At 36.2% G+C, this 144,179-nt stretch overlaps 3 protein-coding genes across 3 annotated transcripts; 2 read left to right on the top strand and 1 right to left on the bottom strand.

Annotated features, from left to right (window-relative positions):
* Window positions 1-62,468: 62,468 nt before the first annotated feature.
* Window positions 62,469-69,487, top strand: LOC117406979 (protein aurora borealis-like). Its single transcript, XM_034011478.3, has 11 exons — window positions 62,469-62,627; window positions 63,092-63,198; window positions 63,457-63,502; window positions 64,930-65,011; window positions 65,370-65,423; window positions 65,557-65,613; window positions 66,140-66,369; window positions 66,702-66,855; window positions 67,233-67,822; window positions 67,941-68,090; window positions 68,351-69,487. Exons 1-11 carry the CDS (start codon window positions 62,469-62,471, stop codon window positions 68,369-68,371), a joined length of 1,650 nt encoding a protein of 549 aa, XP_033867369.3. The 3' UTR covers window positions 68,372-69,487.
* A 1,180-nt stretch (window positions 69,488-70,667) lies between these two features.
* LOC117407330 (exosome complex exonuclease RRP44-like) lies at window positions 70,668-85,623 on the bottom strand. The gene is made up of 21 exons (XM_059029351.1): window positions 85,319-85,623; window positions 84,310-84,467; window positions 83,761-83,954; window positions 83,504-83,577; window positions 82,495-82,662; window positions 81,925-82,083; window positions 80,115-80,228; window positions 79,617-79,754; window positions 79,237-79,383; window positions 78,870-78,986; window positions 77,739-77,840; window positions 77,545-77,609; window positions 77,369-77,453; window positions 76,805-76,932; window positions 75,583-75,669; window positions 75,010-75,166; window positions 74,450-74,664; window positions 73,161-73,329; window positions 72,377-72,535; window positions 71,879-72,001; window positions 70,668-71,594 (listed from the first exon to the last, which is right to left on the bottom strand). The coding sequence occupies exons 1-21, from the start codon at window positions 85,535-85,537 to the stop codon at window positions 71,517-71,519; spliced, it is 2,856 nt and encodes a 951-aa protein (XP_058885334.1). The 5' UTR covers window positions 85,538-85,623; the 3' UTR covers window positions 70,668-71,516.
* A 5,245-nt stretch (window positions 85,624-90,868) lies between these two features.
* Window positions 90,869-140,862, top strand: LOC117406550 (progesterone-induced-blocking factor 1-like). The gene is made up of 18 exons (XM_059029670.1): window positions 90,869-91,005; window positions 91,988-92,299; window positions 92,996-93,090; window positions 93,262-93,460; window positions 99,626-99,745; window positions 99,958-100,091; window positions 100,260-100,368; window positions 100,639-100,820; window positions 101,227-101,352; window positions 102,816-102,914; window positions 120,414-120,592; window positions 126,663-126,824; window positions 127,805-127,895; window positions 129,375-129,456; window positions 131,878-132,008; window positions 134,572-134,656; window positions 138,818-138,985; window positions 139,516-140,862. Exons 2-18 carry the CDS (start codon window positions 92,051-92,053, stop codon window positions 139,567-139,569), a joined length of 2,265 nt encoding a protein of 754 aa, XP_058885653.1. The 5' UTR covers window positions 90,869-91,005; window positions 91,988-92,050; the 3' UTR covers window positions 139,570-140,862.
* The last annotated feature ends 3,317 nt before the right edge of the window (window positions 140,863-144,179 follow it).

Below are 144,179 nucleotides of genomic sequence, written 5' to 3'. Positions count from 1 at the left end.
TGTTTATTTATTTGTTTGTTTGCTTATATCTCACAGCATAAGACCCTTGATAGATCCTAATTGTGGCTAAATGTGTGGCTACAAATTTCCTCCGGTTTTGCCCATCAATTTGACTTTTCCATGTGATTAGTTGTTTGGAAGCATCTGACAAACAAGAGTCTACTTCCAGCCATCAGAATGACTTGGAAGATGCAGCTTTTAGATATAATAGAATATATTTAAATATGTAAGTGAGGAGCAGCCCTGTTAGTGACATGTGTTTCTAAAGTGTCATATACTTAGGGCTCTTCAGTTTCGCTTTTTATTTTTGATCACATGATGTCCCTTTTTGAGCTGACTCCGCTCAATGAAACTCTTGAAAAGTGTTGATTGTGAAACAAGTTCACTTTAGTTTTTTCTGCCGTAACTTGATTGAGACTGTGATTCTGTTTCATTGATAATGTAAAAAAAAAAAGGCAGCTCCTTATTTATCATTCAAACCAAACACAAACAGTGAGTGAAGGTAAATTGATTTAATTAAATCGTAATTAAGAGGAAACTATTATTTGCAGAAAGGTTATTATAACATGGTAAACAGGTTTAAGATTTTAAATCCGGGAAAAGCAATTTAACTGAACTCGCTTTTTGTACTCTGTTTGAATAAAACATAAGGAGCTTTTTTTTTTTTTTTTTAACATTATCAAAGAATCATAGTCTCATTCAAGTTACAGGATCTTGTTCCACAATCAATGCTTTTCCAAGAGTTTAATTAAGAAACAGAGTCTGCTCAATATAATGTTATAGGGACATCACATGACCAAAAATAAAAACCGAAAACGAAGAGCCATACATATACTGTATAGTGTGGATTACCACATATCCACAGGGTAACAGTTTACATATATTCAAAGGCACAACATCTACTCAAAGATTTAATTTGAATTTGCACTCTGTGGTGCATAAAAGGAAGCATTACGCAAGCCTTACTGCAACAAACCTTTTCTAATGTAATAAAAAAAAGGCCTTAGGCAGTACAGATTACACATTTTGACAGAACAAGTGTACAAAAGCACACAAAATGGACTGCCACAGGGCTACTGAACATGGGTCTTCATGCTTTTAGTGTTACGTTCACCTGGAGACCTGCATGTGTTTAATGTATAAAGAATAAACGTTTCTGAATTATGACTGCCCTCAGGTATTAACTCCTGCTCCACCAGTGGTGTGCAAAATTTATCTCGCCACAGACAGCTATTTACGAGATCAAATGTCGTGTTTCTTAATCCATATTAGAATACAAACCACTGTTCAATTTGTTGCAAAAATGTTATATTTTAAATATAGCTATTTTTAATAGCCAGATACGTTGGAAGATTCCAATAGCAAACTGTATGGCAAAAGAAAAGATAAGGGAGGCAGTAAAAAAGTATTGAATGTAATTATTGATAGTAAAATTGATTGAAATATTTAAAACCTTTATTCCCCCTGCTGCCAAGGATTGATCTTCTGAGACAACATCAAAGAAACACACATAACAGGTACAGATGTTGTGATAATTGTAATCTAAACAGCCAGTATAACTCCTTCAGGATTGGCAGGTGTGGGAATGTTTGTATCCAATTTTGCTGCAGCCCAAGCAATGAATCTTCTTTCAAGAAATGCCAATATATTTGATTGCCAAATGCCTGATTCCAACATCCATAAAGATGCATTTGTAAAGAATCGCATCTCAGAGTGACACTGACAGAAGAACTGCTGACTTGCATCACTGTTTGTCTTTTGATGTGAAAGATCAAATCGATGTTTAAGCTTTTGCAAGAAGATGTTTGGTAAGATTAGTATGCAGAAGCAAACCTTTGCAGACATTGCTTGCCCTGAATCGTTCAAGTTTATTTGCACATTCACTTAAAGACAAATAACTGCAATTTGTACATATGTTAAGATTCAGATGTGATAGCTTCTATAGAAGAATACATTATTTGATTGTGTCTGCATGTTTCCGTTTGTGCCAAAAAAATGCTTTTTAAAGACATCAAATAAGACTTGTCACAAACACACCATAATACTGTGCTCAGTTACTGTACTATAGGCCAATACAGATGTTCATTTTTTACATCCTAACCCACCTACATTACCGCTGCATAGAAACACTGTATGTTGATGTATTGGGCACTCTGTTGCTTAATGGTCTTGAAAATTCATTGATAAAGTACATCATTTATTGGCATATCACCTGATTGAGTGATTCAATTAATTGCTTTCAATTGTATCCATGTAAATGCTGGTAATAATTAATTATTTAGTTGGTTTGATTCTATACTATTGAATGGAACATAATAAGTAACATAGTATTCAGAGCCTAAAACTTAAAACTTACCCCTTTTGAATTCAATAAAACAGAATTATACTATTGGTTCTCACTGCCAACAAAAAATCCATTCTTGAGGTCCCAAGAGTCTCACCTTGTAAAGGCACTGCTGCATGGTGTGCTGGTTCAAATCCTGGTCATGCTGAGTAGCCAATTGGCTCAATGCACCCCAGCAACCCCTACTGGTCGGGGGAGACCAGTCAGGCTGGATTCTCCCCTCCAGAGCTCAGGCTTGACTCTAAAAGTACTGTTATTTTTTGTTTGTTTGTTTGTTTTTTTGGTTTTTTTTAAATACCTAATTCATATTTGGACAAACATATATAAAGTTATCCATTTAAAGTATTCTGTATTCCTAATTGCTATAATTAACACTGCAGCTCCAATTAAGAAATATGTAGAAGTGGTTACCAGAGGAGTCATCATAAATCAGAAGCTCTTCCAACTATCACCAGAAACATGATAGCTTCTGTCTGGACAAAGCATTACTCATACATTGCATATCTTTTGTAAGCAAGATGAATTATGAAACAGATAAGATGAAGTTCTATTAGTAGCATCAATAGATCAAACGGAATGAAACCCAGTGCAAATGGAACAGGCTCATATGAAGTGGTGCTGCGCTCATAAATCCATTTCAAATAGCAGGAGACATGCTCCCTTTCAGAACGTGTAGATTTCTGATACTGCTTGAGAAAGACATCTAGTTTACAATACATACTTACCCCTGATTCCCTATGATACTGTTAAAGTATTTTTTGATCATTTCCTTATAATAATTGTGTTTCAAAGCCCTGCTACAACTTTCTTTCACAATAAACCTTTCTTTATCTGCATCTTCGTTGAAAAGAGGGAAAATGGTTGTTTATTATTATCTGCAACCGCATGAAGTGAAAAGCATTTGGTAAGCAATAGTAGACGAGAAGGCACAGACATGTATCAATACAGCCAACACCTTCAAGTGTGTTCCTGTTTGGAATGAAATGAGATCCAAACCCTGTTAATCATCTGGGATTGGAATGCCAACAGCTAATCTGGATAAAAGACATTTCCGAGCCAGTTTATACAGTTATTAATTCCTTCCATCTGTCTATTTGTCAATTACATTGTGGGAAACAGTGTCACAGAATACTAGGTCAATACACAACATTCTCAGGTTAGGAGTAGAACCAGTGATCCAATAGTGATAAACTTCTGTACCGTTATAGTCAAGCACAGACTTCATATTGGGTTTTTTAAGTTAAACTGGATGTAGGACAGGACATCCATACAAATATAGGTCAATCCTCTGTTGTTGCCTTTCTCCAATTAGGACTAGAATCGCTTTGGATGAAATTGTGTACAAATACTCAGTTAGTTACAAACTTGGTTCCTTTTAATTTAAAAATAAATGTGTTGAATGAAATTAGTCATGTCTGCCATTTTTCGCAAGGCACATTGATGAGGTGTTCTGTGTAAGGTGATGATTTTAAGCACTACAGTACTGTACATTATTGCAGTTATCATACAGTAGACTCCAAGCCATCGCATATAATATTTGAACAGCCTTTTTAGATATACCAATCCCCAAATAACTTGAAGTCTTTCACTTTTTTTTCTTTCTTGAGCATTTTAGTTAAACTAGGCTTACATGAAAAATTTTAACAGTATGATAACATTTTGAATTTTTCCTCATGGAACAACAAAACAAAAGGAAACTTCAATAAAAAAAAAGCTTTGGTTCTATTCTTTCTTTCTCCAGCAGCCATTCTGTCAGAAAAGATGCCCCTACATTTCTTATAGACAGCTGTAGTTTTTGTGTGATAGCGTGCTATTGCTGATGTATAACATGTATTAGAAGAAGCAACTAGCATACATTCTGGAGAGGAAAGCAAGGCCTCTGGGGATCTTTGTGTCAACAATGATTGATCAATAGAAGTCACACAGTAGAAAATTGACAGTCAGCAATTTTCTGTTATCCATTCACATTTTTCAGCATCTAGAAAGATATTTTTAAAAGAGGTGGTTTGCTATACCAGAAATCATTAGTTCATGAAATAACATAATGCAGAGTGACATCTAGTGACATTCAGAGACTTTCACTTTCAATGGGTTTTTACATTTCGTAGTACCGATATGTACTATACAGGATAACTCAAAAACTAAAAAAAATATGGGAGCGAATGAAAACTTGTGAACTTCAGCACAGGCAGAAATAATTTTACAACATGTATAACTATCCTGCTAGTGTTCAGCTTTGTATTCTATCTATTGCAGTTGACCGTTAGAAAAATGTAATGCACGGTACTATTCAACTCCAGTTCACAACAGAAAGCCAAATATTTCACACTCTTGAGGTGTCGTGGGCTAGTCGACGAAACACTGAGGATGGAAGGTGCCCACTTGAAAACCCCAGAGATGTACCCTACTTAGCTCAATCCAGACGGTTGTCATGCTGATGCGCTGGGGAGGCCGCACTGTGGTTGATCCCCGGAGCCAGCATCGCAGCCGTTGTGTGTGCTGATGCGCCAGGGAGGCAAAATAAGCTGATCCCTGGAGCCAGCATTACACTTCAGCCATTCACACCAGACAGAAGGATATCTATATCATCATATGGAAGGAAACGTAAATGGATGGAGACACATATGGATCACATTAGTTTACTGTAAAGCTACGTCTTAGTTGGTGCTTATCTTGGCGAGAGCCGAGTTCAAATCAGCATGAAGTTTTAACATCTACTCTCGTGTAATGGAAACCATTTTCTGTGTCTACAATGAATTAATTGTATTTCTTTTTTGTGAACAAACTCTCTTCGTTTTTATTTTACAGAATATGTTAATCAGTAAGCACGTCCTGCCTTGTGAACGTCTTCTGAAAACAAAATGCTGCAAACTAATTACATAAAACACTCCAATGTGTTCCAGAAAACAAGTCACTACTAAGGTTACAGTTTAGAAAAAAATTATTCAGTTCAGATGTTTGTTTTGCAGAATACATTTATCAGAGATCTGATTAAGAAAGCAATGCAGGATATTAATAGTATACTCTTGAACTGTCTGGATTTGTCTGGTGCAATCCATTTCTATAACAAGTGTGTCTTTCCTTGCTAGGCTCTCGCTCATGTTGATTTCATGCTTATTTTAAGAGAACCTGGCCTTTTCCACTCTCCAAAATAAAAGTGCTTTGACCAGAAACACCATTCTCTGTCTTTGTTTATACTTTTTGTTTTTAGATGTATATATTTAGGTGATTTTAATTTCATTTTCTTAGTATTATGTTTTATTAAAAACACAGTTAATGTATATTTATGTAGAAAAAAACTGTAATAAACATGCTATTGTTGTCTTGACAAGTCAACCTTGAAAATAAGACTTTTCAAGGTTCCTTACTATTTAAATGAATAAAACCAAACACTTCATATGACATTTGGTTCTAACCATAACTTTGATCAATACAAACTAAGCTATGCAAAAAATGGCTTACTGAGTCAAGTGGAGCCAATCTTTTTATGCCACATTTGGATTCAGAGTGCTCGTTTAGAACACTACACAAATGATCAAAGTTGATGAAAAAAAAATCTCTGGAGTGTAAGTTATGAAGATGCTATGAAGAAAAAATGCTTTGCTCTTCTACTTTGAACAGTTATATGCTTTCGAATAAGCTTTGTTTTTTAATTGGCTGAAATTAATCTTAGGCATATACATGCCAAATTTGCATTAATTAAAATTCAACCAAAGAAGTCATGCTTAATTTCAATCAAATTTGCTTAATTATGCATGGTGAGAGATTCCCAAAAGAGTAGAGGATTTTTTTTTCTTTTCTTAGTTTCTTTTAGAAAATAAAATGTTATGAAGCTGTCTTTTTGTGTTTTTGGGGATATTTAAAATAATAAGGAAAGCACCTCGAGTCTTTTCTGAACAACAATGTTATTGCTAAAGTAATTCTAACAATTTGCATTTTTCATTGTTAATTGCAGTTGTCAGCATCATTAATTTTAATTTACAGCCAGCAATAAAATTAAGAATACTTTGTGCTGATCTTTTAAATCATGCCATGAAGAGGAGATGCAGAGTGCAACACAAATTTCAAGAAAATATTGATTCAATGGAATACAAAGCAGCTTTCATTCTTATACTCTTATAATTTGAATAGGCCTCTCTAAAATGACAAATGAATTATATTTAGTGGAAAAATAGATTGGGTCTTTTGTTAGCTAAAGAAATATTTGTATCCATGATCAACACTGGGACAGTTTTGTTTGCAAACAGGTTATGTGTATGTTTTTGAGCACATTGGTAAATATGTATAGGACTCCATAGGACAATTGCAAAGAAAAAGTCACATTTTCATGACACAAAGGGCAAGATACTTAGAAAATGTCCTCCTATTTGTATTTATAGAGAAATGATTAAAACATGTTGTGTTAATAATGGATTCCATTGCTCAGGTTGATTTGCTGCAATATTATTAATTATTATTAATTTATTTCTTAGCAGATGCCCTTATCCAGGGTGACTTACAATTGTTACAAGATATCACATTATTTTGCATACAATTACATTATTTTTTACATACAATTACCCATGTATACAGTTGGGTTTTTACTGGAGCAATCTAGGTAAAGTACCTTGCTCAAGGCTACAGCAGCAGTGTCCCCCACCTGGGATTGAAACCACGACCCTCCGGTCAAGAGTCCAGAGCCCTAACCACTACTCCACACTGCTGTGTGTGTGTCCTTGTTACTTGAATGCCAAATATTTTACGTAACACATTTCTAAGAATCTTGCCCACAAGTATTCTTTCAAAATATGTTTCTTTAAATGTTTCCCCATATTGTAACCTTTATGGGTGGTTCAGGGGGAAGGGGGCAGGGGGCAAGAGCTAGGAACTAGGAGCTAGAAGCTAGGAACTAGGGCTACCCCCCCGTCCCGTCCCGATAAAATATCTGTCTTTATATTGTTATATGATGTGTATATAATTTGTGGGTGCTTTACCACAGCATTGTGAATTTATTCCTACATACCAGAATCACAATAACATTTAAATCTGCTCAATAACATTCCATGTAGATTTAGTATTTTTTTTACACTCAAATGGGTACATTATGCAGCTACATTTTGTTCATATTTAATTTCGTATCTGTTTAATATTGTTAATATAGCTTTCAGGGTTTTGCTTTTTTTGCACACTTTTCTTCCCAGTTAGTTGTTTTATGAGGGTGTGTTTAAGCCAAGAGCATTTAGATGTAACAGTCAATTGTTTCAGCATGGAGTAAAGCTGTTTTGTTTTCCCTTATGTTCTGTGTGCAACTCTACTACAAAATAAAACTTGGTTGGAACAGAGAAATGCCTCCATATACAGTGTGTGTGTGTGTGTGTGTGAGTGAGAGGAAGAGAGAGATAGATGTTGTCAAAAGGTTGCATACCCCAATGTGCGGAAATAGACATACGTTGGGGATTTAAACTGTTGACAACAACGTTGTTGTTGCTCATGTATTAAGATTGTATTAAAATTGCTCATGTACCTCCAACTTAAAGGGCAATAGATTTCATATCAGTACCAATGGTGTGGCACACCAAGTCTGTCTGTACAGGCTTTTCTTTGAAAATATGTTTAACAAACTCAATGTGGCTTGTTTATGAACTGCAGTACAGTATGTACATGGTAAACGCAGTGACCCTTATTCAGTTTGACTCAGAAAGAGTTGAGTTTGTTCATAGGATCCTCCACTGTTAAAACAGTGAAGGTGAATTCAGAAAAATGAATGTAATAGTTGTCATTGTAGAAAATATAACACCAATTTTAATCAATCAGCGGGCACTCCTCACCCAGTATTGCTTTTTACAACTAAATTCAATATAGAGGCTTGTAAGTGGTCTTTTGGTTGTTTTTAGAGTTGTGTTGTTATTGAAAATCATGCTGATAAAAATGTGAAGAATAAATCATAGTATCTGGATGTGTTCATGCACTCAAGCATGACTGATTTAAAAAACATAGCATTTGGCTGATTTATAGCTGCAGCTTTCATCCTGATATTTTCTTTCATTCGACTCGTAATTAGTGTTTGGTCTTGGAATGTAAGCTTTTAGCACCTGCAGTCTCTTTGCTAAAACTTGAATCTGCACTGATATGACAGTCTGAGGGAATTTGACAAACCCTGTGTTACAGTATTTACAAGGTGAGAGCTTATGGAACTGTGAACTAAGTATGATGCATTTACTTCTTATAACACAGATGTGCTAGGTCTATAAACACAAAACACATCTCTGTAATGCTATGGCCTACATCTATGTTAAATTTAAGATTAAATTAACGTTTCTTTACTGTTACCTAACAGAAATAACCCCAAAAACTAATAAAATCTGCTCCCTTTGAAATATTTCTAAATTACCCTTTTTATGTATGCATTACAGTTTGCCCTCCAAAGACATATTGCAGATTTCAATGACTGTTCCAAACTGGGTTTCTTAACTGGTGAATAGTGGCCAGGATGTGTCACAAATGCTCTCCTTTTTAATTCACTTATCTATGTTTACTTATTTCTATGTTTATAAGTCCCTGGCCTTAACTTTCTTCCATAGCATACTGCTGCATATGTTTGTTATTTTTGTTTATTCTGTAAAAGCAATTATTATACAAGCCCTCTTAAAAGTGGTATTATTACCTGGTAGGCTGAAAACAGTGGAAGAGCAAAATTGATCTTGCTTACAAATCGATAATTGGTCATTTCCTCTTCATGCATGTTTGCCTGTTACTTGTTTAATTCTTGAACTCGTAGCTTGTTTTTTTTTAGTGCTGAAAGGTCTTTTGGGGTGATAGTAAGTGTGGTATAAAGGTCACCTTCAAATTATTTTGCAATAAACCAAAAAAATGATTTGTGTGTTGCTCCCTTTTTCTAATGAAAAGAGGTGAAGTACAATTGTCTTTCCATATGTGGACAATAGTATAATGCATGCATTCAATAGAAAACACAAAGGGCCCGATTCCAGTGTTAAAACTGGAGCTGAGACTCCTCCAAACTTTACTCCTTGCTTTTGCTGTAATTCACGATTGTCCCAGTGGCGTTTTTTTCCTGTATGTTTGATAAGTTCTCATGAATAATTAATTTGCATTAATACCTTTTTACCACGATAGTGGGATTCTTACCTATTAACTCCTTTAAATAAACTGTCACACATAATACCTCCAGTAGACATGGCTATAAGCACATCACGATAATACGGCCTTGTCACAAAGACGGCCGGAGTGGGTGGCGTCAGACCAGAAGCAGGAAATAAACAGAGACTTGGGGTTTTGATGAAGCTGAGCGCGTGATCGCGCTCAGCATTTAATAAGCAGAACAGAAAATAAAAGGTTGGAACACAAAACAGGACACGGCACTTCACACCAAAATAAAGAGACAAACAAAACTGACTATACAGTGCACGGACAGACACACAAACAAACACGGTGAGTTTTAAATAAACAAGTATCGTGCTGGTCCTACCAGCACATAATAGCAATTGATATTTAAACTTATTTCTCCTTCTCTCTCACCCGTTCTCCACTCTCGAATACCCAACCCTGAGTGAATGAAAATGTGTCTATATATACTGTTGTGCTGGGATTCAATTACTAATTCATTATTCACTTGAATCCCAGCACGTGAATTAATTCTGTGCAACCCCGTGCTCACATATTACATTTAACCAGCACGTGAAGTGATTTGTGCCCTCCTCGTGCCTAAATACAAATCTACATTTTTAAATACACGTGAAACACAGACCCGTTTATATCCTGTGTACCAATGACTATACACCAACATTTACACACGCACGCAACATACAACACATAATATACACACAGGGCGGGGCACATTGCCACAGGCCTGTATTTAAAAAAAAACAACAACTTTGCTTTAACTAAAAGTGGCTCAACATGTTCTAATGTAAGTTTGTTACGTATGAGTTACTTATAACGTTTTTATTTTTTTTTCTCTCAAGTTGTATTTCCGTTACTTTGAAGCAACAGTAATGTGAAATGTATTATTACATGATGTGTATGATTTTCTGGGACTAATCATTTCTTTAGTGACATTACAAATTTATATATATTTTTTTTCCTTACGCATTAGACACAGAGAAAATGTTCAATTTTTTAAAGTTAAAGTTCCATTTTTTTTTTTTTGTCATACTTCCTGTATATAAAAACAGGGAGTGGGTGAAAGCCGGACCTAAAGTATGCAGTGGCATAATAAGTTTGTCGATGTGGAAACCTTTGTAAGTCACTCTGTCATGCCACATCTTTCACAGCCTCTATGTAGAGCACAGCCTGTGGAACAAATGAATGAGTGCAACCATTAACAGCTTCATTATACCAATTCACACTTCTTCTGGCTCAAATCCATTCTTACTGTTCTGGGTGATTCTATAACACTTGTTGTGCTTTTGCTAATTGGGTGTTTCTTAAATAAAGAGACAGAGTTTGTTTTTCAATGTGTTAAGTTAAGGCTCAATCTCTTGCATGCTATGATGCCAGTAGTGTAAATTAACCTTGCCCATATTCATGCTTGTGTAGAAGCCTGCATGGTATCCACGCTTGTTGCACTATTACTGCATTGACCTGCTCACGTGTGTGTAAAACAGAAACAATATCCTGTACAAGCAACTATTCACAGCACAGACATCACAAAATAACATTCAAAAAGCAAACATTGGAAGATCGTACACAAGGTCCTATTTTTCATATAACACATTTAGATTAGATATGTGGAAACTATTAGATATTTTTGAAAATATTTGAAAATAAGTAATTGACAAAACTTTGAACACATCTACACATTTTCTATTGTTACAAATTTAGCATGCGGATTGACTAGCTTGTACTTATTATTATTTGTTTATTATTTTCAACTTGTGTTCTGTGCCAATAACACTAGATTCTTTTTCTCTCAAGGAGTACCTTAGTTCAAAGTAAAACAATTAATGGAGCCTTTCCATTGGAACTTGTGCATTAAAAGTTCTCACATTCCCGTTATATAATCATTTTGAGGAGCTGCATTTTTGTTACAATGAGTTTCTTCACAGTTGTTCTTACATGGGTGGAACATTGGCCTCAAAGCCCTTTAATTCCACACTGTGCTTATTATCAGCTGTGCTTCCCTCTTCCTGCTTTTCTTCCATCATACAGTGTAACAAGTGATCCTAATGTAAAAATAACAATGATTTGATTTTGCTTATCAGAGAGAATGAGCACTTAAACAGCTGCCATGGCCTTTGTTCAATTTTCTTTTTTACAAACCATTTCCTAAAACAAAGTAAACATGTACAAGTGCTTTGCAATTACTAAATGCACCTAATATGACCAAACAAGTATTTGATATCATGCCAAAGACAAAAATAAATAAACACAATAAACTAAAATAAAAACATCATTGGATGCCATTACAATACTAGTGAATTTAGCTGAATAAACCCTAGCAGAAAAGAGCTATACTTCATATTTAGGCAGCTCTCAACTACACTGGACTATATGGCACCCAGTTGTATCAGTACTTGCATTATCTTGTACATACACCTAACTGCTCCACACTTTGCTGTATTCTACTACTGCTTTCAATCATAATTATATTTTCTGTATCTTGTACTTGATTTTACCCTTAAAGGTAACTGTATTCACATTTTTTGTAATTGCTCTTATTTGAAATCGTTCTTAGCCATTTATTGTACTTACTACTTGCTCTTAATGGAATGTATTCTTATAAGCAGATATTTTTACTATAAGTTTAACTGCTCTTAGTCAAAATTGCTCTTAAATATTTTCTTATTTGAATTTGCTCTTATTTAATACAGGATTTATTGTATTTTATAACTGCTCTTATCTGTAATGTGATACTTTATAATGTGATATTTTGTAACAACTGTAAGTCACCCTGGATAAGGGTGTCTGCTAATAAATAAATAATAATATAATAATAATAATAATTAACCACAGGCTTATGGCCTTGTGCCTCACAACTCACCCAGGTGTGTCAGAAACAGTGGCGTGCCTTGACAAAATGGACTGGGGTAGCAGAGTCAGCTGTCAGAGCTTTGACTTTCCCATTGGTTGCTAAAGCAGGGCCTTCAAGTGAGGCAGAGAATACCCTGGGAGATTTATGGCCCGCCTCTGCTCACTCCTGATTGGTCGCCTGTCTAAACTCACTCAAGACCTTCAACTGAAACGGAGAACACCCTCAACTGTTTTTTTTCTAGCGTCTGGTCGTTGTTTTAGACTTATGTGGGGGAAATGCAGATCTCTTATTGGCTGATCACATCCCCTTCAGGAAACCCCTAGACTCTTAAAAAACCTCTAGTAAACCCTGTAAGTCATCTTGGATAAAGGTATCAGACAAATGAACAAATAATAATTAGAGTAGTATGTTTCATTGTATTATCAAGCACACTGTACGCAAGTGAGTGAGGCAACGTAATGTCATTTGACTGACGGTTTACTTGGCACTGTCTGGTCAGCAGAGAATACCTTGAAGGTCCTGACGGCACACCACTGGTCAGAAAACAGGAGCCACTAGGAAACAACTCTATACTTTGATTATCAGTCTTTTATTCCCCAGCAGCATTTAGGACTTGCAATTGTTATTTCTCCTATGAACAAAGTTATCATATGATTCTCCAAATATTCCAATGACAGCAACCACAAATCAGACCAACAAACTGAAGATCTTATCTTAAAGCACATCTTTAAAACAGTTAAAAAACATGGAGACAAAAGTTTAGCGCAATAGATAACCCTGAAATTCATGTCAGGCTCCCTCAATTAACTGATGTGCATCTATTGTACAGACATCATCATTAGACACTTACTTAACCTCTTGACTGCTGAGCTTAGTTGGCGAGTATGGTTCACAAAATGACTCCAGAAGCTGCTTTCTGTTAAACTGAATGTGGGTTCAAATATTAGCTTTAAGAGAAGCGTGGTGCAAGTCTGAAATATTACAGTAATGTTAACTAATTAATTCCTCCTCTTGTTTAGAAACCCTTTGTTTCAGTCATCTCATCCTGGTGACTTTTTAATACTTGGAGAGTTAAAACTACCCTGTGGTCTCAAAGGGGCTCTAACATGTATTATTACTAAAACATCAAGATGGTGTGCCAGCTGCCTCCAGTGGACTTAATACATAAGTATGAGGGGCATTACATCCACTGGGGGCAGAGTGTTGCAGGGGGACAGGTTACAATCTGGTGAATATACCAACACACTGACAGGGCACATGTTCACAGCTTTAGTCAGTTTTAACACATCCATCCAAGAGTCTTTTTTTTTTTTTTTGCCTGAGGGTCCATCTTTTCAAATGTATTCATCTTATGCATTTATGTTAGCAAAATGTCCTTGCACATTACATTGGAATTATCAGTTGAATAAAATTAGTTTTTATGTGAAGCAACTCATTCCCCATTGGGTTTATTTTGTGTGATCCAGTCAGAGCATATCTGAATGAATTTGGCTCACACTAAACAAAAGTTCAGTAACTTTAGACAATTCTGTGATCTTAAAAGTGTAATAATTTGGCTGGTTTATGTCTCTGTTTATATAGCAATGAGTAAGTGCTTGCTACAAAAACAGCTAGGACCTATATTTCCACATGTATTTAGTGGGATTGATAAAAAAAAAAAAAAATTAATAACACACAGCTGTTTAATAACAACCCACTGAGTGGTTTTTATTACCTCATTTTTCTATTTATTCACACCTTTTTGTCTTGGTGAAAATCACAGGTGCCAGATGATTCATCTCTGTGAATCTGCTTGTTGAATTTGATGGATCATTCTTAAAAGCGTTGCTACTAATCTTCAGGTTTTTCTTTTTTAGGTTATTCACAGATCAGTGGGTTTTCTGGCTAATACAGGTCCTGATGCTCTTCTGTCTCTGCACATGGTATTCATCATATCTTGACAAGAAAGGACCTTCCGTCTACAAATAACCTTCACTGGAGTAAGACATGCGGTTGTATTTCTATTATGTTGGATAGATTTCATGGCTGAACATAAAAAACAACTGGAGATGCGATGTGTCCTTGTTGGCTATGGGACCCTCTTCAGTTGCTCAGAAATGATCTATCTTAACCCTTAGCTATGCCCTGGACAATTGAATCCGCCATGCCCCTGCCTGTGAACTGCCTGGGCTGATTTAATAGCCCTTTTTTATTGGATCTAAGACATATAAATCAAACCAATGGGGATGTCCCTGCATCTTAGCTGGCTGTCATTGTTCGGTAGCCATGGAAACCTTGTTCCAGGTGCAAGCTGACACTAATAAGGTAAACCAAGGTATTCTGGGGCATCTCTCCTCCAGGGGGTTTGCAGAGACCTCAGATAATCAGTTATTTGCCCTGCCATTTGCAGTCTCCAAACCATCCCCTCTAACGTATCCCTCAGCAGATGCTCACATCTCCTGTCGTTGGCTATGCTTATAACAAATGCTGGGACGCAGAATGGAACATTCCGTTTCTAGAACTGTATTTTATTTTGCTAGATTTTGAAAATGCATGTTGCTTGTGTGGTACGCCTGTAACCTAGTGCCACATTACAAAATCGTGCATAATGTGGCCATCTCCCAAATTAATTAAGTAATTACCAATTGGGGAGGTGGCCACATTGCAGTCGCTCCAAAGAGGTGGATGAGAGTGGAGAGTAAGTGCGAGACATGAGTGAGTTTAAAAGGAAATATACTACAATTGCTACTCGTGCTGGATTTTGACCAGCACGGTACTTGTGTGATTTAGTGTTCAAATGCACTGTTTTGTTTTGGCCAACGTGCCTTTTGTTTTGTGAAAGTGTTTTGTTTTAGTTTAATTATTTTATTCAATAAATGTGAGCACTAGCGCTTACCGCGCAGCCCTGTGTGTGTCCATTTCCTGGTCTGACATCACCCACAAGCCATCCGGGTGACAAGGTGGCATATACACACCGCCACTGATCAAAACACTGAATCTCATTAGCATTAATTGAGTTCTCTGTGTATCTCGATCAATAAAGCTTTTACTTGTGGTCTCTAAGCTAATAGCTTTGACTCATGCTGTAAAAGTATTTTAATACAGTATTATAATATCATAGTCATAATTCCCATGGCTTGGAGTTAAGAATCATACATATTTTATCAGACAAATGTAGTTTTAACTTCATATCACTGTGAAGCAATGACCCTGATTGTCGCCTTGGCTGAGGGGAGGGGAGGGGGGGCTTGAACTATTCATCATGAAACACTACATATGATGGAACCTTAAGAGAAACATTTAACACATAAATAAGCTGTATTTAACCATTCACAGAGACAGAAAAGGGCAAGGATAACTAGTGGAATGTTTCAACTACATCTGCTGTAAACACAGATTGCCATGATTCGGTAAGTAAAATTGGAATGTTTCTGTAATATCATTCTAAAATCTTACAAAGTCATTGTAAAAACCCTCTTTAAAGCAATGCGCATTTAATTCATAGTATGGCACAAGTTTGTTGTGTACCCATATCATGGTAAAAAGAGGACAAGGTCAAGTGGTTTTATTTTCAGAAATAACAGTTACTGTCAAGTATTCATTGTAAATATAGCCATTGTCATTCTATTTCCTACTTCCTCAAAAATAGCACCACTGTCGTATTCTTGACCTGCCACCCAAGGCCTTAGGGATGTAGAACAGCTATTGTACTGTATCTGGCCCTTCATCTTCCAGTTATAGCCTACAATGGGGAAGTGTAGTGAAATTACAACTGTTGCAGAGGTTATACTGGTCTATCTGAATGGATCACTCATTGATTCAAAGATTTTGAGGCCAAGTAGTCTTTCATATTGTTAATGATAATATGTAATATATTAATTCTTTGTAATTCATTTGAACCTGTTATTTCAACCAAAAACACACAGAATTGGCCTGGTAAATCTCATTCTTAAAAAATGCATAAGAGGGGATACAAATTCGGTCTTCTTTCATAACTGCTTGATGAAATTAAGTGGACTGAAAAGAAAATAATTGTTTACAACTGTAAATATACAACAAATATTTCAATTAATTTCCATGAAACTACAGTAAACTAAAATACTCATGAAGCATGATTGTCAGGTAAAATGTTTCTTAGTTTGTATATGTATGTGTGTATGTACATGTATATTTATTGTTTATTTGTGTTGATGTACAGTTCCTGATTCATAGAGAAAGGAACACATATAATTTTATTTACCATGTGACTTTTGTCACTGTGACACAAATTATTCCACAGCATCATTTTTGAATGTCATTATTTCCCTCGAGTTGCTACACTGCCATGTGGCTGTAAACATTAATCTTTACTCAGCCCTATTTCCGCCTGTTTTTCACTGTTTTCATTTATGTATGTTTAACTACTGGATAGTTTGTGCTGCATGCATGTAACTTATATGAAATTATTAAATATTAAATGAAAGGCAACACAAATTCCTTTCATATTAAGTAAGTTGCATCAGGCATACTATATGTGGTAGAGATGAGAATATCTGTGTAAACAAAAAAAAAAACTTTTTTCCAAAATAATCATGTTTGGTCACTACTATATGTATTGTAATCATAGATGGCTAAAAAAAAAAAAAAAAAAAAAAAAAACACTGCACCATTGAATTTAAATATGAAATGAACATGGGGGAAAAAATGAAGCAAATTGGGTGAAAAAAAACTGTTTTATTAGCACTTTTACCAACCGAGCATTTTTTTGAACAAAACAGAATATGGAACACTGAAGAGAACTATTTACAATGTTACATGCTCAGGCCATGTCCCAATACCTTCTGTGCCACTTTGTAAAGCAGTTCCTGTCTGGCACAATACACAATGGATAAAACTCTCTCTCTCATGCTGTCTCTCTCTCTGATCTGAAGCTTCTCTAGTGCTCTCTTTCTCACTGAACTACATTATTGCTGATATTGCTGGAAAGCTGAGAATCTTAAGCTTTCCAACGATACCGCCCGTTCTGTCTAGCTGCTAAAATGACGGAGCAATCAACTCAAAACATAACCTAAGCTGTGAACTCTGTCACATGATGAGAGGCTTACTTTCAGGCAGTCATAGCTCCGGCTAGGAATACTGCTTACAAGCACTGAGTACGTCATTGGAAAGCGCCAGGTCTGTACTTTCAAACAAGGTGGCTTTTACTGTGCCCACATAGGTGGCTTTTACTGTGCTTAAGTAAATTGCACGAGTAATATGCATGGCAAGAGGGGGTGTAGGGAGAAATGATAGCCTGGAGACAGGAGGGAGCAGAATGGTCAAGACAGCGATGGGCGAGTACAAGAGTGGATGGGTAGCAGAGGCAGGAAGGCCGGCCAGGATGGAGTTGCAGTAGTCAAGGCAGGACAGTACCAGGGCCTGAACTAGGGGCTGTGTGGAGTAATCAGTGAGGAAGGGCGAATTCGGCATATGTTGCTGAGGAAGAAGTGACAGGAGGGAGAGGGTGGTAGATTCAAGTGGAATAGAGATAGAGAGATCAGCGATGGTAGAGGAAGAGGGCGGAAGAAAAGGAGATCTGATTCTGAGTGATTGAGTTTGAGATGATGCGAATGCATCCAGGAGGAGATGGCCGAGAGACAGGTAGAGATACAGGAGGAAATGTCGGAGTCAGAGGGGGGAAAGGAGAGGAAGATCTGGGCATCATCAGCATAGAAGTAGGAGCATTTGGCAGAGATGAGTGTAGAAGAGAAGGAGGTGAGGAGCGAGTGATAGAGATCCAAGGCAGTAGGGAGATTGGTTTTCTTCCATTTCTTTTCAGCAGTGCGCTGTTTGGTATGAGCCAAGCGGAGCATGGAGTAGAGCCAGGGCTGGGGTGGGGAGAGGCGGGCAGGTCAAGGGGTGAGAGGGCAAAGGGAGTCAAGGCTGGAGGTGAGGGAGCAGAAAAGGCTGGAGGTAGCTGAGTCTACAGAGAGTTGGGAGAAGGAGTCAATAGAGGGGTGGTGCAAGAGGGCAGCAGAGGAGAAGACAGAGGGGGAGAGGGAACAGAGGTCTCGACAAAAGGTGACGGGTTGGCGGAGCAGGAAGGGAAGGGAGCGACTGAGAGAAGGAGATAAAGTAATGGTCAGAGATATTGAGAGGAATGACGGAGCGGGTGGGGAGCAAGTAGTCCCTGGTCCAGATCCAGTTGACGGCCTGCTGAGTGAGTGAAGGGTGATGAGCAGAGACAGAAGGCGAAGGAGTGGAAAAGGGGGAGAAATCCAGCAGTGGATATGGTTGGAGAGGTGGATGTTGAAGTCACCTAGTAGAACAACAGGGATGGAGGGAGAGGGGAGGGAGGAGAGGAGGAAGTCAAGCTCATCAAGAAAGTGAGTAAGGGGTCCAGCAGGGTGATAGAGAACAATGAGGAAGAGGCAACATGGGAAGGTGATTTCAACAGCGTGAAACTCAAAGGTGCTAACAGAGAGAGAGGAGAGAGCAGGAGGGGGCAGAAAAGAGCAGGGGGGCAGAAAAGAGCAGAGAGGGAGAGCAGTCCTGTTCCCCCACCCTGTCCAGAGGGGCCAGGAGAGTGGGAGAGGACATAGAGAGAGGAAAGGGTGGCCGGAGTGTTAGTTATCAGGGGAGATCCATGTTTCTGTGAGATCTGGGAAAGCAGGAGAGACGGGAGAGGCAAAGGCAGAGATAAAGTGTATAGCCTTCCTTCTTTTTCATACATATAGGGCAGCAGTGTGGAGTAGTGGTTAGGGCTCTGGACTCTTGACCGGAGGGTCGTGGGTTCAATCCCAGGTGGAGGACACTGCTGCTGTACCCCTGAGCAAGGTACTTTACCTAGATTGCTCCAGTAAAAACCCAACTATATATATATATATATATATATATATATATATATATATATATATATATATATATATATACCTTATAAGGATATGTTAGCCACAATCTGATAAGCTATACTTAATGATTTACATTTTTAGACACTGCTAAAATGACCTAGGCAAGTTAAATTACCTACAAGATGAAACAATAACAGACTAAAAGTAAAGCATGGTAACAGAGTTTTCTTTAATATATATATATATATATATATATATATATATATATATATATATATATATATATATATATATATATATATATGTGAAAATACACGATTGTGCTTCTTGCAAAACTTGATCTACATCAAAAGAGCTTGATAAGTAAGATTTATGAAAGTATTTTATTAGCTATAACCACTTTAACACAGAGAGGTGTTCTCATCAATATCTTCGAATACATACATGAGATTGTTTGAGACATACTAAAACTGCTGAACTGCACATGGCTCTGTTCCATAGTGCTGTGTTCAGCTGGTTCTGCTGCCACTGGCGTTAGAAATGCACTTCATGGGTGGTGAAACTGACAGTTTTAATCAATATTGTAGGTTGCTGGCCAAGATGTTGTGAATTTGCATAGGGATGTTTTATGCAAGGTGCTGAATGTTAATAGCTGTTTCAGCCACAACAACAAAAGACGAGAATATATAATCATTTTTGACCACCTCCATTATAAAAAGAGTGTGCTGAATATAAGTTATATACACATTCAAAAATGAGCACAAAGTATATAATATGCTAAAAAGACAGAAACATAGAAATATTTTTAGCTACCATCTATTAAGAAAATTAATTTTGGAATAGCACCCACTGATAGCTCAGAGGTGTTTTATCGAGCACTTTATGAACATCATTAAATACAAAGAACGTGGATGTGTTATGATTTTGAACTCATCAAAATTAAGACGTGTGTAGATCATTATCATTCTCTTTTATGTTGATTTGCAAGCAATGTAAAGTACAGAACAATTTAACCTTAAACTTAACATTTGCGTAGGAGCTCCCGAGTGGGCATCCGGTAAAGGCACGCCGCGTGGAGTGCAGGATGCGCCCTATAGCCTGGAGGTCGTCGGTTCGAGTCCAGGCTATTCCACTGCCGACCATGGATGGGAGTTCCCAGGGGGAGGCACACAATTGCCATAACAACGATTATAAAAGTTACGTACTGTAGATCAATCAAAACTCCATATTCACTTTTTGTAGACCGCCCATAGCTGAATTTTTCTTTTTAATTCCTGCATTTATTGTGTTTTAATTGATTGGAATGCAAATTACAACAGTCAAATAACCTGTACTCAGCACTTTTTGGAGTGTTGTTTTGCTTTGCATCTGCTTAAGAAGGTTCATCCTTGTTTTGATATGTGTTTAACCTTTCCAATGCCTTTCCTTTTTAACGTGCCAAGGACACGGTATCATCATAAAAAATATTGGTAACGCTTTATATTGCATGGCATAAATTATTATTTAAAAAGATATGCAATTTCATATTGAATTAATGTTGAATTAATATTTAATAGATATGCAATTGATATTAAATTTATGTTCAATTATTCCTTGTTACTTTCCATTAACATTTAAGTCAGATTAACTCTATTTTCAATTAAAAACATGTAAACAATGGAACATTTTTACATATTTTCAAGGGTAACAAAACATAATATAAATGGACGTGGTATGCAATTACATTTTCAATCGACATTTGGTTAACATTTAGCAAGAAACCTGCTATTGAATATTTATTAAATATTAATTTAACATTAATTTAATATGCAATTGCATATCTACTTAATATTAATTTATGCCACGCAATATGAAATATTGTAAAGGGTGTAATAGTGCGTAACCTATAAAAAAGTGTGGTTATTTAAAACCACACTGCCTCTCACTGGCCATGTGGGGTCCTCTTTGATCTCATTGGGTAGCTGGAATGTCAAGAGATGTCATAGCCAACCATGTTTAAAATACTGATGTGCTGGGTAACTGCAGTGGCTGAAGATTATTTTACAGCAATCTACTGAAGAAAATTCCTAAAACAGTAAATATAACCCTTTGCCTTTCTCATGATCAAACTTCAATCTCCAATGTGAAATCAGCATCAACGCATTTCTTCTACTCTACTCTTCTGATGCTGAGAAAGTCAATTATATGAGAATTATAAGCCTTATGAGAACTTAAACAGTCCTACAGAGAGTTTCTAAACACCTAATCACACATTTCTAAAAGCCTATTTTTTTTGTAATCAACCATGAACAGGAGGCAGTAGCACAGAATGCAGACATACGATTTTCATTAGATAACATTTTTCCCTGCAATTCTATACTAAATGGTTATTGAAAAGTTGGATTTAAGTATTTTACACATACTTGCTCTAATATTAAAAATAATTTAAATTAAGATATTGAAACCATTTTCCCTATTTCAATGTTTAATGACCACAAGGCATCTAAAGTGGTCTCATCACATGACTTTCTGTTAAGAACTGGAAAATCTGGACCCTCAGGCATGATTTTTATTATTTTCTTCCAATCATCCAGACAGATACAACCGGTTACCAGCAGCCACTTCTGTGCCAGCTGTTATATAAGAACATAAGAAAGTTTACAAACGAGAGGAGGCCATTCAGCCCATCTTGCTCGTTTGGTTGTTAGTAGCTTATTGATCCCAGAATCTCATCAAGCAGCTTCTTGAAGGATCCCAGGGTGTCAGCTTCAACAACATCTCCACCAGCATCTGTTTCTGCTCTATCACAGCTAGTTTCTGTCCTGTTTTAAAAACGAAATACATGTAAGCATGCACTATCAATGGAGTGTGAACTGGGGGGACTCTTATCGTATGAATTTGAGAATGTTGCTCCAGTTGCACTGATTGAAGAGGTTACTTTACATGCGTCTCGTGTGAAGGAGTGGTACAGATGGGTTTTTACTTTGCTGAAAAAATAACATGCTGGCAGAAGGGATGATTGTGAATTAATACTAGCATGGAAATACTGAAAGGAAGTAAATTCCTTTCAATTATAAAAAACGTGATACATATAGACAACCTTTGACTTTCAGATTGGATTGTGAACTTCAGATAGAACTGGCAGAAACCCCAGTTTGATACTGAAAGAGTTTTATTGACTGGTTTAATGATACAAATTGAAATTTAGCTTTAGAGGTTGGTCTGTCCTACGTCAGTCAATGCACGTTGGTACAGTGGCCTAGGGAAACTAATACTGCTGCTTCATTCCTGCTCTTTGGATAAATAGGACTTCAGTTTCCAATCCTGTCAACCCATTGTTGTTCTGTCCAGACCAGAGTGATGTGCAGAGCTCTGCAAGAATGCATCCAGTTTGACAAGAAATACAAGCACTGATATATCACTGTTATAGAATCATTGATTTAATTTTAAATAGCACTTTGATACAGTCATTTGTTCCATATATATTGTGTAATTTTAAGGTCATTATTATGGAGATTATTCGCTAGACATGCAAGTAGATTTTATTTTCTTTTATTAGATTGTTGTGTTTTGTTTTTTTTTTTTGTTCCTCGCATACAAGCAAAAAAAGGGTTTCAATTTATTTGTAAACTACATTGTGGTCTATGATTTTATGAAGCCTAAACATTATGCTAGAAAAATATGTATCCTATTTCTTCAAGTGTTTTATTGTGACATTGCCAGTGCAGGTATGTCTCAGTCAAAAAGCAATGCTCCAATTACCACTAGCAGGTTAAATTGACCTTTCTGTTGGGCATATCTTTTTTTAGAGATAACTGTTCTCACTGTAACATAGGCGAAAATATAAAAATTGTAATATTGTATAATGGCAACTTACTGTGTACAATAGTAAAACCTTGACATTTTCTTAATACCAGTATTTCCTCCCGGGGTTATACATCTGAAAAAGCTTTATGAAAACGTTTGTAATTCTGAATGGTAATTACAGTCATGTCATCCAACTTCAAGATTGGTATTCATTTTGAACAGCATTACATTAAATTAAAACTATGTACGTTTTTGTTTTTTTAATCACAGGATTTAACGAGAGTAAAACCCACGCTTCTTTTATTTCTGTGCTGATTTCTGGTTGTTTTGAATCCCTTAGCAACAACTGCTAAAGGCAACGTTGAAATTACCTTACAACCAAGGTTCTGAGACTGAATGTGTTTCCTTTTGCAAGAGCAAGCGGCTGTGCAGGTATTATCGTTTTAATGTTCAAGTTGAATCCACAAAGCAGTGCAATGCATTGGAGTGATGGACATGCAAACTATCAAACCTATAACTATTCCCTTTAAATACCCTACCCAGCAGCGGAAATGATCTCTAGCATAAAAAAATGATATCATCAGCAAGTTATTTAATCTGTTGTCACTGCCATTGGTAAAAGGCTTTTTTGTTCAAATGAGTGCTATGCGGTATAATTGATTTGTCAATTACTTCTAAATAGACACATTTTTCACAATTGAAAGTAGTTTACACTGGGGTGAGATCATTCAAATGTATTCCATCAGTGACCCTTAAAAGCCTTTGGCTTAGATTTCAACTAAACTGGGTTAAAAAATGAAAAGTGAATGCATGGAAGGATTCATATAATAACAGTCTGTGTAGACCTGCACTCATTGTTTGGTAACAAATACGTATTTTACGATTTTTACAAGGGCATATTACCAGAGTTCATGGAAATACATTCTGTAATATTATATGTTAGTTCCTTGAATAATCGTTGTATCACATGTTGAATGTGTTATTTTACAAAACAAAAGGTTAGTGAAATGTTAAGTCTTGATCTTTATATAATTGTAGAATAGACATATTAAAACTTTCACTCATGTGATGGTTCACTAGTAATGCTTTTATTTGAACATATAAAACAGTAATGATTAATCACCCAAACATACTTTTCTCTCTGAAACATAATATACCATGTTCTTCATTATCAGCCTTTAGGGACAACATCATTGTTTTTTAAAATACACAAAACTAGTCAATCTGTAAAACCAATTATAATACTAAAACTACTAAATGCATAGACGTTATTGAGATGTTCCTAAAAGCTACATGTCGTGCTACAGCCATTAATGATACTCAAAGGACTGGAAATTACCAGCTCGGATGAGTCTAAACCAGTAAACTGGTAAACAAGCCCACTGTTAGGACTGCGGATGATTTGAATCAACAAGGGTGAAAAGATGTGGATACTCTGTGCATTAGTGTTAATAGGAATAGATTATGGGGGGATATTTGTGATGTGACCTTCAGTGCACTAATTGAAATAGTATTCAGAGTCAGCAGTGGAGTAATCAAGTTAAACACAGAATCATAAATCATCAGGAATAGTGCTGTCACAGCTCAGCCATTAGCACCCTGTTTTTTTTTTTCTGGGCAGCCTCATGAAAATATCTGCCACACCGATCTGTAGGTTAATAGGAACAGAAATGGCATTTAAAGTCTATTTGGATCAAATGTGCTCTGAGGTTGAAAGTGTTGCTTTGTTAATCTGCAGGTAATTTGAATTGATGTAGTTAGGGTTAGAGACAGCACAGCTGAGCCCCAGCAGTAGAAGTGCAGAGAAGGAGTATTAGGGCTCTCTTAAACACCCATTCAGGGTCTTTGACATGGGGACGGAAGTGCTGTTAAAAATAGAATCCTATTGTCTTTATTTTAAATTAAAAATGAACCAGGGTAACATTTTGAATACAATTTGCATGCAATGTAATTATGCTGCAATGAAGATTATGCTCTGGCTTCATTTGAGTAATGCACAATATTAGGTCTGCATTGCTATTGCTTATGAAAATGTTGGCATACATCAAATTGTAAACAATAGCAGTTCCCAAGTTCAAACCTACCTGAGACCAATACTGAACAGGCTTTAGCTGTAATTTAAAAAAAACAAACCTGTATATACCCAACTGTTGTTGATGTATATATAGTATTTAAAGTGGAAGAAGAAATCTAAATTTGTGTTGATATATAGTAGGTTATTTTGGTATGTTAGTATTTTTGAATAAGGGCAAGATTTACATGCAGAATGAACTTCAAGTTTCCTATTATATTATCATGCATTGATGACATTGTCGTGAACATTACGCACCACAAAGCATTTTCAAGATGAAGTATTTTCATGCAAAGAAGCGGTTGGGTAAAATAGTGTGCTAGCCTCACTGGTATGTGCACAGTATTATCATTAAATAAATAATCTTGGTTGTAACCAAGGTTTCAGGTACTGCTGTACCTTGCCACAGACACAAACTTCAAGTGCTAAAGACCACCAAGAGTTGGATTAAAAAATGAACATCTCAGTGGCCTGAATATACAAAGTGCACAGTTTACACAGCTTGTTACAGGATACTTTTTTGCGTATCACGACATCATCGCGAGTCCAAGACGGCGCAGGCCATTACCGCGTCGGCCATTACAGCGAATGCCCATAACAGCGCTATGACATCACCGCGCCGAACTACAATTCAATTCCCAGAAGACTCTGCGAAGTTCACAAATGCATCACTTACCAGGAACTCCCCCCGCCCCCTTCAAAAATATTAGCGGATGTAAATACCGCTGTGATGTATTTGTAAGGGTCTTTTAATAGACCCTTTTATTAGACATAGTGTACAGACCCGTATTAGCAGTAGTACTAGAAATAATAATAATAAAAACTATGTGCCAAGCAAGTACATAAAGGGGAATTATCTGACTATAACATTTTCATTTCAAACAACAAAAACTAACTCACTCTGGATAAAAGTGTCATGCTAGAAATAAAACAGTGGGTTCAGTAGGGATACGACACGGCAGAGAAGCAAGGACAACAATATAAAGTTAAACTCTTTATTTAAAAAACAAATCTGTACAAAATATGCATTTAAAAAAAAAATCCAAACACGCCATGTCCTTGTATCGCTCCCCAATCCCGGAAGACCTATGGAGGAGTAATCATATACAAATATATTGTGGCGATATAGGTTAACTATCGCTACAATATATATCAAACATGTGCTGCATATCATTCTGCAACAAGTGAAAAACAAATCAATATGCAGCCCAACTACATAAACAATGCTCACAGAAACATGCTTTTATTGCATGGAGGTTTTACTTATCGTATTTACCAGTCTAGTTATGATGGAGCTGTATGGTAAAAGTGAAAAAAAAAAACTATAGTCTTCTGCAATCAGAAAATCTGTGGTGAACCCCAATCTGACTGCGTCGTGTGTCCAAGTTCCTGGTAAGTGACACTTTTGTGAACTACTTCTGGGAATTGTAGTTCAGCGCGGTGATGTTGTAGCACTGTTATGGGCAGTCGCTGTAATGTCCTTCGCCGGGATGTCGTCGCGTTTTTTTGTACACGCTGTTATGTCATGTAACCACTTTTTTGTGCACTTGTAATGAACAGAAGCTTTTGTCATTTTATAATATAACTTATCTTTCCCCTTGTATACTTTTTGTGATGAATTCAGGTGCTCATGAAAGGTCACCACTGAAGAAAGACCCTTAAGTATTAATTCACAAAGCAGGGATAGTACCAACAGTGGCTTCACCAAATCCCACAATGCAAGCCGTGTGCCCTGGGGCAAACGTTCAGTCTTCATTCATCCAATCACATTCAATCATTGGCCTCTCTTTTTGAGAGTGTGCAGTGTCAATTGTGCAGTATTGTGTGGCTGTTATTTTAATTTGGACTAATGTCTACTGAAAACCAGGGTAAATGTTGATCAAAAATTCAAATCCAGAAAAGATTAGTCTACAGCTACCCAAACCATACTCTCCTAATAGAGTAAAGATACTGCTGAAACCTGACGTACCAAATCCAACAGGTACAGAGTCAATCCCATCACAACAGGCCTCAGAAATTCTGTGTCTCAAAGCGGTACAGTTTCAACATAGGGCTTTAACTGATGTAACTGTGTATACAAAAAGTATTTAAAAAATCATTAATTAAATAACTTGTTTTGAGGCTAAGTTTTGTGTCCATATTTTTTTAAAATATTTACTCAAGTGAATGCAGGTTAACAAAACTTTACTTTTAAATCTTTTCTGAAAACAAGGGTTTGACATATTGGTACTTTCTTTGTTACATGCACATATGTTATCATTTTTTTTTTAAGTCTAAAAACAGAAAATTGCTTGCCAACAAAGAAATGCTTTAATTAATTGTTCATGTTCACTCGAGGGTTTGGAGGTTTTTTTTTGTTTTTTTTTCATAACTGCATAACATTTCTATTAACATACATCAGTGCATTCATGGTAAATGGATGTAATATTCACTTAATTGCAGCAAACTACAAGAAATGGATGAAAATGGTAGGCTTACATCAAATGAAATGCCTTTCACAGTACAGTACCCCCAAAAAACTTCTCAGCTAAGCAATGATAAAAGGCTGTTCCTGTATGCTTACATGGCATTAATCAAATAGCAGCTCTAATTAAAGGAGCTTTGCACAAAGCTTTTTCTAAATGTTGCTCAGGTATTGCAATAATTTCTGATCACCCAAGCCTGGAAGACAAATAATTAGAACTGCCAGAGCATTCCGATGAGTGATGTCAGCATCTCCGAGTGACCTTCCCTCTACTAATTAATTTTCATCTTAAGAAAAGAGACCCTGTTGTTGCACATTATTAATTGAGTTCACTAAAAGATGCGCCTGATTAATTTTTGTTGATAATACTTGTCATTCTAGGCAGCGGTTGTAATCATTTTATGGGTTTTTATTATCTTATTTTTCAAAGCTGATCTAAGTCTTCGACAATGTGACTAACTTATTCACTAGCAGAATGCAGTTATGCAGAAAGCGTGTTTTGTATTATAAACAAGCTATTTTATGTAGCTTTTTTTCTTCCGCATAGATTTTTTTTTTTCAGAGTCAGGTTGTCATATCAGGATATGAATAAGATAGTCTGCATTCTCTTTATTAACAATTATGAACTATAACGTTTAATTTCTGTTAAAGAGCATTATCTTTTGATTGCTTGAACGAGACACAGCTATTCCATTTGTTGTTTAGTTGAATATAGTCCTTTTTGCAACAAATAATTATAATTTGCTAATAATTACATTATTACAAACCTCATAGCTTTCCACCGCTAACCAAGGGATTTATTTTCCCAAAAGCTACTTTAAGCTAACCAACATCATGAGACCATCGTAAGAACAACTTTTTCCAGAAATTTCTGTTCTTCTACTTGAGTTCACAAGAGGTCCATGGAGGCTTTGAATACACTGCAACACAATTATGAGAACACTTAGCTGCTCAACAAAGAATAGTTTATTAGAATTTTAGCTTCACCCCGCTTGAATATATGAGAGTTATTCAACCTGTAGCATCACCCCACTTTAATATACAATAGTTATTCAATCTTTAGACATTGAAGAAGATTGCATGTGTTTTTACTAATCCATTTCCAAGTGATATATGAAAGACAAGGCATGGTTTTGAGAATATTGCGGAGTTTTGAGAAGCACACGACAAGATAGATTGGAAGCAGCTGGACCTTACTGGAAAGTCTTGAAGTCACAAGTACTGTACTACTGTTATCAAGAAACAACCCACAGGAAGTCCCATTGACGACCAAACATTTTTGATAAAATTTTAAAATGCTGTAATATATCTCTGTTTCATACATTTTTTTTTATTTTTTATCATGATTCCATATCAGACCACAGTTTATCTCTTATCAAACCACAGTCAAAGTATGCATACTTCTTTTGGTGTAATGACACAACAAACAGGAGAATACACTTAGATAACTTTCCTTTTGTGAAAATAGTTATTCAAAGATTTCTTTGAATGTGGCACTTATAATCGTGTCAGTTTTATGGGTATAACAGATTATTTGAAAGTGGTTTAACTTTCTATGTGCTGATGCTGATAGTGTTACAGGCAGTATTAACTGACATCAGTACTAAATACTTTTAATCTAGGGCAATGAAGTTTCAATGACAAACTAGTCTTCTATTTCATTCTGTCGTGAATCAACTCGCAGAGACGTTTGGAAATCAATAATCCACTGCGGGTTTGATGACAGGTGATTCATTTCTACTTTTTAAAGGCATGATGTGATTTAGCACAGAAAAGGCCTTGAAAAACGACCAAACAATCATACCACACAATACTCACCCATGCAACGATAAGATCCTAATACATTCTTTGTATGTTACTTCTCAATTTATGAGGTATGGGATCGGTTTTATATTTGAAATATAAATGCTAATTTAAAAAAAACATAAGGTGAAACAGTATCTGCTGACCATATATTTTTTTCTTAATTATAGAAAACTAGTTTAATAAGCTTAAAACGGTAAAATAAATGCTTAAAAACAGTCAAATAACAGCATAATTCAGTTAAAGTGGAACTGGCATCATGGATTTTTCAGGCATTTTCATAAGCTGAAAGACTAATAAGATTGCAAGTGGACACAAATATTAATTATGTTCATGAACATCAGTGTACAGTATTTTGACGTTATCCAAAATAGACATTGTAATATACAGACGTGCTCAAATTTGTTGGTACCCTTACAGCTCATTGAAATAATGCTTCATTCCTCCTGAAAAGTGATGAAATTAAAAGCTATTTTATACTTGCATGCCTTTGGTATGTCATAGAATAAAGCAAAGAAGCTGTGAAAAGAGATGAATTATTGCTTATTCTACAAAGATATTCTAAAATGGCCTGGACACATTTGTTGGTACCCCTTAGAAAAGATAATAAATAATTGGATTATAGCGATATTTAAAACTAATTAGTTTCTTTAATTAGTATCACACATGTCTCCAATCTTGTAATCAGTCATTCAGCCTATTTAAATGGAGAAAAGTAGTCACTGTGCTGTTTGGTACCATTGTGTGCACCACACTGAACATGGACCAGAGAAAGCAAAGGAGAGAGTTGTCTGAGGAGATCAGAAAGAAAATAAGAGACAAGCATGGTAAAGGTAAAGGCTACAAGACCATCTCCAAGCAGCTTGATGTTCCTGTGACAACAGTTGCAAATATTATTAAGAGGTTTAAGGTCCATGGAACTGTAGCCAACCTCCCTGGGCGCGGCCGCAAGAGGAAAATCGACCCCAGAGTGAACAGAAGGATAGTGCGAATGGTAGAAAAAGAACCAAGGATAACTGCCAAAGAGATACAAGCTGAACTCCAAGGTGAAGGTACGTCAGTTTCTGATCGCACCATCCGTCGCTTTTTGAGCGAAAGTGGGCTCCATGGAAGAAGACCCAGGAGGACTCCACTTTTGACAGAAAAACATAAAAAAGCCAGACTGGAATTTGCTAAAATGCATATTGACAAGCCACAATCCTTCTGAGAGAATGTCCTTTGAACAGATGAGTCAAAACTGGAGCTTTTTGGCAAGTCACATCAGCTCTATGTTCACAGACGAAAAAATGAAGCTTTCAAAGAAAAGAACACCATACCTACAGTGAAACATGGAGGAGGCTCGGTTATGTTTTGGGGCTGCTTTGCTGCGCCTGGCACATCCTGCACTCCATAAAGGGATGAGCTTGGGCTTTCCCAAGTGCCTTTTGGCAATGTTTAGAATGGCATGAAATAGTGCCATTGGCTAAAATAAGTTAAAAAGTTAAGCAAAAGATCATTCTTTTTATGAAAAATTCATCAGAAAAAAAACTTTTGCAACATATCAACTTCATATGACTAAAACTAACTCCTAGTGGTTCCAAAAATTATGAACTCTAAATAGCATGAATGATCAAGAAATGTCACCCAAGTACTATCCAGGGGTCCCCTGGATCCAAATACCCACCTGTGAAGAAACTTAGCGTAGCCAGCCCAGCAACTGCCACTGACTTGACGTGAAACTACTAGAGGGTACGGTGAGCGTCTAGTGCAGAAGAGCAGTGGGCATTTTAAAAGTGCTCTGATAGTAGGGAGGGGTTAAACCAAGGAATTGTAATACTTAAATGCTGAAAGTGTCTGTGTTTGTCCAAGATAAAAGCTGGAAGTGAAAACTGTTAGGACTTGATGAAAGCCGATTCTGTTTATCAACAGCACAAACACACAGGCCTATGTTTGCTAGCAGCACTAATTACACTAATATTGTTCATTGTAGTGTGAAAATGTATTAAAGTAATATAGCTTAAGAGCCTTATATTGTGCTGTTTTTTTAACAGAATATATAAAATGCTCATTGTTTTTAGATTTGCTCATTATTTAATTTTTTTTTTAAAGAACTGTATATAAAAAGGAATATCTGACAATGACAATATTAGTCCCTTCTTTATAAGGATCAGCCCCTATGCATTAGTCGTGTTAGTTAGTTGCAACAGATTTTGCCACTATATTAGGACTTTCAGATGTATTTACCCCATGTATTTTCATTTTCAATCACCTAATGCCTACTCAATTGCTCATCTTAAAGAGGCCTGTTTCATATTATATGCTACATTTCTTTGGTTTTCAGATAGACATGTTTACAGTGAAGAGACTTGCATCTTAATAATCTCTTAAAAATAATAAACAACTGGTATAAAAAGACAATGCAGTCATACAAAAGTCTAAAACAGATGTCTTTCTAGCCAGACTATTTGTGATTTAAGTACATACGGCTGATCTATTAAAAATTGCCTTTTCCTCGTGCAGTTTAACTAAAGCTTTTGAATACCTTTAAGAATCTACTGAGAATACCAAATCCAGAATAAATTAACCAATTTTAACCGATTTTCAAATACTTTTGGCATAACAACCTTCAAAGAATTTTGCTCCAGGTGTTAAGAATACCAGAATCTTTACACTTAATGAAAAGTGTGTTTATGATGTTTTGTGAAATACCAGTTGTCATTTGTTTATACTGACATTTAGCAAGCCAGAATAGTGCACTTTTTTGTCACACATTTAGGGGGTGATGTAAGGATACACGCAAAGTGATTTGCGGGTGCAAAACTCCCATAATGCTGCAGTAAATCGTGTTTAACAGCTGTAAAGTCAGATTTTACTGGCCGCTAAAAATGGAGTATGTAAAAAATGGTTCTGCACCACCTATTAAATTTGCATTTTGTCATTAAAATTATATTGAAGTGCATTAAAGTGAAGAAAAGAGCATGGAATTGGGCGGGATATGGATACTAAGTGGGCGCAAACATTATAATGTAATATAAGGATTTTGCCTTGCTGCTGTGTAAAAACACACACCTGCAGAGACCTGTCATTGGTTTCAGGATGGCTGCTGTGGTACACTTCCTGATGTGGCGACACTTGGCTCTAATTGTAAGTCGCCCTGGATAAGGGCGTCTGCTAAGAAATAAATAATAATAATAATAATAATAGTTGAGGAGAGACAGGAACACGTTCAAGTGAGAAGGGCAAGACGAAGAAGACACTGCATAGTTAATCCCAGGGTCACTTTGTTTGGGATGCCGGAGGATGTGGTGCTAAAGCATTATTGTCTCACTCCACAGGTCATCCTTGACATAGCTGAATTGGGGGATGAGCTAGAACACAGGGTCAATCTAGGGACCGCTATCCCTGCACATGTGAAAGTGCTGTGTTCTCTGTCTGGAGGGATAGCCCATCTTTTCCAGAGTACTAGGCAAATTTCTGGATGTCATGCTAAAAAGGGAGGCCAATACATATCATTTCCTAAGGATACTAGATAACTGATGTTGGCTGAGACTTTTCCAAACAGCTTCTTCTCAGAAGACTTTTCTTTTCTTTTCCATGCATTAAGAGGACTTTGCTGCCCTTCCTATGACATTTTTGTTTTTTTGGTTTGTATTTTCGTGCTCCACAACAATCATACAGTGAGTCTACTGCTTTCTGTACCCTTAACTCTGCAAGTGCAGCCACTAAATAGACCGATGCACTCATTGAGACCCTCCTTATCATAATTGCGGATCATTATTTTTGTGTGTTGAGTCATTTTCATTGCTTTTAAGCTTACAGAGGGCGCAGTGCAAAATAATTAATTTTGCATCTGTGTACCATGTACCATTTACTTAATAATATGGTAGGGACAAAAAGAATAATTCTTCATATAACTGCAACAGAAACACGTACAGGTCTCATTCCAAAAGCCCTGACTTGTCTTAAAGGCGCAGGCACGCATTTTTCAAAATGTTTTGTGACAGTTGTCAGGGTTAGTTTTTCAAACCACGTATGGGGTTGGCTATAGCCTACAAACACAGAATAGGCAGAATGTTACCTGTTAAAAACGAAATACTTCAAAGAAGGCTATAGTGGGAGATCTGCCTCAGAGACAAAAGCAGTATGTACTAAATATACTGCACATGCACATTCACACTTCACTCTATTGAACTGAATCATTATAATAGGCTATGTTTTTTTAAGAGACTGTGCTGTGCTATTTTGTTTTGCAATATGGATTACAGTAAATTTATTTTATATTTATTTTATTATACCACTTGTCTCAAATGTATTTTAATTTTAACTTTAATTAAACGCTACCATTTTAGCATAGCCCCATCTCAATTGAAATACAATGACTCTCACCTTAGGCCATAGACTCTTATAAACATAGCCATGAAGCTGGTATAAATACATCTCTTAATGAATACATTGCCAGTTGCACAGCATTGTCCTTGACAGAGTGATATAATGGGAATGGCCGGCTCATCATTGTTATGTATCAATATGAATTGGTCTATAGCTATTCTAGATACAGCTGTTGATTTCTTGATGATATCACATGCTGATTTGCCATGCAGAGCATAATAAAGTGAAGCTTTAAGATGAATAAATAAGACTCATGACTCTGTTACTAATTAGTGAATCATTTGATCTTTTATAAAAAATGCCCATAGCTAAAAGTCTATAAAGAAAGAACTGTAGTGAATGAATGTCCTAAAATGATGACACTTTTTTACATTGTTTAATGAACACTCATGTGATTTCTCATGATCTTTGAAGTTGCAGTGTGTACTATATCTTTCATTTGTTTCAGTTCTGACTAGATTTGGAGACAAATGATAAAGCTTTACAGGACGATTATTTTAGTATTTGAAAATGCATTTCAAATACAGGACAGATTTTAGTTGAATTTTAATTATTAATCTCAATTTTGTGGATGAAGTCGTCAAAAAAGCTGCCACTAGAGAGGTGCACAAGTGTTTGTCTCAATTTGGGGGGAGGGGGTGTTGGCTTGGTTGTGAAACTGTGAAACCCTTTCTGTTGTATTGGAAAGTATACCATACAGCAATACATTACAATACGCTGCCCAATTGGATATGTAGGTAGTGCATTTGACATCATCAGTGACACTTTGTAATCAATAAGCAGCTTACTGTACCATAAAGGATTGGACGTGTACTGTTAAAAAAGCCAACTAAATTGACAGGCATATATATTACATTGTCCAATTTCCCTGACCACATTCCGGCGCCTCCTTAAGACTCACCTCTTCAAACAGCTTCAAACAGCACCTGTAGAACTCCTCTGTTTGTATCCTGGGACACTATCACCCATCTGCTAAGAAATAAATAATTATAATAAAAATAATAATTTAGCAGGTTTCCTATGTTCATGTTTGCCAATACAGTGTCCTTATTATTTTGTCATGTGTGTTTACTGCGATTGTTGTATAAATAGGTAACTATTTATAAATTGTTTTACAAGAACATTGTAGACAGGTGTCTTACAAACTCATAGTCTATTTATTCAAAAATAAAAATAATTGAGAATAGTTGCTGAATGCTAACCTTGCAAAGTATAATTAAAAAACAGTACATATGTTGCACAACAATTGATAACCTGACCCATTGCAGAATTCACAATGGTTTGGGGATACACAAAAAAATAACTCCATGTGTATAACGTGTGCAGTAATGTACTGTTCCATGAATTGAATGACAAAAGTGTAGCGTAACAATATATTTTAGGATGCGTCGTCTGAGACTTGTTGCTCATCAGATTAGTCGGCCCATCACTGGTTATTGGTGAAACCTGAAGATTATGTTAAAACACGGCTAGGCAAAGGTCAGCATGCAGCTACCAACACCAACAATAAGACACGAAACCCACAAGCTGATAAGGAAGCCAATGGAAATCAAGGTCAGTACATTACATCTAGGAACAAAAATGCTATCCCTCTTCCTTAATTATAAGATCCAGTACCTTTTTGTTTACAAATTAACCCCTAGCCTGAACCATCACAGAGTGGGTCAATATGTTTCAGAAATATAATTTATTCAGTGTCAGATTCCTTTTAATAACAGATGGAAAGGATCCAAAGGATTTTGATTCCCAAAGATGCGCGTCACTATTGCACGACAGTACAAAATGTACCACTTTAGAGTTTGTGGTACCTTTAATAGTGCAACATTAATATGCATTAGTGTGCATACAAGATTATGCATATACAGAGGTTTAAATAAACATTCATTCTGATTAATCCTGGGCTTATTTTGTTTCCTATATTATTCACCTTTTGACTGAAGAAAATCTGTTGATCTGATCTGATATAATTATAACTTGCAATCATGGGGATAAATACTGGTTTGGTTGACTTGTTATGAAGGTAATATAACATCAAAGAGAATACATTTGTTTTCATCCCCCTTCTATTATGTATAAAATGGGCTTGCTGTTCACAGTCTCAGTATATGAAGATCAGTACAAATGTCTTGATAAGATAAAGAGAAAAATGAAGACTTTAATGCCCAGTGGAAATGTGAACACACAGTACTGGTAATGTAAAGGTTAATTGATAAAATATGTTTAAATAACTGTAATAAGACACTATAACAATGTAATAAAATAATGTGTTGGGTTATTAGGGTTAAATAAAAGCATCCACAAAACACAGAAATAGTTTTGGTTCATTATATTGAGTTTCTACATTTTGTGAACTGTATACAAGCCACTTTTTGTCATGTACCTTACAAAAGAAGTGAATGTTCATGCTCCAAAAAAACATTTTATACTGCTTTAGTAGACTTTATGTAACTGCAAAGAAATTATAAAACAATGCCTTAAGCCTTAAAAAAGAATACACCAATAATAATGTATGGAGTAGTGGTTAGGGCTCTGGACTCTTGACCAGAGGGTTGTGGGTTTAATCCCAGGTGGGGGACACTGGTGCTGTACCCTTGAGCAAGGTACTTTACCTAGATTGCTCCAGTAAAAACCCAACTGTATAAATGGGTAATTGTATGTAAAAATAATGTGATATCTTCTAACAATTGTAAGTTGCCCTGGATAAGGGTGTCTGCTAAGAAATAAATAATAATAATAATAATATATTGAGACTATTGAGAGGGCAATGCACATGACATAGGTGTCAAACACCGTTGCAGCAGCAAACACCATTCAAAATGATCTAGACAGCATTCAGAACTGGGCAGACACATGGCAAATGACATTTAATATAGAAAAGTATAAGGTACTGCACGCCGGCAATAAAGAGCCCCTATCCAGCAGGTTTTATAGGTGCCTTTACATCATCAGTGGCTAAAGATCCGGAACTCCTGTTAATATTGACTAATTAAGCCAATAATTGGTTCAATTAAGTAACTGAAAGATTGGTTGAAATGAAAACCAGCGCTCTCCAGGACCAGAGTTGGAAACCCCCGATCTAGACAATGTGGGGAAGCTATAAAAAAAGGCCACAAAATGCTCAGATATATGGTGAAAAGTGTTGAATTTAAATCAAGGGAAATAATGTTAAAACTTTACAATGCATTAGTAAGACCTCATCTAGATTATTGTGTTCAGTTCTGGTCACCTCGCTACAAAAAGGACATTGCTGCTCTAGAAAGATTGCAAAGAAGAGTGACCAGAATTGTTCCGGGTTTAAAAGGCATGTCATATGCAGACAGGCTAAAATAATTGAATCTATTCAGTCTTGAACAAAGAAGACTACGCGGTGATCTGATTCAAGCATTCAAAATTCTAAAAGGTATTGACAATGTCGACCCAAGGGACTTTTTCGACCTGAAAAAAGAAAGGACCAGGGGTCACAAATGGAGATTAGATAAAGGGACATTCAGAACAGAAAATAGGAGGCACTTTTTCACACAGGGAATTGTGGGAGTCTGGAACCAACTCCCCAGTAATGATGTTGAAGCTGGCACCCTGGGATCCTTCAAGAAGCTGCTTGATGAGATTCTGGGATCAATAAGCTAGTAACAACCAAACAAACAAGATGGGCTGAATGACCTCCTCTCGTTTGTAAACGTTCTTATGTTCTTATCTTCTTATGACATGAACAGCAATATTCACCCCAGACAATGAGCAGCATCAACATTAGCATTTAAGTGTGAACTAATATCAAAATCTAATCTTTAAGGTTTATATCTTAGAGCTGTTACCCAACAATACGTATTTTAAGCTGTTGAAAAGGCATTTATAAACTTCAGAGGGTTTTTCTTCAAATGATATCTTTGAAGAAAAGCATGACTATATAATTTACACAGTAACTGATGACTGTGATAGTTGGGATTCCAAGGAATTGCTAAGGCTTTTAAAAGGGGGGTTGGGGGGGGGGCAGCTTGTAATGAATTGGTATCCTAGACCATTAAATTCAATGGAAAGACAAGGGCGGGATGTGAACCGCAAACCATATGGTTCAAAGAGAAGCATCTTACTATTCAACTATCAGCCACTAGGAGGCGATCCATTACATTCTGCCCCACTTAATTAAAGTGTGTCCTCGAGTACAATGGCAATGACCATGAATTAAATGGACAGCAAACCGCAAGCCATACAGACATCTTACCATTCGGATGTCTTGTCTGTATTTTTCATTGTTTGTCAGGCATGGCAGTCATTAGCTGCTAGATGTGGCAAAAGACAAGGGCACTTAATGGAAACATGTTTTTTTTGTGTGTATGAAGACGTTTTCTTAGGTTATATTTTTGACTGGATTGCTTTAGTTTGACCACTCTACTGAAAATCTGATTGTCAGTAGTTTATTTTATTTACCTGTTATATATTTAAATTTTTATCCCAGCAGAGAGGTAGCAATTCAGTTGAGGTCGTGGGCCATAATAATGTACTATTTAATTAATTTGTTTGTTTTTCAATAGGAAGGGTGTATTTACTTGGTTTGCAGTTAATCATATCTTTCCTCCAAATGCTTGAAACCCTTTTTTAGATGTTACAAATAAAAAGAATAGTCTTTAAATATAGCACTTGAATGAATTGTTAAGTGACATGAGCTTAAGGGATAAACATGAAAAATCTGAAACAGCAATCAAATTCCACTGAGAAACAATTTGTTTCAAATAAGGACAGCAGCATCATTCAAGTTAAGATTTACTCTACATGTTCTGTAATTCAAAGTCAGTCTCATAGTTGAATAAAAAAATAACTTGCTTACACAGAAAATCCTTGTAAATCTCTTGAAAGCTTTTAAACCAGTCAGTCAAGCTTAGAATGCACTCATTTGGAGAATCATAGCTCTGAGGCTTTGAGGCCTTGTTGTGCAAGAGTAATACATGTAAAAAGCTGTACCAAGCAATTTTCTTCTTAACAACTTAAAACTGCTAAGTAGTCGCCCTGGCAAATTAAAAGAAGTAAGCAAACAAGGTGGTTTGAGGTTTAGAAACATCTTCATAACATTCAGTGTGGCTTTTTATCAATGCTATATCATTTATACAATGTTTAAAATGCTGCCAGACAGGCTGCAATTACAAGCCATGTCCTTATTAAAATCTTATTGTAAAGCCAGTTTAAGATTTTGAACAACATTAGTATTATTATTATTTATTTCTTAGCAGACGCCCTTATCGAGGGCGACTTACAATTGTTACAAGAGTACAAAAGTACCTTGCTCAAGGGTACAGCAGCAGTGTCCTCCACTGGGGATTGAACCCACAACCCTCCGGTCAATACTCCAAAGCTCTAACCACTACTCCACACTGCTGCCTAAGTAGTTGCACTAATTTGCAAATTGAAGAAGAGATGCTCTTTCTAAAAGAGGTGCATGTAAACCAAAACTGCCAAAAAGGTACTACCAAAATAATTTGGCAATAAGGTGAGATTTATATTTCTGCACGTAAACCAGTGTGTCTCCAGTAACTATTCCTTATGTTAAACGAGTTAGCTGTTTATTAAGATCGCATGCAAGCCATGTCAGCTTGCTTAATACAGACAACACTACTTTGAAAATATTGTTGTATATTAGAAAATAGAGGCATCGTGAACTATCTGCATCAAAAATCATAATTGCAGGTTTTTAGCTTTGTCATTATTGGTGGCCATATGGCACATAAAAAGCTCTGTCTGAGGGAAAAACAGAGATCATAGTGTATAATCACATTTTTGCCTATTTATTGTCAGGCTTATACATGTTCAATTTAATTAAGTCTTGTTGATGTAATCTAATAAATGCATAATCTAATATAGCTCTAAATAGCAAGTAAATAACATAAAAAATAAGTATTTGATTTTGATTTGGCCAGTCAGCTGATATTGTCATTACCTTGTACCCTAGTTTTTCAAAGTTGATGCTTCAGCTTTTACTATGGCTAAAAAAAAAAAATAATAATAAAAAAAAAACACATTAAAGCATGGTCCATGAATTGTATTGGAAAAAGTGTTTTTCACATAGTCGGTAGTTTTCTTTTCTGCTGACTGATGTTCTACTAGGACAACTGGATTTCTTATTGGTTCAGGTACTTATCTAAGTAAACGAATATGTGTTCTGATACTGAAAACAATAGAGATTGTGGTGAAGTAACCGAATAAACATTTTACATACATTTTTAATGCTGCCTAATTAGAAAATATTCTGGTTTAGATGAAAACATAATTCCATTTGATCTAAAAGGAAGCAGCGATAAAGCTTACAAGCTGAAGGTCAAAGATAAGAACATGCACATGTACTTGCTAGAACCAAAGTCATTGTATTTATCTTGCTCTTAATTGTATTATTACTTGTACTGTGATTCTTGAAATATATTTTTGTTTACGACTGTAAGTCGCCCTGGATAAGGGCGTCTGCTAAGAAATAAATAAATAATAATAATAATAATAATAATAATAATAATAATAATAAATGTAAATGAGTCAAGTGCATGAGTCTGTGACTATACAGTCAGTTCCCTATAGAAACTGTAAAGAACGCACTGCAGTTTTAAAGGTCAACTGACACGGTCAGTTAAAACAACTGTAAAATTTACAACAGGCTCTGTTAACAGCATCAATCTAAACTGGGCACTTGATCTCTTCCATTAACCCTTTGCATGCAATGTTCTACTACAGTACAGTAATATTATAGCATTTGAAAATAACTTTCATCTCCCCAGCAACACCTGGACTGTTTGGTTTTCTATACAAAAGAAAAACACAACCAAAAACAAGGCCCAGAATATTATGCAGTATTGGAAATGGAATTTCACAGAAAACAACGGTAAAACATTAAGAAACCAAGTCAAACAGGCACAAGTTTTTTATTTTTTATTTTTATTTAGTAGTCGCCAATTCGTTTTTTTTTTTTTGTTATTTTCTCCCCAATTTAGTAGTGTCCAATTATTTTGTTTAGCTCAGCTCACAGCTACCACCTCAGAGCTGACGTGGGTGGGGCGAAGACAAACACACGCTGTCCTCTGAAGTGTGTGCTGTTACCTGCCCACTTTTTTATACACTGCAGACTCACCATGCAGCCACCCAGAGCTACAGTGTTGGAGGACAACGCAGCCCTGAGCAGCTTACAGGCAAGTCCGGAGGCTCCCGGCCAGACCACAGGGGTCGCTGGTGCGCGGTGAGCCGAGGACACCCTGGCCGACCTAATCCTCACTCCCCCCAGGCGGTTCTCGGCCAATTGAGTGCTGCCCCCTGGGAGCTCCCGTCCTCGATTGGAAAAGGAATAGCCTGGACTTGAACCAGCGACCTCCAGGGTATAGGGTGCATCCTGCACTCCACGAGGAGCGCCTTTACTGGATGCGCCACTCGGGAGCCCCCCAAACACGCACAAGTTTTGGCTAATGCCCTCATTATTATCATGCATGCTAAAGGCATTAGCTTGATTTTTGTGTTTTGTTTTACCTATGAAAGTATTATTGAGTGTTTAAAGTTATCATTGAACTGATAACCTGGACAAGATGGACTAATATTGTTGGATGGGAGCATAAACATTAGATTATAAAAACAAATGTAATTATTGCATAAACAGCAGCTATTTTCTGTATTCCTTTTTAAAGTAACACAATGTAAAACATGGTAAAATTAATTCTTATTTGAACTCCTGGATATACTTGAGCTTTAACTTTGATGTGCTTTTTCCCTTACAGCTGTATGCCTCCCACTGTGAGAGCACTCCTGGAAATTACATGCAGTATTGCATGATGACCTACGCATGCATACGTTTTATACTGTAAAAACTATAAGTAATAAGTAAAACGTCCTGTTACAGAAACCAATATTTATTAAAACAGTATTTCTCTGAATCATTAACAGCCATGAACTCTTTTAATACATGCTATGGTTTTAAAACAGTCTTTCATAATCTCTTATCGCTAACCTGAACAATGATGAGGCTCACATTTCCACTTATGAATGGACAGGAACATGTAAAGATTTCTGTCTTTTCCTTCTCTGGATTATTTGAAGTGACACATTTGGACCAAAGTTTGTTTTTTTTTTTTTTTTAATTTGTTTTCATTGTGAGGTCCCAGACATCATATGAGGTCCCAGACAGGTCAGGAATTAAGGACAGTTTTTAGCCAGTCAGCTTGTGAATTATCGGGCCACTTCTATATTCTGAATTATATTTAAGCATTGTGATAGTTTTCTGTCAAATCTTTTACCTGGAAAAAAAGTATCCAAAAAAAAGGTCCAGAATTATCCAAAGAAATGTATTACTGTGTACTATAACTGCATGTTTCATAAGCCTGACAATGTGTGCAGTTTGTGTGCAGTAATGCATTGTGTCTTTGTTGTGGCATTAATGTCAAGCAGGGGGGAACTTATTCTTCAGAGTAAATTAAACGGGCCTGCAGCACTCTCATTACCTTTCAAGAGAGCCAGGTTGTACAGCATAAGAAGCATACGTACACAGTACATATGGACACTCTATTAAGATAGGTGTCCATATCCCACTACATTTCTTAACCACAATGACTAATACCCTTGGACAATTTTCTTTTATTTTTTTATCTGTGTCACACAAACCAGGTAAACTTCGCCATTAAAGCTGAACGTAGGCCTTAAAAGTATGTTTTTGTATTTATATCATAGAAAAATGAAATTGTCCAATGTGTATTGTTCCAGATAAGTATAAATGTGGCAATGCATCTTTATGTCAAATGTGGGGGTATTATGCTGAAGTGGGCAATAGAGGTTGTGTGACATATGTATATGAAAAACCTGAGTGTATTAATCGATACTGTTTTAGTTATTAGAACCAGAAATATCCTTAAAGACATTCTGAGTTTAAGTACTATTTAGGTATTATTTACGTATTCATTTTGCAGTTCCAGGAATTAGCAGTTATTTGTGTTTTAAGGCTTTCTGCTGAATCAGTTCTTCTCTTGTGAAATCAATCTTCATATTCATATCATCTTTTATAAACCAGCTGCTTTGTGTTGCTTAAGATGACACCTGACATTTTGTAGTTTTTCCTTCAATAAGTACAGTATTACATACTACTACTTCCATAATATGTATCAGACAGATATGTCGAGACATCTAAACAGGGTTGCCAGGATTGCAGAATTGTACAGGCCATTAGACAAAGGCACTGCAGACAGAGGGGCATGGCACTAAACATATTACTTTATTCAATCCATTCCATGTTATGTCTTTGAAATGCACAATGCATGTTTATAATATCATTTTGCCTGTATCTCCTTTAATTAGCCACACCATTCTCCAGAAGAAGAAAAAAACATAAAAAGGATTTTATGGACTGTTTAATTGACTATTTTCTGAAAGTGTTCTGAACTGGTTGCTAATTTGCATTTGTGGGATAAATAGTAACAATATAACAAAAGAAACATTAACTGAATTATATGCAGTATCAGTGACAAAGACGTTGGCATAAAAAAAGCGCATTGCATGCATTTGTAAAGAAAATGTGAAAAGGGAGGTGGTCTTTATTTCTATGTTAAAGTAATTAGCACTGTTGGTGGTATACATTGCAGAAGTAATAAGTGTCTGCCATTATTGCCAAGCAGCAGCTTGCACAGAACTTTGTTTAAAAGAGTTTCAGCCTGGCAGCGATGCTTCAATGGTTTTACATGTACACACTGTCAAGGGACACACTGCTGAATGTGTATAAAATGTTGTTAATAAGGAACAATGGCAAGTTCTATCTTTAGAATAACAAATTCGTGTAAGTATTGGACGGACATTGTGGTAAACAGTTTGTATCAGAAAACAACACCTGTAAAAATAATCTCGACTGAGTTAACATCGCTGACACAAAACGTGTGTGAGACTCTATTGCTGGCTTCTCCTGTATGATAAACAATGTTCTTATCCACTGTTCCAATATTCTCAAATGAATCCTATATTCTTAAGGAAGAGGTTAAAATCTTCATCATGCAAAATAACAATAACAAAATCCTTTCAGAGCAACACAAACAATGCTCCTTTTTGCTATTTTTTAACCTTGCTGTTCATATCTAAGATATCTCTGTGCATGTTCTTATCTTTGACCTTCAGCTTGTAAGCTTTATCACTGCTTCCTTTTAGATCATAAATGACCTTCAAGCAGATATCATTAAACCCTGACCCACTCGATGATCTGCTCATGTGGAATGCATATGCTGAATTGCACAGTAGGGGTAAAGTGAAGTACTTACAAAAATTCAAGTTGACACGCTTTATCAAATGTGGAAAGATGAAGACAAAACAGCTGCTATTGCTGTCGTAAGCAATCTGCTGGTGATTGAATAAAAGTGTCAAGAAAAGGGCTGCTTGATGGTCTTTTGTTCTCGCCTATCCAGCTTGATGTTAGCTTGAGCTGTCAGTAAAGAATCACAGCTGTGTGATTCATCATTACACTAAGTGACCTTGTAATTCCACGGGTGGTGTATTAGAAGACAGCGCCCCCTGCTGATATAAGAATGAAATACCCAGAAAATACATTAGCTCCCAATACATTTTTACACAATATGTACTGCCATATTCAGGAGTTCCCAACTGTAGAATAGTCCACCTAAGTATTGCATTTTATTATGAGAAAGTCAAATTGAATAAGAAATAAAAGATTTTGATTACAGATTCCAAGACATATTGCTGATCTGGTGATGAAGGTTGCAAGACCAAGAGACCCTGACAGAAGTAGATGGATAACGTTACCGTACAGAGAGAACAGGTGGAGTGGATATGGAGATTGCTTGATAATTACTAGCTGTACAACTCAATGACTGAGGAGAGAAAGGCTGTGAACCTGTTAAGAAAAGAATGCCGGGTCTCCTTATACTGTATGTATTCCAGTCTGTATGTGAAACCTGAAAGAAAGCCAAACAAGATCCAAAGCCTTTTTCAAAAAAATGTGTTTTTAATAATGGCAATCTGCTAATGTTGATACAGTATGTGATTATTGTTATTAAACAACATGTTTGTCTAATCTTAATATTAAAATCTGTATAGCAGTGTGAAACAATACATATTTTTCACTTTCACACATTGTCCAATAATCAGGTTTTAGAAGTACACTTCCAGAACTAGATTGAAAATGACTATATTATGCAGTGAAGGCAATACATTCTCAAGTGCAGGATAATAAGATTTATTTTGATGTAGAATATTTGCTGCAAAGGCATGGTTTAGATGTTTGTTGTATGAGCTTTGAATTGCTGCATATACTGTATGTTATTTGGCAAATATCATTTGCATTTGCAAATATTTACCCAGCATTCCCGTCAGTACAAATAATCACAATAATATATATGTACTGTGAAGAACACAAAGCAATCTACCTATATGCTTGTGTGTCTGTCTGTTTGCCTATTTTTGGATCTTAAGTCTAATGACAAAAGAAAAGCAAATATCTTATTTATAAGTTTCAATCTAAGCTGTGTTTCAAATCCCTTTGGTGTTCATGTGCTCTCATTGTTTAAAGCAGGTAAATCAGGGGAAGATATGAATTGGAAATTAATCAGGATTCCCGAGTGAAGAAAGATGGGGCATTTTAGGAAATGCGACACTTGCTAAAGCGGCAGGGACCATTTTTACACTCTCTAAGAAGTATTAACTAAAGGATCAGAAGCAGAAAAGCTGTGTGCCTGTGTTCCTTACATACAAATAGGAATGTTTTGAATTAAATGTGCGTGTTTAATTACTTCATCTAATTTTATCATCCAAATTTGGGTGGCCAATTGCTTAGTTTGAAATCAAGAATGTGCAACCTCCAAAGCCAGGCTTACATGTTTACATGCATATCTTTGTACGGAGATGCAGAATATAACATGATGCATTTTGTATCTTAGCTTTGAAACCAATATCTATTACAATATTAAAAACAATTCACTAATGTTGGTGGATCCAGTGTAAGGGGATCAAATAAGTCTCTTAATATGTTGTAAAAGCTTTGAGAATTAGGTCATTTATTATAATTAGGTCATTACAGTACATGTCCTGAGAAAGCAGAGGCACACTCGTTGTTGTAGTACCGCTGGGAGGTACTACAAAATGCTAAATTACTAAATAAAAAACAGTGTTGTTGTTTGTGCCTTGCAATGATACTGTATTTACACATGTGGTTGTGTAGGGTATATATATATGAATTTACTGTAAGCACATGTGCAAATACTGTGTACCAGTAATTACAGTGTAGTTAAAGACGACACTGGTTTAGTTTAACTTTTTAGTTACAAAACATTTCTAACAGGGGAGATCTGTGCTGGCTATCTGGCGCATGCACTATCCTGCAGGGAGAGGTCATGGCAGTGACACAGAGAGGTTGGGTGTGGGTGTGTTGTCTTTCCCTCTCTCTCAGTGGTCGAGAGACTGGCCTTGGGGGGGGTCACTCGGCCTATAAGAACTACGTTCTGTCATTCATGGGGTTGGCTATTACAGGGGAAACCCAGTGACGCTGGGTTCAGAAGCCGGTGTAAATAAACCAAGGCAGGAACGCCAGCGGCTGGAGCAAGAGAACGGGACCAGTAAGCACGGCTGAGGAAGGGTATTAAATAAAAGGGAAATAAAAAAAATTATTGTTAGTACCCGTTTAGGTAGCTGGGGGAACCTTGGCCTCCACAGTTTATAGTGAGGGAATAGCAGAGTGTAGGGTGGAGACCAGAGTTGACCGGTTTAGCGGCAGTGGGGGACGCTGCATAAGCATAACCTTTTGTTTGTAGTTTTTATTACTGTGTTTAATTTCCCCTTTTATTTCCCCTTTTGTTTTCATTATTATTTCGGAGCACCTGCGCATGCTGCCTGATACAAGTGCAACCCCTTTACCATTGTTGGTATTGGGGATAGCAGAACCAGCGCCATCTAGAGGATAAGAAAAGAAAGAAAAGGAAATAATAATAAAACTGGGCACCGGAGAGGTGTTTCAATTAAAACCTTCTGTCTCCCGTGTCAGTGAATTCTCACACCTTTCCACACATTATTAACTGCAATTTACTCATATAAAAATAAACCATACACTGTATATTCTGTGTATTTTTCATGCACAAAGGACCTTGGGGATTTCACTTAATTACAGCTGTTTTGTAGGTTCATACTTCAGTTCCCCTGAGTAGGTAGATTCTATTTGCAGGACAGTGCCAATCCATTTAGTTAATTTTGTTAATTTGAACAAAGAATCTTGATTTTAAATGAAAGGCAAATGTATTTCATATGAAACATGATGTTCCTTTTAATTCAGTGCTTGTTGGCATGTCACATAGACAGTTGTAGTCAAAAGTGGTGAAAAAGGAAAAGGAAGAAAGTGCCAACTTACTCAATGCTAACATGAACCATGATGATAAATGCCAAAGGTAAATTATTCTATTCAGAATATCATGCAGTGGACTTAGTCTAGCAAGGGTAAGGAAAGGGGGCATGAAGCTGTATAGTTTACAAGGGAGGGCAGTTAATCAGTGACCTGTCTAACCCTCTGACCTCACTGTACCGGTCATAGTGCAAATAACGTGGTCTTTTAATTATTATGTAGCACTATAAGAAAAAAACAAGTCAAGAAGACAAACATTTGCCTAATGAAGTCTGATGAAGGCTTGAAATGACTAATCAGGGATACAATGTATTGTATGGAGCCTCTGTCCTTAGTACCAGTACCAAACAGGGTAATAAAAACGTCCAAATATGTTTTGTTAAACTGCTAAACATGCCAATCCATATCTTTATCACAGTTTGTGTTTGTTTTGTTATTTGGTGCTTTTTTGGAGCTGCTAAAAGGAATGTGACAATGCATGTGACATGTAATGCCAATTTTATATTTATATATTATATCTTCAGACTTTGGTCTTCTTTGAAGTAAAGGGTGGAAAACTTATGATTACCTAAAATAAGCTGTTTTATTCATATTTGTAATAAAGGTGCAATTAAGGCATTTTTTAAAAAATGACAGTTTTAAATAAGTTATAAATAATTTCAGGTTGCAAGCAGTTCTAGATTACATGCATAATATGTTTTAAATTGTTAGATTTGTATGATGTAACAAGTTCAATAGTCAATTACAGAATCCCAAATGATTGCACAGTATGATTACTCCCAAATTGCAAAGCATAGATCATGTCATCACCTTTTTTTCTTGGTATAGCACTGACACCCTTTCTTTTAAAGGTACCTTTGTTGTAATAAACCATGCCGACGATGAAACCTAATTAATTTCCTCCTGGTTCTTACAAAGAATGCAGAACACGTACTAATAAAAATTGCCTTTAAAATACCCCATTGATTGGCAGGCCTGCTTTTCAAGGGACGCTGATCTCTTTAATCCTGAAGGTGCCCCTTTGTTTGGACTTCATTGACTTCAGAACTATGAACAAAACCCCAGCTGCTTTTCATTAAAACTCAAGCGTCTGATCAAAACGCATTTTATATTAAACAATATTCTTGTGCATGTAGTTTCATTTGTTTGTTAGATTTGATAATCAGGTGGAGTGAAATGAAGTGCTGACCAAGGTTTTACAATGATTTTGTCTGAGCTTTGCCAGTATTATCAAAGGTCTTTTTTGTTCTTGATTTGACCATCCTGTTTTTTATTCTTTATTTTGGGATATTTTCAAGTGCAACATGGCTCTGATTGCTGCTAGATAAATGAAGGGAAACTGAGCTAAAGCACCGGTCGTATCTGGAAGCAGCAGTAACTTCTATGTCTACAGTGTTTTCTTTAAAATGGTTGCATTTCAAATTGAAGTAACAATCCAAATACCTTCAAAAACAGAAAAGGGGGATCAGTGATGGTAATGCTTATTTCTAACTTGTTGTAGTATATACAGGCATGTTACACTCAGAGTCAGGATTCAGTCAATCACAGATCAATAACCATTTCGCGATCAAATGATCAAATGATCAAAGAATGAAATGAAAGGTTATTTCCGTCTTTCAGCAAATTATTTTGCTCAAACTGCGAAATGGAAAATACCAAACAAGCTAAGAACGACACAGAAAAGAACAGACAGCTTCTTCGGTCTTTGAGTAGTGATATAATCATATTGAGAAATGTGCTTTGAGCAAATGCAAGGTTCCCGAACAGATTTTGAAGATGCAGCTCAATCTGCTAATAGCAAATAATTGTGGGGTGTTAAAAATGGGCATCAAGTGAAATACAAACTTCTTAATAAAATATGTTTTTATTGAATGAGCATGAAATCAGTAAATTATATGTATGAGATACATGTCATTGATTCATTATTTATGTATTTATTATTTATGCAGGAAGTTAACCCATTGAGACCGTGGCCTCATTTGCAAGGGGGTCACGGTAAGCAATTTAAGAGGATAGTGACCTCAAACATTAAACTTCAAGTGAGTTTGAAATAACGCTCGTAATGTTCTCGCTTTGTTATTTAGAAAATAGTTTAGAGGAAAAAACTAACACAATTAAAAACTGATTGTGTTATTCATATTATAAGATTACTGTATACATAGTATTTAAACTACAAAATCAAATGTCAATCCACATTTGTCTAAACACTGTTTTTAAGAGAAAGAAAGAAAGAAAGAAAGAAAGAAAGCTTATTAAACATTTAATATTCTCATAAATCATTTGAAGGGGTAAACTACCACTTTTTAGAAAACAGTTTGTACAGACCTGATCAGCACCAGACAGTGCCGTGTCTGTGAAATGAAGAAAGAGACTGCTTTTTAGTTGAAAGGAGTGCTAAGTTTTTTTTGTTTTTTTTAATCTTTCCTCCTATTAGCATTGCCAGTATTATTACTAGCCCTCCTTTTCTTGATGTCATTATTTGACTGCATCCCATATGGTTCATATTACCATCAAGACACAGCTTTTCAGATTTCAGTACGCATTTCAGTTTTCAGTACATTGTATTTTGTTGGCAATATAAAGAAGGGATATTTTTTTCAAGGATATCCGTCAATTGTACTTTATGTTTTTTTTTCTTTCTTTCAGACAAAAATTACTTTTTAAAGTAAAAAGCTTTAAGAACGTTGCCCGTATGTTTACAAATCTTATGTAAAGACAAAAAATGTCAAGTCTGAACAAACAATGAGTATATATACTGTATATATATATATATATATATATATATATATATATATATATATATATACAGTACTGTGCAAAAGTTTTAGGCAGGTGTGAAAAAATGCTGTAAAGTAAGAATGCTTTCAAAAATAGACATGTTAATAGATTATATTTATCAATTAACTAAATGCAAAGTGAGTGAACAGAAGAAAAATCTAAATCAAATCCATATTTGGTGTGACCACCCTTTGCCTTCAAAACAGCATCAATTCTTCTAGGTACACTTGCACAAAGTCAGGGATTTTGTAGGCATATAGTCAGGTGTATGATTAAACAGTTATACCAAACAGGTGCTAATGATCATCAATTCAATATGTAGGTTGAAACACAATCATTAACTGAAACAGAAACAGCTGTGTAGGAGGAATAAAACTGGGTGAGGAACAGCCAAACTCAGCTAACAAGGTGAGGTTGCTGAAGACAGTTTACTGTCAAAAGTCATACACCATGGCAAGACTGAGCACAGCAACAAGACACAAGGTAGTTATACTGCATCAGCAAGGTCTCTCCCAGGCAGAAATTTCAAGGCAGACAGGGGTTTCCAGATGTGCTGTCCAAGCTCTTTTGAAGAAGCACAAAGAAACGGGCAACGTTGAGGACCGTAGACGCAGTGGTCGGCCAAGGAAACATACTGCAGCAGATGAAAGACACATCATGCTTACTTCCCTTCGCAATCGGAAGATGTCCAGCAGTGCCATCAGCTCAGACTTGGCAGAAAACAGTGGGACCCTGGTACACCCATCTACTCTCCGGAGAAGTCTGGTCAGAAGTGGCCTTCATGGAAGACTTGCAGCCAAAAAGCCATACCTCCGACGTGGAAACAAGGCCAAGCGACTCAACTATGCATGAAAACACAGGAACTGGGGTGCAGAAAAATGGCAGCAGGTGCTCTGGACTGATGAGTCAAAATTTGAAATATTTGGCTGTAGCAGAAGGCAGTTTGTTCGCCGAAGGGCTGGAGAGCGGTACACGAATGAGAGTCTGCAGGCAACAGTGAAGCATGGTGGAGGTCCCTTGCAAGTTTGGGGCTGCATTTCTGCAAATGGAGGTGGGGATTTGGTCAGAATTAATGGTCTCCTCAATGCTGAGAAGTACAGGCAGATACTTATCCATCATGCAATACCATCAGGGAGGCATCTGATTGGCCCCAAATTTATTCTGCAGCATGACAACGACCCCAAACATACAGCGAAAGTCATTAAGAACTATCTTCAGCGTAAAGAAGAACAAGGAGTCCTGGAAGTGATGGTATGGCCCCCACAGAGCCCTGATCTCAACATCATCGAGTCTGTCTGGGATTACATGAAGAGAGAGAAGCAACTGAGGCTGCCTAAATCCACAGAAGAACTGTGGTTAGTTCTCCAAGATGTTTGGGCCAACCTACCTGCCGAGTTCCTTCAAAAACTGTGTGCAAGTGTACATAGAAGAATTGATGCTGTTTTGAAGGCAAAGGGTGGTCACACCAAATATTGATTTGATGTAGATTTTTCTTCTGTTCACTCACTTTGCATTTTGTTAATTGATAAATATAAACTATTAACATGTCTATTTTTGAAAGCATTCTTACTTTACAGCATTTTTTCACACCTGCCTAAAACTTTTGTACAGTACTGTATATATATATATATATATATATATATATATATATATATATATATACACAGTACACGGCACGATTATTGTACATTATATACAATATTTCAATATTTCATGCAGAAATTTCTCAGTGCAGAGTGCAGACACTTTGTTTATTCACAGACCGCCACAGAAGAAACACATGACAGGTGTAAGGAGTGTAGAGGAGATAACAGGTGTCTGAGTGGATACAATCTGAGACGGGGTCACTTGTCATTCAATAAGCAGTATCAATACAAATAACCAAACCAAGTTTAACTATTAGGAGTTGAGTTGCTTCATAGATCGCAAGGAACACACTGGTATGTCTGTGGAAGTCATTTAGTGACATGTATTTATTCTGTCATTTGGCCACCTAAAAAAACGAGAACCTTGTCTAGAATGTATGACAATAACTGCACTGTCAGGTTCTGGACTATTGTATATAATCAATTTTAAAGTATTAAGGGAACAGGCTTAAATAAAACCATATAAAGATGAAGAGCATTTAAAAAACATCATCTCTATCCTTGATTAGATGTCATTCAAGCATACAGTACTTACATATAAACTGGGGTGATTATAGGAAAAACAACATGTGGTAGTCTGGAGACTGATGATATAACTGTCTTCATTGTACATCATTTCAGCAGACAAATAGACTCCCATATGAAAAAATGCTGTAGTATTTTCTGTACTGCCTACAAATAGATAATAGCCCCTTCTTTAAAAGTAGGCACAAGATCACTACAGAATTCCAATGGCTTTTTCATTTATGATTTGATTTTCAAACTTTTCAATGCTAATATCTCAAAACTATGTTAGCTACGATGTTTTTACCAACATGTCCACATGTAATGTTGTTGAAGTTCTCAGTTAACTTCCCTCTTCATTATAGGAGTGCTAACCTATCCTTTGGAATCTATATTCACATTATTAACACTTATTACATGTCCCCATTTTATTGTGATGAGGCTCTTTTCACACACACACACACGTCGACATAGCAATACATGAACTAATATAAAGGTGCAAACTCTGTTTGCTACCATTTGCCCCTGATTATGCAATTTTCTCCAGATTATATTGTATAACTGTGAGGTAACTGATCCCTTTATTGCTGACTTGATATTATGTGCAGGTGTTTCAATAAAAGGCACATATCAAGAATCATTGATGTGCTATGTGCACAGCTTCTCTATTTTTTTGCTTTGCAAAATAAATATGTTACATAATGGCATTATTGATGTAATAAATAGATTTGTAGAGAAAAAAATCACTTTCATGAAAAAGACAAAGCCAATATTAATCATGATTCGGCTATGTTAAATTGTGACGGGTAGGGTAAAATATTCATGAAAAAGTCAATAGTACGCTGTAATTTCATGACACTAATGAAATAACACAAATGACAATGTATTTTTGTTTACTTGTCTGCCCCTTAATAGATGGATAAATTCTGTTATTAACACAATAACTCAATGCATACTAGGCATGTTCATAAAACAATTTGGATTGGTTTGCTCTGTTCTGAGGGTAGAATGTACAATAATCAATCTCTTAGACTAACTGTGGTGCTCGTATTGCTCTAATAACCCTATGATGTTCGACGGGTAAGTGTATCTGTTATCCTGTAAGAAATCAGAAATGAGTGAATCCCTCCATACCACTACAGCTGGCTAAATAGTATACATTCCACGGCTTCTTTGCTAAACTAAGGCACAAAGACCATTTTTAATTGAAAAAGTCTGTTGCCATTGGGAACCTCACTATTACTATGCAGAGAAGCATCTGCATACAGTTTGAGTAAAGTTTCAAGTTTTCTCTCACAAGTTTAAAAGCTTTTATATTAGTCTGCTGTGGTTTTCAGCTGACTGGTTTTCCAGTCCAGTTCCCTAGCCTTAATTAGCTTCAGTATCCTTTTTACTTCTACCCTTATCATCATTTAGTTCCACTTTTAACACTTTGAGTTTCAGCAAAATAGATTGGCTCAGCATGTGTTAAATGTTTTTTTTTAATCCAGAAAGTAAGAGAGCTATATAGCAGCACTAAAAAGAAACCGAATACATTGAGACAAACGTTTGGACAACATTGTAACTACTAACACAACTAGGAAATGAAGAAAATATATTAGAAATGAAAAGTTCAACTGCACAATGAAACAGTGAAAGCAATGAAAAGATAACCTCAGGGAGAACACCTTTAAATACATGTGGCAGGGCCCGCAAATGAAGCTTTCTAGTGGATGGTGGATTCTTTATATCGGTTGATAAGAATCTAGAGCTGACCTACATGCATGTGCACAAGTCTGGTGTGTGGTTTACTGAATTTATAAAGGGAATATGGTACACCATCCCATATATACTGTAACCTTTCATAGTGCTGAATACATTAATGTCTATGCTTTTTTAAGTGTCAAAATAAATGAATTACTATTAATTTCACAAAGAATCAAGGATGACAGCAGATTCATTATGGTTAACAATTATAAATCATTCCATATCCTGTACAGATCTATTTTGCTGCTTGAGGATTGATCATATCATTTTTTATAAGAGTTTAACTACAATTCAATATTAATCTTGTATTCATTATTTTACCTGACCTTTAGTGTGAACTCAGATAGTTTCTTCTTGGAAAGGAGGGCTCAGCTCCTCCCCCCTCCCCCTTCATGAACACATTCCAGGGAAGCTCAGCAAGGTGAGGTAAAGTTTCCACTGTCTGTTTTATTATTTCAGTTTTTTCTTTGAAACAAGGCCTAGATTGTGTGCCACAGAGAACACCTGTAAGGTGCAAGCCGCACAAAGACACGGCTTCAACAGACTCTTTAGCTTAGTCAACAGGCAATTATTATTACATGTGATAGGGGACTGTCAGCTTCAAACAGAGGGCATTCCTCTGGCAGATTAGCTCGAATTATGCTTCATTATGTTGGCCTGCTTGGTTGAACTGAACTCAGTCCCTGCTCCACTGGAATTCAAGACAAGGCTATTAGAGTGTTGTCTATGGCATGTTTGGAGTTCCTGTGTTATCAAGCTACCTTTATGAAAGAGCTTCAAACAGTATCAGATAAAGAGTGAGTTGGATAGTGGCGATCGTACAGCAATACTTCTTTTTTTCTTTTATCATTGTGTTGAACAGGTGCAGAGATTAAACTGAACAGTCTGAATAAATGTTTACATGTGATTTGTTGACTATCAAAATGAAAGACAGGCACACTTCAGAGACCAGAGCAAGAATAAAAAAAATCTTTTTTAAAGCATTTTATTGGGGTGTGTAAGACGCTTTCTTTATTATCTACTGTATTTTGCTTGTCATTTAAATTGTCTATCGCAGCCACCAAAGCGGACTGAGTAAAATGGTGTTAACAGTAAGCCGATTCAAAACAGAGGCAGATCTTCAGATTGTCTTCCCTTTTTTAATTTGTGTAATCCACACAGTTCATCAGTAACACACAGAGCCTGTTTCATATTTGCAAGTTTCAATGTTTGAGGGAATTTTTCCTGCAGTAGTTCTAAACTCAAATCATAAGCACAACCATTAACAAAATGGTTTAGCAGCTTGCTGACAGAAGATACAAATTATAATAAAAGCAAATGAAAAAAAAGCCAAAAACCTTCAAATTGTATTCTTTATAGAAGTGAAATATATGTTTATTTTTCAGAGTACTACATGTGCTATATTTATTTAACATTAACATGTAACCTAATGAAATCCATCCTGTACCTTCTAAAAATTATGGAAACATGACTTCCAGGACATTAGCCACCCAGATGGCAAGATCTAAAAAAATTGGTACAAAGTTAGTTCCACTCATAATGCTGCACTCATTTTTCAAGGACTGAGCAACTGAATCCTAACCCAGTTAAACAAACCAAAAAAAACCTTACTATACATAACATAACCTTATTAGTTTTACCAGTGAGAACCCAGGACAAAACATCTAAATTGTTTGTATTCCATTGAGGGCTCTCCTGCAGTGCCTAATGTTCACCAAGAGGTGACACTAGATGATGGCAAACATTGTAATTGTAGTGTAAATGTGTCTGCTCATTACCATTTATATTTTTATTCTAAAAATGTAAGTTTCTGAGCATAGAAGGTATTAATACAATCATGTTGAAGTAGAAACGCACACAAAAAAACATGAAAGCGTGAACTGCCTAATAAAATTGTTGAAAACTTTACAGGATTGCAAATTATTTTTTGTATATTATTATTTAAATGTATTGTGTCACTTGTTTAGTTTTGTTATCCCAAGACAAAAAGGTACTTCATGTATAATTGTCTATTTGTTTTACCACTGTAATATACAGTAGTCAATTATACGACTAATTGGGATCAATACTAGTTTGCATAATCAATTTGTATGGATAATCAAATAGGTATTAATAACAATTACTGTACCTTTAATAATGTATACAATAAAGTTAACACACACAAGTACTTAGTACACAAGTACCTACTGATGATATATAGCTCGTAACATATTCTATTACATTAAGCATACAAAATTACAAAGCTTTACAAATCAGTAAATTAATGCAATTCAGACACCTACAGTTAAGGTAATGAAATACTGTAATTAAACGTACTATATATCAAACTTTGAAAATCAAAGAATACAATTCAGTACAACTTTGACACATTACAGAACTTTAGGAATCATTAAACTTCAAAAATTCAGTAAAGTGTTTCTATACTTTGATACTTGTTGTTACAACATTGTAATAACATGCCATTGAAATGAATAAAATCAAAGTTCTTAGCTGCTCAATAACAGACAGGATCTCCAGCCCTTACTGACGAAATAGAAGAAAAATCAAGAACGAGGTGACTGTGTTAATTTGCTTAACTGCAACAATTTAAAGCACACAATGCTCCATCGAAGGTTTTGGTGGTCTGAATAATTCTGTAACTTTCATTTGCCTCAGTTTGCCGCAGCCGTTTTAGCAGCAGAAGCTGTGTGTGTAACACACCACACATAATTCATTACGTGATTACAGGTGCGTTCGGTTGATTAGACAGTATGGTTGATCAAAGATTGGATAATTGACTACTGTACTTTAAAAAAAAATATTGCATAGTAAACACTGAAGAGAAGGTTTTCACACAGTATCAGAAGTATGAGCGTAATTTCGATATTTTTATTTAACATCATGTAATCAAAGAAACTACAAAATAATATTGCTAAAGTCTACCGGAAGCCTTAATAGTAGCACAGTACTTCATCTTAGATTTTGAAATGTCAAATTTTTAGATTTATCAGTTTTTTGTGAAATGTATTGAAAACTACAAAGAGGCATGTAATTCAGTATGTTAACATAACATTATTCAGTTTTCATTCAACTTTATGAAGCAAAATTAGTTAATTCTATAGGGTGATGCAAAACCTTTGGCCATAGCTATATACTGAAAACAACTCTACTGATAACTTGCACCACCTAGTGGAAATCATAAAATATGATTCACTGTCACGACTTGACTGAATGTTTCTGAAATTTCCCCTGCACAATCCTTTTCAGGTTGACTCAGTGAAGTCATGACTGTACATGGCAGCCCCCCAATGACAATAAGCATTCTGACTGAGCAGAGCCCCACACAGTCAATCCATAGAAACGTATCATTGTGTTTCGATTACAAATCTCCCCCCTTTATTGTACAATTGTTTTAGCAAGTAAAGGTTATAATGTACGATAGAACTGACATCAAGGTAGTCCGTTAGGTTCAAAATCACCCATCTGCAGTGTTTATTTATCTAAACCCTGGCGTGAGGAGCATTGCTTTGACAGGTGTCGCGGACAGAATATTTATCTATGTGCTGCAGCCCCCTCGAAACTATCTTGCTGCCCTTCCACCAGTTTGGGAAACCCTGCCCTAAGATATGTCTAATTAAGCCCAGGTGTGACCAAATAAGATCGGTGGCAGTACAATGGTAGTCTTACCAGTTATTCTGTTTATAGCTTAAGGTTTCTTATTGTATTAGTTAATTGAATGCATGAACATTGGTGGCTTTAGGAATAAAAAGCAAGCAGGTGGAGATGTTGTGTTGCAGTAACAGTTAGGAATCGACATTTGGAGCACATTGCAGTGAAAAAAAGCATGCAAGTGCACAACAGCACCCCACCCAAGTCTGTTATATAGCAATGGAAATGATTCCTTATACAGTTATTATTCTTTAAATATGTAATTTAATTCCATTCAATATATAAATCAATTGCAGAAAGACAAAAAACGAAAAGATTTCAAAAATAAAAATAAGTTCCAAATGTAGATCCAAATGTAGCCTATATTGTTCATTGACACGGCATCTTATGCAATTAAAGAGATGTTACAATGTGCTTTAATTTTCAACATTGGGTACATGCCACTTAACAGTAAGGTTGAAATACTGTCACAACATTAACAGTATATTATCAAGAAAATACCTCAGTGGTAGAAAGCATGAATCACACATTGTCACATTCATGCAGTAGCACTTTTAATAAATAGAAATACCTAGACGGTATCTGGTGAAACAAAAATGTTTCGTGTAACTCCTTTAGAGATGCACAAAGCTTCCTTTATTCAGGCAGGTTTTTCAGCTTTGTGGATGGAGCCGGTGACATTGTCTGGTTTGTTCATACAAGGTTATCTCTGTCTTCCTTAGCTTGTACTGTTTTCAGATGTCTAGGGATACAATAAACATTCAAATTAATTCAAGTTCCCCAAAAATGAAACTAACCTTTTACTGTTCCATGTGGGCTGAATTGACTTTCCTGTTGCCAGGAAACAGAGGCAACACAAGTAAAGAATAATTCAGGCTTTGTAGAACAGAGATTAGCAGTGGTGATTTAGTGAAAGTCCCCCCCATTCAGCCTCTCGGCAAACTCATCAATCAAAGTAGGACGTTACTTGGCATCAAATCTGAGGAGCTAATCGTTTTAAATCACATGTGTAAAAAGGACAACGCTCCACATGAAGCTTGAACACTGTATGCCATTTTTATTTGTTCTTCAAATGTACAGAAGAAACAGCCAGCACCAGTGATTAGCTACTTTGGATCAAGTTTCCTTTTGTATTGCTATCAATACATAGCTGTCTAGATGGTTCTAATGCATTACTACAGATGTCTATGGCAGGCACTTACTGCAGCGCTAGAGAGCACTCCTTAACTCAGGTAAAAACACGGACACACTGTATAAGAAATGACTGCAAACATCATAAAAAGGTAAGGGGTAAAAACATGACAAATAAAAACATGAAAAAGTAAAAGTAACCTCAATAGGAAGTTGGGTTTACTTTTTTGTGTTTTTTTTTCTTCTTCAACATCTTAGGTCTGCTCAGATCAAAAAAAAAAAAACACCTGAACAGTGCTGACACTTTTTGTTCAAACAGGCCCAAGTGTGAATACGCAATGAGGCCCAAGGTTCCTAGTAATTGTTACTCATGCATAAATAATGGACACCAGTATCCAGGCCTGTCAACTCCACTTATTTTCAATATCAAAAGTTTCTAAAGCAGACTGAACACTTTGCAACAGACATACAAATCCCCCCACTACTGCTTTTAAATGGGTCATTCCAGCTCGAGTGGAGCAAATCACATAACTGATGAACCAAATGGTAAGAACATGTCTAATTATTATTATTTTTAATCTAATTGTTCTCCAAGTGTGACATGACCGAGACAAAAACAATGGTATTGTTTTAATGCAAAAAATAATCAATTGCTATAAGTCTATCTGAGCTGGAGCCTGAAGGGTCAGATATTATTATTATTTTATTATTATATGGATCTTCTATTTGCATTATGTACAGTGGCAAGTATCTTGTCCATATAAATTATAACAATACCTGTAAGAGGTATTGGATCTTGCTTTGCTGTTTTCTATCTGGTTCCTGCTATCTGTTTTCTGGTCAATTAAATACCAAACCGCTCTAGTTTTGAGCTGAGGTCAGAACCAGTGTTCAATTGTCACCTTGTGCCTTGTTCCTAACCAGAAGCCTGGTCATTCCAAAGTGTTATCTTGCATTTTGCTTAGTTCATTCGTGCATTCATTTTAACATCACTGTGATAACGGAAAGTTTTGAAAACACATTTGAATTATGAAAATATCAACCAACTCTGAAAAACATTGCTAAAACTCTTTCTGTATATAAATGTGTATTATTATTATTATTATTATTATTATTAGGACTTTGACCCAGGTCGAGCAAGACAAAATGCATGATGGGCGATTGTAGGGGACGAAGTAACAGACAGCCACGCCTGCGTGAAGGTTTCACTTCCGCAAAGGAACATATCTGTTTATAGCCATATATTTGTTGCTTGAGACACACTATGAACCAGATTGTAGCAAAGGTGAAGAAACACTTGCTCTAATCAACATTTGGGCCTACGATTCAATCCAGAGAAGCTGAACAGATGAAAGGGTGGTCTTGTGAACGTTGCTGCTTCCACGGCATTGCGTACGCACTTTGTTTACTTGCTTCTGTCAGCCAGGTCGACCCTGCTTCTTCAGAAAGCAGTGTGAAATCACACAGCTGACCCACATGACACCGAGTCGCAACCCGGGTAGAGCGTGCCAATGTGAAAGGGGCTTTAGACTGAGCAAAAGAGGAAAATTATAGAAATCTCAATATTAGAGCAAACAGCATTTGTAGCTACTGTACCTTACTTAAAGTAAGCAATATTTATTTATTCTCACCTTTAATCCCTCTGAAGCTTTACGGAGCTCTTTTATTACAGAAGAAAGGGCCTCTGGATTGATTCCTTGCTCACAAAGGCGAACACAAATGGAAAGTGACTCCATGTCCAAGCCAGTGTTCAAAAGCCTTGAGATCTCCAGAAGAACTGAAATAAAGAGTAAAGGGTTTAGGGATGCAGAAATGTAAAAAGTATGTAAAATGTATAGAACATACACAAATCATTCTGCAGCATCATTCGATTGTATGCTTTGCTTACACTTAAGTTAAAACCATGGAAATCAACTTATCAATAAAGTTGAAATAATGTAATTGCAAAAACGTATCTGCATGATAGCCTTTGAGGTTTTCTTCAATATAAAATATGCTGAACTAAAGATCATACATTTTGTGAAAAAAACATAAATAAAAGATCTTTAGAGAGTGTGTTAAATGGTCTATTATCCAGACTGCTTACACCCCCTCCAATGACGTTGATTACTTGATGCGGTACTACATTATTATTTATTACATGTCCCAAACACTGCTTTCTTACTCATAGTGGGCATGATATTACAGAAAAGTACGATACAAATTACATGTTGCTTTGGCAATCTAGGTTTTAGGAATTGTTCCTAATTTTATTGTATTGGTTTTCAAATTTTAGCACAAGCACCAGAAACCACTGCAATCTGCCCTAAAATTTCAGCTGGCAGGAACATTTCATACATATAAAAAAGTACATTAAAGTATTTTTTCACCCCAAATGCAGTACTCTTAAGAATCTATCAATCGCCATATTCATTTTAAACACTCAAAAACACCAACTACTGTTAGAACATAACCATAAAATAATTATTATTATTATTATGATTATTATCAATATCGATCTCATCGGATTAAAATATCTAATTTCAGCCTGGCTCTCAACGTTTTACTATTTTCAATATATATACAATTAATACGCATATATCTATAAAATGAAGATGTATCTAACTTTGAATATATACAGCAGAAGTTCCATTTGGACGTGGCAACCCCACTTTTTAAGACAGGTCCCAATGTCCCCAGAACCTTACTTTACCTAAACTTGATTTGTAAAAATAAAACAAATGAAACTAAAACTTCAGCGACTGCCAAACAACATTTCCACAGAGTAGTGTTGTGTATAAAAAAATAAAAAAAATAAAAAAATTATAATTATACACACAGCGGTAACAACAAATTAATTACTAATTACTAACAGTTAAGCGTACAGCGGGAACAGAGGCGCGAAGCAGGAGCCGACTACAGCACAAAAATAAACAAAGTTTTTTTTTTTATTTAAATACAGGAGTGTCAAATGTAATATCTGGAACGAAAATAATAATAAAATCGTATGAATCTTACCATCCATAGTCTCTCGAACAGCGTTTATATTTGCAGCATTAGCCATTGTAATATTTCTGCATTTGATGTGTGTAACCCGGAAGGAATACCTCTTTCTTTGGCAAGCTCACTGGATGTAACATTGGTTAGAAACCTTCAGCGGTTAACCTGTTAACTACATGTCCTCGATTTATTTAATTGTGATACATAACCTGTATTACTGTGTACTATTCAAAAACAATAATTCAACTTTATCGTGTTTTTTTTTTTTAAATAGATCCGTTAGTTTAAAAGGCTGCTTGTTTCCAGGGGGCTGAGATTTCTATTCGAAATTAGGGAGCCGTTTGAATTTGGTTGGTGGAGGTGCACTTCCCGATGATTTCTATTGGCCGTGGAGCGGTATCGCCGATTGCTATTGGTTAAGGACAGGGAAGCGAAGGAAAATTAAAGCGAACGTTCGCGTAGAGTGGACAGAGGGTAAAATAAGCAGAGGAGTTGCATTATTTGGTAAGTGAAATAGTATGTTATGTTTTAATTTAAAACTCTATTTGTTTAAACAACAAAAAAACTAATTAAATCACATGGCTTGTTTTCAGTTGAATAGCATAACATGGGATAGTTGCAATCGTAGTTTTATGTAAAGTTTATATATAGTTTTGAACTGGCGAAAAATAATACAATGTTGTTGGTTTCAAACACAAAGAACTACAAACAACTCCCGTATCTGTTTTAGATATTTAAAGACTGTGTTGTATTTGCTGTATAGTTTACAGATAGCAGGCAACAGTTACACAAAAAAAAGTGTGTTTGCTTCTTTTTGTCATCATATTATTATGTTGGACAGCTATTTAATTTCAAATGCGTTCTTGTCAGGCGTTTAAGTAGCCTATTCGTAATAACAACAGCAGTCTGTAGGTTGATTCGTAAAATTATCAAGAAACACTTACCATGCTACCAATACCGCTGTACCAGGATTCGTTACTTGCCGCCAGGTGCCTGAAAATACAGGTTCTCCATTGTACTACAGTTTGTGTAACTAACCAGTGATTCTACATGTTGTGTTTTGCCTCCCACATCCAAAGTTGTCCGATTCCTTGCGAAGGGCGAGTAAAATGGGAGATACACTGGAAGTTGGATTAATGATAACGCCTGAAACTCCTGGGCGTCCCAGAGTTCTCAACCCCTTTGAGAGTCCAAGTGATTATCACAGCTTGCATGAATCAATAGTTGCCAGCCCTTCAGTTTTCAAATCCTCCAGAACTTCATCTGCAGTAAGTATTATTATTATTATTATTATTATTATTATTATTATTATTATTATAGTAATTTATGTGGCTGTGCCATGTATTTTGAGGGCATGAATTTATGAATATCTTGCTAAGTAATTCTTGTAAAATTACTTCAATATGGATTTATAAAGTGTAGTTGTGCAGTGGATTACTTTAGTTCACTTCTGTATTGCAGTTTTTATTATGTGATTTCCTGTTCAGCATCAACATTTTTTTTAAAGCAGTTCAATTACTGTTAAGGAAAATAACTGAACCTAGTATTTTGTGGCACATATGAAGTTACTATTTTGTTTTTTCTATGCTTGTATCAGTTAAATTAAAAGTCACTCATGCAAGTGACGCTGATGAGCATTTGGAGAGGTGAGACGGATACACCGGAAGTTGGATTAATGATAACGCCTGAAACTCCTGGGCGTACACTTATTAAACTTTCTTATTTATTTCAGACTCCTGGGAAATTTAAATGGTCAATTGATCAGATTGCTAGTTTGAACCCAGTTGACATTGACCCTGAAGACATTCATCAGCAATCTCTGTATATGAGCCAAGTAAGGTAAGCTTGGAAAATTTTCCAAGAATTTAACACACCCTTAATATGCACGGCTACAATTTATTTTTAAAATGAGACACTAGGGTTATTTGTTGGGGATGGGTGTTTACCAACTTGTGGTAGCTCTTGGTATTTGCTTCACTTGGTGCTGATGCATCAGTTTAGTGGTATTAAACTTCTGAAAGTTCTCCCAGAACTTTTCTGTGCTGGATTTTACTCATTCTCCATTCACACACCTTTTGTTGGTTTCATGTTATTTAGGACTGATACAGAAATTGAGGACAGAAGACAAAAAGCAATTGAAGAGGTATGATTTCTTCCTTTCAGTCTTGTTATTTAGCTTTGAAATATTAAACTGTAGGTTATCCTCCTCAGTCCATAATGTGTACTTGTATTTATGGAATCTTTATTGATGCACCACTAGGACCAGTGAATATATATTTATCGTTATCATTAAAGGAGCCTATTGTAGAACTACCAACAAGGTTACATAATATAAATGTCCTGGGATCTAGACAGGACCATCATGTTATTTAAAATTGGTTAAAGTAAAATTAGCAGCAGGCATGTTATGTACAGTAAGCTGCAATACGCTATCTGACTGAGATGTTTTCTGTTTGTGGAATTATAAAATAAAGCCTATTAATCTGAAGAAAAAAATCTGTGTGTTCAACCATTATGCTCTAAATTGTCAGTAGCTTACCCAAGATCATCTTCGGCCCTGTCCACACTATGCCTTTAAACCGTATTAGTTGCATTTAATTCGGCTTAAAAGTGCTAAATACGGTTTGCGTCCACACTACGCAGCATTTAATACCGTACTCGAGAACCGGACTCGAGACCACCTCAGGAGGTAGTCTCGAGTCCGGTTCTAATTAGATCGCATTAGGTAGTGTGGTTTATCAGAAGTGTGGACACTGTAATATCAGACTATTTTTTTGTGTATCCTCCAATATCCCAAAATGTTTTGTGGTATGTTTGGCGAAATACTCAGAGCAGGCGCCAGAAGGACTTGCTATCAGTGTACACTCCGCACTAGGTATTCATTTTTGTGCTTCATAAAATCTGTCGGGACATCTCTGTTAAACTAGTGGGGAAAATAACAAAAACACAACGTTAAATTAGGCGAATGCTAAAATGAAATGCGAGTTAAAAGTAGGATCGGGGATGAGCAAATTACGTAATTTGTCAGCTCTGTTTGAAATAAAATTAAGAGGACCAGAATTAGGCTCAGGCAAGATATGAAGGTAAAAACAAACTTTTTCTGAGTTTAAGTATAAAACAGAATCAGCTCAATTTGTTTAAAGGGACTTCACCTCATTAAAAATAAAACCTGAAAACTTCAAGCCCTACTTGTGTGTGTGTGTGTGTGTTTTTACTTTTTCCACAATACTTGTTATATTTCATTTGCAATATGGACCTCTGTTAATATGGGGATATGGGGCATAACATATTATTTTAAAATAAAATACAGTGCATGGTGGGATACTATCGTATTAATTTCCACGGTTCGTTGCGCTGCTGGGAATTGTAACTGAACTATTCTAATGGTGTGTGGACGGATTAAGCCTGACTAAACACGAAACGGTACTTCAGTGTGGACGCTTTGAGCTGGATTAATTAGAGCGGTTTCGAGTACGGTTCTCGAGATCGGTTATGAAGTGTGGACAGGGCCTAAGTGTTAGCTGCACCCAAATAAATGAAATATGATTGTCATGTTTTGTGTGTGTGTAGTTCTTCACGAAGAACATGATTGTCCCTTCTCCTTGGACTCAACCAGAAGTAAAAATAGCTGCACAGTTCCATTCAACAAGATGTAAGTTAACATAATGCTTGCTAGAAGACTGGGTAAGTGTTATTGAGTGTCAGTATCTGGTAGTGTCTGCACTGTATGCTGTAGTTGCATGTTTGCATGTGCAGTACATGCTGCGGATGTTGGTTATAGTGATTTACAGTATTTCTCAACTTTAATAATAAAATAAATGGAGAGTCTAACGACTCTCGTTGTCAATGTCTCATTTAATAAGCAGTACCATCGGGAGGATTTGATTGTTAATGTATCATAAATGCCAGTGCTCTCTTTGAAGAATCAACAACCTTTGTATCTTATCATAAGATCATAATTGATATTATTTGGTATCGTTTGTTATTGCATTTCTTAAATTTTGTTTTAGGTCCCATTTCTCCCGTGGAACACGCAGTTAATATTCCACCAGGAAGAACAAATGGTTGGTAAAGATGACATTTTCAAAAACTGCCATGTAGCTGCTTCTTATTCTTCTAATTATTATTATTATTATTATTATTATTATTATTATTATTATTATCTAATCGTGTGCTTAAATAATGTTTTCCGTGCAGCTACCTGTCAAACACTGCTGTCATTACCAGTGGATTTTGATCTGGAAAAAATACTAGGTAAATATGTGTTGCCTGGCTTAAAACAATCATGAAATATTTGTATTTCATGCCAGGGCTTCCCAACAATTTTAGACTTTCACCTTCATCATCAGCTGCTGTCTATATTGGTGTCAGTTTCTACTCTTTCAGACATTTCCTGACAATGGGTATATAGTGGTGCTTGTATATACTTCTGTCTCAATTTCATTTCTTTCACTCACTGTGAATGTAGGTCATGGTATGTCTCTTCATATTGAATATTCATTCTAAACCACCAATTCGAGATTCTCTGAATCAAGATCATGGTGACCTGCTTATGACTTGTGCTTAAACTAATGGAAACTTGATCTAGGAACCATTTGGATAAATTGAATCGAACTGCATGGTTTGAATTGTCTGTTATTTACATAACAGAAAAGTATCCAAGTAAACAACAAATCTAGTGTTTTTAAACATGTTTAACCTTCAGAGATTGAAAACTGTCAATATCTGGCTGGGAGGTGTGAATTTGTAAATCATGTTGTGGACTTTAATTTGTGTATAGGTGATTATTACAAGACTGAGGAGGCTGCTGACCAGTCTCATGAGAGCCTGTGTTCATCATCTCTCCGACGGAAGCTCTTCCTGGATGGCATTGGAAGTGAATCGGAGGTTTCCTCCCCACCTACCCCAGAAAGGAGCCCCTGTGTTGCACCTGTGGGGTCAAATGGGGTGCTGTCTTCATCATATTTGTCACCGGTCCATTGTAAAACTCCAGTGGAAACACCAAGCTCTGTAAGCACCATTTCTGCTTTATTCTGATTACATTAGGATATAATTTAACTCTTCAGTTGGAAGGAAAAAAATCGTAAACAAAAAAAAAAAAAAAAAAATGGGTAACTTTCAAACTTAATTTTATAAATGTCATAAATAAACTGGTGCAAACAAACTTAACACTGGGTTAAATTATTTTTGAATTTATGCTGACAATTCCTGGTCTAGGTGTATTTTCTTCCAAGTACAGTACCATTCTTCACTGGATGTTTTTGGTGGTTTTCTGTCATTTAACATGTTCAGTCATCTCTTGCTGCTCTGTATCTGACTATCTGGATTTCTTTCTCCCACAGGGACAGTTTTCTTCTAGTCCTATTCAGGGTGGTTCAAGAGCCTACAGTTTGGGAGGTGTGACGAGCCCTACGTTTCCTGAAAGGGGTTTACCTTGTTACAATTCCCCTATTTTGTCTCCCATTTCACTCCAGAGTGGAAAAACTCCAGGATCAGGTATGGGTTGCACCATGAAATATATTGTTATTATTAAATGCTACCATACTGCTTTATACTTGTCTTGTCACATTAAAATGTTCCAATATAACTGTAAAATAGGTTTGTTTGGATAACCACATTTCAGTCAAGAAACAAACTGTAATACAATACATTTAAATATCAAATATGCAGTACAGCAGCCAGAAAAGCATTGTACTCAACATGCTATCGGATAGGGGTGGGAGTCTGTTCCGATTATAGGATTGTTAAATCAGAATTCAGAATCGAGGTGTATTGTGCCGGTCATTTCGAAGTTTACACTTTTAAAACACTCTTGCAGTTTAGCTTCTATGCAGTGGGATTGATTAGAAATAACTCACTTTTTTGTTTTAAAGCGGAAAGGAGGAAATTGAACTTTCTGTCCCCTGATGGCGCATCTCTGGGCAGCTCTAGCTGTAAGGTTAATTCCTGCACCGGAAGTCCATTTGTAGAGGGCTGCTCTCCCATAAGAAGTTGTTCCCCCATGGGGTCCAGTAAAAGCAGGGCTGTGCTGCGTGGCAGAGCTTCACCTATCCAACTGTCTTTTACACTTGAACCAACTGTTGAAGACAAGGAACATTTTCCACCAATGGGCAACTTGGCGTCGATGGACATGGACACATTCTCCCTGCATTCTGATGCCGTTGCAGTAAAATGTGAATCATTCTTGATTACTGGAGGCAAAAGGGAGTCTGCATCGTCAGCCATTATTGATTCAATGGTACCTTTAGAACAAATAGAAGAATCAAAGGAAAACAGTACTGTGGATATGGCAGACCAAGTAGAAACTGCAGAGGATGATAGCACATGGGCAAAGGGTGATGATAATACAAACATACCACTGACAAGCTCCAGGACTGGAAGTATATCGTATTCCCACTCTCCTATGTGCTTGTCGCTGCTGGTGGAAAGTAGTGCAATTCCTTCTGACAGCAACAGTATGCAGGTACAAATCTTTCTCTTGTTTGCAATACGTATCACATGCTGTACAGTTTATTCAGATTTTTGCTATTCTAATTCAATTGTATTATCGTGCACCAATTCATTATTTTATTTATTTTTAGGTGGACAGTGGCTATAACACACATTCAACTGGTATAAGCAGCATTATAGATGGCATTAGTTCAGAGAACTGTGGAAAAGAATTGCTGGATATCCAAATGCCGGATGAAACCCTAGTATTATGTAGCAAACCTCTGCATTTTAAATCCAAGGTAAATGTCATGACCTAATGAAATGGTTGTCTTAATTTATTTATCTTCATTCTTGAACTACCGAATGTTAAGTATTGAGTCCTGAACAACAATATTATTTTAGAGCAACTTTTAGTTTTTTTTTTTTTTCAGATTAGAACAATACATTTAATTGTGGTTGTTCAGTAGTTAAGGAGCTTTCCAGTAATGATAGAAATGTAAACAAATAAACTGTCAGATTCTTTGCAATTTTAATTATTTTACCTTTTCTGTTTATGCAGTTACATCATATACACCATTGATGATGAAGAGGACTGTGGCTCTTGCAACAGCCTTCTGAAATTCCTAGAGAAATAGTAAACCATGCGTTTTCAATCAAATTCCAGTGTATAAATGTAGTTTTAACCCTGTAATGCCCAAGCATCTTGAAATGAGAAAAGCTACTTTCATTAACTAAATTCCGTTTCTTGTACAAAAACACTGTATTGCATATTGAACATTCTGGCTTGTGAGGGTGGACTTAAATAAGAGGGATGGCTAAGCATTGTATCACACGTGATACAGAAATGGGCATTACAGGGTTACAATTAAAATCTATTTGTCAGGTCCTTGCACTCTATAAAATTTACACATCGGGTCAGATGTATCAGTTTTTACTGTAAAGTGCAATTGCACCATTTTAAAATGAACACACATATATATATAATATATATATATATATATATATATATATATATATATATATATATATATATATATATAGTGTGTATTATTCAACAGGGGGATTAAAACTGACAAAACTTTGGTAAACCTTCTGGCCAAAGACCTTTGTTGGGAAAAGTGGAAACCTTTTGAAAAATATTATATAATTGTTATGTTTTAAAAACCTGAATTCTGCTTTATGGAATTTTATTTTATTAAACCACATTTTATTTCTTCTTAAAGGAGATTTTTAATACAGTGTTAATTTTATATGGCACACATATAGGATCAGCTCACTAAAACATTAGAAAGTTTTGGTTTTTTTTAGGTGGTTTTCGAAAGGTAATATTAGGTCATTCAAACAGGTGCTTTTCTGAAACTATTTATACCTCAACATTCAAGTATTGTACCAGATATCGAAGTGGTCTTGATACTGACAGCATGATTGTTTTTAAAAGGAGCATGATGACAATTATGATTTAAGGACTTTATTGTTGCTACACTAATTTATGAAACATAAGTAATAATGTGTCCCATCTGTGTTTGATTAGTCCTTTTATAATTAATTGTTGCTGTCAACAACCTTTATGCTGTTATTTTTAGTTTCTTAACTATCATTTTGAGATTAATTCTATTTTATAACATTAATGTAATGTGCAGCGATTGGAATTTGGGGCGGGGCGTATATTTATCACAATAAAGTTCTTTTTTTATTATCTTACCGAGTTAAGTGTATTCATTTAGCACCTGGGAGGCAGATTTGCACAAAGGGTGTACAAAGCAACACGATGCCTCTGTCTTAGATCACCTTCATCGGTAACAATAGTTATTCCTATTAATGAAAAGGAAATATATCTGCATCGACAGTACGCTTACAGCAGTGTTAGATAAAGGAGGGCTTACTAATGATTTGAAAATCAATAACAAATCTGGCATTGTAGCTGAACATCTGCATCCTGGTACAGTTGCTGTACACGACCTTGTCTGATTGCAGCTAGACCATGGGAGTGAGTTTGAACTTGAACACCTGAAGTATTATATTTTAATCTATGGTGTCTTTAAGTATAAAATGCAAGCAAAGAACCAAAATATATTTAACTGAAAGTGAAGCAGTTGTAACAAGCATGTCTGTATCATACACCACCACCAAGTCAGTATGACACAAAACAATTGTGCATTTTGTGATGAAAGCACATGTAGTTCAGACAAGCGAAGAACTACATGTAGTACCAGATGTCTGTTTTTTAAATGAAAATGCTTGTTTGCTGTAAGATGTGTCTTTAAAAAAGAATTGCACTTTTTAGACCCATGTAGCTAATGGAAGTGTCAATAAGATTTATGGAATTATTTTGTTAGCAACAATTACTTTGTTTTTACGTTCCAATTAAGGTATAGTCATTATATGGTTTACAGGGTCTAAATTTGGAAGACTTCCTTTGATCATTTCCATGTTTAGGGAAAAAGGTAAACCTTGGACACAGTGTTATCAATCTACTTCATATGAGAAAAGGTGAACAAAATAAAGTAGCTCCAGTTCAACATGAGAGAAATGCAGTTTTTCATTTGTATAATATTCCATACAATTAAGTATACACTGTAATGTTTATCACTTATTCGTATACATACGTCTCCCAGCTACAGCACCTATGTTCTGGAATTGCTGACAATTGACCCTGTCTGAGCTCTATGATCTTCAAGCTCAAATTTCTGTCAAGTTTCACGCTTTAATCAAAGTGCAACATTTTTGGTTTAGTCGCTGCGCTATATGGGCCAAACAGCCTCTTCTCATTCCCAGCATTTATCTGCTTATTAAAATCTGCTGCAAAATTCATGACTGAATAGGAGTGCTGGGACACTGTGATGAAGTAATGGGGAAAATAACCACAGCACTCCATGAATGTTCACAGAGCTTTTTTTATGTAAAAAGTGAAGTACAATGTATTTGAAAAAAAGAATGTATGTTGAATCCAGAGGATTGCTTTCTTTAGATCACTCAATCACATCTGTAATTCAGAGCTCAACATAGCTGACCAAATGGAAAACTTTGCTAGACAATTACGTATATGAAAAATAACAATACAAAAGATGAATGATAAAATGCATAACTGGTTTTAACATGCTTGTGAATACTGCGTATTGTGTCCACTGTATTACACTGAAGCAACTTTTACTTGCATAAATTAAATCATTATTACAGGATATAGTGTGCAACAGATGTATAGCCACAATTTGGTATTCATCACACTTGATTGTACTTTGTTTGCTAACTAAGATGCATATTTATGAGATAATTCAAGACAATTTGTTTCACACTACATCAATTAACTAAACTAGCAAAGTATAAATGTGACCTACCAGTATATACAGCGATGTTCTCATTGTAATTTTCTATTTATAACTTACAAAGCTCCTTATTTATCTTTAGTTACACAACAGCTAGAATATTAATTTAAACACTTGTAGTTAAAAGAACTGGAGTACAGGTATAAAAAGAAGAGATAAAACAAAAACAAACCACTTGTAAACAATGCAAAGGCCTTAGAAGCAGGTTATTATACTTTTATCAAGCCAAAAATAACAACAGTGTAACAGCAATATGTGATGAAGAAACAGATTGGGAAAAATGTGACTATTTATACAATTAACATTCATACAAAAGTTTGTACATTACCTGTTCAAGAAAAACAGATACAAGGCAGCTTTAATTAAAAAACAGTCCTGCTTTAAGTTACTTTAGTTCCATATTTAACTTTCCAGTTTGGGTTTCTTTGCATCTGGTTCGCTGTTGCAATTTGACTGAGGAGATACACTGACTCCAGGAATCTGGGAGAAAGAAAATGGGAGAAATGATTTGGCTGAATTCATAGAAAGCTCTTCTCGTATAGAAAGCTCTTCTCGTAGCAAGCTGCAATGGTGAAATCCCAAAGAAATCCTTGGAAACAATTCAAAATCGTAAGTATTTTATTTTAAATGATCAGCCTAGAACCATAAAATGTAAGCAAAAATCAGTATTTTACTTTTTAAACTACTAAAATCACACCATTGCAATTATAAATAGTTACAACGGAGCTTGGGATATTAACGCCCCATGCATTGTTTAATCTTACCACAGGCTCCACAAGGGACATTCTGATCTTCTGATGCTGAACATTTGAAGCATCTAAGCTTATGGTCACTTTCACCTTGTCAAACACATGAAAAACTGTGTCTTCTACAGTCAGTGTAGGTATCTAAAAGGGGAAAAGTTTTTAATACAAATGCAGCAACGATAAAGAACAACATATTGCCAATAAACAAATTGCACAAATCTGATAGACAATGAAATCACATTTTTTTTTTTTTTTTTTTATCTTTTTCCGTTTATTTTGAAAAACACTTGTCTCACATGGGTCATTAAAATGTATTTATGCATTTTAGCATTAATAATAAATACAATATAAATATATTGCAGGAATATCTACAACACAGCAATTAGAAATGGTAAGTAATGCATTGATTGTAAACTTGTTCAGTAACACTTTAAGACTGCCTTCCTGTCTTCATTAAGTCACACATCACTGCAATACAAGACCACATTTCAGGAAAGAAAACACTTTTAAAAGTACCTCCTCCTTGAAACTCAACCTTGGGTTGGGTTTGTCTTTGTTTTCAAAGAAGACTGTGCCTTCCAACCCAAATTTTGGAATGAGAACTACGATAGCATTTTTCTTCACAAACAGAATGAAGCCTTCTTCATTTATAATTCCTTTGCTTTTGAAGAACAGCTACAAGAAATAAGAGCAGAAGTTAGTTACTGCGTGACTGATATGTTTACTTTATTGAAGGGTTGCTCTTAATAAAGTGACAGCTCTGTCATGGTGAAAACAGTTTGCTTACTGCCAGCTAGCATTTTTTTTTTTTATTATTGTAAATTTGACACACATTCAAATCCAACTTCTTTTCAAACAGTTTTAGACCTTTAACCGAGTTCCACGCTGTTTTGGTCATATTTACTCAAGTTATTGTCACTGGTGGTAAAGGATGACAGGTGAAACAGGTTTAATTTCTTTGCTTGCAGTTGCAGCTGATAAACCGTTGCAGATAAGACTTCCACATGATATTTTCCCAATTGCCTAGTGGTCATGCCTTGCACATCTTTTATACAGAAAATAACAACATACTGTTTTATTGTTATCTTACGCAGCACATCAGAAAACAGTTGAATGTATTATTTTGAATGTAATGGATGTCTGTGGATATCCTGCAATCCTGCAAACACATTCTGACATTTTTATTGTTCTAAGAGTAATGTGCGCAGCACAAATCAGTAAGCTGGCACCACAAATGAAGGGCCTAAATAAGATGGTTATAAGTAAGATTTCCAGCACATTCAATCCTGAGTAACAGTACCTGAGTGTGAAAGGCAACTGATGACCTCTGGGCATACTGAGACATCTTATGGCGATAATTGAGGTTGTTGCACAGAGCTGCTTGCTTGTGTTTGTCCATTAGGTCTGGATAGGTAATGTCTGCTCCAATAGACACTGCCAGTAATCGATGCACTATTATATCAGAGTACCTGTATGAAAACAGACATATATATATATATACACACACACAAACACACATTCTGCAAATTCTTATTTTTATTATACTTTGTTTAGCTTCAAAATCTATTAACCCTTTGCGGTCCATTGTCGGACTGGGTCCGACATTGCAATTATTCCTCACAGGTCCTTTGTCGGACTGGGTCCGACATCATTATAGCAACGCAATAAACGGGTGTTTAGTCGTTTTTTCTCCGGAAAAAGCCGAGAAAACCATTCAATTGCCGAGTGGTAGCGACAGGAGCCGAGACAAGTCGGAAAAAAAAAAAAAAAAAAAAAAAAAAGGCGTATTTCATGAATAGTCATACATGGTATCAGGTATCAGATAATGGGCGTCCATAATAAACAAGCTGGCTAAGTGCGTCAGCGCACTGAGACTATCATGGACATTTGCAGAGCTTTTTTCAGATGTTATAGTAATAAAATAATGACTTTGATCGCATTATTGAGGAGTTTGGTGATAAAACGAGTGATCTGGAGATGATCGATCGGTATGTACGACTATTATTATTATTATTATTTATTTCTTACACAGCTGAACGCTATAGCAAACAAAAGGCTGGGGAGGGGCTGGAGATGCCTAGTGTGTGCTTTGTTGATATGCAGGGCCATTTAAACCCGTTTGACTGTGAAAAAAAATACTTTTAAACAGCGCGTATAAAATTAACTGCGCGTGTGAAAATTAATTATTCCTGGCGTGCCTGACGCGCGATTAATAAATGGACCGCAAAGGGTTAATGTCATAGTTATTTTTGTACTTGGCTCTGTAAAGGTTCCACTATGAAAAATAACAACCTGAAATCTCAATGTTACTGATCTCTGCCATTTTAAAGAATCAACCTCCGCCTTAAGACTTACCAGTCAGTAGGCTTGGCGTTGAATTAAACTAAAATATGAATATGCAAAAATATGTTGACGTAATATTATCAATCTTAATGCATTTTAGAACATTATAAAAGCATAAGTAATGTTGGATGTCGGTACTGTACCTACAAACTGTTTACAGCTCTAAAAGTTAGGCAAGAACTTCTAAGCATAAATGCCTATATAAAAGTTCTCATGCTGCCTAGAAAGGACCTTAAGGGTACAAACCTTCTAATTGGGGAAGTGAAGTGTGTGTAGATAGGAGAAGCCAGACCATAGTGGTGGAAGTCAGTGTCCATTCCTGAACAGAAGTAGACAGCCTGCATCATGCAGCGAGTCGCCAGGATCCTCAGCAGTGTGTTAAAGTAGGGGAAGCCCTCCACCTGGGCTGCATCAAGAGAGTCTGCAAGAGCCTTTGCTGAATCAGTCCGGATATCCAGGTCCTAATCAATTAGGTGCACAACAACCAAAGAGTTTAATATGGTTACTGTTGGCTACAGGAAAATAGTAATAGTCTAAAACTAAATTGACTGTCCTTATCTTTTATTATAGGCCAGACTTGCAATAAAAGTTGCATAAAATGTTTTCAAGGTATAAGAATAAGCCGTGCAAATACTTTGGCGCACATTGGGCGAGTGGGCGTGAACATTCTGCAGCCCTGCCTTTGTCTTATCACTCTTCATGAGCAGCCACTCTGACAACTTGTAGTCAGATGTCTCACTTCGCTGTCAGACTCTGCTTGTACATTATGCAACATTTCTTAATCAATAGCTGTTAAAATGACTTGCCTTAGATTTAGCTGCCTTAACAAGCATGTCATAATTTGATGGAGGCGGGGCTGGATGTTTTCTGAGAAGGGCACACTCAGCAAACTCTTCATAGATCTTCTTTGCAACAGATATATTTGCCAGCAACATGAACTCTTCCACCATAGAGTTGGTTTCTCTGTAGATATGAACCAGACATAAAACAAGCACGCTAACATGCTCACCAAATGATTTCAGTAAATATAATTATATAATATAGATTGATGCCTTATCATTATACATTTTACAATAATGCATTATTTTATTTATGTCATCTCTCTCTCTCTCTCTCCAAATACATTTTGGGTTAATTAAATTCATATTACTGTGCGATATATTCTAACCCATATATAATTATATTCATAATGTTTAGTAATGATATAAGAGGGCATAACTGAATCAGTAATTTGAAATTAAACTGCAGATGTGTCCTTTTTCAAATGACTGATTCAATTAGCATACCATTAAATTTACTCAATTATTTTTGGATAAAACTGCACGCAGTAACAAATGCCACTGACTGTGCAGGTATAAAATGGATAACAAACAACCTACTTCAGTTCCTTGGTCTGTAGATCAATGGGATCATGAGTTTCACTGTCTATATGAAACCGGACTTCAGGGGAGGAGAGGGTTAAGGCACTGCAATGGAAGGTGGAGAGGAGTGTCAACATTACTCATGGAAAACTCATTTATACATACAATACAAAAATGCGCATTAGGACTGCCATCCAGTTAAGAAGTAGTGTTCTAAAAACAATCTAGCATATCATTGAAACAATTGTTTTTGTCTGCCCCATTATCAATTATCTTAAAACATTAAAAGAAAATAATTTTAAAAGATCTGGGAGATGCAACAATTAACAGATGCATCAAATTAGAGCCCAGTTTGAAGTCTCTCAATGCCAGTTTGCATTAAAACATTGACTATGTAGTTATGTGCTTAAATTAGTGCTAGGATAAAAACTTTCAGCCTCTGGATTTGCGTTGGACAAGTCACATCAGTTAAAAACATTTTATTTCCATTTCCCTGATTTTAAAATTAAAGCTACACTATTTTATTTTGAAAAAATGGAAGAATCTGACACAAAGATTGGTCATTTTTGGGGTAAAGGAAAGGGAGGATGGAAAAGTGATGTTTGGCAGTTTATTGCAATTCGTGTAGAAGGTAAATGCTTTTGGAATACCATTAACAGTAATGTTTATTAACAGCATATTTCAGATCGAAATTACTTCAGTTAAGAAAAAAAAAAAATTAAGTGTTAAGGAGGCTGTGTGGTCCAGTGGTTAAAGAAAAGGGCTTGTAACCAGGAGGTCCCCAGTTCAAATCCCACCTCAGCCACTGACTCATTGTGTGACCCTGAGCAAGTCATTTAACCTCCTTGTGCTCCGTCTTTCGGGTGAGACGTAATTGTAAGTGACTCTGCAGCTGATGCATAGTTCACACACCCTAGTCTCTGTAAGTCGCCTTGGATAAAGGCGTCTGCTAAATGAACAAATAATAATAATAATAATAATAATAATAATAATAATATTTAACTGTTATGCACAGCAGTGTTTTTAGTTAGTGGATTTTCTGATGAAAAATAAAATGATGATGATGCATCGATTATATTAGAGAAATCTGTATATGATAATCGATTAAAAATCAGGTTACCGATGCACCACTAAAAAAATCCATAGTATATATCAATAAAAAGGTTACATCTCATTCTTCTCCCGAAGAGATCAACACACTTGATGAAAAAAATTCCTGAATAAAATGATATTTTCTTACCCCATTTCAATCCTTTTCTTCTTCAGTATTTTTGCCAGTCTGTTCAATCCTCGTAAACTCCTGGTTATTTCATCATTCATGCTGGTGTCATCTATTCTCATTTGGGCTTCCGCATAAGTAAGAGATGCCTAAATTAAGAATAGGTACATTTGATTCAAAACACTCCATCAAATACCCAGGACATCACAAGACAGATTCGTATGCAACTACCGGTACAAGTGAAAACCATAATGACACCAAAGAGACAGATGCATCAGACCCCTTTTCCCACAAGGAATCTCATAAAAGCTCTACTTGTAAATGAATAAATCAAAATGAGATGTTAGTCATTAAATTAATTTCCTTAATTAATGATTTCCTTTTCGATACCTGGGACCATATCACCATAAGAGCTAAAATGAAAGTGTCCCCACATAATTTATACAGAAAGCTAAATACTATGTTTGTAATTTAAATATTAGTACATCTACTTTCTGTGGCAACAGAGAAAAGGGGCATCTTCTTAAACAGTCTTCCAATGTATCCCCTTTTCAACTTTTTAAAAACGAAGCATTGAACACGTACCTTTGAATTAATGACACTTTTTGTAAACTTGGTGTTGATAATTTCAGCGCTGTGTTTAATTTCCCATATACAAGAAAAAGCCAGCCTAGAATCAAATATATTGATCATTAAATGTTCAGGTAGCAACACACAAAAGATACAATCGGAACACAGAAATATTTTCAGAATCAGCTTACCTCTCCACATTAGACCTCAGTGAACATAAATTGGAGCTCAGCAGTTCAGGAACCATATCGATCCTCTATATTAAAAATACATTAAAAAAATAATTTTATGAAAGATTTATTTTACTTTAGCATAAGTAAATTAGAACACTTAGCCCATTACCAAAGCAATCTGTATTTATTTATTTATTTTTTTTCAATCTTACCTTTTCACATAGATACACTGTTGTCCCTCTGCTTGCAGCCTCTTGGTCCAAGGCATTCCCAGGGCGAATGAAATGGCTGACATCGGCTATATGTACTCCTACCTAGTGATTAAAAAATACCATATTCATTCAAGAAGCAGTTATCAGTTAGATCAGATAAACTACTTCTGGATTGACAGGACCCCAGAATAGTGTATCAGGTAGTGGTGCTTTTCAGTGTCATCAGGGAAATGGGTAGTGTAGGAAAGTGTGGGATTAAAAAAAAACACATACATACATACATCTGTATATATATATATATATATATATATATATACACATCTATCTATCTATCTATCTATATCTATATCTATATATATATATATAGCTATATCAATATCTATCTATATATATATATATATATATATTTCTTTGTTTTACATAGTCACTTTCTTTTGAGCATATTCTTCGTATTCTTATTCCTAGACCCTTTGGGATTGCCCTTTTAGTGTGTATCGGATGTGCAGAGGACATGTGTAAATACTGGTGCATGTCAGTAGGTTTACAGAAGAGGTCAGTCTCAATTGAACCTTCTTCAAGTTTTACTATGGTATCTAAAAATTCTATTTCTTTCCTTGTCCATCGAAGGTCCACCTTAATATTACTGTGTATTTCATTTGCCATTTTATGAAACTGGAAAAGAGATTCTTCTCCATGTGTCCAAACCCCAAAAATATCATCTACAAACCGAATGTATTCTAAAGGTTCTCTTTCCGATTTTCTAAGTAATTGTTCTTCCCATTTCCCCATGTATGTACTGGCAAAATGCATTCCTAATTTAGATCCTATTGCTGTACCATCGTTTTGTTTGTAATTCTTATCAACAAATGTAAAATAACTGTTTTCTAAAACTATGTTGATCATGTTCAGTACCTCTGCTGTATATAGCTGTAGATATATATATATATATATATAGATAGATAGATATATATATATACACACATATACACACACACACACATACACACATAGAGGAACCATGTATTTTTGGCCCTGCATACTGTACTAGCGAATAGTCTCCAATGTCTAGGAAATGGAGTGTTAAGGACACATCAGAAAGGGTAGAAGTAATATATTTAATTTAAAACATACCTCTAGATTTCCATTCTCTAAATCTCTGCAGTGCAGTGCATCATCGATATCTGTGCAACCCGGGGGATCCACACTGCAGACACCGATATGCCTCAAGTCTGTTCTGCTTTTAAAGTCCTGGAAATGAAATGTATAAATATGATGGGAAGACATCTCGGTATGTTTTACAACAAACTTTTCTTCTGTTATAAGCAACTCATTTTGTATGTGCTCGTATCTTTTTTATATTGGTCTACTTTATGTTTGATTGGACATGATAGATTTTTGTTTTTCTTGAAATAATACATTGATGCGTATTTTAATGACACTTTTTCATATGGAATTTCCCTCATGCTATCAATCATAAAATAATGAACAGCTGGTATACCTCTTCTGTTATGCTCCATGGCATCTTGGGCAGGAAACTGAGGACCGCTTGAGAAAAGGGTTGGTGAGGGACATCGTGCTCAAGGAGCAGGACTTCAGTCTCAGTTTCTTTGTCTCCAGCAATTCCCAAGTTTCTCACAAAGTGACCCTATAGAAAAAAACATGTTTTTGTGTTTTATTGCCTTTCATCAATGTGTAGAACATAGTTCGTGCAATGGTCTGACATTTCATTTTCTTATTTAAAAATAACTTTTAATAGGCAATATTTCTTTATTTCTTACAGAATTGTTTAGTTTCTTTTGTTCCCCATTCTCCAATGCCTAGATAGCCTTTATTGTATAAACTACATCACTATATTATACAATAAAGTTAATAACTTACATTGGGGTATCTAGAATTTTTTGGCCAACCATCAATTGCTACAATAATCCTCTGTCCTTCTAAGGTAGATGCTTGTCGGGTTTCTATTCGGATTCGAGGAATCCTGCGGTCCGCAGGAGTAAACAAGTGCTTTCTTGCCTGTAAAAAATAAAGTAATTTCAGTTATAAATTCATGTTGATTGCAAGGGTTGAGTTCAGTACCATTTATTTATCTGGTTATTTTTTGTTTAAAAAATTGTCATAATAATAATAATAATAATAATAATAATAATAATAATAATAATAATAATAATAATAATAATAACTGGTAACTTATCAAAATGAATGCTCATGTTTTCACTATAAATGTTTAAACCAATGTCCGTGCTTTAAACCAAATGCAAGCTCCATTACAAAGAATGTAAGATTCCAATGGCTCATTTTTAAACAAACAGCATGGAAAAAAAAACAGACAAAAGGCAGTAGTGCAAATCTATGAAAAAACCACCTCCTTCCTACCTCTTTAATTTGTGACTTTGAAAGCATTCCGCAGTAAGGTCTCCAGTTCCTCTTGATAATGCCCACTACTTTTCCAGTAGGCTTCAGCATACTCTCATGCACTACACTCTTCAGCTGAAGATATAAAAACATGCATTACTCCACCTACTTTGTTGTTTTGAATGTGAAATAAAACCCCCCCTTTTTTTAAATGGGGTACCAAAGATTGGAACCGACAATGATTCCTATATTTAACAACTCATTAAATTAAAAGTAACTAATTTGATAAAAACATTTAAGTTACAACACTGATTTTCCCCATACACAATCTGCTATTCACTTACAGTTCAAGAAACCAGGAACAGACAGCATTCAATACCAATCTCTTTGTGGCTGTTATTCTGTTTGTAATGTCGTTATATGAGAAACTGATCATCAGCTATCTCAAACAGTAGTTACAGACCTGGGGGCATATTACAGAAACATCCTAACTGCCAATCTTATCTTAGAGCTAGAACGTTTGAAGTGTCAGTTTAGGTGAATTCGTATTACAGAACAAGGATTCCTACCTAATTTTCCTAAGATAAGACAGGAAATAGTGTATTACAGAATGTTGCTAACTCATTCTTTTCCTAAGTTTTTTTTTTTTTCCCCCTAACATTCAGGATAAGGTGGCAATTGTCCTATCTTAGATTTGAAAAAGAAAATCCATAGCGTGTAATGGTAATTCTTCATTTATTTTGAGTAAAATGAGACAAAGAATACATGTAACAAGTGTGTATGTGTATATATATATAAATTACAGATCTAAGCTCTGTAATTACTGGACATATTTATTTTTACACATAAGGTAGCCTATTTAAAAAGTATTGCCTGCCAGAACACATGATCAGACACTGAAATACAACGTAGGTTTACAAACACATGCTAACTAGATTTAAGCTGCAGTATGGTTGTTAAATCGAGAAGCAAGCAATATCTGGTTAAAATGTATTCATTTATTTGTGTAGCTGTGTATGTATTTATTTATTTTATTTTTATTATACACCGTAAGCCTACCTTGGGTAAATGGGACAGATCACATATCCTTCCTTATTTCTCAGCCCTTCAGAAAGGTTAGTCTCAGCAGCTACCTTAGGACAAATCTACTGTGTTTATGCCTCAGCAGTGTTACCTTTTTTTCTGTATGATAGTTTACAACTCTTTTTAAGATGCTTATTATTTTGGTGATATTGTGATTCAAGCGTCATCCAGGGGAATGATTTAATGTGAGATAGGATTTCCTAACTAAAGTTAAGTTAGGATAGAGCACTTATGAAATTATAGCTACCTGTGACAAGTTAGGAAAAATCCTATCCTAGCAATGAAAGATAAGAAAGTTAGGAAATTATTCTGTAACATGCCCACTGGTTTAAAAAAAAAAAAAAAAAAAACCTCTATACATGCTGTACAATTTAAATTGGCTCTGGACTCTTGACCGGAGGGTCGTGGGTTCAATCCCTGGTAGGGGACACTGCTGCTGTACCCTTGAGCAAGGTACTTTACCTAGATTGCTCCAGTAAAAACCCAACTGTATAAATGGGTAATTGTATGTAAAAAATAAATTGTAAGTCGTCCTGGATAAGGGCGTCTGCTAAGAAATAAATAATAATAATAATAATAATTTCCTGCCTCCCTTTTAGGTTGTATTCTCTGTACCTGGCTTTGTTTATCAAGTAATACTACAGTATATACTCCAATTAAAAAACTGCTATTGAAATACTTAACCTTATTCAGAATTGAAATAATAAATACTAAAGAAAGAAAGAGAACACAAAGTATTGGCTCTCACTGAGTTTTCCTTTTCTTCCTCATCATCATCTTCTGTAGTCCCTTCATCTTGAAGTACAACAGAGGATGGTGCCACCCACTGGTCTTTGGGCAGTAACTGCACTGCAACCACATCCTCATGGACTGCTCTGTTTAGATTCTTCAGGCCCTGAATGAGAACCTGAGAAGAACACAGCAGATCAAAATTAATTCCTGGACTATGGGTATTGAGTATTGCTGCTGCAAGATGTTTCTTTTTTCCTTAGTTTATTGTGTGTGCTCTGTATGGCATGTGCAAGGATGATTGTTGCAACCAAGTGTTTGTTTGACGTACAGGATCCTGGACGCTATAAAAAAAAAACTGTTGCAACTCTCCTCCCATTCCAGCAACTACAGCATCAAGCTAAAGGTTAAATTCAAAAAAAGAAGTGAGGATCTTTATTAACCAAGAACCTGTGATAACCATCAAAAAATATCTTTGGATTTCAAGGTAAGATTTACTACATTAATGTAAAAGCTTTTAGTCCTGTAAGGACATTCCTTAAAAAACATAAAAGAAAAAAGGAGCTGCACGGTCCTGTTCAGGACCCACCTCTTTATTCTCTTCAGTATCTCCATGGACCCACACAGTCGCCTCCAGGTAATTGTCTCTGTTAGATCGAAAGGTGCCTTGAAGGTAAGTTCCAGATTTGATTCCCTGCTGCAGCTTTGACAGTGGCAGATGCTCTTGAAAGATTATTTTACCACTTTCAATCTCATTCTGAGGGATACAAGAAACAGAATACATTTACCATACAAAATACCTGAATGTATTTATAGAATATCAACTTATCTGAACACCTGGAAATAACATCAACATAGAAATGTATTGCAATGGGTCATTTCATGTCATACCAGCAAGTGACTGCTGGGGTCACCATCATTATGATGCTAGATGTACAATGTGCAGAACATGCATCAAAATCATATTAAAATGATCCAATTTGTCTTACTTCACACCACAAGATATCCTAAAAGCTCAATGGTTTTCAAACCCGTTTGCAGAAATAGATGTTGTCATTACCAAGTGTCATGGCACACCATGTCATAGTGCACTGTTCATTTTCAGTCTGCTTTTCACACATGGTAGTTGTGGCACAGATTTTAGCACCTGGATAGCCGTGGCTTCAGTGTTTTGAACTTTGTAGGGCCATCCTGTTGCTGTGGATGGTGGCTGAATATGACGGAAAATGCACAGGATGATGTCATATTTCTGTGTCCAGTAGAACTTAGTTAATGGTTCATTAGGACACATAAAGAAACTCTGGCATTCTTAACTAGTGCACAGTTTATTCACCAACATCCATCATCCTCACAAGCCATGCAAAGGACACTGCAAGACGGTGATCTGAGGAAATGTGTCTGGAATTGGCTTGGAATGACCCCATAATTAATGTTCTCAAATATATATCTGTACTCATAGTTTTAAATTTAGACCTGTTTTACTTATCCACAGCTCTGTAAATCAATTTTATTACATATTGTATTTCAATCAATAACAATCGAAGTTAAAAGTCAAAATAGTACTAAAAGTAGAACATATATATATGAGAAATACATACCACATCATCTGGTGTTGAAGCAAGGCGGTCTACCAGTTCAGGATTTGCAACCAAACTTTGAATGTACTCTTCACCTAAAATAGAAACATTTTGTGCTCAAACAAAAAAATAACACAAAATGATCATAAAATAAACCCAAACAAGGCTCCCCTCAGAACACATTCATACAATGGCTTAGTTAGTGTAACTACAATTCTACTACAGTGACCTCTCCACATGCCTTTTGATACCCCAACCCACAGAGCAAAAGGACTTACATGTGTATGCCACCAGCCCAGCTTCTTCAGCCTTCTCTTTGTTCTTTTTGTCATTTGTAAGTAAAATAATTTGGAAGCCCTCCTCTTTCTGGTCTTTTTTCAGGTGTTCACTGTACCATTTGGCCGCCACACGGATCGCCCTATCGTTGCGGTCGTTTGCACTTTCACCTTGTGCTTGTTCAATGTAGGTTTCTCTGTGTAAAAAAATAAATGAAATATCACCATGGAGGGTCCACCTCTGCTTGTACAGCAGAAGTCTATCGTTGTAACTTTAGGCATCCACTCCCAATCCTCAGTGTCTTGATTAAACTGTTACAACAATGTGATACTTTTTTTAAAGCAGCTCTTTAGGTAAGTACAGTTAGATAAGGAAAATAAAAGGGGGTATCTCTGGGGGGCATCTCTTTATTCATCTCCTGTAACTTGAGAGCATACCAATAATTATGTATATTTATAATTCTCTATCCAGGAGTGCAGTATATATGGGTCATGTTTCTTATTTCTATCCTCGGTATTTGTGGTTAAACTGTATTCTACTTGAGTAGCTACCTGTGGTGTTCATTGGTGAACGTGTAGAAATGCCTCTCTACATTATGGATGACGTCTTTAATTCTCTTGTACACAGGAGCGCTCCTGTGTCTTGCTTCTTGTAGTACTGTCTGCAGCATGATCACATTGGTGATAGCGGGATCCTCAAGGACGTCAATCTGAAATTAAAATAGATTGATTTGGGGTGTAACCATAAACAATGGTCACCTACTTGTGATTGGCTACTTTGCATTATACTACTGTTATTATTATAATTATTATATGCATTAACGACAAAAAGTCAAAACTGAAATGAGATACGGGGCAACAACATACTGTTAGTACAGCTAATACAACTCATCTTTGAAGATCCATTCAGCAAAATGGCAGCAGTAACTTGGCAGTGCCAGGTGAGATTGGATTGTGTCGGTGTTACGCAGAATTCTGTCTCCCCGCATGATTCCATGCCTATACAGATGCAGTTTTTCAAAGCTGGACGTGGATGCGTTACATTCCTGTGCCCGTGTCCCGCTGTGTTCTCAAGCACAGCCATTGAGTTCTTGCAACAAATATTGAAAACAAGACCAAACTAATTCTGTAGCAAAATAAAACAGCACATTTAACACCACGCTCAGCCTCTTGCGTTGCTCAATAATACTCGAAAGTCTCGATTAAAAGTAACCTTATAAAACACATTTTAATTTTATTACATGTAAATACTGTTCCGAAATATCAAGCATTCATGCATCGCGATCTTGATTATGCATGTGTCAAATCTAAGGGGATACAGAATTCTATGGGATACGGGAAAATGCGTAACACCGGCTATATGGGATATGTTACATTTTGTGGTGAAATAAAACTTTTTAAAAGAAAACAAACTGACCATGAGATTCAAACTGTATGTTTAAATGCACACTGTACGAACATTTTGCTTGCTACTACCATCACATTTCATTTATTTTATCTCTGTATTATTAAGAACTGCACATTGCAGTGCAGAGAACTTTATCACAGGGAGATTCAGTACCTGATGTAAAACTACATTTGTGTCCGGTAGTATGTAGTGAGGACATTTACAAAGGCTACTTTCTATGCACGGGTCCTGCTGCAACACGGGCGAATCCTGCTTGCACGAATCACAAACTTCACTTCCACACCAGATATCATCCCGGAGATAGTGCTCGCGGACAATCTTCATCACCCCGCCGGAGCGAGTCTTTTTTACGAACGTCTTAGACTTTAACATCTCAAACCGATGTATGTATTTCGGAAAAATAAACAAAAAATATTAAAACCAAATCACCCGCAGCAGAAAATTGAGGTATGACACAGGCCCGGTTTTTGGGATGGAACCGCATAACAGTCTCGCGTTTTGATTGGTCCATGTCTGTCACATGAATTCGTCGTCACACGAGTGGAAAAGTGTGCAGGCATTTTTAACATTGTGATCAGATAGAGAGAGTGATTTGCTTTCCACAACCTTACCATTAAAATATAATGTGGTATTACACTGTACTGATATAACAAACTATGAGGAATTACTTTATATAAATTATCATGTTATGCACGAATGTAAGAATTGGCTTTCTGTGGTGGTGTACTTTTTTCTTTCAAGTAGCATATATCTAGAATCGTTTTTGCGATATATTTTAATATAAAACATATACGCTATTGCAGTTTTCTTACAGGATACATTAGTTTATCTCTAATGTAATCACAGTTTTACATATAGACTGCCCCTGTTTTCATTTACGTCCCAAATTCTGGGCCGCTTTGCTTTTCAGATAATGTCCCAAATTCTGGGCCGATTTGGTTTTTAGATAACGTCCCAAATTCTGGGCAACCTTGGTTTTTAGATAACATCCCAAATTCTGGGCCGCTTTGCATTTCCGAATTCAGCCCAGTTTTGGGGAATCAGCTGACAGCAGAGTTTCTAAGTCATGCATGCACAGTTTACCATAAACTGGATCGTGAATTAATTTGAGAGTAACCCTTAGTACATTAATCAAAGTTCATGTATTTTTCACTCTCCCCAGAAATCTTTTTTTTTTTTTTTAATGAAAAAAACAAAAATGTAAATGTTAAAAAACGAATTTCTTATTACATGAAGAAACTACATTGCACTGAAATAGATACATGAAAATTAATTTAAGCAGTCGTTTTCCTTTATTAAAGGCTAATATTAAAACACATTTTTGGAAAGGAACATGGTATTCCGAAAAAAGGACATCTCGTTTTCTTATGTAACGTCCATCAATATATTGTAGTGTTTCAGGTTCTTTTTGGACAGAAATGAGACTGCAACTGTGAGTAGACGAAGGCCGTTTATTTTGACAATAATTAAATAATCACAAAATAAAATCATAAAGTGAGGGAAAGGAGACTGGGAGTCGAAAGTGAAAATAAATGATTGTATTAATTCTTCTTTTACCCTACCCTTCCCAGTCTTTTCCCCGCCCCTCTTGTGCGCAAAACCTGAACTCCAATTCCGCTCAACACACGTGTACCACCATGCAACCCTGGCACGCACACACCACCATGCAACCCCTGCACGTATACACCCACCATGCAACCCCTGCACGTATATACCCACCATGCAACCCCTGCACGCACACACCACCATGCAACCCCTGCATGCATACACCCACCGTAGCAATTCTTTGCAAAATATATTTTCGGGTATTCATTCATGTCTATGGCAGTGTTATAAAACACATTTTCAGGCATATCTCTCGAACCCGAGCACGTAGAACCACCATTCAAAGTGATATAGACTCAGGGGAGCACCCCAAACCACCCCCTAAAAAGGTGTGGTGGTTCACCCAAAAACTCATGTCATGACGAAAAAATTCACTTTGCCAAGCCGTCCTGGCATTTGAACCATGAAAATGGTGACTCCTTGTGCGGGGCCCCATGGGGCCCCAACACAAAAAAAAATCAAGTTCCTAACCCCCACAGAACCCGAGATACGCCCTGTCAAAAATGTCCAAAAACTACCCTTTTCGGGGTCATATCTCCATGACCCTGGGGCCTAGAAACCGGGTTGAACTTCCTAGGGTCATGTTTGGGGGCCCTCTTTCACAGGGAGCCACCCGTTTTCAAATGCTACATTTTCAACAAATTTTCACATTTTCAGCATGATGGCATGTCAAGGTTGCATTTCCAATAGCTTTTGAGCTCCAGGTTGGCAAAAAAAGTCTAAACTGGTGTCCTTTCTAGCTGGGGACACGTCGCTTGGAGGGATCGACAGGGGCCCCGAGGTGGACCTCCATACCGATTTTCAAGTCTTGGGGACTCCCGGAACCCGAGATACAGCACCCTGAAAAATGTCTATGGGAAATCCCATTATAAAACACCTTTGGGGCAACGCCCACCATCTGGCGGTGGGGTGGCGTATGAACCCGTGGCCGATGTCTTTCTTTAGCTAAGACTCTTGTGCACGCAAAGAATGTCCTTCTGAGTTTGTTGGCCCAGGGGTCGTGGAGATACGGGTACGATAAGAGACCACCCCCTTCCCTATGGCAAATCCCATTATAAAAACACCATCGGGGTAAGGCTCATCTAATGGCGGTCGTGGGTCTTACGAACTCGAAGGAACCCATTTTCTTTAGCTAAGATTGTTGTGCATCTAAAAAGAGTACAGAAGCACCAATTTAAGTCCATTCCAAGTGTTTTGTGATCACAGTATCAGCCTGAGTGTATCGGAGCACAGTTTTGCACCAAAAGCGAGGGGAGGCAAAAAAAAGCACTATATACCCTATTCTTTAAGATATCACTTTGCAGTGCAAATTTGAGGAACGCAACCACTTAGCAACTTGCAAATTGGTACTGCAATTTAAAGGCCTGTAGTGTCAGACTGGTAGTCCCTAACTGATTCAAGTGTTTTTGGAATGTTTCCTGCAAAGACTGATTTATAAGAAAAAAAAGAGATTGACAAACAGCATTTTGCTTTATATGCAGAAACGGGCAACTACAAGAGGGTGTCAAACAAGCTGTGAATGTCCCAGGAGGCTACAGAGTACCTCTGAGTATGAATCCAGATGCTCGCAGTACCTGTTCTTAGATGTCCGAAACCACTGTATCGCTGTATAACTGTATACCCTATAAATATCACTTTTTATTGTGTATTTGAGGAACACAACCAATTACAAACTTCATTTGAATTGCTGTGCTATCAGAATATCAGTGTATAACTTTGCTGGGTATTGCAGTGTATGCTGGGTATCAAAAGGCCTTCAAACTTTTACAAAAGGCCGTCAAAGTTACAAAAAGATAGGTGTGCTCCTAACCCAATACTTGTCTTTTTAATTCTGTGCATCCAAATACTTGTAGTTAAAAGTTTTAAGAATTAAGCTTACTGTTTGTTGTTCTGTCCTAAACCAGCAGTTTGTCACCCAGATTTATTAAATAAACTGGGGGGGGGCTCATCAGATTATTCTCCATTTTATTGTAACTGAGGTACCATTCAGTTGAGCGAAAATTGTAAAGGGGTACTCGAGCTGAAACCTCCAGATAGAAGGGGTACAGTTTCAAAAAAAGGCTGAAAACCCCTTACCTACAGTATAAATGATCAGGAATAGATAAGGGAAATGCTGACTAATACAATACAATAGGATTTATTTGAAGTTGTTGAAGGGCACTGGTCTCTTAAACCCAGAAGTTCTGATAAACCCCTACGCCTCACTATATATTGATGGACATTACATAAGCAAATGAGATGACCTTTTTTTTTTGGTATACCATGTTCCTAAATGTTTTCTGAGGAGAGTAAAAAATACATTAACTTTGATTCATGTACTCTTAAATGAATTAACGGTCCAGTTTATGGTAAACTGTGCATGCATGACTTAGAAACTCGGCTGTCAGCTAAGCAGAATATCTCAAAAACTGGCCTGAATTCGAAAATGCAGAATTCGGAACGTTATCTGAAAACCAGAGCAGCCCAGAAATTGGGATGTTATCAAAGCGGCCCAGAATTTGGGACGTTATCTAAAAACCAAAGCGGCCCAGAATTTGGGACGTTATCTAAAAACCAAAGCGGCCCAGAATTTGGGACGTTATCTAAAAACCAAAGCGGCCCAGAATTTGGGACGTTATCTAAAAACCAAAGCGGCCCAGAATTTGGGATGTTATCTGCAAACCAAATCAGCCCAGAATTTGGGACATTATCTGAAAAGTAAAGCGGCCCAGAATTTGCGACGTAAATGAAAACAGGGGCAGTCTATATGTAAAACTGTGATTACATTAGAGATAAACTAATGTATCCTCTAACAAAACTGCAATAGCGTATATATGTTTTATATTAAAATATATCGCAAAAACGATTATAGATATATGCTAGAAAAAAGTACATCACCACAGAAAGCCAATTCTACTTTCTTGCATAACATGATAATTTATATAAAGTAATTCCTCATAGTTTGTAATATCAGTACAGTGTAATACCACATTATATTTTAATGGTAAGGTTGTGGAAAGCAGATCACTCTATCTGATCACAATGTTAAAAATGCCTGCACGCTTTTCCACTCGTGTGACGACGTATTCATGTGACAGACATGGACCAATCAAAACGCGAGACTGTTATGCGGTTCCATCCCAAAAACCGGGCCTGTGTCATACCTCAGAAAATTTTAAAAATCACAACAGAATCACACAGCATCCGCACTAACACGTGTGTCAGAACCTGGACAACAGTATCCTTCACAGAGTTTTCTATATGTTGTTATTAACAGTGTTGTGGGAAATTGTAACTTACGAAAACAGAATACCTGTTAAAACAGTTAGAACAGAATATTTGGGATTTAGGCAGTGCTATGGCAATTTCCTCTATTTTAATATAGACTTGTTTTTATTTAACAGGGTTTATTCAACAGAGAAGTCACAGTGTAAACCAATTAAAATCCTTATTAATTATTAATGTAAACATAAAACATTCATATACAAGTTATATTATGTTTTGTGTAGTACTTTGCCCAGTTCAACCAAAAACAGATACAAAATCAGATACATTTTCTACATAGTTAAGCATAGCATACATAAAACGAGTTTAGCTTTGTGGTGATAATTACTTTTAACTAAGGGTAAGAGTATACCTGACCAGCTGCTGCTTAGACAAACGCCTGAAAGAAGAACAGCACCCCAGAGTGGAGTGGGGGATATTGCACAGAATCCAACGGTCAGGAACCCGGGGTTGAAGTGGCTAAGTAGTAATACTGCAAGATTATGACAGGTGGCGCTGTGAACAGAATAGAACACGTCGTTTGCGTTTCTTTCCATGTATTTCACCCAAGGTACAAATTGTGTTGTAGTTACCGCTGGTGTTGGATCTCAGTTTGTTTTTATAGGGCGGTTTTCAGTGGGGTTAAGAGCGGGACATTTCAATTTTAACGTACGCAGCAACGACTTTAAGAAGAACCGCAAGAATTCAGTCATACCAAGCGCTTGTAACTAAATGTAAATATACAGTAGTATTTTAAGATTTAAAAATAAAGTATTCTGTGCTCAGATTCCGGTCCTCCTGATGTAGTTGCGATGTAAACAACAACTGTCAATAATATTGTTTTCAAGGATTGAAGTAACGGTTGTTTTCAAAGAATGCTGCAGGTGAAATCTGACACGGATTCATTTTTACTCGGAGTTTTCATTTTTTTTCTGCCACGAACCAATATATTGTATAACCACTGCACATACAACGAAAAAATTAGCAATCAGGTAATAACAAAATCTTACTTTAAATGCATATTGATATCATTCAAGGGCATTAAAAAAAAGATATGATGATCTTGCATGTGTTTTTAATAAGCAAGCAAGCTTTCACTACAATTTTTGCACCAGCAGATTCATGATAAACTGTTAGAGATTTGTTTTAATTTTCAAATATAAAAACAGTTCTAGTCATTCCACAAGACCTAGATTATAGCAACAACAAAAAGAACACTAAACAAAACCAGTTATACAGTTGGTGTTCTTTAATAAAATGCTGTCCCAAAATGCATTAACATGTTCTGTGTGGAGTTTTAAAATGGATTTCTTCATTTACGGGTTTTCTGATGTAACTTATGGTTTTCCAAGCAGAAAGTACTGTGTACACTTGTACAGTGTCCCTTTGTAAACTGTACAGTAAGCATACACTAGGCCTGTGTATGTTGGGTTTGTGTGTCTTTATTGCATTGTGCAATGTGAAATAAACCCTGGACCTCGACTAAAAAGTTAACTATTTCAAGACAGAATATTATCGTTTTTAGAAATCAGCTCAGCCTAGTCAAAGAAAGATCAATGTTGTCTTTTTTAAATTTTATTCTACAGTATTTACATTTGTAAAACAAAACCAGATTTATCTGGCTACTACTCAGAAGGACTATGTGAAACTGAATACAGTACTATACAGTTAAGATTGTATATGAAGTGACACTAGATTATTAGATTATTTGTTTATTTAGCAGAAGCCTTTATCCAAGGCGATTTACAGAGACTAGGGTGTGTGAACTATGCATCAGCTGCAGAGTCACTTACAATTACGTCTCACCCGAAAGACGGAGCACAAGGAGGTTAAGTGACTTGCTCAGGGTCACAAAAGAGTCAGTGGTTGAGGTGGGATTTGAACCGGGGACCTCCTGGTTACAAGCCCCTTTCGTTAACCACTGGACCACACAGCCTCCTATAACATTATAACACTAACATTGTACATTTTCAGTTTATGCAGCTTATTTGGATTTAAGACATTTGAAGGACGTCTGTACTATAACAGTAAAATAAAATGCCACCAAAGAGGTCTAAAGATAGCAAGGTCAATATATCCAGCTCCTTGGAGTCTGAGGATTTCAGTTTGGAAACTACAGTTCCTACTGAGGACATTTCTTCATCAGAGGAGCATGAAGGGAATAAAAAAGTCACCAGGCAGCTGATCGAGAGGAAAAAGCTGCTCCACAATGTCCAGCTTCTGGAAATAGAGCTCTCTCAAAAAACTCTTAGCATTGACAACTTGAAGGTGGAATATCTCACCAAAGTAAGTGCCTAATGGATCTCTTATAATGGACTGCATTATGTAATATTCATATCAGAGGAGCTACCCTTAGGAGTAAATTACAGGCTTTAGAGAGTATTGTCAGAATTTAGCTTTAGATCTGTCACTGCTTACAGTAGATCATTATAACTAAACCCAGTGGGACAGGTTGCTCTATCATGTAGAACAGGGGTAGCCAACCCTGGTCCTGGAGAGAGACCAGAATTCCAGCAGGTTTTATAGGTAACCCTTAAGTCATCAATTTCTGAAGAATGTAAGCTGTTGATCAATTTAGCAAGTTCATTTGTTCAATTAAGTCAGGAGTGGTCAACTCTGGTCCATGAGAGCTGCAGGGTGTTCAGGTTTTTGTTCCAAATTATTTCTAAATGACTTAATTGAACAAATTACTACTTCAATTGAAAAACAAATACTGCTTAACAAGTCCAAATTTAATTGTTCCAAGTCTTTAAAAAATGATTATTAAGGGTTGCCTATGGATTGTGGCTTTCCAGGATCAGGGTTGGCCACCCCTGCTCTAGAAGGACATGCTTATTAAAATCAAGGCAGGAAAACGCATGTTTGTCCACCGTATCAGTGTCTGGACAAATTCCATTCTTACATAGACTTTGCATGTAAGCCAATAATTAAGGCTTTGAAGTACTGGTATTTGAGGTCTGATTTTTGGTTTACTTTTTGTAGATAGAGGAGCTGGAGGAGAAATTGAACAATGCTCTTCATCAGAAACAGCTGCTTGCACTACGGCTAGACAATCAACTGAAACAAGAGGAAACCAGGTCTGTCAATACATTTACATGCGGTCCAGATCTCCAACCCTATCAGAATATCAACAAAGCCTTTGCCATGTGTACATACGTTTGTCCCACATTGCGTGTATTTTTTGTACTGCCATTAGCAACATTAAATTAATCTTCAGTCAAAATTAACTTAATTGGCCTTTTGTACAGAAAACAACAGGCATTAAGGAAGCAGGAAATGGACACTATTTTGTTGAGACAGAAGCAGCTGGAAGAGACCAATCTTCAGCTTCGAGAAAAAGCAGGAGATATCCGACGTAGTTTGCGTGACTTGGAACTCACCGAGGACAAATACTTAGAACTGAAAGAGCTTCCAGAAGACCAGCTCTCAATTCCAGAATATGTCTCTGTGAGTATTAGTATATTATGTTTATGCCGTGTATTGTACTTTGCATATTCAGTTGTCCTGTGCTATCTTGACATACTGATGGATAGTTTTCTTGTCATTTTATATATATATATATATATATATATATATATATATATATATATATATATATATATATATATATATATATATACTTTTATTGTTGCTGTTTGTCCATCACTTTTTAGATCTGTAACTGCAGATCCTACAAAGGGCACTAGGCGGCGACAGAATACCAAATAGAAGTGGCACAAGCCGAGAGGGAACATTAAAGACTTAGTAGCAGGGTTCAGAAAAATATAGCACGTTACATGTCCCCACGTGTTGCTACAGTAGCAGGGTTCAGAAAAATATAGCGTTACATGTCCCCACGTGTTGCTACAACTGCTTAAATAACGTACATGTTTTTTTTTACACCTATAACTAAAGTTTGTTTCAACACTTTTTTTCAAAATATCTGCTCTAGTGCACTGATAGCGTAGGGATTATTGTCCACATTGTCAAACAGGTAACACAGCAATAACAATCCAGAAAAGCCTGAGCACTTGATATGTTTTTTTTTTATTTGCTCTCTGCAGTGATTTAGAGCACAGATCTCAAACCCCAGTGCACTAGAGTGGACATTTTGAAAAGAGCTTTGAAACAGACTTTATAGTTATAAGTGTAAAAAGTTGTCAGGATGTTAACAATGAAAAGAAAAATGACATGTACTTTATTTAAACAGTTGTAGACGTGTAATGCTACATTTTTCAGAAGCCCGCTACTTACTCTTTAAACTGCTCTGTGAATTGGACAAATGGGACAGTAATATAATTGCAGATTGTAAAGAGTACATTCTAACATTAAACATCAGATCACTTTTGCCCTGAAAATAAAAGATTGGGACACGGAGGATGTTGGATAACATGACATTTCTATATATTATGTCAGAAATATCAGCCTTTGAGTGGTGATTCCTTGCAAAAAAAGCTTGTTTCTCTGTAGGAGTGGTCTATTATTTTAGCACTCTTCATTCAACTGTTTGCTAGTGTTTGATACACAAGGGTGTCAGAAAACAGTAGCTCAATTTTAAAAGCATGTTGATTTACTGACGGAAAGTACTGAGACATGATTGAAAGCAATTCCTATTTAATAGTTTTTAGAACAAACGGTACTGCATTGAGGGTCCCTGTTATGAAAATATCAAAACAGTTTAGGATTTTTGCAAATTGTAAATCATGTAAGCTATGAGAAATCAACCAATCACCTTTAAGGGTTAAAAAAAAAAAAATTCCAGCGGATCTTATGAGAGTTCAATTATAAGTAGGGCTTCTGTTTTTTGTTTTTTAAAAATTTCATTTTTTGGTGCTTTTGCTTTTTATATTCTGTATGAAAGTTCTGTTTTCGATTACTTTCCAAAATGCTTGTGCGTTTTCTTCTGTCACAAAATGTATAGTAACTCAACAGTACTTGCACTTAAGTTATACCACCTTTCCTTTGCTGTCTTCCACAACGAAATGCTTATGGTCACGGGCACATCCTTCCGGGGTTTTTGTGTGTCTAGGCATTTTTTTATATTCCACAATTTGCAATTCTGTTTTAAATTCTCCCTATAACTCTAATATAGCTTTAAATTCTGTGAACAAGGAGGGACATTGCCCAACTGCCGGAGATATGTTTGTTTTTTTTAAATGGGAAAGAGGTGAAGTCAACATGAATTGAGTAACCATTTCCAGTGTTTTTCCGGTTTATCAGTTAAAACCAAAAAGCAGAAGCCCTAATTATAAGGGATTTAAAATGCTCACTATCTAAACAAGTATCTTGTGGGCCCCACCTATTGTAATATTGGTTCAATTTGAAGCTATTTGCAGGTCCTTGGCAACTCTTATGTTTGGAACAACTGTCAACAGAACTGTTAAACCCTAATTTTGTGAAAAGCTGGTTTATGAACTTTTAAATTGATGATAAAAAAAAAAAATGCTCAGGTTTATCAAGCAGGGCACCCATTATAATAATATAATATTAATAATATCTTTACTTTTATATAGTGCTTTTCATAGTGGAGCACCATCACAAAGCGCTTTACAGAGGCAGGCTGTGAACTGTGCATTATATGCAGAGTCACTTACAATAGGACACTGATTTAACATTTCATCCACAGGAAGGAGCACAAGGAGGTTAAGTGATTTGCTCAGGGTCACACAGTGAGTCAGTCGCAGAGGTGGGATTTGAACCGATGACCTTCTGGTTAAAAGCCCTGGACTTTAACCGCTGGACCACACTGCCATTACTTCAAACCAACAACAATTATATTGAAATTGATAGTTCTGTACTGTAAACTGTAGAGGAATGGATTGTAAATAAATGGGGCCACTAGGTGGTACTGTAATGACTACTGTATGTAGTGAGCTTTGAAGAAGCAGATCTTACTATACCATCAGAGGATAATCCACAATGGTTCAGGATGTAAAGCCTTTGCTGCTTCCTGTCTCATGTTTTCTTTTTGTTACAGAATTTGTTTCATATTTTCAAAATTTTAAACAGTTTAGCCTATTTAAAGCATGGCCATCAATAACGTTGGTTTCCAGGTATCAATTATTTATTTCTTTTGGAAGTGTGTCACTGCATTTTGTGCGTCAAATAATTGTATTATACTAAGAATGAATTGCAGCCAGTCGCTATTTTTTTCTGTTTGTTAAAATTCAATCGGCCATATTATTCTGCAAATACAATCAAATCATCATCATCTTGTTGCTCTATCGATAGATTAGCTATTCGTTCATTAAGATCTGATCAGAAGCAGCTGATCAGTGTGACTTGTTTGCTGCGCACAGCAATTCCACCACCGCAGGATTAATCTCAGCAAAGGTGGAGCTCATTTATACGTGAATTACTTTCAGTTTAGGGGGAATTTTGAAATCCCGGTCTGTCTCAAAGCGTCCGGTTAATCTGGAGCCATATGGTAACCCTATTTAGTATTGACATCTTTTCAAATAATAGTCTCCCGTGAAAAGTGCAGCAAATTTTTCCAAATTCTGCGGCAAAGGTCCATGATTTCTGCAACTGAAATTCTTGAATTCTGAGCCTTTTAAAAATTAAAACCAACCTGGTTCTTTGTTGTTGTTGTTTTTTTTTTTTTAATAGGGCTGTTTTCAAAGTTTATTACAGTACATGCTAAAACGAATAGCAAATGAATACACAAAAACATTTATTGAAACATTAATAACTTTTATTAATTCCAAAAATCAAAATTGTGAGGCCACTGTCAGCAGGTAGAAAAGTAAAATAAATAATCAAATAAATACTGGCGTTTTCCAGTTTTAAACCTTTACTGCTATGAGGAAAAAAATACTTTGAAAGTGAGCAACTGCAACTAGAAACTACAAAATTGACCTGAAATAAAAAATAAATAAACAAATAAATGTTCTCCATTTTCTCAGGACTGTGTGTCAGATATTTAAAGTCCTGCTTTCCCATTGAAGTAGAGGAAACAGGGCTCTGATAGTTTCTTCATAAACAACATGCATGGTCTGCAAAACCGTTAACCCTCTTCCTCATACAGGAGTCTCGGATATACCCCAGCATGGCCAGTGGCTGTTTTATTTCCGAAGTGGCTTTTACCTCCAGGCACATGTTTGCTCTTAACAAATGTATCCAGCACGTCAGTGTCTAAAACGAGTGGTTTGCTTTTCCCAAGAGAGCGGGTTGAGCAAGATAAACGAAGCAGAGGTATTCAAAAATCTCACTGTGCCACCTTGTGGAATGTTTAAAAAACTTGAATTTGTTCTAATGAATGCTAGTTAGGCTTGTTGCCGTGGAAAATCAATAATTCTGCAACCCAGAGTGCATTCCGCGAAATCGCACCGAGATCTGCGATCACGTTTTTCACAGGGGACTAAAATAACTAATAATATAGAGTAAACCTGTTTCCAGTTATTGTTTATCAGTAGAGCTCCATGTTTTTCGCATATACCAAATAGCACAAAATAAAACGAAATGCAAATATAAAACGAAAAATCATTATAAAGCAAACATAAAATGACATTTTTTAATTGGGAGGTTTATACAAAAAATTATTTAAATAAATACTTGCAATTGTAGTTGTCAAGGCTCAGCCATTAACCATAGACATGGTCTGAAGGGAAATGGAAGCTCTGACTAGCACTTGCACAGATGTTTAATTTGGAGCAAGTTGTTTAGTCATTCAAACTGTGATGGAAGAGAAGAGATGTTTGTTTCTAAAATGCCTAAACCGCCCATAACAATTAAACCTTGCTGCAAAGAGGGGATGTATGCAGTTGACGGTGACAAAATAATGATGTGCAGATTTTTCAACTGTCAGCTGGAACGGGAGTCAAAAGATACCGTCGTTAAGCATCAACTGTTTATTCCTTTTGGGGGAAAAATGGTTTGTTTGCTTATATTTTGTATCAGTATGCTAATTCTTTGTATTTCAAGTGGTGCAAACATTACACTGGAGCAAATGTTGTTTTGGTTTAAATACGGAGAAACCCCAAGCTTGTTTTGTATACTGGAGCCCAGCTTCAGTGCAATGGGATTGAAATACAATTGTGTTTTTTTTTTTTTTTTTTAAATGGGTGGATTGCTGTATGTGCAATCATTGTGACAGCCCCACAATAGTAGGGCAGTATATAAAAAATATATATATATTTTACTCGCCTGTCTGATTGGAGGCATTCTCTTTCAGAAGACAAACTGAAAGAGCTGGTGTTCCTTTATTTCAATCGTGGGATTTAGAAAGACTTAATGTTTAAACAAAAAAAAAAAATCCATTGTTTTCTACATATGCTGGTATGAGTAAAACAGATTGCCCTTTGGAGCAGGAGTAACCTACCATGTTGTTGAAAGCTTCCGACCATTTTGGAAATGGACTGGAAACATAACCACCATGTGGATGGTTTCATATGTGGTGGAGGGGGCGTCTTGATAAATGTATTCCACATATGCAGAAACAAACAAACTGTGGTTTATTTGCAAGTGAAATGAAATCTGTGCAGTGTAGTTGGTTTCACATTGCACTTGCCTAAGTGCATTTGAGTTTGTGAGATGACAGTGATGTGTAGATGTTATCAATTTCCGTATAGCAACAATGTGTGTGGTCTGTTTTTGTCAGCTAGCAAAGTAGCATGTAGGACCTATTAGTTAACTGTAGAAAAACCGAACATCTGAGGTGTATTTGTGTTGCTTGTTAAAAATAGTGGAGTTCAAATATTGGCATAATATGGGCCATGTTGAAAAGACATTGACCATGGTGATAAGTTTGGACAATTTGTTCGTAAAATGAATAACAACCTGTTAATGCCACAGAACAAGCAACATAACACTGTTAATGCTACAGAAATAAAATGGTAGTGACCCTCCCCTTGACATATAAATAGAGAATAAACTGTCAACGTTCATGGAGTGATGAAATGATGTACACTTGAGGCACCCTCTAGTTATCGGTTAAGTATTTCAATGCATGTTTTAATTGCATTGTTCAGAGTCTGCTGGTCATATGGAATTGATATGTTGTATGTAGTCTTTGCAATAATAAATCAGAACATTTATTATGGAAATCACTCAATAGAATCACTGATTTATGCATTTGTAATATAATTGTATTATTTTTCTGTTCAGCCAATACAAAAACACTGCTTTAATGAGTCGGACTGCTTATGTGATCAAAATGAAAGTATGCAGACATAATAACACAGTAAGGCTCTAAATTTGGAAAATGAATAAAGAACGCAACCCTTTCAATTTAATCCGTTGAGTAAGATCCAGACTAACACACCCCATTTTATATATGCGAGCTTGAAACCACAAGGTATTCAGCGCTGGCAAGTTCCCTTTTCACGTGGTAACCTTCTATATGCTAGAATTAAATTGGGATGTATCTCCATCACCACGTGTTAGATCAACATTCAAGGTTGTCCAGCAGGCACAAACCTTTTTTAACATTCTTCTTTTTTTTTTTTTTTTTTTAATCCCAAGAAACTCTGGCACGGGAAATGTTTTCAAATTTAAGAATGTTTGCTATTTAACTCTAAAGGTGACTTTCCAAGCCTCTATGCAGTCGCATGTTATTAATGGTTAGGCATTGTCCTCTTTGTTAGTAGCATTATGAAAATAAATCGTATGTATTATTATTTTTTTTTTTCCCAGATCAAATTCTATGAAGTGGTCCATCTATTAAGAGCCAAGGTGGGTGAACTGCAGGCAAAAAAAAACAGCCTATCGGAGGACCTTGGCAGCCATAGAAGTGAGCTAAAGTCATTAATGGAGGTTAGTACATAACTAAAAACATGACTGTTTTAATACCTTGTTGAGGAGTGTTGCAGATGTGGAATTCACCTTGTTGTGTGACAGAATATCAGTGTGTATACCCCAAGCCATTGTATGTAACTGCCCTTCATCGTGCCCTAGGGATGCATCCTTTTTGTTTACCCAAAAAAAGAAATCCAGTTACAAATAAAATTCTTGCATTCTACCTCTAGAGCTACGATGAAGAGAGAAGAATACGGTCAGAGTTAGAAGTTAGATGTCAGCGGTTAACCCTGGATTTAGCTGATACAAAGCAGCTAATTCAGCAAGGGGACTATAAGCGGGAAAATTACGACAAAGTGAAGAGGTAAGTTAATATAGGTGTAGTGGGTTTTATTTTAGCTTATAATTTTGTTCCTATTTTTATTATTCTGACAGTTGCAATGCCATATGTATTTGTTTTTAATACCATGCTTGTACAGTGTTCTTTAGATTTCCTTTATAACAGCTGTCTAACTGGTATTCTGTTTTCCAGAGAAAGAGACTCTCCTGAGCAAGATATTTCAGACCTTAGAAAACACGTTGAAATACTTGAAGTTACACACAAAGCACAAACAAAGGAAAGGGATGACTTCAGCAAAGAGGTACATTTTATACCTTTTCTACCATTATAAAAACAATCTGTTAAATAACAAATGTTCACGAATTAGTGAAACATTCTGATTAATTTTTCCGGAATTAATGGCAAATTAGATGATATTCCATAATTTCATTTGAAGCTTTGATTTTGGCGCCACACATAAATGGAAAGGCACAATTTTGTGCTACTATTAAAATGTAATACCCCTTGACACTAACAAAATGTGAGAATGAATTCCTTTGATATTGTTTTTACTGCCCATTGTGTTATACAGGTGGTTACCCTCCAGCAGTCAGTCACTTTATTACAGAAGGATAAAGAGTATTTAAATCGTCAAAATCTAGAGCTCAGTGTGCGATGCGCCCATGAAGAAGATCGTTTGGAGAGGCTTCAGATTCATCTTGAAGAAGCAAAGAAAGCCCGGGAAGAAACATATGAAAAATATGTGGCATCAAGGTGAGCACTTCCATTTGTGAATTGTATTTGTTTATTTAATCTGTACGGTCCATTGCATGTCATCGAATTGTTCCAATTCTAGCAATAGACAGTGAAACACTTTTTTAAATGTGCTTCAGATCAAGGGAAAACTTCTTTTATGGGGTCATGTCTGTGCACCTTCATGATAGTAACATAAAGCAGTTGAGTGAAGCCACAAATACACAGTCCCTCAACCCGACCTTGCAAGTTACCACATATATTGCAAACAAAGTTTATACAGCTGTAGTTAATAACATAATCTGTTGCACAGAAATGTTCTAAGGTTGTCAGGTAATGTATACTGGTAAATGTGTTTCTATATAGGTCATCTGACTTTATTTATTTATTTATTGTTTTAGTAGTATAACTTTTTTAATCTTTACAGAGACCATTGCAAAACAGAATATGAAAGCAAACTCCGTGATGAACTTGAACGAATTAGAATTAAAACTAATCACGAAATCGACACCCTTCGCAGCACATCAAAAGAGATGTATGAACGTGAAAACAGGTAAGGATTCAATTCAACTATCCACTTTTCTAACCGGATGTCTTAACTGACCTTGTATTGCATTTGTATAGTGTTTTTTCTTCGTTTTGATTTATTTTTTGATTAAAAATTTGTACTTAACAAGCCTTACAGGCATATGTTGTGGAGCTCTTTTCAGACTAAATTACAAATACTGTATATCTAGTTTGGAAACCATTGTGGCAAACTGATCCCATTTAGTCAGATACTATACGGGACTATTCCACCTCAAATTGTAATCCCCATGCCAACGCCTTAAAATGAGTTTCTTCAACTAGCCTATGTGGCAATGTGCCCCGCCCCTGTGTGCATTTCTGTGTTATATGTTGCGTGTGGTGTGTAAATGTTGGTGTATATATTTTGCTGCACGGGATATAAATGGGTGTGTGTAGCACGAGTTACTTAAAATGTATAACTGTATTTAGGCACGGGGATTGCACTTCACTTCACGTGCATTTAAAGTACTTAATATGTGAGCACAGGGGTTTTCACAGATTAGTTCACGTGCTGGGATTCAAGTGAATAATTAATTGGTAATTGAATCCCAGCACAATTGTATATATAGATGCACGTTTTACTTACTCGGGGTTGTGTGTTTGGTGAGTGGAGAACGGGTGTGGAGAGGAGAGAAAGTAAAGTAAAATAAACTAAACTAAAATAATAATTGTTATAAGTATTTGTATCGGCGTGTTTGTTTGTCTGTTAGTCCACCGTTTGTTTAAGTGTTAAGCCGTTTTGTTTGTCTATTTATTTTGGCCTCAAGTGCTGTGTCCTGTTTTCTCTTTAAACCTTTTATTTTGCAATAAACGTACTGAGCGCAGCCATTGCGGCTCAGTTTCACTCATCACTACTGCCTGTCTGTGTACTCCTTTCTGGTCTGACGTCACCACTACAGCCTGCTTGTCACAAGCCTGCATGGAACACCACTACTTTCTTGTAGATTGATATATAAAGAAAAAGAGCTTCGGGTTCACTCTGTCTTGGATATAACTCCATCTGTTGTGTTTCGTTGATGATTTTAGTGTAACATGCATTGCAGCGGGTGGCTGGCTACTCTCAAGCAGTCCTTTGCCCCCAGTAATATGAAGTAAACTGGGGAGTTTCACCAGGTTGTAATTCAGTGAATTGGATGACCTTTGATTTTAGGGTTAAAGGCAGTAATCTTTCTTTTGACACGCACTTTCTTTTACATAAGAAATAGTACTGGACAATCTGACTACTAGAGCCTGTTACGATGCACCTGGATTTTGGTCAATGTATCTTGCCACATATATATCAAAAGTGTAATAAACACAATATTGAGTAACATTTTGAAGCAACTTGTTTTTTTTAAATGAGGCATATCACAGGTGACAGAAATAGTGGAAGCATTGTATTTATCCTGATACAAAGTATTTCACTTTGCTTGTTCATGATTCAATTTGTATTACTATGTTTTTCTTCAGAAATTTGCGGGAAGCAAAAGATAATGCTGTTGTAGAGAAAGAAAGAGCTGTTCAAGCTGAAAAGGATGCTCTAGCGAAATATGACCAGATTTTGGAACAGTAAGTAACATTTTAAAATCTCTCTCTCTCTCTCTCTCTCTCTCTCTCTCTCTCTGCACCTAAACATACAGATATCTGATAGAATAATTGAGGATATTTGTAACATAAAGTCTTACAAAAATGATGTCAAAATACTGTGTATAAATAAAGATTCCTTAAAGCCTTCCTGCACTAAGCCCTGCGAATGCCCTGAGATTTTTGTTTGTGTAAATGTATCCAGACATCCTGGTAACAGGTGTATCATTTGGTGACCCTGGTGGGTCTCTTTTGTTTTGTGGTTTTAGGGACAGTATTTACTTTTGTTAGTTTTAAGTTATGTAAAAAGTGCTAAATCCCATTGTTTGTGTCAAAGGCATTTTCTGGTATTTTTTTGTTTTTTTTCCTGCACGCACCACCCACTCTCAGATTCTCTGATAAGCCATCCTCTCGAATGATTTCCCCTAATACTACAGTCACCTAAGAGTAGCAGGTATATGTGTAGGATAAATAGAGGATACACCATGAATGTACATATACCCCATTCACACAGAATATGCACAGCTGCATGGAATTTCTGTTCCATCCCATTCACACAGCCAAAAATATGCTGCCTCAATGCCGGTATAAGTCTTTTACACAGCTGTTAGAACGGAATCCTTGTGCTTCAGTTACGTCACTGTTGTCATCGTAACAGAGCAAATTGTATGGTGTTTGATTTTATTAATAAAGCATATGTTTATCTGCAACAGCAGTTAAAAGCCAGTATACAGGAGATTTGGGATCAATGTAGGTTGTGTAGTTTAGTAGGAAGACGCTATATGTTACGAAGGAAGAGATTCCAGATGTTTTTAAAAACTCTTATTTTTAAATGCTTTGCATAATGGATGCTCATGTGAAAGATCAATTTGGCTAAAGAACCGCCACCACGTTGAGATATTTTGGACTGAAACACTCCCCTTATACGGACAAGGAGTGGAGAAAACAACTTTAGAACGTAAGGTTAGTACCACAGTCCAGTCGCATGGGATAGAACACAACCCCACTATAGGGGCACAGTGTCATCTTAACCTCTTCACACAGAAGTTCTACAGTGCCATAATATTTGAAAACTATAGCCAAACTTAGAACAATTATTTCCATATCTGACACTGAGAGAGTAATGCATGCCTTTGTTTCATCCAGAATTGATTATTGTAATGCACTTTTTTCTGGTATCCCGCTTGCAGCTTGTTCAGAATACCGCTGCTAGAATTCTGACTAAAACCAGGAAAAGTGAACATATTACCCCTGTTTTGGCCTCTTTACACTGGTTCTCTGTGCAGTGTAGAATGGATTAAGATTTAACTTTGAAATTGCTGCTTTTGTATTATTATGTGTATCCTGTTATTTAAATATGTTATTTAAATGGTCTGATTTGTGGCAGTTGTATGTGTGACATTGTGGCAGGGCAAAGGAAAAGCCCGGTACATAATTAAAGGGGGCAGGGCAAAGCCATGCTGTGGCAATGTGCCCCGCCCCTGTGTGCATTTGTGTGTTATATGTTGTATGTTACGTGTTGTGTGTAAATGTTGGTGTATAGAGATGGCTGCACGGGATATAAATGGGTGTGTGCAGCACGAGTTATTTAAGATGTAATTGTATTTAGGCACGGGATTGCACATCACTTCACGTGCATTTAAAGAAATTAATATGTGAGCACGAGGTTGCAGTATATATAGATGCACGTTTTACTCACTCGGGGTGGTGTGTTCGGTGAGTGGAGAACGGGATTGGAGACGGAGGTAAAGAGAAGAATAATAATAGTAATAATCGTTAAAAGAAGCTCATCGTGTTTTGTCTATTTGGTCCGTTTTGTTTGTCTCTTTATTTTGGCGTGAAGTGCCGTGTCCTGTTTTGTGTTCTGTTTAAACCTTTTACTTTGTTAATAAACGCTGAGTGCTACCATTTGCACTCAGCTTCTCATCACCACCGTCTGTCTGTGTGTTTCTCTCTCTGGTCTGAGTTCCTCCCTGCAGCCAGCCTGTCACACATGCATAGAAATATAATGTATTGTTTGGTGTTTATTGTTGATGGGAGAATGTATTATTTAAAAGGATGTATTGTTTGGGAACGCATTAATTTGTGTGTGTATTTAAAAGAATGGTTTGTGTATTGTTTTAGTTATGATTTGAATGCATTTTGTGCAGAATGTGACACTCTCCGGACTGATTAATTTATTGTTAATCCGAAAATGGTCACATGTATAAAAACCCCACAGCTTCTGTGTTCAGGGTGGGTGTTCAGAGGAGAGAGCGAGCAGAGATCTAAAATGAAAGTAGAAAGAAAACACTTGCTACTCGTGCTGGGAAGCATTAGCATGGTATTTGTTTTGTGTTCGAGATTTTGTTTGTGTTTCAACTTTTATTCTTGCTCAGTGAGCAGTTTCTTTTAATATATTTTATTTATTTTTGTTGAATAAAAACAGCTCACAAAAGCACTTTTCACCCGTAGTACCTGTCTGTGTGTTCTGTCAGCTATCTGGTCTTGGGACGTCATCAACCCTCGGCTACCCTGTCACAGACATGGTATGCAAATGTATTGTGGTTTGTTCTGTTTTTCTGCTATGTACTGTACAGTGCTTTGCGATACTTTTGTATATAAATGCAATAAATAAAATTAATAAATAAAACCATCTCCTGAGGTGGTTTAATACCGGCATAAAATATGCTAGCACAGAGCCGTTATAGGCAATACACGCAGACAAAAATGCTGTATCGATACCACCACTGTGCCGTCAAAACACTTCTGTGTGAATGGGTTAATAGAGTACTTTAGTTATTCCACTAATGATAGCTGAATAACCCATGAGCCTCCAAAGGGTTGTCTACGGTAACTACAGGAATCTCTGAATATGTTCATAGAGTATTCTGTTTATATAACACGGATAATTAAGCAACTGAATTCTGAGAAATACTTTCCTTCGATCAAGATCTGCAGCAGCTTAGCAATGCAGCATAATTTGGGAGAGTGTGATTTGACAGGTCACTCTGTTGTTGGATTTGAATGAGTACAAAATGCATTCCGGTAATATATATATATATATATATATATATATATATATATATATATATTCACTCAGGACCACTCAATATGAAAAAATGTGATGCTAGATATCTTCACGCTTGTACTGTTTAATTAAATATGCATTCATTCAGTGTAATGGGATGAGTTAAGAACTAGTTTGGCAGAAGATGCCACCCTGTTTTGTTTTTTAGGAGTTTCTTAAGAAGGAACTAATTGAGTGTGGTGTAAACTATGTTTTAATGGATGTCTATGTGGCTTACTTATATTTGAGTGTGGTGTATTTGAAAGGAAAACTGCACTGTAGCCCAGACATTGTGGTCATAATGAAGTCAGCTTTCCATCATTATACTAATTTTTTTTATTTTTTTATTTGAGTTTGTGAGTTAGCTTTGAATATGTTATCATTTTTTGAAAAACTACTGCCTAAGAGATTTATCTTTTTAAAATGACTTCATGAAAATACTATTTTCCAAAAATAATGGGTTGTTTATAAACTTCTGTGTGATGTAATGTAGCAGTGCTGACTTTAATAATAATAGTCATTCCAGTATTGCAGTATTTTCATTAATTATTTGAAAGCTGAAAAAGATTTTAAAGCACAAAATTACATGAAATACCTACAAACACAAATTTGAACTGCTAAACAAATTAAATTCACGCAAAGATAGACTAGGGGAATGGTATAGCCATTCTAGCCTTGTCAAAAGAAGCAAATTTACAAACTATATAAGTTAATACATGGTGTGTAGGGCGTCTCATTATTATACATTTATACACAACATATAAGATGTACTGGCATATTGACAAACCCTTAACTGTTATTGATTGGTTTCTCATGTATGATTTTTAAAAGTTTGTTTCCAGATAATTAGACTGACTTCTGTTAAAAAAAAAAAAAAGCATAATTCTGACGTTTGTTTAATTTAAATGTATTTCTTTAGTTGATTTACTTCACACCTGGTAGATATAATAAAGCCATTTTTTATTTGAAACAGATATTCGCCTGAAAACGTCTCAGAAAGCAGGAGTTTAATTTTTACCACTTTACATTTGCATATTTTGTATGTGCCAGTACAAGAATTCTCCTTAACCAATGACCGCTTGCATTGTTGCTGTTTTTTGTATTGTCTTGTTTGTTATGGAATTGCTGTAACCTATATTCATTTTAAAAGATTTAAATCTTATTGTGCTTCATTAACCAGTAGCATGACAAAATAAACACTACAGATTAAAAAACAAAAACAAACAAAAAAATTATGTGGTGGGGTTGATAGCAGTGTCTTAGTATACAAAAGGGACTGACATGTTTGGGCCATAATGAGACTGAAACCTGTATTTAATAGGAGGTCCTGCCTTTCACTGTTAGTCTGTTTGTCACGCTGTAATTTCAGACTAATGCACAACCCATTCCTCAGAACCATGCCTGACCTTTTGAATGCCTCTATTAAAGTGTAGCTAACAGAATAATTCCATACATCTTAGCCATTTTGTGCCTCCATTAGTAACATGTCTCAAAGGGGCAGTTTCAAAAGAAGCACACATGTATTTCAGACTGCTCTGTTCTACTTCTAAAGCTTTCTATATCGTATTGTATAAAAATACTTTTGAATTAAGTTTTGTACTTCGTAGCCAAGATATGAAAGAGAATGGGACTACATTTAAATCAGTCCCTCATGATCAGTTCTAGCAGACTGAATGGTTGCAGTGCTAGGAGTGCAAACCATTCCATTTACAACTGCTGCAGCGGGACGGTAACTAGCATTAGATCTAGAAAGAAAAGTAAGTGCTACAGCTAGTTCTGTTAGATTCACAGTTGTATTTATTCTAATATTGTAACAGTGTCTCAACTATTTTATATTCTGATGTTATTTGTATTGGTCCCGTATAATGTGCAAGACAGATTGAAAGTAAATGGTCAAATTTCTTCACGCCATAACACCTACAGGGTTGTGATTTACCTCATGTTAATCACCCCCCTGTCATGTCTTAATGCTTAACTGTATCACCTCCAACCCCCGTCAGAGAGGATAACCTAATGTTACCAATTTTTAAATCTAGTTTTATAAAATAGTTGTTTTGGGGTTTTTTTTGGTTAAGAATGCCATGATCATATGTTTTTAGATAAACATTAACTATCCTGCAGAAACTCTGCATACCTATTTGTAATCCTGCTATTGTTTCCTTAAATAAACAAGGTGAAGGGGATTAAGTAAAGAAATAAAAAGCAAACGGTTTAAAACAAAATGGTACCAGTAAGGCTTCTTGCATTTAATGTTGTAAAGTAGAGAATTTTATTTTATTTATTTATTTATTTATTTTTTAAAAGTTTAGGTAAAACAAAAACCTGGTAGGACAGTGATGCTCAATGGTACGATGGAGCTCCTACATAAAGCTTATAGGACCCTTCTGTGAACCAGTTTAACTATAGCAGTCTAATTTATACGTGGCAGATGATTAGAGCACATCATTATTAGAGTTCCATCAGCTAATTTTCAAAGTTTGGTAACTCTTATGTTGAGTAAATCTCTGATAATAATGCTCTGGAACTGCATGTTTACCTCAAAAAAATAACTTTACTTAACAAAAAAGAACATTTCATTTAAGTTAGCATGCAAAAGCAAAGTAGATTTAAACTTAAAGTGAAATTTAAAAGTTTCTAAACTTTTGAAATCAATAAAATTTATAAATCTACTCAAATCCACTTGCCAAGTTTTGAAAATCGGACACAATAATGTATAATGAGCAAGATTCAAGTTCTGATCTTTTTTTAGGATTAAAAAAATGTGAATATTATGTAATTAAGTAGACATACATACATATGCAGATATATACCAAAACGTAGGGAAGTTGTCTATTTTGAGCAAACAATCTATTGGGGAATCTGGGGTGCTTACTTACAACCACTGTTCATATATATATGTACAGTACTGTGCAAAAGTTTTACTGTAAAGTAAGAATGCTTCAAAAATAGACATGTTAATAGATTATATTTATCAATTAACTAAATGCAAAGTGAGTGAACAGAAGAAAAATCTAAATCAAATCCATATTTGGTGTGACCACCCTTTGCCTTCAAAACAGCATCAATTCTTCTAGGTACACTTGCACAAAGTCAGGGATTTTGTAGGCATATAGTCAGGTGTATGATTAAACAATTATACCAAACAGGTGCTAATGATCATCAATTCAATATGTAGGTTGAAACACAATCATTAACTGAAATAGAAACAGCTGTGTAGGAGGAATAAAACTGGGTGAGGAACAGCCAAACTCAGCTAACAAGGTGAGGTTGCTGAAGACAGTTTACTGTCAAAAGTCATACACCATGGCAAGACTGAGCACAGCAACAAGACACAAGGTAGTTATACTGCATCAGCAAGGTCTCTCCCAGGCAGAAATTTCAAGGCAGACAGGGGTTTTCAGATGTGCTGTCCAAGCTCTTTTGAAGAAGCACAAAGAAACTGGCAATGTTGAGGACCATAGACGCAGTGGTCGGCCAAGGAAACTTACTGCAGCAGATGAAAGACACATCATGCTTACTTCCCTTCGCAATCGGAAGATGTCCAGCAGTGCCATCAGCTCAGAATTGGCAGAAAACAGTGGGACCCTGGTACACCCATCTACTGTCCGGAGAAGTCTGGTCAGAAGTGGCCTTCATGGAAGACTTGCGGCCAAAAAGCCATACCTCCGACGTGGAAACAAGGCCAAGCGACTCAACTATGCACGAAAACACAGGAACTGGGGTGCAGAAAAATGGCAGCAGGTGCTCTGGACTGATGAGTCAAAATTTGAAATATTTGGCTGTAGCAGAAGGCAGTTTGTTTGCCGAAGGGCTGGAGAGCGGTACACGAATGAGTGTCTGCAGGCAACAGTGAAGCATGGTGGAGGTTCCTTGCAAGTTTGGGGCTGCATTTCTGCAAATGGAGTTGGGGATTTGGTCAGAATTAATGGTCTCCTCAATGCTGAGAAGTACAGGCAGATACTTATCCATCATGCAATACCATCAGGGAGGCATCTGATTGGCCCCAAATTTATTCTGCAGCATGACAACGACCCCAAACATACAGCGAAAGTCATTAAGAACTATCTTCAGCGTAAAGAAGAACAAGGAGTCCTGGAAGTGATGGTATGGCCCCCACAGAGCCCTGATCTCAACATCATCGAGTCTGTCTGGGATTACATGAAGAGAGAGAAGCAACTGAGGCTGCCTAAATCCACAGAAGAACTGTGGTTAGTTCTCCAAGATGTTTGGGCCAACCTACCGGCCGAGTTCCTTCAAAAACTGTGTGCAAGTGGACCTAGAAGAATTGATGCTGTTTTGAAGGCAAAGGGTGGTCACACCAAATATTGATTTGATGTAGATTTTTCTTCTGTTCACTCACTTTGCATTTTGTTAATTGATCAATATAAACTATTAACATGTCTATTTTTGAAAGCATTCTTACTTTTCAGCATTTTTTCACACCTGCCTAAAACTTTTGCACAGTACTGTGTGTGTGTGTATGTGTGTGTGTGTGTGTGTATATATATATATATATATATATATATATATATATATATATAGTGTGTGTGTGGTATCCCGCTTGCAGCTTGATCTCAGATTCCCCAATAAAAAGCTTCTGAAAATTGTTACAAATGTTTTAAAGATGTCTAAAAAAATATGTTGTACATTTTCTCATGTTCTTTCATAACCTTATGAAAAAAATAATTCATCCTTATGGTTACACTCCCTTGTTCTTTTGGCAGTCAGTGAAAAGGGATCAACCAAGACAACTACCTCCCTTGTCACATTTTTATAATAAATAAAAATAAAAAAAACAATGGCCTACCTAGGGGAGCACCTCCCACCATACTCCGGTGTGGCTAATATAATTTAGATTGTTGCAGCAAAGAATGTAGTTTGACGGAACTGTTTTTTCAAGTAAACGGCTGGACTTGAATTAGTCTAAGAAGTGTTTTGCTTTGCCGCTCCCCAGAAATCAGCTTTGCAATGACTGAAACAGCATCAGCCTTCCAACCTTGAAAAAGGTTGTAAATGCACTGCAAAGAAAGTGGGTAACAACTTTCTACATATCGTGCCATGTTAAGTGAAATATTAGGGAAGTAAATTCCCAGGGAGGTTGTGTCTTGGCAGCCCTGACACACACAAGGATTCAATATAAAGAAAGTGTTTTTCTTTGGTATATCTACATATTGTTGGTGAATGGGTAATGGTCTTGATCTCTTCTGCATGCAAAGAGTAATGAGGCTTAAGTTGGAAATGTTCCTGATCAGATGATTAAAGTATAATTTTACCCTTACAGTAATAGGTCCTTATTCTCATCAGTCTTATTAGATTAATTTTGTTTTACTCCTCAAATTAAACTTTAGAGCTTGTGGCAGGGCAGAAGCACTGCTGTTGTAAATAGGGCTATTTGGCAGAGATGGGGTTAAATCTGGCCCTCCAAACAATCACAGGTGTGGCCATTCCCCAATTACGTAATTGAGTACTAATTAGGTGAGTTTATTATTATTTATTTCTTAGCAGACGCCCTTATCCAGGGCGACTTACAATTGTTACAAGATATCACATTATTTTTTACATATAATTACATTATTTTTACATACAATTACCCATTTATACAGTTGGGTTTTTACTGGAGCAATCTAGGTAAAGTACCTTGCTCAAGGGTACAGCAGCAGTGTCCCCCACCTGGCATTGAACCCACGCCCCTCCGGTCAAGAGTCCAGAGCCCTAATCACTACTCCACACTGCTGCCCTGTTTATGAACTGTGTTGTGAACTGTTTTGTTTGATATAGTGAAGGCGATGCCCAGCATAGGTATTTTTCTTTTTTTTTGGGGGGGGGGGGGTTGCTAGAGGGCGCTGTCCCACTTCTCACACCATGTGTGGGAGGATAGCGTCACGGCCCAAGATGTTACCGGCAGAGACAGAAGCTGCAGTTCAAGCCCTAAAGCAGTGCTTCTCAAACTTTTTTGTTCGCGGACCACCTGGATTTTTCTTTTTTATCTTGGCGGACCACACAATAAACAGTATAGCTGCATGAAAAATAAGCACATAAAAATGATCACTTTAATACTAAGGCTGAGGCGATGCATTGGTTATACAAGAGACACAAAGATTTAATAAATCAACAACTTAATGAAAAACAGTTTGTCTTGAAAATGTAAACGGTCTGTTACGATAATTCTATGCTTCAGTGCATAATTCGGCTGGTCAAGAGTACTCAGTTTTATTATGTTAGCCTCCATGCTGGTCTCAATCTCTCCGTAAACAGTGCTGACATAAACCACAATGATAGCCTTTTAGTGATCAAGCATTTAAAAATGCCAATAATGTATTTTTGTATTGGCTTCTCCAGGTCAGCGGTAGTAATGTGTGGATAGTGAACTTTGTCTTTGCCTCCTTTTCTGTATCTTTTCATTATCAACAAAAATACATGATTGATATTTTTAAATACTTGGTCACTAACAAGGCTAACATTGGGGGTTATCTCAGCTCTGTTTACGAAATGATTGAGACCGACACAGAGTCTTCATTCATTTGAATTGATTACAATAAATGGAAACGTTTACCAAATAGAACCTTGTTTGAGGGACTGTTTTTCTCCAAAGCAGAAGGATATATGATACAATTGTTGTCTTTTTTTTTTTTTTTTTTTGTATTGTATCCGTTTTATAAGCGGGATAATACTCCAGGGCTTGTGCGTTGTGTTTTATGAACATACGGCTTTGTTGGTTGAAAGTACGAAGCTTAGCTTCGTGCCTCCAATTCAACTACAGCTGTATGTTAATGCAACACAACACACACCCTGTCATGTGTTATCCCTTACTTTACAAGCTGCTGTGTTGAGTGCATGTGAGCGCAATACACAAAAACTCCCTAGTAAAGAATACATTTTAGGCACAAGGGCAAAACAAAAGAATAAAACAAAACAATAATACGTAGGCTGGGCATTCACCTTCACTACATAAAACAAAACCATTTACAACACAGTTCACAAACTCACCTACTCCCTACCCAACAAACAAAGGATTTCTCCCCTTTTGTACAGGTCATTCCCCAATTGGCACTTAATTACCTTATTGGGAAATGGCCACACTTGTGATTGTTAGCAGGGATAACAGGGTTACCAAACTTAACCCTATTTACACCAGCAGGGCTTCTGCACTGCCACAGAGCTATTGAGTACAGTGAAGTTCTACAGGCTCTTAAAGATCTAGAGAGAAATACATCTGCAGGTCCAGACAGTCTTGATCCTTACTTTATAAAAGTTGCTGCTGATATTATAGCTGAACCTTTGTTGTTTATATTTATTGCATTCATTTTGACAAATGAAATACCTCAAATATGGAAATCTGCATGTGTTACACCATTACTGAAGGGTGGAGATGATTCTGTTTCCAATTTGTCTCTAGTTAATGTACAGTTAAAGCACTACTTGAATTTTCATAATGGTCTAATAAGTATGGCTAATCATGGTACAATGACATAAATCCTAAAAGTTATGGATGATATTACCTTGGCCCTGGATACAAATGAAGTACAGGTAGTGAACAAAAAAAATGGAAACACCTGGGTAAATGAGGGACACCAAGTATATTGAAAGCAAGGGCTTCCACACAGGTGTGGCTCATGCGTCAATTAAGCAAATAACATCCCAGCATGCTTAAAATTTTTTATACAGGTCATGTATAAAAATGCTGGACAGGCCTGGTGGCCTATAATTATGGCTAGCATGGCTGCAAGAGGAGACCTCAGTGACTTTGAAAGATGGGTGATTGTTGGGGCGCGTTTGGCAAGAGCTTCAGTGACCAAGACAGCTCAACTTGCTGATGTTTAATGAGCAACGGTGTCTAAGATGATGTTGGCATGGAACTCCGACAGAAAGACATCATCAGGATCGTGATATCCGTGCATTAATTCGAAGTGCATGGCAAAACAGGCGAGCAACTGCAGATCAATTGACTGCAAATTTCAACCTTGAGCGCAAGCAGCCAGTTTCATCAAAAACGGTCCGCCGAGAACTCCACAGAGCGGGATACCATAGTGGCCCAATGCCCTATTAAGTGACTTTACATTGGTGTTTCCATTTTTTTGTTCACTACCTGTATGTCCATCTGTGTTCATTGAACTTTTTATGCTTTTGACACAGTGGATCAAGAGCTTCTGTTTCAAAGACGTGTTAATACCGGCATAGGTGAGAAGGCGGTTGGATGGTGACAAAATGATGTTATAAATCAAAGCCAAAGTATAAAAGCAGATGGAGTGACTTCAGAGAAAATCAATCATTAATCTATTTTATATAGTTCCTTTCATAGTGGACCACCATCACAAAGCACTTTACAAGATGCAGTAACAAGAAGAAAATCCATAATACTTTAAATACAGAGAAATGCATACTTCATTATATACAGTAAAAAAATAATGCATAATACATTAAATACAGTGAAAATGCATAATACATGATAATAGCATAGATGAAATAGTAGCAACAACACAGCAGCTAATAAGTAGATATCAGGCTTAAAGAGCATGGAAAGCAAGAGAGAACAGGTGGGTCTTGAGAGTTGATTTAAAGTGAACAACAGAGGGAGTTCCAAAGAGTTGGAGCCATTAAGCAGAACGAGCGTTCTCCAAGTGTGGTGCACTTTTGCTTGGGGATAACAAGCAGGCCAGTCGGAAGACATCAGCTTGCGGGCAGCAAGTTGAGGAGGTACTCAGGACTTGTGTGATCAAGGGCATTGTAGGTGAGCAGGAGAGTTTTGAAAAAAATCCTGAACATTAAGGTAGCCAGTGCAGCTGGGCAAGACGGGGGGTGATGTGTTCACATTTTTTACATCTGGTGAGGATCCTGGCAGCAGCATTCTGCCGGGAGACCACCATATAGAGAGTTGCAGTAGTCGAGTCGAGAGGAGACAAATGCATTGCAAAGTATCTCCGCATCCGGTAGGGATGGACTTTGAAGATGTTTCAAAGACGGTAGAAGGAAGATTTGACCATGGAAGAGATGTGGGCATCAAAGGAGAGGTTGCTGTCATGAAGTACACCAAGGCTTCGTACTATGGGGGAAGGCAGCAGCAGACCGTTTCCGTGGTTCAGGGCAGCTATATTGAGATTCTTAAGTTGAGTTTTAGATTCTACTAGAAGTAGTTCAGATTTGCTAGTGTTCAGCTGAAGAAAATTGGCAGACATCCAGGCCTTGATGTCTTGAATGCAAGCCGAGAGGCGGACCATGGCAGAGGGGCTTCCAGGGTCGAGTTTTAAGTAGAGCTGGGTGTCATCAGCATAGGAGTGAAACATGAGGCTGTGTTGGCGGATGGGGTGACCCAAGGGAAGCACATAGATATTGAACAGAAGTGGCCCAAGAACAGATCCTTGGGGGACACAAGTGACCGGGTTTGCAACACCACCATCCAGCATAGAAAACAGACTGCATGCGTCCGGACAGGTAAGAGGACATCCAGGAGAGACAGGTTCCAGAGATCCCAGCATACTTCTGTAGGCTGTCAAGAAGAATGCCATGATCTATGGTGTCAAAAGCAGCTGTTAGTTCAAGGAGGACAAGCACAGAGGGAGCAGCAGCATCAGCGTTAAGTAGGAGATCATTCACAATCCGGACCGAGCAGTTTCAGTACTGTGATGCTGTAGACTGTAGAGATTCAAGCAGATTGTTATTCGTGAAATGTTTAGTGAGCTGACTGACTACAGCCCTTTCGAGAGTTTTTGGAGAGAAAAGGGAGATTGGAGATGGAATGGAAATTGGATAAGACAGCTGGGTTGAGGGAGGGTTTTTTGAGTACCGGCGTAACTTGGGCAAGCTTAAGTGCAGCAGGAACCGAGCCAGAGTCCAGGGACAGGTTGAGAGTGTAAAAAAAGAAGTTCCTCTGTAATTGGACCAGTCTTGTTTACACAGAAATGTACCCTTCATTGTTAATTTATAAACCTCACAGATTATCTCCTTGGACAATCATTTTCCAAGTAAAGAAATCATTAAAAAAAAGACCACCTGGACTTTCTCATCTTGAAACGTTCACTCTAACAATGGCCGAGTCTAGAAGAGTCAAATACAATCCAGTACAAAAAAAACCATTTATACTGCTGTGCTGAATAATAATGCTTATTGACCCATTATGTTCTGTGTGATAAATCGCACAAATTGCAGTGTATGAGGCAATTTACAAATATACTATTGCGCAATTGTAGTAATTTAATTACAGGGTTGTACACAGCAACTAATCTGATCATTCCCATTTTTACTGTCACACAAGAAAATTACTATGGCATTAGTTTTCTTTGAGGTTGCAAAAACTTGTTCTACAAGTTAATCAAGTTCCTCGTAAGATGTGCGTTTACACTTGAGCACAGACCTAAGCTGGCTTTGGCCCTATGTGTGTACATAGCCCCTGAACTTTATAGCATTCAGAACAGAAAATAGGATGCACTTTTTTACACAGAGAATCGTGGGAGTCTGGAACCAACTCCCCAGTAATGTTATTGAAGCTGACACCCTGGGATCCTTCAAGAAGCTGCTTGATGAGATTCTGGGATCAATAAGCTACTAACAACCAAATGAGCAAGATGGGCCGAATGGCCTCCTCTTGTTTGTAAACTTTCTTATGTTCTTATGAACTGTAATGCGTGCACGATGACATCATATCTACCACCCCTTGTGTGAAGACATTTGATGCAGTTTTGTACTTTTAAATGTGAGTACAGTATCACAACTGGAATTTTAGTGTGTACGAGCAGGACCTAAAAATTAAGGCCAAAAAATTGGGTAATCCCAATTTTTCTGACAAACTTTCGTGGCAACCGGGCTTATTTCACATTTATCACACATAAATTGTACACGTTTCACATTCCAGCACAAATCTAAAAGTCTGTTTTATATTTTGGAATCCTCAGTCTCTCCGCGATCTGGAGGTAACTGCTTATCTGACGGTACCAGTGCTGAGGCGCGTCATGTTGACTTAGAATGTTCTGATCACCAGTTACAAGCGAGAAATGTTACCTGCATTGTTAAATGAAAACCTGGACCAAACTTTTTTGCCATTTTGTGCTCTGTGGAAAATTGGTTCACAGTAATTATATTAAAAAAATATATATACAATTGTATTGCCATTTTTCACATGAATTAATAAATAAATAAATAAATAAATAAAAAACTGTAGACAGAACTACAGTAGTAACTAGAAATAAAGCTACAATTGGTTTAATGAGTGTTGAAATGTAATTGTATTAATGTATTTACTTTTGAGGGAGAGGCAGTTGGTTTGAAGTCAAGTTTGAAGCCATATCATCTAAAAATGTAGCACAGAATGAAAACAAATATCCTATGTTCACTTTCTGCAAAGACAGAATACTGTAAAGTGCACTTGAAGTATGTTGCTTTGAAATTTGAGAAGTCTGTGTACCTTATCTCTCAGATCTTTAAAGAGCCCATGTTGGTTATTAATTGTAGTGTGTATTCTCAATTTTGTTCATGATTTCTATAAAGGAACTAAGCTGGCTCGACTGAATAAGCATACCATTTATCCTGTACTTAAAATGTCAGATTTTTCAGATGTTGAACAGTCTTGAGAAAAGCACCCTCTCATCTATTTAAAGTCTCTGTCACCTGAAACACCAGTCTTAGTGTAGACAGAAAGATTATTTCAAAACAGTGCCTGTAATTATTGGCAGTTCAGTTGTTCCTGAGTACTGCAAGTTAAAAAAAAAAATGATGTCCTCCTAAAACTGATTTTAAAAAGTGTAAAACACGCAACACTGTGTTTTATTTATTTATTTTTTTGTGATACCACTTTTATTTATTGTAATTATAGTTACACGATACAGTATAATCTACATTTGTGTGATGTTGAAGCAAGCATGTTTTCAGTATGGTTTGAATCTAGTGTAGTGTAGATTCCTTTGTATGTTTATACATATGCATGATCATCAGCTGTGAGTTCAAATTATGAAGTCATTTGCTGAATGGTGAAAGACCAAATTCTGCATTTAATATATACAGTAGTACATAATTCTGCTAAAAATAGTACTTGAAATACACTGCCTTGCTGAAGCACTACAGACGTGTGTTAGATATTTAAAAAGTGGGGAAAAATGTTCTAAAAATGCACCCCAGTAGCTCTGTAGGGAGACTATATGTAGGCTTTTGAAGATATTAATTTTGTTCACTATTCTTCATTATATGTCTCATTGATCACGTTTTCGCATTTCCCAAAGTACAAGATTTGTATTCCTTCTAAGCATTTCAAGCCTTATTTGCTCATGTTGGTGGACAGTTGTGTTGCATTGCTGTAGACGCATGCCTGAGATTCCAGCAGATCTTCACTACAGTTGTTAAGCATACTCTGAGTTTTTATGCAAGGGAAAAAGATTGCTCGCATTCACATAAGAGCTGGTTTGTGAGCCAAAAATGACAGATGCTGTGCTGCAGCTGAGATGTAAAGAGGGTTGATGAATCACTCGCTCGGCTCTATTCTTGGATGAAGAAGAAAATTAAGTAGCGTTTTTAATTCAACTATGGCTTGGTTTACATGCAAAAAAAGTCACTATTTTGGATTTGGGTTTACATGTAGTTTTCTTTTAGGGAGAGAAATTCTCTTTCAAAATTCAGATTTTAAAATATTTGAGGGTATATTTAAATGTCTCTGTCAGTGTTCCAGTTTGACTTGCGCAACCACTCGTATCGTGCACTTTTTGTGTGTGTGTGTGTGGGGGTGGGTGTGTATATATATCATATTATGCACATACAAATATAATATATCCATGGTTTTTAAACATGGTTTATTTCAAAACAAAACTCAGTATGACAAGATTTCAAAAAATAAAATGTTAAGTGGAAATAAATCTAGCTCAACACAGATGCTGTTTTAGATAGATAATTGCAAACCACAAATGTTCTGTAGGGTCCTGTTACAAATCTAGAATATGGTATTAGAGTTTGCAATGCACCTTGCTGCATGGTGATCAAAATTTGGTTGATTTTAAAATTTCTCATTTTGTTTCAAACACAACATATGTTTATTGTCTATTTGAAGGACTTCAAAATGTATTCTAACAGTTACTTTGAGCCATTGATAGTGGAGGGAATTCCCAGAGGTTAAAAAAAAAAGCTTAATTCATAAATACTAGAGATAGCCAAAATAGATGAAGATCTATGAGTAACATTACAGTAGTAGAATTTCCTGCGCTATATGTCTCTCTCTCTCTCAGGGTATATCACACCAACTGATCTACCTGCAAGTCAGTCACATATCCTCCATATGTTCATACTGTACAACCAAATAATGACTCCAGTTAAACCGATCTAAGAATTGGTAAGCTATTAACACATGACATATTAGCTAAAGAGTGTACTTATTATACTTGTGAATTAAGAAAAGTAACATAAATAATGATATTTAAGTTGTCATCTTAAAATAAAGCGCATATTTCAAATCAAAATGTCACTCACATCAGATCACAGGATCTAATAATAGGTTGTCTTACAACATAACAAAATAAGAGACGGGGGACAAACTTCTTATTTTTAATGTCTGCTTCTGTCTATAAATCTCAACACAGCCGTAGGGTTATCCTTCCAGGTGATGGATTAAAATGCAAAACTCATCTCTGTATTTAGATACAGACTGACTTCATGACTTTATACAGCTAAGATTCCTCTGAGACAAATGTCAGAAAGTGTTTTAAAATGTCGCCGTGATTTGCTGACGTCACCTGCATTGATGATTGTGAAACAGAAACTAGGTGGAAGCTCTTGTTAAAAGATAAATGCCCCTAGGCCCTTTACTAACGTCATTTAAGCTTTTGTCATACATTTCTGTATATTTTTTGCATTGAACAAATATAATTAGCTGTTCTGTTAGTCATAAACTACAGGTTTTAAGTTTATTGTATGGATATGACATCTAAAGTATTGTGTTGTGTTTAGTGAGTGTACCGTGCAAGGTCATAAATTTTAAAGGTCAATATATTTTATAATTATGTTTTATATACACATAAAGTCCAACTACATTGGACTCTTGCTGTGGAAAATGCTTAATTTACTTTGATATAGCTCAGCTCCTTGGGTGTTTTCTTTGACTGCATGTAATCTTTTTTTTAAATGCAGTCATTTTCTTTTTGGAGGGAGGGTATTTTTTTCTTACTTTCTTTGTTGCATTTATGCAACAGATTTTAGCTGAAACTTTAAACTTCCTTTGCTGCACATGTTTTCATGTGATGTCTGGTGTGGTCTTAATAACTCCTGAACAGGGAATTAATCTACAGTGTTGTGGCAGAAAACATTGGCATCACTTGATTTCAAATTATTCTCAGTACTGAGAAATAAGGGACTTGCAAGCATGTTGTTTTGCTTATAACTGGTAAGAACATGTTTTTAAAGCTTTGGTTATTACCCCTTTAACAGTTCCATAAATACTGATAGGTCCTTTTTTTCCCCATTGGCAGCAGTTGGATTTTCCACACAGTAATTCCACATAAAGTATGTACAATCACTTGCTTTAATTGCTGTAATAATGTGTGCAACGTTTTTTTTCTTTTTACACTTGAGATGAGTAGGTTGTATTGCCAGTTTATTAATATAATGCATAAAATAAATAATAATCTCTCTTCCAATTCCTTCCATTGACTGGGAGCCTGTGACAGAGAGAGAATGATCTCCCTCCCGACCTGCGAGGGCGCTGTGTAAAGGGAACAGAGTACCCTGGACTGGATGGCACGACAGTTTGTTCCCAGGGTTAGATGGAAGTCGACCATCTAGAAAGGGGGTGGAGCTACGGTACACGAAACCAATGACCCGGACGGGAAACGGCGTGGCATCCACGGATTGGAGGAACGGATGCGCTCATTGATCAAGGGGTCATGGGTGACGGTAGAAAAGGGGACGTAGTGATGTGATCTGTTCCTTTGTAAATGGTTAGAACAAACCTAAAAGGAGTCTGGTGAAAACGTCAGTGTTTTGTTTGTTTGTACGATCGTGTCTAAAAACTGTTTTGTTTATTGTTATTAGACAGCTAACACGATCCGGAGCTGTCACCATAGGTCAGCACCAAACCGGACAACACCACTGCACTTGTATCATGGAGAACTGTATTGCACCATGAGCACTAATTCACTCACTAACGGACTTGTGTGTGTGTTTTGTGTTTCTTGTGTTTCCTGTGTATAAAGAACTGGACTATTATTTTGGGACAAACCCGGGGGTTATAAATAAAGTAAAACACGCCGCTGTATTATTTAGCATCATTTATTGTTTACTGTTTGTTTTTCCATCAGGCACTGGAATTACAAATCATTAAACACCCTTGCACCTGGCTATCGTTGTCTGTCTGTTTCTTAAGCACTGCTGCATTGCGTTCACCAGCACACAATTACCCACTTTGCCACAGAGCCCTATTGAAAATGTAGTGTACCATGATCATGTTGTAATTGTATACTTAGCCTGTTTGTACCCTTTTAAAGCAAACCCTTTTGGCTTTGCAGTTTGTTCATATTCTCAAATGTTTCAGCTGCTGCCACAGAAGTATCCATACTGCAGCTCTTTGAAACCACAACTTGTTGAGTTAGGAGCCGTTATGCTTACCATAATGTAATTTACTCATGCACCCTTTCTGAGAACCCTATTGGGGAAAGAAAATAACAACAGAAAACCAATAGATAGGGGATAGTGACAGATATTCCTGCGTATGTAATGAGCAGTGTTGTTTGATGCACTGCCGTTATGGTTAAGACGCTTGTTTGCGGTGTGCGGGGTCGCTGGTTCACACCCAGCCTCCGCCCTGTTACATTTAGATTAAGTATATCCAAAATATAAAGTTAAATGGTTACTCAATTGTGCCGTTGTTTTTTGTTTTTATTAAATACATTTTGGTTCTGCATTCCTTGCAGTCGATAATATCACATGCTCAAAAACCGGGGCATCGGTATTGATTGACTAGTTTCTAGCTAATTTTATTTAATTTCATTTAGTATAGTATAGGAGGCTGTGTGGTCCAGTGGTTAAAGAAAAGGGCTTGTAACCAGGAGGTCCCAGGTTCAAATCCCACCTCAGCCACTGACTCATTGCGTGAACCTGAGCAAGTCACTTAACCTCCTTGTGCTCCGTCTTTCGGGTGAGATGTAATTATAAGTGACTCTGCAGCTGATGCATAGTTCACACACCCTAGTCTCTGTAAGTCGCCTTGGATAAAGGCGTCTGCTAAATAAACAAATAATAATAAATAATAATAATAAAAAGAAACACAAAATGCAGAGCCATGTGTTTTGGACATTCTGTGCACTTTGAGAAACTTCAATCAGGTTTTCGCTTTAACCAAAGTCAAAGTGGTGAGTGATCTACGTATGAGTGCAGACTCGAATTGTTTATCTGTACTGATCCTTTTAGACCTCAGTGCTGCTTTTGATACCGTGGATCATGAGATTTTAATTCATCATCTTAGAAATGGGTGGGCCTTTCTAGTACTGTTCGAAATTGGTTCAAATCATATTTATCGAATAGACAATATTTTATTGCCTTAGGAGAATCTACATCTGGATTAGCCAATATTACATGTGGTATTCTTGGTTCCATGTTATTCTCTTTGTACATGATTCCACTTGGGGAGATTATTCGGAAACATGGGGTGAATTTTCACAGCTATGCAGATGATACACAGATTTATATATCTGTTAAACCAGGTGACATAACAGCTATCAATGTCTTATTCAAGTGTCTTGCAGATATTAAGCTGGATGTCTCGAAATTTTTTACAATTAAATCAGGATAAGACAGAAGTCCTACTTTTAGGCTCTAAGCAACAGATGGAGTCGACAAACATTGATTTAGGTTTGTTAAACTCAAATGTAAAATCTGAGGTGAGAAACCTGTGGGTTATTTTTGACTCTGAACTTTGCTTTGAATCGCATATTAAACATACTACTAGAGTCTCTTTCTATCATTTGAGGAATATTGCTAGTTAGACCTTTTCTGTCCTTGGATGATGCTGAGAAATTAGTACATGCTTTTATTTTCTAGATTAGATTACTGTAACGCTTTATTTTCTGGACTTACAGTACATGTCATGCTCTATCACGCCTGCAGCTTGTGCAAAATGCAACTGCTAGAATGCTAACGAGAACAAAAAAAAGGCTCACATTACTCCTGTTTTGGCATCATTGCATTGGCTTTCTGTGCGTTATAGGATTGATTTTAAAGTTTTATTACTAGTATTTATAGCATTGAATGGATTAGCTCCAGACTGCTTGAATGACATGCTACTTCCATACCAGCCGGAACACATTCTTAGATCTGCTGATACTGGCCTCCTGTGTATTTCGAGGGTGAATCGTAAAAGGATGGGAGAGGCTGCTTTCTGTTTTAATGCTCCCACACTCTGAACCACTATACCGTCTTTTATTAGAGAGTCACCCTCAATTGTTATTTTTAAATCTTGATTAAAAACATATTTTTATAATATTGCTTTTTCTTAATATTAACATCTTTTAGTTTGAGTTTTGTTGTTACTTCTGCCTTTAATAATTGTACTGTTTTTTGTTTCTGTGTTTTATTCTGCTTGTAAAGCGCTTTGAGCTAAATTGCACTATATAAATAAAGATTTATTATTATTATTGTTGGTTATAAGAACCTTGCTTAAACATGTTCATTTACTTGGAAACAAAACGTGGCTGTTTAAAGGTTATGAAAGTCCATAGCTAATGGATATAAACATGTATCAATGTTTTGATTGGCCCTATTGCTTAACAGCAACCCTGGGAATCAAGTGGTATTTGAGCTGTGAGTTATTGGAGATAGGCATTTAAAAAATAACATGAACAGACAAGATTTGAACTAAGAAGAAAGACCTTGGAGCATGGAAATTTGGCTAGCAATATATAGGGGAAGTCACTTGAACCTTTCAACTGCAAACTGTTTAACCTATAAAACTCTTTATGTAAAACCACACTGCAAACAATTTGAGGTATCTTGTGTGAACCAAATTCTTGGTTAATCATCAGATTGACCTATACAATAGTGACATTATTCAGTTCTTTGACTGTATAAAACCGATTATTTTACATTTTGGGGAAAAAAACAGGACAGGACTTGACCATTATTGTCGCCATTTGTGCATCTATTGCACAGGGATGGGAATTTTAAACGTTTAAACGTATAACCTCAAAAGAAGTGGTTAAACGTTGAATAATATACTAGAAGTATAACCGGTCACTCGACAAACTTCACCAAAAGCACATTTTCTAATGTATTAATTGCAGTAAATTATCTAACATACAGCAGTCCGTCACGTACCCGACTGCTGTGGTGTCACAGTAAGGGCAGATATTAATAAAAGGAAGGGGTTTGGCAATTGCCTCCAAGTAGTTTTTCTAATTGGTTAACAGAAAGATTGATTCTCGGTTGATCTGGCGCTTCACTGGTGCACTGTGTGTTCATGCTGTAGTGGGCATGGTATGGGACAGTCCACACGGGGTAAGAAAAACATTTGTTCTGCTGTTTTATATATTTAATAAAATTGCATCTCTAAACAAAGGAACGACGCAAAGCCAAGTTTGGAATTATTTTGAGGAACTGGACAAGAAAACCGTAGTATGTAAATAATTATGCCAAACAAAATTGCCGTACCACAAAAACACAAATTCAATGCTTCATCATTTGAAATTAAAATATTCAGAATTACTGTGACTGGAGTTACTGAATGCAGTATAAAGCAAACATCCATAATGAACATAACGCTCTAGATGGTGACTGTGAATAGTACATAGGACACGATTTAAATTATTTTGTTTCAATATTAATTCAGAGAATGCGTAAGTGTAAATCAATTATGTATAGGCTTTAATTTTACCAGTACACATTTTTACACAAAGCATTTGTTTTAAATAATAATAATAATAATAATAATAATAAATTTTAAAAAATGTCCTATCTATGTAATTTGTCAACAGAAGGGGATATTTATAAAATTAAAAAGGATTTCCCGTTTGTGGCACTGATCCCTGAACAGTCGAGTTAATATAACAGTGTAACAGGGCAGCAGTGTGGAGTAGTGGTTAGGGCTCTGGACACCTGACCAGAGGGTTGTGGGTTCAATCCCAGGTGGGGGACACTGCTACTGTACCCTTGAGCAATGTACTTTGCCTAGATTGCTCCAGTAAAAAAAAAAAAAAAAAACTGTATAAATGGGTAATTGTATGTAAAAATAATGTAATTGTAAGCAAAAATAATGTGATATCGTGTAACAATTGTAAGTTGCCCTGGATAAGGGCATCTGCTAAGAAATAATAATAATATTGGAATCTGTGCATTTGATAGATTATGTAACATAGCTATCTATCTGTTTTTTTTCTTAATATAATGGGAAGAAAAAAAGGTTTAGTTTATTCACTTTGTGCCCACAGGGCCAGCACAGGTACATCTCAATAGTGCATTACAAATACAAAGTGAGACATTTATTAAGATAAAAATAATAAAACAAATGCTCTTAAAAAAACAAATTCCCATTGAGCTTATATTTGGTTTTTTAGATTCTATTGATTTTTAGTATTACATGCAGGACAGCTGCTATAAGATTGTTACCGTTATTAAAAATGTGCACGGATGAATCTACCGTTTTTAAATCTACCAGTTAATCAACTAATTTAAGTTAATCAACTAAATTAACTGATAAAAAAAATAAATCAAGTAACAGCCCTAATTTCAATATATACTTTGGTGTATACATGTTTTTTTAGTTTTTTTTTTATACTTATTGTAGTTAAGTACATGTTAAAACTTTATTTATTTATTTATTTATTTATTTATTTATTTATTTATTTAGGGGATCTTTGCTTGGAAAATACTAACCAGGGCTGTCAGTATACATCAGAATGTAATATAAAAAGAGTGTGTGGATGTGGATATGGTTTAAACATTTAAACACAACCACCTGCATAGCATTTAAACGATCATAAAAATGTACCAAAAGCACATCCCTACTATTGCCTCTACAGTGTGTATTTAAATGTGGTACCGGTTGGCGATGAGATGCATTTTCGGAAGATTCCAAACGTATTCCGGAAGATTTTGCTAGTGTAAACACTACCAAACGCATTCCGGAATGTGTCCTCTTGTGCTGTCAAAAGTTAGGGTTCGATTCCAGCTGCAAGTGTAACTTCGCTGAGGGCACGTTCTGGAAAGATTTGAGACAATTCCCAGCAGGCATTCACTTGTTAGTTATCATTAATCCATGGCACACCATCTGGTAAACAATAGAAAAAATAAAAGTTTTTTGAATGCACCCTATATTTACTTAACATTAAACACTATTTCTCTTAAGCTGGTTTTCTTGTCATAATGGATTACAGATCATGTTCCTATTAATCAATGTATTCCCATTGTTCCTATTAATCAAAACCAAACTTTTAACTTTATTTGAGGTGTAGTAATTTTTTAATTATCTGAAATGCTAAACATATGTTGAATACATTGATCAGGGTAGTCCTTTATTGGTACTGAAACAGCTATCTTCTTGCTATATTTTATTTGTTTACTTATTTATTATTCAGTCAGATTTATCAATTGTAAATGAAAAGTTGCTTGATAGGGATTTTGCCATAATTTTAATATGTATTGTTAGGTATCTATTAAATTGAAAGTTGCATAGTCATCCTCAGATGTCCTTATTCATCTGTTAGACAAACACAAAGCTGTATTCTAACATTTTTCCAAACAGGTCTTGACAAAAGAGTTTTATAGTCTTCAGAATTTGACAGAGAAGCGCATTACTGAGCTACAGGCACAGAATTCTGAATATCAAGCTCGACTGGAAACCTACGAAAAATTAGAACAGGAGCTTGATGATGTTACCATGCAAGCTGCAGAAAGTAGGTCATAAAAATTTGTGTTTTTTCTTTTTCCAGCTAGGCAGGTTGTTAATGATTTCCCACAGTTTACACCTGTGCTTGGTGAGGTAGTTTGATCAGTATTGAGCTAACTTAATTTTCATGATATTATTATTTGTTTATTTAGCAGTTGCCTTTATCCAAGGCGACTTACAGAGACTAGGGTGTGTGAACAATGCATCAGCTGCAGAGTCACTTATAATTACATCTCACCCGAAAGACGGAGCACAATGAGGTTAAGTGACTTGTTCAGAGTCACACAATGAGTCAGTGGCTGAGGTGGGATTTGAACCGGGGACCTCCTGGTTACAAGCCCTGAAATATTGTGTTACTACAGATATTACTACAGATATTTGTGAATAAGACTGGCGTTGGCTTAATGTGGTAAAATAGCTGCATATTATGCACATTCACTACAAACACACACATCTGCTGGTGCCTTTGTGCTCATGAAGGGTATTTTTATACTTTCACGTACATTTTTTAATGTTAGTGCCATCTTTACACAATTGTTATATTTCCCTACTCATTCCAATTACTAGTGATCCTGGTATACACACAGTTATCAAGATAATATGTTTTCCCTTCCTTGTTTTGGTGGCCCTGGTTAACACACACAGTCGTGATGATTCCCAGTCAACCCAGCTCACAAAGACATTTACCTCCAGGCTTGTAAACCAGCTTGTGGCCAGGGCTAATTTTATAATCAGTAAATCAATTTGCACCTGGCCACATTCCCCCCCGCCTCACCAGGAAAGGGAATTCTAACTCCAGCCCTGCCACAATACTAATAGGATTCAGTACACATGGTGGGGGGGACAATAATAATAATTTGATAGTTGTATTAAATGGTGAAACAACTTCAATAGTAAATATTTTATTGGACCCTAGTCCTTTGGTTCAGCGTTTTGTTTTCTAACTTTTTACACTGTCCAGTAATTCTAAATTGCTTCTTCTTGCAGTGGAGAATGAGGATGAAGCAGAGAGAGTTCTCTTTTCATATGGATATGGAGCTAACGTTCCAACAACAGCTAAACGGCGCCTTAAACAGAGGTGGATCCTTTTTTAGGTTTTTGTTTTAATCAGATTCTATCAACTGAAACAAGATGAGACATTTGTTTTGGACCACTGCCATGTAAGATTTATTAAACCTGAACACCTCTGTCAAGGTTTGAAACCATCAAACAAGATATTCTAGTTTCAGTGAAGTATGTGCTTTTGCTTTAAATAGCAGTATAAACAAAGTATTTAAACAGACATGTTTATGTTCTGCTTGTATTTTTGTGTAATGTTTTGGAATGTCTTGCTCATTTAAAAGTTATCTTAATATCTGCAGTGCTCCAAAATGGGGTTAAATGTTGTAATATGATTCCTAGTTTTGTACATTTTTCCATATTTTATTTAAAAAAAACATGCCTTGTTGGCTTACAAGTTTGTTTACATGTTTTTTTTTCTTCCTATTTTTGGCTGTCGGCGCCCAATCTTTCTGATTTGAATCCTTTTTACTGCTCACTCACACAGTGAACTAAACAGGCACACTCATGCTTATTACAACTGCAGCAACAGATGGTTTTGAATGTGACCTGCAAGCACCAGTGTACCTCAGGAAAGCAAAACAAACAACATGGTTTAAAAAAACAAAAAAAACAAATCTACTTCAATATGTAAAATAAATATACATAGTCAGGGGTACAAAACCTGCATAATACGACTGCATTCCTTTTTCACATAATGTCCAGATATATCAATGGCTAAGTCCGTTTTTAATGTTGGATATCTTTTGCAGGTTTAATTTGAGTTGGCCTCTTTATATCATATACAGTAGATTATTAGTTTTATTATTTCTCACATGGGATGCAGGTGGTTATTCTACACTTGAATCTAATAAGTATTGACATTGCAAGCTTTTTGTTTGTTTGGTTTATTTGTTTGTTTTCACTTAATCTAAACAAATAGCCTCAGAAACAAATGATAGAGTTTACCACAGCAAAACAACACCCAACATTATCACAATTGTGGTTGCATACTGACATTTAAGCTGTTTCTACTACATTTACATATACTTCAATCTGTTACAAGCATGGCACAGGTAGAATTCCGGTTGAGCAAGCTAAGATTTTGGTACTTTTTAATGTAAACTAGGTATTTGTAAGTAGGTTAGAGATAGAGGCCTCTGGTTGCATGTGGCACGTCAGATATTTCAGTTTTTTATTTTTCTTAAAAATATTTCCCAACATAAAAATTTGTAATTCAGTAATATGAGAGAATTGGTAAGGGGTCTGAATACTTTTGCAAGCCACTATATATATATATATATATATATATATATATATATATATATATATATATATATATATATAGTACTGTGCAAAAGTTTTAGGCAGGTGTGAAACAATGCTGTAAAGTAGGAATGCTTTCAAAAATAGACATGTTAATAATAGATTATATTTATCAATTAACTAAATGCAAAGTGAGTTTTTTTCCAAGTCCAATTTTATATTGTTGTGCTAGATCAAATATCTTATTTATTAGATTGTATTTAGAGAAGCAGAACACCTTACTGAGGAGAGACTTGGAACGACAGAGTGCCCAGACTAAACACATATCTCAAGAGGTAAGCGATTTAATAATAATCACATTACTGCAAGCACACTAAAACAGGTTTCAATACTCTCACAAAACATTCAAACTAACATTTACCTCAACTGCATTTTCTTTTTGTTCCTAATTCGGCTCCAACCCAAATTTATGAAGAGGAGATAAAAGAAAGAAAGCCTAGTGTATTCTGAAGACTGGACATGCACTAATGCTAGATACTCAGAATAACTTTTCAGAATCAGCTGGTTAAGCTGGTTGGAGGTGTTTATTTTGTTAAGCACCTGTTTGTTTAGCACACTTTCTGTTAAAGACCCCATAAAGAACTTTACAGTGCAGTTCGTAGGGTTCTTCTAGTGCTTGCTGTAAACTCCAATGCTGCTCTTATATCTCTATATGTGTTCCAGTTTAGGTCTTATCTGCATGCCCTGTGTGGTCAGAACGTTTCTGAAGGTAGTAAAAATGGCAATATCGATGACCTTTGACCTACTTTCTCGATGCATTTGAAGGACTTTCCAACAAAAGTTAATTGATGTAACGTGGTCAAGCAACCTCCACTTGGTCCACTTGAGATGGAATGACCCAGCAGTCGTGTGACAAAACAATATTGTACTTTTCAATACCTAATATCTCAGAAGGCATACATTAATGAGAACTCTTAGACCTCAGACTTACAACTACCATATAGCTGCCCCATATCTTTAATGGGTGATTGGTTGATTATAATTCTGTCCGTGGACCTGTGATGGAGACTAAAAGCTTTGGGTACTGTCTTCAAAACGGATGTAAATATGAAGTATACAGTTCTCCTCTTCTATCAATGAAGACTGTGGAGACCTATGTTTTCATGGTTTACTGTACTATATTTTGGTGATTTACTTGCATATATTTGAGAACTGTTTGGCCTTTTTAGGAAGTTGTAACATCCTCTTTACTGTATGTGCTCTAAATGAAATGTGAAAATGGCCTGCCGGTTTGTTTTATTGCAGTCAATTCTTTTATATTTACATTTATCATTTTACTTTGGTGCATTAATGAGAATATTTATTAAGGCTTGATTTAGTTTGGGACTTGAAAAGGTGGCCATAATCTGTAAAGAAAATAAAATGTCTTAATTCAGACAGGGCTGTTAAGCAAGGTTTCATTTTAGTTGGTTTTGAAGTTTGTATTGGTTCACCCCATTAAATACTACTGGATAAACAAGTTGGATTGTGTTGGTAATGACCTCCCTTGAAGGCGTGAAACACATCCCACTCTTTAAGAAGACGATTAGTAAAGCAATGCAACAAATACACCAAATTTGAGTGGATTAGACTGCATGTGTTAGCACTCACTGATGATACCAAATAAGAGTAATGAAAACAACTGCTAAGCCAGAGTTTTCTGCAATGTAAATATTGCAGCACAACCTCATTAGTTCTTATATTGGCAGAAAATGTTTTTATATTGCCATGGTGCATATTCATGTTCATATCTGTTTGCCTTTAGATTACAGTATCTAGGAAACCAAATAAGTATCTTTGACCCAGAGAAAACATAACTGTAATGCATTCCCTAAGACTTGCACAGTCGTGCAGTTCATTGTGTATATTGTTTAGTTCAATACAAGGGGAGAAGTGAGGATTTTTTTTACCAAGCTAAGGAACGGTGCAGACAGTACAGGTGAAAAAAAACATCTAGTGGGATACGGAAACACAGAACCTTTTAGACAAAGGCAAGAGCAGTAATTGACAGGCAGGGACTGTTGCTGAACTGCAGCTGTTTCAAAGTACCGCCATTTCAAGCAGCTGTCACTATTAGTATTTAAAAAGGCCTATGATTAGACTGGTGGATAAGAGATGGAGAAGTGTCCAAAAAACTAAATTTTGGGCTTACCACGTATCTGTAAAAATAGTCACATATTTTAGACAGTTTCATTTTTGAAGGACAGATAACAAATGTTTGACTTTGTTAAAAACTTCTCAGATTAATTATAATAATACAGATTATTCATTACCTTTCCATTTATTTTTGTATTAATTGTGGCTTATAATTGTAATTGTATTTATAATTGTAAATGTATTTTTTAGTTAAACTGACATCCAAGTTCAAATAGCCCAAAAATAAGAGTGTTCTTAAATAATAAAAACAAAGAGCTTTGTTACCAAATCTGCTTGAGTTAGCTACCCTATACACACGACTAATGTGCATTCAGCACATCTTGATGGGCCTTCTTATCCCAGTCTAGTCTTTACCCCAGAAGCATGATTTCTATGCTCTGTCAGTGTTGGCCAGCTTTAGTAGCACATATGTACAGCAAGTATAATTTTGCAGTTATTGTGGGACAATACATAGACCAGAAGGCCATGCATAGTTAAACATTATGTGTTATAGGGTTTAAATAAGCTATGGCATATGTTTTGGTTTTTCTTTAGATAGCTTTTCCATTCCTTTCTTCCAGCTGGAGAGAGCTAATCACCTCTTGAACCAAGCACAGCAACCATACAGCTATCTAATAGAAACAGTTCATCAAAAGGACTCCCAGATCCAGGCTCTGAAAGAGTGTGTTTCACAGCTGGAGAATGATGTCAGGTAAATACCAACAGCATTTAAGTTTTATTGGTCATTTAACATTTGTGAGTTGTTTTTTCCGAAACTAAACTTTTCCTTAGCTGTTTTTATAAAGATGAATATAACAACATAAACTCATTATGACTAAAATATCAGCCAATAAACTTGATTCAAAATGTACAAATGTGGTGAAGTTTCAAATTCATTTCTCATTTTTCCTGATTTTATAGGGGCTTAATTTTCTAAAATGCCAGGATTTCATTATTCTTCTGTCAACCCTTCTCCTTTGCAGAAATATTTCCCTTTTGTGGGGTCTATGGTTCCCATACCCTTGTCTTGGTTCATCAGTGGGGTTAATAGGCAGCAGAATTAAAGTCCACTGCTATTTAGATCAGTGGTACTCAACTCTGGCCATCGAGATCAGATCCACTCCAATTGAAGCTGCTAAGAGGCAATTAACTCATTTAGGACCTGGTTGGAATAAATAAATAGATCTCAAGGACCAGAATTAAGTACCACTGATTTTAGATCATTGAAATGGACTCCATAATGAACATGACTGAACCTCAAAATCACATAGCTGCATACCACAAAATGTGTAGTACACTAAAATAAATCTTGTTTGATGAAGAGGTCTATTCATTTGATCTCGGCAGTGGTGTATCTAAATATCACCAATGTGGTACAGGAATTATTATTTGCGTACCAAGTCTCTAAATCTGTTTAATAAATTGAACTTGTTTTATTGTGAAAGGGCAAATAATCATCTTTCATAAATCAAGTATCTAGATTTTTGTGTAGTCCGTACTGTTGTGTTATCCCAGGCTGGTATCCAACTTTTGTCCTTATTGCCAAAGCGCACTAGCTGCTGGGCCACCAACACACCCTTATGTTCCATTTCCTTTTTCATTCATCCAAAAGGTGACAAATCATAACTTTCATTGTTTGCCAATAAAACCAGCACCATGAGTAGGAGTATGAACCCCTGAGAGAAAATTTCACTCTTTGAATCTAGGCACGCAAAGCAGTTACTTTTGAGGTTTCTGTTGTAACTTGTTTATTGAGTTGCCCGCAAGGTATAGTGCACAGGTAATGGGTTGGGATAATTGCCAAGGAAGAGTAAGGAGCCTTGTGCAGGGAAGTTCAGAATGACTGGATGAACATAAGAATACAGTTTCATACTATGTATTCATGAAATGGCTAACCACACTGAGTTTATTTATGTATGTATTTTTAACTTTCATGAACAATAAAAACACAAACCTGTGTAATATGGTACAGTTTGTTCAGTACCCATAAAGCTGGGCTAGTTAAGTCTAAGTCACTGCAGGATGTCTTAAATGAAACATGACTACTGAGCTTTCCCTTTAACATACCAAATTCAGATAACATACTGCATATAATAGCATCAAGAGGATCCATTTATTTTCTGTCAAGCGATAAAGAAATGAATTGCGATTAATCTTGGTTTTAATCGCATATGTAATTGATACAATTACTGCATCCATCTCATTCAAGTTTGTATTGTTGTTGTTATTATTATTATTATTATTATTATTATTATTATTATTATATAAGTTCTTATTACCTATAAGGCCTTACATGGTCTTGGACCCCATATGTCCCTGGTCATTCTCTGAGATCGGCAAATGATAATCTTCTGACAGTTCCTAAAATGTGTTTGAATGCCCCTCGTCTTTGGAACTTGCTCCCGATTCATATCAGGAATGCTAGCACAATTGAAACTTTTAAATCCTGTTTGAAAACATAGTTGTTTGGGTCTGTTTATTTGTAGCTGGATTATATATTAGACACAGGCTTTTTCATATTTCTTTTGTAAAGCGCCCTGGAATGCTTGCATGAAGAGCGCTATGTAAGAGAAATGTGTATTGTATTGTCATCGGTTTATTATTATTATTATTATTATTATTATTATTATTATTATTATTATCCAAAAAACAACCCAGCATTTAAAAAAAAACATTGTCCTAGTTCTGGAATAATATTGTTGCCTCTTCTTTATAGTTTTATATTTATTTTCATAGAATTATACAGAAAAACTCCAGCAATTGCTGTTAAATTGTTTGAACCAACTGCTAAATCACAATGGAGTCAGTTTTACTCACCTTAATGCATTTCAAATTATACTGTATTTTCTTATCAGCTACCTTTTAAAATTGTATCTTGTACTGATTTTCATTGCTGTTTAAAACTAAAAAAGCATTATCTTTTATTCATATCTTAAAATTGTCTAAATAAAACAAAGCATTCATTGAGTAATGGTTATTCTCCTTAATTGTAAATACTATTATAGTATTATACTTTTAGTACTTTGCTCCATAATGCAGTTATAGGACTAATTTTCTATGCAAACGCCGACTGCACTCATGGCGTTCCATGTATTTGAAAATGGTGGTGCAAGGAATGAATTCCGGTATACTAAGAGGGTCAAAACAGAGGAGTGTGATTAACATGTGTTAAAAACATTACTCTCTAAAGAAATTAACATGTCAATCGCAGAAGTTAACAGCGATTTAATTGTCAGCCCTAATTTATTTATGATTTTTTTTGTTTTGTTTTTCAGCACCTTAAAGAAAGAGAGAACTGATTTGCAGAGAGTCAAGAATAACATGGCAGCAGATTTAGAGCGAGTTCTGAACCACCGTGAGGTAATGGTTTTGTCCTGGCTAACTAGTTCAGTGGCGTGCCTGTCTTTTGAATTCCCTTGAGAAAGTGATCTTTTAGTAATTGGCAGCTGTCACACACATTCACATGAAATGTGTTCTTTGTAGTCCCTGCTTAGGAAATGTGGTTTTGACTGGTGCTGTTGACAGATACGATTTTGTTTAGAAAACCTATCCATAACTCTAAACCCTCAATCACAAGAAAGTTTGTCATACAAAGAAAAAAATTACAAGGCAGAACAGTGTTAATCAAAGAATCTATTATCAACAGTGTGTTTATAATATAACATGTAAAACCACTGGTATAACAGGCAAAGCCTGGGTCTCAACCAGAAGAAAATGCATTGATCAACTCAAGATCATAACCCATTATCTGATCTCACATGCAGGATTTAGAAGTATTCGTAATGTCAATGCATCGCACAACAAACATGTTTACTGTACAGTAAAAATAAAACCAAATGTGCTGCATATTGAACCTGACTAGAAACTTTGGCATTTATCAGTTGGAAATAGAGAACCTTTATAAAACAACCATGTGTCTTCATTTACTGTTAGGATATTAAAACTCAACTGTACCAACAAATACACATTCACAGCACTGAATTTACAGTGTTCAAGTTAATAGATTACAAAACAACCTCCAAGCCTGAAGCAGTTTTTACACATTTAATGACCAGGTGGTGTCTCCTTTAGTACAGTTGTGCACCCAATGAAACTGTCTTCCAAAATTGACAAATTTGACAAATTATTGAAAAGAATTTCAAATCCATGACAGCTAATAAACTAATGCAACACCTGCTTGTACAATAAAATCACAAAGTTTGTTTTTCAGATCTTGTTTTGTTTCTGACAATACTAAAACACACTGAATAATGTTAACAAACAAAACAAATATTGAATTAGTGTTGTCATAGAATGTTTTTTTTTATTTATTTTTTTATTATTATTATTTATTTCTTAGCAGACGCCCTTATCCAGGGTGACTACAATTGTTACAAGATTTCACATTATACAGATATCACAGTATTTTTACATACAATTACCCATTTATACAGTTGGGTTTTTACTGGAGCAATCTAGGTAAAGTACCTTGCTCAAGGGTACAGCAGCAGTGTCCCCCACTGGGGATTGAACCCACAACCCTCCGGTCAAGAGTCCAGAGCCCCAACCAGTACTCCACACTGCTGCCCTAAGGAAACAAAAGTTTGTTATACATTTCTTTTTAACCCAGGGGTTTTCAACCTTTTTTTGAAACTACCCCTTCTGTCAGGAGGTTTCCGCTAAAGTACCCTTTATAATTTTCGCTCACTGAATTGTACCACAGTTGCAATAAAAGGCAGAATAATCTGGTTAACACATTTCTTTTTTTCCCGTTTTATTTAATATATCATTTTTCACAACAGTCTGGGACTGACAAACTGCTGAGACAGAAAACCGAACAGTAGGCTTCATTCTTAAAACTTAATTACATGTCTTTGGGTGCACAGAATTAAAATACAGTATTTAGGAATCTTTAGAAACACTTGTATTCACTTTCTATTGGGCAAAGTCATTATAAATAATACAAATGTAAATGTTTATGACTATACTATTTACTTCCCACCTCAGCATAGTTGTGTGTCGTTTAAAATGCTTATAGTAGCCTATCAAAAACATTAACCTCAAGATAAAAATAATTACTAACAATAACACTTTTTTTTTTTTTTTTTTTATTAAAGCCAGCATAAAACTTATCCAAAGGGACTCTGTATAACTTTCTGTCACTTTACACTTTCTGTACTCTTGTGTTTTCTTCCTTGTTTTTCTTTTGCAAGTAAGAAATGTATCAGTTTCAAACACCGAAAACATATTCAACCAGCCGCTATTGCTGTTACTAAAATGCAGCCACGGTAATAAATAAAACAAAAACCGTCAAAGTGAGTATTGTGGTTTATTATTTATGTTTACCGGAGCATTTATATATATATAAAAAAAAAATTATGCAGAAACACTGTGCTTCATGAGCGACACAGAGCGCTCTCCACACATCGCCAGACACCTGCTTCACCTATATATCGGAGTGGAAGTCCACTCAATACAGTACACTGTACAGGTGGAAAATGTGGACGTGATAGATCTGCGGTTCACTTTTGAGCTGCTAAACAAAGATTAAATAAGTATACACAGTGGTTTTGAGACTATATAGTACCGTTTAAAAAATATATATATTTTCTCTTTCTTTCATTTTTATTTGAGTCGTCCTGCATAACCCCTCTGACCCTTAGACGTCCACCAGGTGTACGTGTACCCCCGGTTGAAAACCCCTGTTTTAACCTGAAGTGGGTATGAAGTAGTTGACAGGTGCTTGTTTTACCAGAACACATCAGGATATGGGACAACCTGCTGTTTTACTTTCTGGTAGAAGTACAGTTGATATTTATGATGACAAAAAGCCTGAAGTTAAGGACATGGTTTACAGGGTTAACTTCACCAGTATAGAACATTTAAAGTATTATTTTGCTATTTTTAGCTAATTTTTGCTGGCTTGATAGAAAGAAAAAAAAAAAACTATTCAAGATCTCATAATTTTATCTTTTTTTCTTTTTTACCACCATGTAATGTCAGCAGAGGAGTAAAATGCAAACCCATGAAAAATGCAGTTTTGGCATTTTCACACAAATTTTATTTATAGATATAAGGGACTACAAACTAGCTAGTAATGATAGTGCCTTATGACTTTCACTGCCCTTTTTGTAAGTGAAATGGTAAATAATATTATAGAAGTTACTTAATCATTTGATAAGCTTTTTTACTTCAAGGAAAACTTTCCTCAATGGGGTATATCCTAACAAGTCATGCCAACAAATGAAACAGTCAATACCTGGGCAGCCTCAATATTAATGGTGACTTTACTTTGCTGCAAATAGGAGCAAATTGGGACTGTAAAAAAGTGGCCATAATTGTGAGGTGGTCTTTTTACTGAAGTTACCTTAAAGCGAAGATTTACTGTACATGCGCATGTTCATGTTCATTATTACTTAATGTCCAGTTCTTCAAGTACCTTTTGGAGGTACAGTAAAGGTCTGCCCTGTACGATCACTGGTCAGTAGTTAACCTTGAATAAAACCTACAGTACGTGTATGACCAGTATATTCCTCTGTTACTATGTTACCACATTTTCCTCTGTTATGGTTTGGCCCACGTGTTATTTTGTTTGTTTGATTGTATGGGTTTTTTTTGTATTTATTGAAGAATGTAGTCGACCATTTATTTAGTTGTTGTGTCGACCTTCTAGTAGAAGTGACGGAAAGATTTGTACAGGTATTTGTACTGTCAAAACATCAAATGAATACTTCCTTAATGGGACATGCAGTTTGTTATCTGCGTGTCTGACCTATTTTCAACGAAGAATTCTCTCTATGCATCCCCTTGGCAACATATTTGTCGACTTCACAACTTTAAGCAACATGTTGGCATAAAGCTTGCAGTCCTCTTAAACAGCTGTGCTGCAGTTGAGCTGTTTTACATGCCAACACATATGGCTGAACTGTGCTAAATAGTAATATTAAATGACCAAGAATCTTTAGCAATGATGCTGGATGCTTGCAATGATACAGTTTACCATGTCTCTCAAGGTATTCAAGTAATTTTATTTGTGAAGGAAATTTACCAGGAAAAATATTGCCATTTTGTTGCCACTATTTCAACTACTGTTATCTTATAAAGCATTTGAGATGCTAACTTCATATTCAATGAAAACTGCTTAGAGTAAATTTACTTTAAATTCATTACTACGCATATGCTGCCAAACTTCAATTAACTGTACTCTTGTACTGCAGATGGTTTCAATCAAATATATTTATACTGTATATAAAATACTGTATTTTATTTTTATAATTATAAACTGCGTCCTCATTTTAAGCTGTAAGCACTAACTAAACTTATAATTTTCCTAAAAGTGTAGATCTCACACCCAATGTCATGACAAAAACCACAACAGAATCTACATAAACAGATTAAATATGTTGATATTGTTTAAATAAACCGTGTTGTTTTCTGTATGTTTCAAAACAGCGGAGTCCATATTTAGCTATTGTAGAATTTTTATTTCAAGTTTATATTGTTCACAGATTTTTGTAACATTTTCTAATTTTCATTTACCAGGAATTATCTGTAATGAAACAGGTTCTGATTAACATGCACACCCAACGCTATGGCGATGGATTACCTCATCCTCGTAACGAAGCAGCAAGTGCGATTGCAGTACGTATGCCAAAAGCATTTGTCAGCATGGATGGAGAGGAAAATATCCAACCCAAACCAACTTTGTTTGTAAGTGGGACTCTCTGTGGGGAATGGGCATGAGAGCATTCCCCAGTAATCTGAATAGAGCAGCATAAAGAGAACCCTGTAAATGTGTAACACGCAGGCGTGTTTCTGAACCGTGTAAGAAGTTTTCTAATGCATGTGTAGGGTGTCGCTTATTGTAAAAGAGATAGCTAAGCAATGTTGGAGTGCTCCAACTATGCAAAATGATGTTTCTTATTATAAAAATATTAACTTACTATAAATTACAAAGACAACATTTTACTCAGAACTATTAAAGATAAAAAAGAGCTGCTGTTTTCATGTTCTCACATGGGATGGCATCTGTACACAAGATAAGATGTGCTGAATTTAGAAACCTCCTAAACCATGATGTGAATTTTTAAAAAAGCCATAATGTTCTACAAGAATACACATTTGAAAGCAGGAGACACGAATGCCAAGTTGACGGCATCTTTTTTTCTGTATTTTGTTGTTCTTTTTTTATGTAACCATAAATCTTGCCCTAAACAGCATTTCTTTGCTTTGTTTTTCAGATAAACAGAGATGCGCCTCCTGAGTGGTATAAAAAACTGAAGCAGAAAAAATAATTTATATCTAGTTTTTTAAATGTAAAACAAAAAAGCATCATGAATAAATAAAATCAATCTGCCTGGTAAGATTATTTTTTACATGACAAGAATGTTATAGTATTTTTTATTTATTTATTTATTTATTTATTTTTTTAAATGTGTGAATATATACATTTTTATGGAAAGTGGTTGTAAAAAAATGTAGGGAATGAGAGGTGTCTCTGAATGTACCATATTTTACAGAAAACTAAATAAACAGTTTTGCATGCGATCTACATGGTTTCCCCTATGTAATGTTAATATTTCTTTCCTGGAGCCGTTATTTTAAAACCTGTATTTATGTAAAGTGCATTTTAGTAATGGTGGGGGGGGTGAGGTGTCATTGTGTAAAAACATGTTTGACTAATGTGTACATAATATTCATGAATGATCTGTTAATGCCTGAAAATTATAGCAGATTTTTATTCAGATTTGTTTTTATTTATTTATTTTTATGGTGTTTTGACACCATTTATATGTAATGATTGAACGTAAATGCATTTTCTCAGATAACAACTGATTTAATATTATTGAAAATGTGGTATTGCCTTGTGAAACTATGGTACGCAGTACTGTGTGCACAATTACCCTGTCTGACTTTATTGTATTTCCAAATGATCGAAATATTAGAAGTGTATGTGAACAGCACAGAAGACAGTTGTTGTTTTTTGAAGGGGTCTCAAAACATGGAGTTGTTCCTACTTTTTGTCACTCACATATGTAAAGGTGTAGTACCCCATCTGGTTTTGCAGCTTTTACCTAAAGGTTGTTGCTTTATAAATCCATGTTGAAAATATTAACTTATATCACTGGGATACAATAAAAGTGTACTCGTAGTAACCTGTTGCCACAGGTGTAGCAATCGAACACATACCTGCAGTTTAGCATGACAGTGGAAAGAAGGCTTCTGGGAGGGACAGGGTTTGCCTGCAGGTACAATGCTGGATGTAAATAGAATGGGTTGTCATTAGGTAGGGTTTCTGATGATGTCAGTGTGCACAGATGTTTAAACTATGGACTGTAGTAAACAAATTCCAATAAATTATATTTTGCTGTAAAAATGAACACAGTTGGTGGACATTATAGCTTTATAAATAAGATTTTAGCAAGGACTTTTCAAATAAAGTAATATGCCAGTGCTATAATGTGGTAGCATTAATGTAACGTATAAAGTTAAGTGTTGGTACCAGCTATATTTAATTTTTTTGATAGATCAGAATAACTCATTTACAGTATACCACTTACAAGCCAAGTACTAATAGCTGGGACCAATCAGTAATTTCAACTGCTTATTAATTTTAACATGTGTTTCTAGTAGATTTAGCTTGATTTTTGTTTTTTTTAAATATGCCAACAGCAGATTCGAAGCACTGTAAAATTCATTGTTTAAGCATTATTTAATGTTGTTGCAGATTAGAGCATGTGTTGCTGCTGCTGCTCCTACTGCTATGTGTAGTGAATGATAACCACGACTACAGGGAAAACCACACACCTGCTGAGAGTGATTTAGTGTAAAACAATACTGTTTACAGTTCAGCGTCAGGGGGTACTTTGTTGTTTACTAAGCTCTCACCAGGACAAGCTAAGTACCCTGCTGCTGTGTGCCATTATTACCAGTGACAATACTGAAAGCTTTTCACAGTTTGCTGAGCATTCAAACGCTTGATTTTACTTGTTTTGAGCAGAATTAAAAAAAAAAAAAAACTAAAAAAAAAAAAATAATTGCCACCCACTCTTGTCCTGATTTTTAGATAACAATTCTGATTAGATCAGAACAAGGCGTTATTTATTTACAATTAAACATGTATTTTATTTTGGTACCTGTGTAACACACAAGATAAACTATTTTGTGATCACAAAAAGACACGAGATAACAGAATGGTTCTCTTTCAAGTATGAAATGTAGCCATTACTGAATGGATATTTACCTCCTAAAGACCCGAATCCTGAAAATTGTATACCAAACCTGCTCAGCGAACCTGTGATGCAATTGTGGCCCCACCCCAAAGGGCACAAAAGGATTGCACCCACAGATCTAAGCCTCTTTGACCTGATCAGAGAGCCTTATTCAGATAAGTACGTGTTGCTTCAATCTGTATATTTTCGCATTTATTGTGTTTTTACACAAATGATATGTGATATTAAACCTATCGCTGCAGTAGTTTTACTAATTCCACGTATTGTGTGCACTGCAGCCTGTTGCTTGTTACATTCCGCTGCGGCCTTGTACCGACCTGGTGCTAAAGTCACCGAACCGGTCCTACACAGTACAAAAGCCACCCACCCAACCTGTACTGGACCGGCCTGGTGCCAAACAGGTTCTGAACCATTACTGCACCGGTCCTGAACCAGTACTGACCTGGTGGTTAAATACAACAAACTGGTACTGACCTGGTACCTTCCAGTTACCAATACGGTTCCAGCCCGCTACTAACCAGTGCTAAGGTCACCGTCCAGTACCAAACCAGTCAATATCTATAAGCAGATTGAAGCAGCACCTGTACAACTGTATCTGTACACTGCATTGCTTTCTCCTTGCATCATGCCTGGGTTCTATCAGAGACATGCAAGGCCAGTCTGCCTACTGAGGACAAGCACAGCAGGTGCTCTTTCTGCCTGGGTCCAGAGCACGCCAAGCAGGCACTGGCTAATGGCAGCTTCTGCAAGTTTTGTGCCCCTTTTTCCAAGCACACGCTTGAGAAATGGCTATCCTGCAGCTCGAAGGAACGCTCTGCATCCCTGTCACAAAGACGGCCGGAGTGGGTGGCGTCAGACCAGAAGCAGGAAATAAACAGACAGAGAGGTGTGGTTTGGTGGAGCTGAGCGAATGGTTTCGCTCAGCATTTAATAAACAGCACAGAAAATAAAAAGGTTGAACAAACAAACACAAAACAGGACACGGCACTATACGCCAAAATAAAAAGACAAACAAAATGAACTATACCGACAAAACACGGTGAGCAGATTTTAAATATTATTATTATTATTATTATTACCTCCGTCTCCAATCCCGTTCTCCACTCACCGAACACCCAACCACCAGTGAGTGAAAACATGCAGCTTTTATGCAGTTGTACCGAGACTCGATTGCTAGTCAATCATTCAATTGGAATCTCAACACGTAACATATAACATACACAGGGGGGCACTTTGCCACAATCCCTTACTCCTGCTCAGCGCTAGTCCAACAGCACATCCCCTGCGGTTAAGTTCCCTGTCGACAGAGCTTATATCGGTAATTAAGAGGGCCACTGCAATCTTGCAAGTGCCCTGCCCTTCAGCAGGGGAAACAAGGCAGTCGATTTTCGACGACGAGCCTACCGCCTCTCCCATATCTTCCTGGGACCTGCTGTTTCCCCGGTCGATGGACATCCTATGCAGGCTGCGCTGGTAGCTGCACGTAGGCAGCTTTGGCTTTCTGCAGGCCTGGTTGAACAGCGACCGCCTATTGACAGTGACCCACCACTGTTTAAAGACACCCTCTTGGTGGAAACAGCCGGCCCATCTACGTCTAGGCATAGCACTGGGCAGTGTAACTAGAAGGGAGATAGTCACCATGGACACATCCAGTCTGGGCTGTGGCGCTGTGTGGAATGGCCAGGGTGTGTGGAACCCCCATTGGCTGGGTCTTCACAATCAGTGTTTTACAGCTGCAATCAGTTTACCTGGCCTTTCAGAATATTTTGCAGGGCTTGACAATGGGACTTGAAAATCAGGCTTGCTGAGCAGGTTTGGTATACAATTTTCAGGATTCAGGTCTTTAGGAGGTAAATACCCATTCGGTAATGGTTACATTTCTATTTCAGGGAACCAGGATTATGATAATAACCTAACGTTTTCTCGTGATCTCGACATAATGCAGGCTTTTTTTAAATTATTTTTTCAATGGCCTCAATGAGCCACTGTATGGGGTGAGGGTGTATAACCACAACTAAACATTGCACTGTGCACATGTTTCTTTTGTCAAAGGGGCTTGGGGCATGGCTAACTATTGGTAATAAACTATGGTTGTGTTTTAAATTTAAAATGATGAAAACATTGCTGGTAAAATCACTACCAATTGCATGTTACATGACTGGTATAGTGGTATAACTTAAATTATTCACACTATCATTCCAAAATCAAAACCAGTTTATTTCAATAACACTTATTACATTGTTTACATGTTTAAAAATGATTATTTATATGCATGTTACAAGCAAAGTTTGTGTACATTTAAAAACCCTTCTGTTTAATAAAACACTAAGAAGAAATGGAAACCTGTCGGCAGACAGTAGTGTACATTTCTTATTATCAGATGTATCTGGCAAGTCTATCAAATGTGTATTCAGAAATATATATATATATATATATATATATATATATATATATATATATATATATATATATATATATATATATTCAGGAAGTTGTAGTGGATTAAAAAGCATAACTCCTCAACAAAGATGTAACTTTTGTGGGCAAGCACATTTCTAAGTGGATTTACTGCCTTCGGAAAAAGACGTGTGAAATATTTCTGAAGCTCAGTCCCAGGAGCCTTAATTTGTTACACAGAATGTAAAAATAGTAATGCATGCCTTTATCATTAA

The sequence above is a fragment of the Acipenser ruthenus genome, chromosome 8 (genome assembly GCF_902713425.1).
Source record: "Acipenser ruthenus chromosome 8, fAciRut3.2 maternal haplotype, whole genome shotgun sequence".
NCBI classification, from domain to species: domain Eukaryota; kingdom Metazoa; phylum Chordata; class Actinopteri; order Acipenseriformes; family Acipenseridae; genus Acipenser; species Acipenser ruthenus.
Note: the sequence above shows the minus strand (reverse complement) of the source record. Positions and strands in the feature narration are given on the sequence as shown.

Coding starts and splice junctions, on each gene's coding strand:
- LOC117406550 (XM_059029670.1), top strand. CDS start 92,051: ATGCCACCAAAGAGGTCTAAAGATAGCAAGGTCAATATATCCAGCTCC. Junction 100,092..100,259: donor AATTACGACAAAGTGAAGAG/GTAAGTTAATAT, acceptor TCTGTTTTCCAG/AGAAAGAGACTCTCCTGAGC. Junction 100,369..100,638: donor GGGATGACTTCAGCAAAGAG/GTACATTTTATA, acceptor TGTGTTATACAG/GTGGTTACCCTCCAGCAGTC.
- LOC117406979 (XM_034011478.3), top strand. CDS start 62,469: ATGGGAGATACACTGGAAGTTGGATTAATGATAACGCCTGAAACTCCT. Junction 62,628..63,091: donor CCTCCAGAACTTCATCTGCA/GTAAGTATTATT, acceptor TATTTATTTCAG/ACTCCTGGGAAATTTAAATG. Junction 65,614..66,139: donor TGATCTGGAAAAAATACTAG/GTAAATATGTGT, acceptor ATTTGTGTATAG/GTGATTATTACAAGACTGAG.
- LOC117407330 (XM_059029351.1), bottom strand. CDS start 85,537: ATGTTAAAGTCTAAGACGTTCGTAAAAAAGACTCGCTCCGGCGGGGTG. Junction 82,084..82,494: donor ATACTGAAGAGAATAAAGAG/GTGGGTCCTGAA, acceptor TGTTCTTCTCAG/GTTCTCATTCAGGGCCTGAA. Junction 79,384..79,616: donor AAAATTCTAGATACCCCAAT/GTAAGTTATTAA, acceptor TTTTTTCTATAG/GGTCACTTTGTGAGAAACTT.